Source organism: Nycticebus coucang, chromosome 23, assembly GCF_027406575.1.
Source record: "Nycticebus coucang isolate mNycCou1 chromosome 23, mNycCou1.pri, whole genome shotgun sequence".
Lineage (NCBI taxonomy): Eukaryota > Metazoa > Chordata > Mammalia > Primates > Lorisidae > Nycticebus > Nycticebus coucang.
The window spans coordinates 16,778,268-16,900,163 of record NC_069802.1 but is presented as its reverse complement, the minus strand read 5'-3'; the positions used below and the strand labels follow the sequence as shown (position 1 = coordinate 16,900,163).

Below are 121,896 nucleotides of genomic sequence, written 5' to 3'. Positions count from 1 at the left end.
AGAAGGATTTCATGAGCTAAGATTCATCTCTACTAACAATAGGAAAAAATTAGTCAGACACGGTGGCACATGCCTGCAGTCCAGCTACTCAGGAGGCAGAGGTAGGGCAATCACTTGAGCCCAGGAGTTTGAGATTGTGGTGGGTTCTAACAGCATTGCACTCTACCCAGTGCAAGAGAGTGAGGCTTTGTCTTAAAAAAACATCATGAAGTTCTATTTCATACAAAAATTTAGTCACTATAATCCCTAAAAGATATCACTGCAGTATTCTTAGGACATGTAATCTGACAAAACATAACTTTCAAAGAAACTCTTCAGATAATTATCTGCCAAAAATGCATCTATATAAATGACTAGGTTGTTATACTGCGATAATATTAAGACTACCTAATATTCTTGAAGACCTATTTCGTGTCAAGAACAGAGGCATGCACTTACAAGGATTAACTATCCTAACACTCCTAGCAACTCACGTTTTATAGAGGGGAAGGAAATCTAACACTGAGAGACTTTACATGCTAAGTAGTTGAGTCAGAATTAACCACTGTATTCAGTAGCCCAGTATAGAATTTTTAGTGACGTCAGTTTTACAAGTTAGGGTACCTTTTTTGCATGTCATAGAAAAGGCTAATATAACAGTCACCTGTTAACCTGTTAGAGAGAGTTTATTGATTTCTTAGTTCACGTGAGTAGTCTAGGACTGGATCAAGCTCTGTCTGTCTCTTATGGACTGTTTTCCCCAAAATTTACATTTTGAAATCCTTATGACCCATGTGTATTAGGTAGGCTTTGGGTAGGCGCTTAGGACAGAAGGTGGAGCTGTCATGAATGAGATTAGTGCCTTATAATAGTAACCCCCCCACCCCAAGTGCTCTGGCTCCCTTTCCGCCATCTGAGGATACAAAGGGAAGAGGGCCCTCACTGAAATCCTGAAATCCTCATCTTAGACTGTTAGCCACCACAATCATCAGGCAGAATTTCTGTTGTTAAAGCCACCCAGTGCAGGGTAATTTGTTAGAGCAGCCTGCTACTGTCCCCATCACCACCCAGCATGGATTCTGGGGACACAAGTGGCTGCTCTAGCTCTCTCCATCACATCTGCATTCCAGCTGGTGGGCAGGAAAGGTGTAGAGCGCAGTCTATACTTTTATAGACCTACAAGTTGCCCATTCCTTTAACTCATCTTCCACCAGCTGCTCAAATGGTACATGTAGCTTCAAAGGAGGTAGAAAAATGAAACCTTAATTCTGGGCATTGACGTGCTTTGTTAAATTACATGGTTCTATTATTAACAGAATAAGAGGAGGATATCTATTTTGGGACAATAAGCAGTTTTGTCACAGAATCATCAGCTATAGGCTAGTTAATTACAGAGATCCCTACCAAATATTTGTTTTATTTAGCTTTAAAATAGTTTATACTAGGAAATCCTTGCTGCCAGAAATTGAATAGTGAGTCAAAAAAAATGTATTTCTTTGTAAGATGGGAAGAGTGTTTGATTTTTCTGGTATTTTGATGGAAGGTGCATCCACGTTCTTCAAAAGTATTATAAAGTGACTGGAAATTACTGCCCATTTCATCTAGAGCTCACAAATATTTACTATATCACGAAGATACTGTTAAAACATAGATTATGTTAAAGCATAAGGATCTATAATATAAGTAAGGCGTCATTTATTCAATCAAAACAATTGCATTGTTGGCAATAAAGAATATGTATCCTGACTAATTATACCAGTACACATGTGGAAACCTTTGCACTATCTATGAAGTTAACTTGGATCTCCTGTGAAGGAAACATCTCCCTAACAGCCATCCATTCCAAAATCCAAGAGGACAGAATATAGTAAAACAATTCTATAGGCATTTCGATTAAGCCATTTTACTTTTCTGTTTCTGTTTGTTTGTAGAAATGACTCTGTTTCTGTCACCCAGGCCAGAGGCATGATCATCAAACCTCACTTGAACTCCTGGACTCAAGTAACCCTCCAACCTCAGCGCCCTGAGCCACTATGATGACAGGTGCGAGTCCCTGTGCCCGAGGAGTCATTTTCTTTTGAAAACAAATTAAAAATCTATGGAACCACACAGAACTTACATGATTACAAGAAAATTGCTCAGAGTTTGAAGACTTTTTTTTCACATTTTGCTTATTTTGACTAATAAACATTAACTTGTAGTAAATTTACCACTTCAAGACATGTCAAATAAAAAGAACCCTGTTTCTATATGGCCCCCACCTATACAGAGTTCTGATATCATCTCAGCATTTTCATTCCTTTTTATTGTTTTAGACAAGGTCCTCAGGCTGCAGTGCAGTGTGCTGTGGCATCATAGCTCACTGCAACCTCAAACTCCTGGGCTTAAGGGATCCTCCTGCCTCAGCTTCCTGAGTAGCTGGGACTACAGGCATGGGCCACCGTGCCCTGTTAGTCTTTTCTACTTTTTGTCGAGATGGGTCTTACTATGTTGCTCAGGCTGGTCTTGAACTTCTGGCCTCAAGCAATACTCATGCTTTGCTCTCCCAAATGGTTAGGCTTACAGGCATGAACCACTGCTTCTGGCTTCCCCTTTCTTTTAATTTTTACCTTTTGAAATATTTTTTCAGGTATTCATTTCCTTTTAAAAAAGCATTGCAAATATCTAAACCTCATTTTTTTTTAGCACTTTATAGCTTTCGAGCCCCTTTATATGTAATTTTCACTTCTTATACTAATAACTATTATTTAAAAGCCAGGCACAGTGGCTCATGCCTGTAATCCTAGCACTTTAGGAGGCTGAGGTGGGTGGATCACCTGAGCTCAGGATTTCAAGACAAGCCTAAGCAATATCAAGACTCCATCTATTAAAAAAAAGAGCTGGGCGATGTGGTAGGTGCCTATAGTCCCAACTACCTGGGAGGCTGAGGTAAGAGGATCTCTTGAGCCCAAAAGTTTGGGGTTGCTGTGAGCCATGACTCCTCGACACTCTTTCAAGGGTGTCAAAGTGAGACTGTCTCAAAAAACCAAAACAAAAAAAAAAAAAAAAAGAAAAGAAAAACTTTATTTACTCCTTCCTAATGCATATTAAGGCAAAATATACTATCTTATTAGGATTAAGCACATTATGTTTGTGCTTATGTCTGAAGCACATTATGTTTCTTCATTTTCTCTCCTTTAACTAACAACTAAAACACTTTCAGAGATTAATGTCTGCTGCATCATTTCCAATTTTTAAGTGTCTTGCAAATTCTTATTTTTGGTAAATCTATAGGTAAGGGGACCGTATAAATGAGGGGATTTTGGGAAACCTCGTTCTTACTATAACCAAGATGATGTAATAGTCCAGCATAGCCTGTCTTGTCCGTGCGAGGCACTGTACTAAGTAATCTGTCAAATGGAAATTATAAGATGGTATTACAGAGGAAGAAACGATGTATCTGCCTCACGGTGAACATTCAAACACAACTTTTATGGGTACATGTGAAACAGACAAAAATAGAAAGTAGCGTGATTAACTCTGCTTAAGGTAAATTAAGGCCATAATATAATAAATTAAGCCATCGCATTGCTGTGGCTGCTATGAAAATGTGCCTCTTAGATCCTAACTACTAAGGGTGTTAACTCATCAGTGGCCCTGCTGATAAGCAACAGAACTCATCACCTCAACTGCCTTAGAACCACATCTTCTCCTCGGCCCCTAATGTGTAGTGTGACAGTGACAGTGAGGCAAGTATGTTTCTGAGGGACTTGGGAGTCCTCTGACAGCAAGGACTCTGGTTGAAGACCTACCAGAAGGCCACCTATAATGCTTCACCCAAACTTCCTTCTTTCCTTCTTTCCTTCCTTCCTTCCTTCCTTCCTTCCTTCCTTCCTTCCTTCCTTCCTTCTTCCTTTTTTCTTCTTTCCTTCTTTTTTTCTCTTCCTTCCTTCTCTTTTTTCTTCTCCCAAGTTTTAACCAAGCCTTTCCCAGCTTCCTCCCCTTTCCCCCAGCAGCCCCCCTAATGAATTTCTTCTGTTTAATCTAACAGATGTTTACTTCTTGGAGGACAGGGACAAACACACCTGCAAGAACAAATATTAGGAAACTAACAAAATAAAGTTTCACACCAAAAAGTGAAAAAAAGGGAAATTAGTAAATAGATGATTAATTTTTCTTAAATAATTGGCCTTTATAATTTGATTAGGCCACCAATAAACTGCATGGATATGAACTCTAGTCTTATAGACAGTTTCAAGATAAGAGTTTATTTATATAGAGTTTGCACTTAGAGTTCACATGCTCTGTCCTCTCTCAGAGAATCCAGGCTACATCTGGAAGTTTCTGTACTTGAATGGAGAAAATTCTCTGGTCTTGAGACCAAACTGATGCAACCCCGGGATGTCCTCCTATTCAATGTCTTTCCCTCCCTCTGCCCAATTCCACTGGAGTGAAGTAAACACTAGGAGAGTATTCCGTAAGAGTTATCAATGCTTTCTAAGTCCCAGAAAATCCACGCATGTGAAAATACACGTCATTTCTCTGATTACAAGGCAGCATTGAATGGACTGGCGTTTATTATAGCCCAAAGCATAGTTGATCTAATATTTGAATGATACTCGAAAGGATAAGCTAATCTTTATTTCTTCAACGGCTTTACCTCTTACATCTGCTGCAATTGAGTTTATCAGTAACAAGCTAAATCAACACTCTGTTGCCTTAAAGAAAATTCTTTCCCAGGATTACAACTTAATATTCAAATGTTTTCACTGGATTCAATGTAAGAACCACCAAGAAATGCTGATATTTTTTCCAAAGCGTCTTTTGGAGACCTTATGCATTATATTATATTGTTAGTGTCCTTTGCACAAAGACCTCAATGCTAAAACCATTTAGAATTCAACAGCAGAAATGTTTTATACTTCATTTCATCTAAAAATGGGACTGACTTTATCCTGCCATTGCCTTGATGTCCAGAAAACTCAGTGTGAAGTTCAATGTTTAAGAATGATCTTGCTTTTCTTGTCAATTTTTTTTCTCTTTTCCTTGTATGATTTCTGATCTGATTTTAACTGTAATGATTACATTGTTTGTGAGTTAAAGGACCCTGACATGTTTGGATGTTTTTTTGAGGGAAGAGGAATAAGGAGGCTATACAATTTTAAATAAATTATACATGTAAATATGTACCAATGTGTACTCTGCTCAAACTATGACTACAAATCATTGACAAAGTTTTAGGGAGAAATAGTACTTCAGGAAGCTGTAAGTAATTTAACAGTTTCGATTCAAGCAAGTTTGTGAGTTTATATCTTACAGCTTCTTATGTAAAAGAATGAATCTTTCCCTCTAACTGAGTTAGGTACTGGAATTGGAACACGAAACAGATTGGCTCATAGCATATCATGCAAAGCAGCCAGTGCCGTCCCCAGAATCTTCATTTATGAAATGAAGGGATTGAACTATGGAGACCTAAGGGGCTATTTCCAGCTCTGGAATTGCATAATTACATCTAAATTTAACTATGATTGATTTTGACATTTAAAAATCTAATTATCAAGGGAGAACATGTTCAGGAGTGACAACTGGAGGTGGCCATCCAAGTAGAAGTTTCCCAACTCTTATCTGTTTAACAAAACACACTCCACTCCGGAAATGGAATGGAATGAAGAATTTCCTTTCAAATTAGATGTGAATGTTATCCCATCATGAAGCTTTTGAAGTTCTAAGAACTCAAAATTCCATTCAGTGGTCTGACATCATGAAAATGAAGCCTTAACCAGTCAAAAGATCTAATTCATTCTGGGGAAAAAGAGAAACTCAAAATATCTACTATTTCTTAGTCATCATAGCAGTTTTGTGAAACTTTAAGAGCACACTTTTTTGGCCTATGCTGTGCAAAAAAGATATTAAGCTTGATGACAATGGAAAACTGTTTAGTAACCTAGCAGTAACTATTTAGAAATCTAGCAGTTTGCTTTGTTTCAAGTGCAACAGTGAACAATGACTTTATTCTAGAGTAAAGATAAAACAATAATGCCTGAAAGAATTTGGTATTAAGTTCTCTACGAAATATCAGATAATCTTTACATGCTGTTCATTTATCAGTAGCACTAAGATAAACTCTGAACAAAAATGTATCATAGGGCCAGGTTACATAGCATTAAAAATGTGTTTATTTTACATAGTTAATCTTTACATAGTTAGCTGGGTAGCCGCTCCTTGTAAGCTAAACTATACAAACAGGATCTAAAATGTACACTTTAACATCAACTGCCTGAGAAATGGGACTTTTTTTCTCAATACCAAAGACTAAGCCCATACACAGTAAAGGCACATCATAGATGCTTAGTAAGTATTTGTCACGTGAATGAACATTTTAAAATGTTATCTGGGTACTTGTATCCCCTACTGCCTAAAGAAATAGTTCTAAAAAGTAAAAACACAGAGCATGTCCTTAGTAAACATATGTCAAATAAATGAATATGCTTTATGTTATCTTATTTAATTTAGCATCTAAAATCAAAGTTACTAGCATTCACCAAAATAGATGGATTTAATTTTGGAATACACAGAATACACATTAAAGCATGCATGTCAACTGTATATGTATAGTTAGGTGCCATTGATCTCAATTATATTTCTGCTTTATCATGCAGCTGTTTGAGATGGTTGCTTTTGTTATTTTCAAATATATTCACATAGAACTCTATTGTGAAAAATCCCTAGGTCTGAGCTTATGAAGTGCCATACACTTGACTTTTCTTGGCACTGAAGCACTCCAAAGGGTATTTCCAATGCATAACAACGCTTTTCGGAAGGCTAGTAAGAGATCTAAACTTTGAATCTCAAGACTTGGCTGAAAGCAGCTAGAAGTAGTTATCTGACAATACATATTTCCACTGATTTTCCATTTTTGTATTCCAAAAAGTCATTTGAGAGTAAACAGGGAAAAAGTCACATTAGCCATTAACATGGAGCAGGAATGAGCCGTAACGTCATATCACTCTACAGAGGGCGGTAAAGTGAAACTCTATCTCTACTACAAAAAAAAAAAAGAAACCCCAGGAACCCCTGCAGAGGGGGCAGCTTTGAGTAAAACTGTTTCTTTTGTACTTTACACAATGTAAGTCATAAAAAAAAAATGCTTTTACATGGTCATTCACACTCACACCCACAGTGTCTCTGAGTTAAATAAATTAAGTCCACAAGCTTGAGAAATTAAACGAGTGAGCAGAACAATATCATCGTTAATAATAAATTGGTATACCTCATGTCTATATAATCAAGAAGACTTACTCCCCTCCCTCCCCTCCCCTCCTCTCTTCTTCTCCCTTCCCTTCTAATTTCCCTCCCTCCCTTCATTCCTTCCTACCTTCTTATTTATTTATTTACTCATTCATTCATTCATTTTTAAGCTCCATATGCACCTGATTCACAGTTCTTGTTTCCATGGAAATGGGACATACTTGGTCCGACTGGATGATGAAGGGAAGAAGCTGCTGTGGCAGCAGCGTCCCAGCGATGGCTTCTGGGGGACGTTCTCCTGACACCTCCACTTCTGTGGTTCTGTTGTTCTTTCCCCACGTGGGGAACTTGAAACAGGTTTGAAGTTAGATTTGATGACGTCTCAAGATATTTGACCTCTACTCCTCCACTTGCCCGTCTGTACTATTTGCTATTTTTCTTTCCTTTGCTTTTCTTATCAAATCCATATTACACATTCTTTTAAAACCCTATGTAACACACAGCTCTTTTGCTTTTTTGAATGCAAATTGTTCATTTTCTTTGACCTTTTGCAATTTTGGTCCCTCTAAATAAATTTTCAAGATCCATAGGAAGAAAAACTAATTATTTGAAACCATATATAAGATAAGAACAATTCTTAGCTCATGATAAACCCACAATATACATTGACAGGTGGAGAAAAGAAGCAGCTTCAAGGCTCCTGTTCTTAGGAATTTGGAGTTACTCAGGCCTGTTGTCCGCATTTGCAGCCAGCAGTGATCTGCGGATGAACTCATTTTCCCTGGAGTGCATTATCGCTGATGAGCTTGTCTTGCTATTTGTTCGCGTCATGGCTCACAGGTGGTGTTGATTCATGTCCCCAAGTGGGTTTTGATAGTTATTATAGTCCAGATCTCCCAGCAACACTGCAGGTTGCTCAGCCTCACGGTTGCAACCCAACAGTTAACAATGTATGGAGGCTGAAGCCAAACACCACCACAGTGTCCTGTGGAATTCACTCACCTGATTCTATTTTGCTACTTTGTGTATCATACAAAAGGCCATTGCCATAGCTGCTGGATTACATAATGGCTCAAAATATCTGCTCTCTTTTGACAAGGACAGTAATTCCAACTCCCATTGAAAATCCTCAAAACACTCCCATGTCCTCATTAATAGTCATCCCATGGATTACCTCTTTTTCTCAAAAAGCACACTGAAAATATTGTCTTGTTATCTCCTTTTGTTTTTAATTCCTGGCATGTTCCCTGCTATCTTTGAATTTCTCCATTTTCTGGGTTCTTAGGAATGTCAAGATTGTTCTCCAGGTATTAGGTTCAGATCTCATTGCTGAAATAAGAGCGAGTGAAGTACAAGAAAATATTTGTGGGTCTGATTTGCTTTTAAGTCTAGAATTTCTTAATGAGAATATTTTGAACATATCAAAAATGTGCATCTTAAAATTTTGCATGTTATACCACAAGGTAATATTTGTGGGCTTCTCATGCCTCCAATTATCAAATTATTAATTATCCATTCTTTAGAAATTGCTCCTCTTCACTGTTCGAAGCTGTCATTAAAATTGTGAAGATTTAACAAATGCAATTGCAGTTTTTTGAAATCCCAAAACAGAGGCATAAATTCTTCCATGGATGGAGACATTACTTCTCTTGACCATTTGAAATAAGAGAAGACCCCCAGTACTGGACATTCTGGCTAGTATCCCTAGTAACCACCGTCCCTTTTAGGACTTAAATGAGGCACTGAGGAATTAATGTCACCAACACACAAGGAAGCCACTTCTCCTACAGCGGCTCCGCTTTACTGTACCGTCCTGGACAAGCAAATGAATTAGTATGGCACCATTACTGAAGTACAACTGAATCATTAATTCCTAAGCACCTAGTTTATTTTAGGCTTTCAAAAAGTTCAAACCAATTTAAGATCAAGAAGAGATTATAACTACATTTGTGGCTCAGAGGGTTAAGACAGGGGAGGTGGGGGCAACAAATCATACTGTACTATTTAAAATAGAATTTCCTTACTCCCGCACCCATCTGGACACAATGACAGTATCCACTATCAGAGATTTGCATTTAAAAAGATCAATATTCTTAGGAAATAACAATACAAAAATTAATGAAAAGTGTTTTCCATTTCCAGTGCAGAGCTGATTTTGAGACCTGGTTTTCAAATGGCTCTCAGACCTGTCGCAGGTAGCAGCTGAGAATTAAAAACGACCCTCATCCTGTGTTGTTAGATAATACCACAGAGACTATCTCTAACCTCTCAGCTTTAACTCTTGTCTACTGGCTAGACCTATTTAAATTGCCTAACCTGTTTAATGAGCTCCAAAAATAAACGTATATTATAGAGAAAGCTAAAGCACACCCACCATGTACAGAGAAATGACACAGAAAAGGCATTGCTTTAATATGTAACCTAAATAACCCAAATCAGATTTAATTCCATGTGGGAATCTGGGATTACATCGGCGCTGTTATCTGGGTCTACCCATAACTGTGACAGCATTTTTAAATGGTAACACAATCTTAGAGCCCTCGCATCCTCACAAAAACGGAGTCCTTCACCAGAAGAGAAATTAATTCATACTTGCTCTCATTTCTTTATCACAAGAAGCTAAAGCAAACATTTTAAATCAAATGCGGTTTCCTTGGAATTTTGTAGCTAATTTTGAATTATGAAATGAGCCAGTAAGTAATTGTGTATTTCTTCCAGGGCTGAAAACAACGGGGAAAAAAATGCTCTTGTGCACACCTAACAGACAGGCTGTAAGGTTCTTACAAAAGTGTCCATGAGAAGCTTCAATTTTGCAATTACAGCTGCATTCTTAAAAAAATTCAAATAATGCTGGTGAGGAAACTTGTAAACCTGCCATGACTGTAACGCAAACGGGTTTGTCCTGGTGATTTTTGGCGGATGATACTCGGCAGCCAGCAGGAGATAAAGTATAATGTGGAAGGTGTGCTGAACGGGAGAGGTGGGTGGGGAGCAGGGCTGGAAGGGAGATGCCAAGGATAATTTCATAATAAAAACACCTGCCTGCGGTCAGCACGGCTGCTCTTCCTGCTTGTGGTCAGCATGACTGTTCTTCTCGCCCACTGGCACTCATTGAGGTTCTAGAAGGGCCCTGAACCTGGTGATAAGAAGGATAAGAAAGAGAAAGTGAGGCACATAGAAAGATTGGCAGCATTTGCTTTTCTGATGTTGGACGTGGGTAATGTCTGTAGTGGATATAAATAAGGAAAGTCAGGAGTTAAGAACATACAGTCAAGTGTGTCAAGATAAAAACAGTCTAAATGGGAGAAAGTTATAGATTTAAAGAACTTAAGACTTTACGTTCATGGATTTTATTTCTGAGAAACAAAGACACCCAAAATTTTGGTGTGTACAGGGTCATCCTCCTAGTATAACAGGCATTACAGGGGGCTAAGGTGGTCTTACTGAATTAAATTTAATTGCAGAGTTCAAATCTTTCTTTTCCTTCTTTTTTTTTGAGACAGTCTCACTTTGTCGCCCTTGCTAGAGTGTCATGGCATCACAGCTCACAGCAACCTCAAACTCTTGGCTCAAGTGATTCTCTTGTCTCAGCCTCCCAAGTAGCTGGGACTACACATTCCCTCCACAACACTTGGCTATATTTTGATGTTTTTTTCAGAGATGAGGTCTTACTCTTGCTCAGGCTGGTCTCAAACTTGTGAGCTCAGGCAATCCACCCCTCTCAGCCTCCCAGAGTGCTAGGATTACAGGTGTGAGTCACCGCACCTGGCTGAGTTCAAATATTTCTACAAAACAACAAATTGGGTATCTTTGTTATCCTTTCCTCACTTCAAAATAGTGTTTCCATGATGTTGAAAGTGTATTTCACACCAAAAAATCTGATTCTTGCAAATTTATTTTTGCAATATGAGAATGAGGGATAAAATTCCTGCTGACAATTCAACTTCCAAAGGGATAGTGTCTGCTATTTCTATGAATGAGCTCTCTAAGAGATGTCACAGAGTGTATGTAGAAGGGACTTTTTGTGGAAGTTAGATCTAGAAGAGCACAGTCGTATTCCATTGGTGGATGTTGTTGTGATTTCCCAGAGGTAAAGGAGAGGCTCTGGAAGTGAATTTAGAGGAATGTGTTAGTGCCAAAACGTAATAGACCTTTTCATTTTCTGCTTTTTAAAAAATACTCATTACTTCACTCATGTATTTCCTCTTTGTCTTTGCCAGAACTGGTCCTCAAATTTCTAATCACAGCCTGGTGGACGTGGAGCAGGGAAGATGGCCTAGAAGCATATTCGGAATATAGGATCCCATGGAGCTTCTGCAGCAATGCGTCTGGCACACCCTCATCTGAAAATCTGGCAGAACATTTTGGCACAAATGAAAACTGTCTAGTTTTCAGTTCACATGTGAGGTTATTTCATTGGTTTTATGTCATAGGCCCACGACTGTGTAAAGAGTCATGATCTTTACAAAGACAACAATGACTCAACAGAGAAGTGTTTTGAAGCTCTGATCCAAAGCACTGACGTTAATTTCAGGGGCCATCAATGGTATTAAAAAGGAACTTTTGTTGCTTCTGTCCCTGCTAAATTCCCCTGCAGAAGAGAAGCTGTTTTGAGTTCCCAGAACAAGTGATCCCATCCCAGGCAGGGCAAGGGACTTGAAGAGAAACTTCTCTGAAGAAGACAGGCGCATGGCCTACAGACATATGAAAAAGTGCTCAACATCTTTAATCATCAGAGAAATGCAAATCAAAACTACCTTGAGATACCATCTAACCCCAGTAAGATTAGCCCAAATCACAAAGTCCCAAAACCAGAGATGTTGGCGTGGATGTGGACAAAAGGGAACACTTCTACACTGCTGGTGGGAATGCAAATTAATACATTCCTTTTGGAAAGATGATTGGAGAACACTTAGAGATCTAAAAATAGACCTGCCATTCAATCCTATAATTCCTCTACTAGGTATATACCTAGAAGACCAACAATCACATTAAACAAAGATATTTGTACCAGAATATTTATTGCAGCCCAATTCATAATTGCTAAGTCATGGAAGAAGCCCAAGTGCCTATCGATCCACGAATGGATTAATAAATTGTGGTATATGTACACCATGAAATATTATGCAGCCTTAAAGAAAGATGGAGACTTTGCCTCTTTCATGTTTACATGGATGGAGCTGGAACATATTCTTCTAGTAAAGTATCTCAAGAATGGAAGAAAAAGTATCCAATGTACTCAGCCCTACTATGAAACTAATTTACGGCTTTCATATGAAAGCTATAACCAGTTATAACCTAAGAATAGGGGGAAGGGGGAGAAGGAGGGGAGGGATGGGGGAGGATGGGTGGATGAGGGTGATCGGTGGGATTACACCTGTGGTACATCTTACAGGGGTACATGTGAAACTTAGTAAATGTAGAATATAAATATCTTAACATAATAACTAAGAAAATGCCAGAAAGGCTATGTTAACCAGTGTAATGAAAATGTGTCTAACTGTTTGTAAAACCAGTGTATGGTGCCCCGTGATTGCATTAATGTTCACAGCTATGATTTAATAATAAAAAAAGGAACTTTTGCTAACCAAATAATTACATACTCACAATTACCATAGAGTTCCAGTACAGTTCCTGACACCAAAACAAACCATTTCCTTAACAGAGTGAATGCCGAACTTGCCAGTAAGAACTTTTAATTCTAAACTTCTATATGTGACAAAACATTTCAAAATCAGTAACTACGTTCTGGGATTCTGGGATCTGTTTAAACATAAATGAATGAAAACATCTCTGCAAATATGCCTATTATAACTTTCAAAATCCCAGCAACTTATTTTGAATAAATTCCTTTATTTCTATTCCTCATCAATGTATAAAAATGAGGAAAGTGAAAGATAAGTTTCAAACTTACAATAAACTGCTCTATCATGATTTTTCTTGCTATATATGTTTTTTTCAAAATGAGTTTTTCAATTGTTTTAAATTGTCTGATAATCAATAATAGGAATTTAATTGTCTTTGTAGACCTTATTTGAAGCCCAATTTTTAAAACCTTTGCCAAAAAAAAAAAAAAAAGGCTTTTAAAAGACAATTGGAAATTTGACCCTGACCAAATATTTGATGATATTAAGGAATTTTTTTTTCTATTTTAGGAATGAAAATGGTATGGTGATTATCTTTTTAAAAACATGTAGACCCTTTATTACATTCTATCATTGTTTTAATTATCAAACACTTGTTGACTTTCTGATCTAGAGCTATGCAATACAGGGGAAGTATTGATGTAGGGTCAGTACCAGGTGGTGGCTATTCACCTCCGTTTCAAGTTCATGCCAAGCCCATTTGATTGCTTTGAATTTGAGTCCATTCTTGAACACCTGCCATTGAATTCCAAGCATTTTCAAATTACTCTTTATAAAGCCAATAAAGTAAGTCTGTCTTAGCTGTTCTGAAATCATCCACTTGATGTGATATGTTATGACAACTTCAATACCATCACCAAAGGATTTGTAGTGAATGCAACATTTGGCCTATTTCATTTTTAATATGTGAACTTTGTGTATATCAAAATAATATGTATATACATAGGTTTTTAAAAAAATCATAGAGTATGACAATGACTTTGAAGAAGAGCAATTGATCCTTGTTCCTTGCCTTCTTTCCACCCCAAATGCCCAGGCATCTGTCAGTGACCTTCAAATACCCATCGACCCATGAATGGATTAACAAATTGTGGTATATGTATACCATGGAATACTACGCTGCCATAAAAAAGATGGAGACTTCACACCTTTTATGTTTACCTGGATGGAACATATTCTTCTTAGTAAAGTATGTCAAGAATGGAAAAAAAAGGATCCAATGTACTCAATACTACTATGAAATCAATACAAAATCACTGACACATTCACATAACTATAGTCCAGAAAGAAGGAGGGAAGAGGAGGGAGCAGAGAGGGAAAGGGGGAGACCAGGAGGAGAGAGAGTATTTGGTGGGACCTCACCTAATGTGCATAATGTAATGGTACATTCCAAAACTATTATAATAACATAGAGGATGAATGTCTCACCAAAAAAAAAAAGTTCGATCAGTTTCTAAGCCAAAGGTTGCAGTGTAAAACTTAAACACTAAGAAGCATGAACCTCCTGGTAAAAGGGTCCACTGTGGTAATGTACAGTTTTTCTCAAATAGGGGAGGTGCCGTCCCCTAAGTGGACCCCTGAAAGTGGGTCAGAGCATTTGTAGTTGTCATAGTGCTGGGGTGGGGTGGGGCAGGTGTCCCTGGACTTAGAGCCCCAGATTTGAAACGTTTGTAATGCTCATGATGGTCCTACCCCATGAAAGAATTGTCCCATTCCAAATGCCAACAGTGCCCCTGAGAAATGCTGGTGGAGGGAACATAGGGCTGAATCACAGGAGCAGGTCCAGTCCTGTGCTGGCTCTTACCAGCCTCATTTTCTCATTTATAAAATGGGTGGAAACACACATCTGTTGTGAGGACTGGGTCTGCAGCATCTTATCAGATTGTTTTTGTGATATTTACCGCAGCCCTGGAGATGGGATAGGGAAGAAAGTGGCCGGGGGTTACCAACAGCTAACTCCATTCGCCGGCTCGGGGGTTAGCTCATGGATGGGTGTATGATTATCGTTCAGGCCAAAGACAATCAGGCCCTGGATTTGTTTTAAAACCTGTGGGAGAAGAGAACCTCTATTTTCAGGTCAAATTGCGGCTTGGAAACTACGAATGAGTCTGAAGCTGTGAGTGTTCACAGTGACAGAGCCTGAGAGTGTAAGGCAAAGTCAAGACATTAAAGACGTAACAGATGTACATCATTCAAGCCCCTGGACACAGTTAAACTTGGGCTTTAGAGCTACCCCTGCGCATATTAGTTATGTGAGAAATAAATTTCCTTTGTTAGTAAAATAAATAAATAAAAGAAAAATTACTTATGGCCGAGCTATATAGTGTACTATGAATATATCTCCTTTCCTTTAAAATTTAGTTTTATTCTGTTTTTTTTTTTTTTTTTTTTTTTTTTCTTGGAGACAGAGTCTCATAGCTCTCAGCAACCTCAAACTCTTGGGCTTAAGCAATTCTCTTGCCTCAGCCTCCTGAGTAACTAGGACACAGGCACCTGCCCCAGCGCCTGGCTATTTTTTTTTTTTTTTTTTTTTTTGTAGTTGTCATTGTTGCTTAGCTGGCTCAGGCTGGGTTTGAACCTACCAGCCCCCTTGTATGTGGCCGGCATCCTACCCACTGAGTACGGGCACCAAGCCGTTTTATCCTGCTTAAATAATTGTCTTTTATTTCCATTGTTTGGTTATCAATTATTACTTCCCACAATTCTCTAATAGAATCGTGTTACCTCCCTCAAAATGGTTAAAACATCAGACAGTCTTTCCGTTCTATTTTTACTGCTTGCAGATGAACAGGCAGGTGCTGCACCGGGGAGATGCTGCTGTTGTCTGGAATGGGAGCTTCCTAGGCCCACAGAGTTGCTTCCACCATGGACCATCATTTGGGACATTTAAGCTAGCTCTCTCCTTTGCTGGGTTTCCTATTTCCTGAGTCAGATGTCTTCTTTTTTCTTGTGTTACTCTGTTGTTTGGGGTAGAGTATGTCCTTGAGCAGTTTCCCAACAAAGGGTACACAGAAAATAGATGCTTCGATATTTGTATACCTGACAATGCACTTTCTCTCCCTCTGCACTTGAATGATACTTTGGTGGGAACAGAATTCTGAACTGGAAAGAGGCTTCCTTCCAAATATTGAAATCACAACTCTATTATTTTCTAGGTCTTAGCCTGGCTGTCAAGAAATTCAATGCGTTCTGATTTAAAGGTGACTTTTCCTTCTTTTTTTCTTCTCTTCAGAGGCTATTGAGATGTTTGTTCTTGGAGTTTTGAATTTTCATGATCACATGACCACATCCATTTTTTGCATGTATTGTTTTGGGCCTTTTCTGTCCAGAACATCATGTTCTTTAATTCTGAAAAACATTCTTATGTTATTTCTTTGATAGTTCTTTCTGTTTTCTCTTCTCAGAATTCCTTCTACTTGAACCACCTGGACTTAACATTTGCTTTTTTCTTAGCCTCCTTTCTATGTCTCTCTTATTATCTATATCTTTGTCCTTTTATTTGATTTTCTCCACGGCTGTCTCCTGCCCATGTAACAATTTAAAAAGTTTCTGGTGTCATATTTTAATTTCTATGTGTTCTTTCTTATCTGAATGTTCCTTTTTTAAAGAAATTCTTTTCTTGTTTTGTTGGTGCCTTGTTTTCTCTTATCCCAGGCTCTGGGAATGTTAATTATAGATTTATTTGATTTTTTTCCCCTTGCCCGTGTTTTCTTTGTGTCTTTCCAAGTTCTTTATTCATATTTGTTTGCTTTAGACTCTAGCTTTACACGGGAGACTTTTCAAATGCCAAACCTCTTTGACTGTTATTCCATGCTTAAAAGTGAGGCATTAGACACATTGTTTGGAAGCTTCATATGACTAGGTGCTCCATTGTTGTGTGATCTGGTAGGGGGCAGGACAGGCTTGTGGGGACTGGCTGAGGGAAGGGACCCTGAAAGTCCCACTATCAGTAAGTTTTTCTCTTGGAGTGCTTAGCTACTCCACAGAGGAATCTTCCAATCTTCCACCTAGGAGGTTATGCCTCCAGCTTATTTTCTTGAATTGAGCAGAAGAATAGAGCTGTAGCTCATGATTTAAAATTGCAGAATTTCACTTAATACTGGTGGTCAGCATGGTCCCACCTTCCAGTTATCTAATTAACCCAGGTCCCCAGGATTGCGGTCACAGTTTCTTCATGGAGAAAATCTCTAGCTTTTGATGGATGGGAAGGAGACGGTTACCTCCCTGAGTATTTGAGACAAAAGAGAGGGCTCTAGGAAGCTACCCGCTGCCCGAACAAGAGTTTCAACAAAAAAAGTCTATGGACAGCCCCAAGTTCACTTTCACTTTGAGAAAGTAATGTCCCTGATTCCTGGGGCCTTCTGTGAGTCTATGGCAAGAAGGGCCTATTTTAAACTATAGAGCAGTACTGATGATTCAACTCTCTTCGCCTGTTTAGGTCCCTTAGCCTTTTTGTATCTGCTTTCAATCTTCACCTCTTCTATCTCTAATCCCATCACCCCTTCTCTTTGGCCTTTGGGGCTAATATGTTGTTTTACCCTTTCCAGGCGCATCTGAGGAGGAAGCAGAGATGGGACACATATCTCATCTACCTGTTTAACTCTCAGACCAATGTGGGGAGGGGGAAGGGACGGTTTGGCTCTTCTCATCCCTGACTTTACCATTGGTTTGCAACTTTTAACCAGAAGTATTAGCTTTGACTTTTACCACTTGCTCTTTACAAACATTTTTAAATTGACAAGCACACTGATAATTCGGGTACTTCATTTGCATTGTTCAGTATAATAAGTTTCTGAGAAAAACGAAAACAAAAGTAAATAAAAGAACCTCTCCTTTTCCCTGCCACTCATCGTCCAATTGTATGAGGTTGTCTTAAATAGATAAAATATGAACAGATAGTCAATAAGAGTTTTTAAATGGAACAAAATTATTCTGGGCTGTCTGCATCAAAATCTCTGATGGAGTCAACTGCAGAAATGTAAAGAAAATAACCATCAGATAATAGAACTGATAACATTGACTCATAGTGCCTCAAGCATATCACTGTTTTGCTTACATAGGACCTACCCATCACTACCCATCAAAAATTCTATGGAAAAAATGGCTCTTTCTCCCATTTAGCATCCACAAATCATCCAGTCTATTGCAGCTTTATTTATTCTGGGTAGCAAACAAGTGCTACCCTACTTATGACTTGAGTTTTATCTCTAACCCACTCTGATACTTTTAACATTGGGAAGAACTAGTGTCTTTTTGACCACATAATGGTAAGAATTCAAGACTCTACACTAATGTCAGTGGAAGTGCAGAATTCTCAGTGAGAAAGTAAAAGAAGTTATAATAACTAGAATCAACAATGAAAATGATGATCAAATATTAACACCATCTAGATGAATTTTTGCAGTTAACTTCTGTGGGTGTCTTGACTGCAAATGTCAGTCTCTCTGTGGTTAGTGACATAAATTAATTGGAAACCAGATGAAGGAACTTGCAGATACTTGTTTTAACAAGTAAATGCAGCTTGGCCTGTGGTAGGTCTCACTTTGCAAATATTACATGTTCTTAAGAAGCCAGACAGAGAACAAGTTTAGACTTGAGAGTAACAAATGTGTAAGGAAGCCAAGAAGAATGTTTTGTGGGTTTTATCCTCCTCCCTGAGAAAGAATTTTCCTACATATCTAGAAAGAAATCAGCGTAGATTGGTCCTGCCCGCCAACATCATTTTTTTCAGTTTTATTCAATATTAAAATATGCATGGTGTAAATTCTCCCATGATGTCTTCTACTTCCAGAGATTCATTCAACTACTCAGCAAATCCAAACTTAATCAACTTATCTACTCATCAAATCTAATGGTCCTCTTAAATTCTTTAAGAGATTCACCCTCTATGTAATCACTTAAACGAAAAATCTTAGTCATATTCCACTACCAAGCACAGCTTTGGTACCAGTGGCCAATAAATATTTCTCAAATAAATGAAAGGATAGATTTTCTATGCTTTGTATTTCTCTGCCTCTATTTGGTGGTTTACTAAGTTCTATCCACTCTACTTCAAAGCTCTCCTTAACAAAAAAAAAAAAAATTCCTTTTACTTGCTTGTATTGTTGCTACCGTAATAGAGATGTGCAAATTTTCTAACTCTTCCCCCTTTGCTATGTAAACCATCTGCAACATAGATTTCACTATAAGGCAACTTGATCTAAAAATTTTAATTTCTCTCTTCATCTATATGCAAAAATTCTAACTTTTCTTCCTGCCACTCCACAAGTAGTAATCCGTTCATCTACTGCTTCTCATGACTTATTAACTGAACTTCCCTTTAAAGCCATCCTTCATTTTTGTCCTAATTTGATGCCTCCATGCCTGTGATATGTTATTTCCCATGCTGGAATGTTTCCCTCTATTCTCCGCTTAGGTCCTGTTCATTCTTTAGCTCCTGATCCAAACATCTCCAAAGCCTCTAATTGGAATTAATTTTTGATTCCTCAAAGCTTTCATGATTCTTTCTCTTCATACTTCTGTCTAGCTCTCAACATGGTCTAAGTGTATTTTAATAATCTGTTCATGTATCCGTCTCTGTGAAGTCCTAAAACTCTTTCCCCCAACATTCTGATGGTGCACAGTAAATGCTATAGAAAGTTTCTGAAATTCGCATTGAACTAAAGCCAGACCTACATACTGAGAAATATATTTCAGGAATTAGATTTAACTCTCAATACTAAAGATTTTCTAAGTCTTTCTAGTCTTTCTACTGACTTAGAAAGTCTTTAGTATTGAGAAGAGGCTGAAAAATATGAAAACAATGTGATCCAGGAGGTGACGTGGCCCTATATTTAAAAAAAATCCCCTTTTCAGTGAACAGAAATTTACTGAAAACTAAGATTTTTTTTTAGCTGGGCATTGTGGGTGGTGCCTATAGTCCCAGCTACTCGGGAGGCTGAGGCAAGAGAATCACCTAAGCCCAAGGGCTGGAGGTTGCTGTGAGCTGTGATGCCAGAGCACTCTACAGAGGGTAACAAAGTGAGACAGAGTCTCACTAAAAAATAAATAATAATAATATGACTTTTAGGAGAGAAGGAAACCCCCACCCCAGTGCACAGCCACCAGTCTTCATGCTGCGCCTTCCCTTCTTCTTCAGATTCTTCGGAGCGGACCCGCCGCTTGGGCATCTGTAGGCTGATGGTGCTCACTCTTCATTCCTTAGCTCCCTGGGCTTGCTCCTCTGCTCTGGTCTTCCAGGTGCCCTGAGTGTAGCTCTAAGAACCTCGGGGCTTAAGATGAGATAATGCCTTGTGGGTGGGAAGGGGTAAGGAGCTGCCTTGGAAAAATTTTATTTCATTCCAGTACCTCTGAGGAAATATGAGCCTCCCTGGAATGTACTCACTGTCCTTCTCTTTTGGTTGTGTGTTTTCCTTTCTTAATGGAGGGAGATTGGAGAGGAGCGAGCAGCCTGTCGCTGCTCCACACCCCCCCTATGGCTGTATTGCCATAGTCCCTTCTAGGCTGGGAGACTATGAGGGAGCTTGCTGTATGAGAATTTTAACCACACAGGGTAAAGGGTGCTTGGTAGTTCAAAGAACGCTGTGCTTCAGGTTTGCTTTCTCTTAGTGAAGGTGCATTTTATTTAATTAGAGGGAAATTATCAGAAAGTTAAGCAGCCAAGTCCATACCTCAGTCTCTCCGCAGATTTACCACATAAGAAGGTAGTAATTACACTTACTAACCAGGGCTAATAGGCTCTGGTCCAACAGAGGGATCTTTTTTCTTTTCACTTTTTATAAAAACAATTATAAATCTATGTGCTAATTAGAGTGAATTATAAAGACCCCACTGATGACCATACACAACTTCAACAATTACTAGTGTTTGCAGACAATCATATGTCATCTAAATCCCACCCCTACACTCCTAGATTACACAACAGCAAATCAGACATCACATAATTTCATTCATAAGCATTTTTAAGTTTTCTTATTAGCAAAATTATTCAAACACTTTACCTTTGATTAATAAACTTGCTATCCTACCTGGAATTCATACTTCATTGCCTCAAAACTTGAAAACTATTTCAGGCTGCCATCGTGTATTGAATTTGTAGACCTTACATGGAGAGTTGGATTGTATAAGCTTGCTCTGACCCTGTGACTAATCTATTCTGTACACAATAGCACTTGGGGAAGGAACGCCCCTCCTCTTTGGTCACCTAGTAACTTTTCACTAGTCAACAAGCTGAATAAACTATTACATTGTGGGAAAGAGCTTGGCTAGCCGATTTGGACCATCTCCTAGATTTTAGAAGAAATAACCATTGCCAAGTTTTAATTTGCTAATCTTTAGGCTTTGCTGGCAAGAAAAGACATATATCACTCCTGGAGCAGAACATGGACCCAGAAGACATGGGCTCAGGTAAACTGGGCCAAATATTAAAACAGATCTGGAGACAAAACCAGATGCTAAAGCAGGCGCTCCTGGGGGATGACCTCTGTGAGGGGGTTGGTAGGCCCACTTGGATGGCCACAGTGGCCTTCTTGGCTCAGGAGCTCAGCAGGGCCCTTCACCAACTGTTGGAGCACACCACGGGTGTCCTGCGCTCCACCTGCCAGCGACTGTATGAACTGCTTGACAAGGAGGATCAAGGCATCTGGGAACAAGGCAAGTGTTTTTGAGTTCATTCTTTCCCTGACAGACAGGGGCTATGAATGCACAAACAAAGCTAAGCTAGTCTCTGTCCGTAAGACACTAACAATATAATAAGGGAAATAAGACCAAGGCACAAAATGCGGGAAATATTAAGGCCTGTCCCAGTAGAGACGTACAAGTGAAATGCTTTTCATCTTCAGAATGAGACAAAATCCCATTTTTAGGTTGGGGAATAGAGAATTTTGGCTAGAACAAATGTAGCATTTTAAATGAAACGTAAAGAATGAATTGGACTTACGCAGCAGAAAGTTGGGAATCTTGAGGTATTATTAACAGGATCCAAGATTTAGAGATAGGAAATTATAGGGTGAGTTTGACACAGAGCATGTAGCTGCTCTACAATAGAATGCAAAACTCTATCTCGAGTTGTTTAAACTTGAACTTTATTAGTTGTAAAATCTCTGGGAAAACTGGAGTGGGATGGGAGAGGGAACTGGATCCCCCCCACACACACTTTGGGTTATAGTTCTTGGGAATAGGCCTAGTTACCGATGCTATAAAGTACAGTCAGGCAAAAAGAACATGGTATCTGATGAATATGATCTTAGGCAACAGTGACTCCAGATAAGAATATAGGTGGCATCATGAAAGTCTGCTCTAAATAACATAGTAATATAATGTCAAGGCAAGTGGGAAGAATGTAGGGTAGATAACATTAGGAAATTTAGTCTGGACTCTAGAGGGCAAATGATACGCACTGGGAAAATCTGCCCTAAGGCAGCATGACCCCAAGGCCACCAGCCAGAGATTATAACCAGGTCTCCAGAGAACTGGGCATGGTCCTAGGCAACAGAGCAAAATACTTATCTATTCATGGGGTGGCACCTGTGGCAGTGGGTAGGGTGCTGGCCCCATGTGCCGATGGTGGCAGGTTCAAACCCAGCCCCAGCCAAACTGCAATAAAAAATGGCCGGGCATTGTGGCGGGCAACTGTAGTCCCAGCTGCTTGGGAGGCTGAGGCAAGAGAATTGCCTAAGCCCCGGAGTTGGAGGTTGCTGTGAGCTGTGACACCACGGCACTCTACCTAGGGTGATAAAGTGAGCTCTGTCTCAAAAAAAAAAAAAAAGGAAAAAAATACATATCTATTCAGAGAAAACAAGGACTCAATTGCCAGAACAGAGGTTAAAACAAGACAGAGCCTCAGGTATAAGAGAAAAAAAGTTGTCAGAACTGGAGCCCAAAGACTAGAGAAGCATGAATCCTATGTACTCAATTTTGATATGAACAATTAATGACAATTAAGGTCATGGGGGGGGAAGGAAAAGCAGAGAGAGGGAAGGAGGGTGAGGGGCGGGGCCTTGGGGGCAAGACATGATTGCAAGAGGGACTTTACCTAACAAATGCAATCAGTGTAACCTGGCTTATTGTACCCTCAATGAATCCCCAACAATAAAAATAAAAAAGACAAGCTTGGGCTAATGAAAAGATGATGTGGTGATGATTCTAAAAACACCACGCTGTGGGGCCCTAACTCATGTACACCTTACTTTAGAATTGAATTGTAAAGATTAGAGAGGTGCTAAGCCTGCAAGATGTCATCAGATGACCCCAGCCGTGAGGAGAAGAGGGATGAACCAACAGGAACACGGTGAGACATAGCCATCGAGTGAAAGATTGTCCCAGCTCAGATGCTGGTGACACTTTACCCCAGAGGCTTGACTTCGCTTAGATGTCCCTCAGTAGCCACTGCCGGCTCCACAGAGAATTGGCATGATCAAAGCTATTCTTTAAAAGACTAGTTTGAAAATTTCCGATGATCACAAGCTTAGCTGAATCCAGTTCTCATCACAGCCAACCACCCTCCCCAAATAGATCACCTGCACCAGCAGAAATAATGTAGCTGCGGTGTCTTGGGTATTCAGCTAATTTTAGCCCTAGCATTTTTAAAGGGTAATTGATAATCTTTAGTACATCCAGAGGTAAGGGAAGAATTCTCAAAATAATACCGAATGAAAAGTGACTTAGAGAGATGTTAACTTCTGTTCTTATTGGGGAACGGGCCATAATATCTGTCCTTAAATATTCCAAGCATTTTCATGAGCAAGAGGCATTAGATTTACTCCTTGCTACGATGCTAAAAGTAGCTTGTTTCCAATTCCTAGAAGTTTGAAAAGAGTGACACTTACACAAATGATTTCTCCTTCAGGAGTTTGGCTCACATGCTCAGCAAGGGCCTTTACAAATTTCTAAAATTATCAAGATTATCTTGACATAATGCATTAGACATCACTGCAGAAACATAATTTGGTATTTCTTCTTTGTGTGTGTGTGTGTAGAAACCATTACTTTTATAGACTGCCTCATGAAAATAAATGAACATTTGGGGAACACTGCTACACTTCTGAAGAAAGAAGAAGAGGAGATATGTAATTTATGCGGCTTGCATGATGAGAGTTCTCTACAGCAGACAATGTCCACCATTCAAGACACCAAAGCAACAAACATTACTGCAAGCAGGGAACTAAATGTCATAGAAACAGCTACTGTTTCTGCCACAAATGGTGAGCAAAGTCATCAGATGCACCAGATCCTGTTAGGAAAAAATACAACACATGTGAGTTCAGAATTGGTGGAGAAAGGAAACCAGGCGCCAGTGAGTGGAAATCTAACGGGGCAAGAAGAGCCACAGCACAAAATGTTCCCAGATAACGCAGAAAACAAAGGTGATCAACAAATCAAACACGGGACTGCTGAGAGCGTAAGTGGTACCAAGGAAGAGATTCATGACATAATCCGGAGCACACAGGCAGAAATTGAAAAGACCACAGAAAGCCCGAGGGAAGAGATGACCACATCCCCAGTCACATGCGACGTCTCCAATACACACGTGAATAGTTGTCTTCCCAATGACTCAGAGAATATAAAGCAAAAGGATAACATAATGGAAAAGGAGTAAGTAAATGACCATGAGACGTGTTTATTTATGCCTCCTAATAGGTACGTGTCTGTCCCTGGCACTTGTCTCAGCTCATTCGGGCTGCTGGTACAAAACACCATGAACTGGGCGGCTTTTAAACGTTTCTCACTCACGGTGGTGGAGGCCTTGGAAGTAACACTTTGGAAGATTTGTCTGGTGAGAGCTTCCTTGCTATATTCTTACATGGTGGAAGGAGCGAATGAGCTCCCTTGAGCCTATTTTATAAAGGTATTAATCCCCTCAGGACCTAATCACCTCCCCAAATTTCCCTTCTAACCCCATCATCAGTATGGGGGTTGGGATTTCAGTAGATGAAGTTTGAGTGGACAGCAAGTTTCAGATTATAGCACTATATATATAATATTTATATGTGAATACAATTTTATTTTTCTATTTCATACCTCCATAAGGTATTATAAATCATTAATTCCGTTTAAATTACTCCTAAAAAAATTTATACAGCTGCTGTTACTAATAGCATTTGTTTCTTATACCTTTAGGAAACAAACATACTAAATATATTTTTAAAGGAGGAAAGAATTCAATAGATGAAGAAATAGTGAAAAATGAACTATTGTCTGAAACACGGACAATTTTCTAAACCACAACATTTTAAATTACAATAAGAAAAACTAGTAGGGTGCAGAGTGCTAAAAAAATAGGAGAGAGTGCGGCATCTGTGGCTCAAAGGAGTAGGGTGCTGGCCCCATATGCCAGAGGTGGCGGGTTCAAACCGAGCCCCAGCCAAAAACTGCAAAAAAAAAATAGAGAATTTTTTTTTTTTGTAGAGACTGAGTCTCACTTTATGGCCCTCGGTAGAGTGCCGTGGCATCACACAGCTCACAGCAACCTCCAACTCCCAGGCCTAAGCAATTCTCTTGCCTCAGCCTCCCGAGCAGCTGGGACTACAGGCGCCCGCCACAACGCCCGGCTATAGAGAATTTTTTAACCTGAGATTTATTTCATCTGTGTCCCCAAGAAAATCATCATGTGCATTGAGCTTGTGTCTGTAAAACCCTTGGGGCCTCATGGATAAGCTTCAGGAAGTACTAAAATGGAACGCAGATATTCATACCTTTTTTATTTCCCTGGAGATGGTCCAGAGCTGCTATCAGACTCTCAAAGTGCTCATGATTTTCAAAAACTGAGAGACTGATCAATTTTGTAAATGATCTCCCGTATACAAGGGGTTAATTCCATATGTGTCCAAATTAAATAAAAATATTCACAGACCATATTTTCCCAGGAAAACATCACATCCTTAGAAAGCAATGGGTAATAATGAAAAAAAAAAAAAACATTTATTTTGAGAGTCAGATTCACATTTTATTTTCTGTTTTTTTTTTTTTTTTTTTTTTTTTTTGTAGAGACAGAGTGTCACTGTACCGCCCTCGGGTAGAATGCCGTGGCATCCCACAGCTCACAGCAACCTCTAACGCTTGGGCTTACGCGATTCTCCTGCCTCAGCCTCCCGAGCAGCTGGGACTACAGGCGCCCGCCACAACGCCTGGCTATTTTTTGGTTGCAGTTTGGCCGGGGCTGGGTTTGAACCCGCCACCCTCGGCATATGGGGCCAGCGCCCTACTCACTGAGCCACAGGCGCCGCCCCTTTATTTTCTGTTTTATTGCCTAGTGGTTTTGTGACCCTGGGCAACTTGCTTCCTTTCTCAGCCTCATTTTCTTGTTTGCAGAATAAAATGTACTTCCTGAGATTATTTGGTGAAGTCAAATGGAACATGATATAAAGGGGCTAGCACGGAGACACTTAGCTGACGTTCACGCTTGGGTATTTGTTAGTGTGTTAGTTTATTCTAGCCCCAACAGTCCTCACTTTCTCCACCTCCCACTCACTACTGTACTTTAGTTACCCGCTTCTCAGCCACGAGGTGGTGATGCTCTTTCTGATGTACCATGTCATTTCCAGAACAATGATCTTACACAAGTCATTTTGCTCACATCGCCCTAGTTATCTCATCTCTAAAAAGAAGATGTTGGCTGTTGTGTTCCTGGAGGCCAGATAATCGAATGAATTCTATGAGTGAGTATATTCAGTACGAGAAAGGCCTCCATAATTTGTAAGAATTACTGCTCCTGCAAAACAGCTACCAGCCAATGTGTGGTTACCCATTTCACTTGAGAAAAACATTGACATTTCATATTCTCACATTCGAACATGACTCAAAGCATCAGGTAATGAGTCATTGACTCGACTACTCCCTCTAACACCTCCTTGAGGTGTTTCCTGGTCGGTGACTTCCTCTTTGTGGCATCCAAACCAATTCTGCTTGGCTGGTATTTTTAAGGAGATGACTACCCTTGGCAGTCCCCCAGCCTTGGAAGCCATCACACCACATAAAGATGTGTATGATAAAAAAACTTGCCCAGAATCGATTGTCATCCCCTGGGATCGCTTTCTGTAGGAAGCCCAACTCTTCTCCTGTAGCGGTCCTCATGTAAGTATGAAGGGCAAACAAGACTAGAAAAAATGGATGCGATTACAATCATGTGCTACTTACCAAGGGAGGTTATGTTCCGAGGAAGGCACGGTTAGGTGATTTTGGCATTATGCAAACATAGAACACACTCATACAAACCTAGACGGTCTAGACCACTGTAAGCGGCAGGACAGAGTCTTTTGCTCCTGGGCTACAGATCTATACAGCATTTTACTTTACTGAATATTGTAGGCAATTGTAACACAATGGCATTTGCATATCCGCACATATCTAAACAAAGAAAAGTTACAGTAAGAGTATGCCCTTATAATCTTACAGGACCACCGTTGTGTATGCGGTCTACCATTGACGAAGAAGTCCTATGTTGTACATGACTATACTTTAGTGGCTGGCGAGATCTAATTCATTAGGACCAGAAGGAAAGGAGCCATTTACAGGTCTTTTCACCCGACTTCATGTGCCCCTTGGGAAACTTACCTTATGGAAGAAGAGTGTAATGAGAGGAGAGTTATTCCTAAATTATATAACACTGGGTCACCACATCTTCTGTTAAACAATGCTCCGTATTTTCTGAATTACCATTATCACAATCCCCAGAGAATACTTAAGCAGACTAAAGTGCTGGGTAATTTTCTATTCCTTCCAACTTTATGAGTTCAGAATTACAAACATAAATAAATGACCTATTCTGCAGTTTCGACATTGTTTTTTTAGATTTCCATGTTAACATGCCCTTTAAAATTCTACCAACCAGTAACTTAAAAATATCTGAAATCTGAAATTGGATAGTTCTAGAGTTAGGCGGGAATGATGTGGCACATGTTGACCCTCTGAGTTCTCATCGACATTTTCTACATTTCAGTCATTTCCCTGGTATAAAAGAGAAGTAGCAAGAAGAGGAGAAACTCAAGTTGCCGATTTTAAAGGAGACAGTCAACATTTATTGAGCACCTATCTTATGCCAACCCTTTATCGTGAGAAGTTTAAATGGTTTTTGTCATTGGCTTGTCACACTTTTATGAATTAGGTATTAGTTTTAATTTGTAATGGATAAAGTAACCAGTACTTTCAAATGATTTGAGGTAGTATGATATTATCTATATTTGAGAGTTTAGCCTTTCATATTAAAGACAGACAGAGACAATTTTACTAGTTTTAAAAATTGCCATTTGTGGGATCTTTAAAATCAAGTTAAAATTTTCAGGTCTCAATGTTCTTATTTATAAAATGGGGCTGACAGAAGTGCCCACCTTATACAATAATCGTGAAGATTAAATAAAGTAACATATTGCCTAATGCCTACTCCATAGAAGGCACTAAAATATTAGCTATTTTAATAATTATCATTCATGTGTAAAGCCAAATTGTAAGTGACTGATCTCAAATTTGAATTCAGATTTATAAGAGTCTAAAATCATCTGAAAAAATGATTTTTTTTATAAAAGGGTAAAATGAATAGTACAAAAAATATTTTTGATGGATTCTTTGAGGATTGTAAATAATCTGATCCTAAATAAATTCTCTATCCTTTCATACATTTCTTCGTTTTTCTAAAATTACGTAATCATCATCATCATTTAATCCACTTTGTTTAGACAATTCTAATATCTCATATGTGATTACTTTCTCTCCTCTCAATTGAGGAAATTATTCGGGTATTTGGTACTAGGTTTATCAAAAAGCTTCATCAATCTCAGATACTTACTGTGGAGTGAGTAAAACTGAGGAATGAATCACTTGAACAATAATAGTAATAATAACAGTTATTATAGTTAACATATAATACTTCTAGGTGCTAGATATAGGCCTGATCACTTCATTTAATTCACACAGCTTTCCAATGAGATCAATATTGTTTTATCACCATTTTACAGTCCAGGAAACTGAAGCAAAAAAAAGAAAACGTTGCCCAAGGTCATAGAGCAAGTGGGAGAACTGGGATTCACATTCAAACTCTTGCGCTAGACTTTGTGCCCCTCTGCATTTAGATATAAGACACATAAATAATTATAAAAAAGACATTCTTTTTTTCCCCTGCAGGTACCTTGATGTGTTGAGTGATGGTACTGCCCCCCAAGTCTCTTGTTACATTACAGCACCACCACATGTTCTACAGCAACTCAAATGCCGGATAATTAATAACATGAGTTCTTTAATCGTGAGTGATTATGAACAGTTGGTCAGCAACGTCATCACTATTGAATGTTCAGAGCGGGAAAACAAAATTCCATTTCCAATACGCATTGCAATTCCTTTTACTGCACATTATAGGGGAAATTACAGAGACATCATGGTGAAAGTGTGTGACGGTCACCTTCAGTCAAGTTACCTAAACCCCAATTCACTGGAAGGGGTGACAGGAAGTTCTAAGGTTGGTAGACACTTGGCTCCTCTTTTGAACATTACTCAGACTAATAGACTACAGTGCAGATATAGCTGCTCCATAGGTAACAAATGACAGGGTTGATAGATTTGTGCCAGTGCTTTCACACGTTGCTGCCATCCACAAAGATCAAAGGGCAGAAATCATTGGGCAAATTTAGGAAGGTAGAAATTGGGCCTAGGACCTGGAAAATGTTTATTCACCTGAAAAACAAAACCAGCGTCACAGCTTAATTACCTTTATGCTATAGACTCGCTTTAGACTAACGTTTCCGATGTGACAGGTGCCTGTCTAAATTTAAGAATGTTTGAATCCTCAGATGATAGCAGCTTATTTTTTATTAAAAATTGTGTATGCATATGCTTTGAGATCAAAATTAGGTAAAGAAATGACATTTAGTCTGTACCTAGAAGACGCTGTCTGTGGCAATTAGGATGTGGGTTGCAGAAGAAGATTGCTTAGGTTTGGAATCTGGCCGAAATCCTACACTTTCTTGCTGTGTGAACTTGGATAAATTATGTAACCTTGATGTGACTCAATTTCTTCATCTGCAAAATGACCACAATAATGTCTAGTTGATAGGATTATAAGGATTAAAGAGATAATACATTCAAGAAGATAAAAGGACGCCTAAAAACACGAATTAATTGTTAATAGATTATCATTTTATGGTAGACTATATTGTAATAACTCTGAGGTCCTCCATGATCACAGATTCTCATGGTGTAATGTTCTAAAGCGAGAATATATACAATTATTAAAATTGGAATAGAATTGATGGGTACCAATATTGAAGGTTCTTCCATGAGCCATTGAACTTATTTGTAAACAATTAAAATATTTGTCTTTTTAAGCTCTATGTATAAGTGGTCCTTATTTGATGAAGAGGTCAGGGAATAAATGTAAAAAAGACTTGTATGCATAAGAAATTCTTTATAAAATTCTCTTTTCTGAGTTTCAAATAATGCTGTATAGATGAAGATGAAAGTTAAGCCCATTCTAATTACTCACTCCAATTAATGTAACTAATATATTTTATATTTAGCATGTAAAAAGAAAACAGCATTTCAGGACGACCTCCTCCCCCTCTGATGCCTTGTGCAGAAGAGAATGTGAAGGCCTCGGCAACATGTGAGGAACTGGCCCCACAGACCTTTCTTTAAGGAAATTCCTTGCTGGTGTCCCCAAATCAAGGACATGCAAATTGTAGCTTTCAGTCTGCAGGCTATGTGTAGCTCCTAAAACCCAATGTCTGTCACAATTTCACACTCATAATGAATTAGAAGTTTATCTTTACAGGCCCAGAACCAGAGACAAGTCACAATCAGCCATTCTTACCCCAGCCCAGGGACATCTGTATAATTTATGCTCCTTTCACTCTTTTTCCGCTTCTAATATTGGCTTTCTTCTTATGTAAACTTTAGATTTTTCTGAGTCTTGTAAGAATGTAACCCTTTACTCTCCCCTCTCTTTTTTCTTTTTTGGGTGCTTTCAAATGCTGAAACTTCCAAATTCCCCGTAAGAAAAATACCCACAAATTTGTCTGTGGTTTGTATTTTCCCCAGGCAAGTCCTCAACTCTGGCTTAACCTCTATTGATTGAGATTTTTGCTTTCCTCACTTATTTGGGTTGACAAGTCTCAGACACTTATAATAGTCTGGACAGCCTTGCCTTTGAGTAGAGCTTTTTAATCTTAACCAACCTGTGTGATTGTCACAATAAAAGCACAAACTGCTCATAGAATACATACTTTTCACAAAATGGGTATGAAAGATGTTTAGTTATAGATAATCAAGGCAAAAGAAAAAAAGAATAATTTTCCATTATAAAAAGTAAAAGCATACATTCTTCTCTTTATAGTACTGGCAGTTATCCCTAATTTTTCACTCAAGAAAATGTAAACTCCGGATTCGTTCCAAATTGTTATAGAGATCAAATGACATTTAAAAATTCCAATTTGTAAAAAATTCTTTTGGTTTCTTAGTATCAGCCAAATGTGGTCTAAACGCACGGCAACTACTAGTGGTTTCTAGAAGATTTTTCACCATTTTCCCTCTGGGCAATTGAGAACATTTACCATGACCTGTATTTTCCCAAGATATTGTGAAATCTCTCCCTTAGTCAGCTTTCAAATGAGAGTTTTCCATCGTGATTGATGCTGAAATGTTTGTGTGTCTGTATGCGGGATTATCCACTCAAGCCAGGGTGGAGCCAGGGGCTGCTGTTTGCAAAAGCATGAACAGACCAAATTACTTCTAAGTCTGGCTCCTCAATTTAAGTTTGGGTGATTATATGAGTAGATCATCTTTTGTTGTCATTTATGTACTCAGTTCCCTTTTGTGCAGTAAACAAACTTAAATGTGTGCCTGCTTGTATGAATTACAAATTCGAATGTCACTATATAGACAAGAACCACAAATGCGTCTGTCTGCAGGAATCTAGACCCATGGCCTGGAAGAAAAGAAATAGATAAAATGACTTTATTTGGGGAGCCTAAGAGAAGAAAGAATTTGCTGACAGCATAGTTGCTATCGTGCTTGAGTAAACTATCCAAATAATGAAATTCTAGTCCTTAGAATTTCCTAAAACAGCGGTGAATCTTTCTGGATAAAGGTCAACACACAAAATCTATTCTAGCTCAAGTAGGCTAGGAATCCAGAAGCAATTATTAGCAATATTTGTGAAAACACTGAACATCACTGCCTGTTATATGCACGCATTTTGGGAGGGTATTTAATTTAAATTTCAAAATGTTTATTTCTCTGTTTTTTATCATGAACTCCAATTTTGAGGAGCTCTTAATTATCTACTTCTATTTCATCTTAGGAAAGGACTGTTCATTTTAGGTTAATGGAATCATTCCACATTGAAGGTGATTACACGGATGATACATAATATTTTTTTTCGCAATCTACAGGGTATATGTACTATGTACTTTTCAAACAGCACTGTAGCTTGTTCTGATGTCCTTTAATCCACACAGGGGAACTATGCTGCGGTGAAAATTTATAAGCTGGGTATCTTTTCTGTTGTGTCTTGTTTAAAGAAGGAGTCCTTCATAGTAACTAAGAAAGGCCTCACTTTTAAGTCAAACGTGGATTCCAGAATATCCTTCAGTTATTCTCCAGGAGTTTTCGGCTCACCGGTGCTTATACAATTAAAGGTAAATATTAAAAGTTAGTGACTTCCTTCTCAGAGATTTTGTGGGTCTTTAAGCATGGTCCTGAAGAATAAAGAGGATGCCAGTATTTAATATAGCAATAAATGGATTCTTCTATTGCAGTTCTAAGGGCCTAGCATACTGTGGTGTCAGTGAGACTCTGATGGATATTAAGCATAGTAAGTCTCACTCCAAAATAAACTCTCACTGTATTTGAAAGTTTTTCCTGATGAATCTTTGGTGTTGTTTTGTTTAAATTTTAAAAAATATGTTGCATATTTTGATAACAAAATACGTTGCATAATTGATAACAAAAAATAATTGATAATAAAAAATATGTTGCATAATTGATAACAAAGCCTGGGACACCCATATAACTGAGATGTCCATCTAAGAGGATGGCAAAAAAAAGGATAATCAATTAAAATATTTTTTATTATGAATACTTGGTTATAATTAATTAGGAAACATTAGCTCTTTGGGGAACAAGGATTTAATAGATGCACACACTATTTGAAAAGTTGTAGTGTGTCAACACATTTTAGCAGATTTATTTCCTAAATAATATTCCCTGTTTTTCTAGCCTCACCCCTCTTCCATGCACTCCCGGTTGTTACCATGAATGGTATGTGAAAAGAAACATTAGGAAGAAAACATATAACAATTGAAATGTTGGAATTATGTCAGCTACTTTTATTATTAACCATTCTTACATGAAAGAAAACTCTTAAGTAAATACAGTCTTGTTTTACTATTTCTAAAGATCTTTACATCTAACATTACTTGTAATTAGAAATTATGTAAAATGTCGATTTTGGTTTTTAGGCAATTTTGGTGGCTACACTTAAGAAAGTTTCTCAGTTATTTTTAATAATTCTGGGAACCTAGATTTCAGGAAGACTTTGTTAAAAGGGACTCACAGGCTGTGTCTTTCATAAATTGTATGTTTTATAAGACACAGTGTTGATTTTAGCTAACGATGTAGAGGTAAGTCTATACTCTATGAAATTTTCAGAAAATTGGATTAGCAATGTTCTGATACTTTGCATCTTTTCCTATTAAAACATAAGCAAATATATTTTCTTCTTTATTTAGATCCAACCAGTTGACCCGTCTTTGGTGGCATATTTGAAAACACAGCAAGACACTTCCTACTTGGTGCTATCCACAAGTCCTCTGGTTCACATCCAGCACCCATCAACTCATCCTTTTCAGAACCCAGTCACTGTATTCCTACCTTGTTCTCCACATCCTGATAAAAAGCACCTTGGGTCTGAGATAGATCAGAAAAGAACCACTAGTACCACAACAAACAGGCTCACACCTTCGTATTTCAATTGGTGAGTGAGATCCTAACTGCAAAGTGACTTAATGGTGCATGATTGAAATCACTATCCAATGTCTTGTATTTAATTATCAGTATTAAAATACAATGAAACATTTTAAATCTAGAATATTGTGTATCCATAAAAAGTAATGATTCTAGCTGTAATGGGCTCAGAAGTGTGCTATGCATTAGCAATAAGAATGATAGGAAAGAGGTAAAATTAATTCTTCTTTTCAAAGAACTTCAGATAGGGTGAAATTACAAAGGTGTAATATGGTGGTTTTAATTGCTACATTTAAAAGTATTCTATGAATGTACGAAAATGATGAATCTTACCTTTTATAAAACAAATTAAATTTGAATTTAATAGGTAGCTTCCTCCTCTCAACTTTTATGATTAAAGAAAAAATCTGGGGTGGCACCTGTGGCTCAAAGGAGTAGGGTGCCGGCCCCATATATTGGAGGTGGTGGATTCAAACCCAGCCCTGGCCAAAAACTGCAAAAAAAAAAAAAAATCCACACCAATAAGACAGATAAACATAATATTACCATCCAGAAATGACAAGCTAACAACAAACAAGGTATAATGAATGATAGTAATTCTGATCTTAATTCCTATTCTTTAATTTAATATTTGTTAAATATTAATATCTTCTTTTTCCTAATCAAAAAGGTAGAAGGGAGCTCTCCATTCTTTGGTTCTGAAGGGTAATTTTTTTTTCCTCTGTACCATCAGAAGAGAAACAACGACAGACAAATAATTGAAATAATAACTGCTATTATTTGAGAGGCTTCTGTGTGCCGGTTTCAATATGCGTATTACCTCATCCAGTCTCATTATATTAGTGAGAAGACTTAAACGCAGTGTTATTATGAGTTTATGCAAGTACTTACAGCTAACAAGTGCTGCAGTCTTGATCTAGACTCACACAGATCTCTTTGTAATCATGACTCTCGGTAGCCCGCCTTTCTGATTTGAGGCCGTAAGACTAGATACTGAGACATGGATGGTTTTATTTTTCACACTATGTCTGCAGTTTAGGAATATGGCAATAGCGGCATGTCAGGTTGTGGCTATGTGAAGAAATCAAGCTCTCTTTAGAGTTAGACAAGGAAGAGAGAACATAGAATACAGAAGCCAGTCACTGTGTTCCTACCTGTTATAGGTGCTTTTGGTACCAAAACTCTACATACGTGTATGTGTGTGTTACACATTAATGATGGGGATACATCCTGAGAGGTGTGTCGCTGGATGATTCTGTCATTGTTAACACAGAGTGAATTTACATCAGCCTAGATGGTCCAGCCTACTGTCCACCTTGGCTATATAGTATATTCTGCTGCTCCTGGGTTAAAGCCTGTGCAGCATGTTACCATGCTGAATACCACAGGCGACTTTAACACAATGGTATTTATGTATCTCAACATGTCTAAACAAAGAAAAGATACAATGAGAATACAGCATTACACTTATAATCTTACCACACCACTGTTGTAGATGTGGTTGGTCATTGACCGAAACATTGTTATGTGGGACGTGACTGTGGCAATTTATCTAATCCATGTTCCTACATGTTATGGTAAAGTAAGACTTAGATGGGCGGCGCCTGTGGTTCAGTGAGTAGGGCGCCAGCCCCAAATACCCAGCCCTGGCCAAACTGCAACAAAAAAATAGCTGGGCATTGTGGCACACACCTGTGGTTCTAGCTACTTGGGAGGCTGAGGCAAGAGAATCACCTAAACCCAGGAGTTGGAGGTTGCTGTGAGCTGTGTGATGCCATGGCACTCTACCAAGGGTGACAAAATGTGACTTTGTCTCTTAAAAAAAAAAAAAAGTAAGACTTAGATATCTTCTAGAGTTTCCAATTGAAAATGTAGCATTCTAATAGATGAAGACTTTTTCTATACCAAATACTCCATAAAATATTTATATATTTTTAAAAAAGATGAGACGTTAATCCTAAAAATGGACTCTGAATGGTGACTTGTTGCTAGAATCTGGTAAGTGTTTCTACCCTCTAGATGGCAGATGGTCAAGAATTAATGAAACAATTTGTGGCTGACATCATAAAACGAAGCAGTTACATTGGCCTGAAAGACGGCTCAGTGAGTAGGGTGCCGGCCCCATATGCCGAGGGTGACGGGTTCAAACCCAGCCCCGGCCAAACTGCAACAAAAAAACAGCTGGGCGTGTGGCGGGCACCTGTAGTCCCAGCTACTCGGGAGGCTGAGGCAAAAGAATCGCTTAAGCCCAGGAGCTGGAGGTTGCTGTGAGCTGTGTGATGCCACAGCACTCTACCAAGGGCCATAAAGTGAAACTCTGTCTCCACAAAAAAAAAAAAAAAAAAAAAAAAAAAAATTAAAAAAAAAAAATCCCAATTTGCCTGTTCTCTATTGTTTGATCTCATAGTTCTGTATATACCAATAAGAATATGAATGACCCCTGTAATACACAAATGTCATTTTACAGTGATGAGACCACTGTCTCTTTGCCTCTCCTTTGCTATATTTCTACATCCCTCAAAAACAGCAAGGTAGAATGTGGAGGGAAATTGAAAGCATAGTGAATTGTCAAGAATAAAATTCCACAAGTAAGTAGGTCACTACAAAAGTTTTGAGACAGTGTTATGCGCCATTATCTCACTTCCAAGAAACACAGTCGACGGTGCCCTTTCTCACTCACCTGGGCAAGTTTCAACGTGCTCGGCTGATCAGCGTTTCTGAGAAAGCTTCATTTCCTTCTGTCGGCGTGGATTTTCCATTTCTTGATTTTTGTGCATCTCAAAGCTTTAGTAATGACCCATATAGAGATAAAGGTAATTATCTAATTCACACATCCTGAGAGTGGCATGTTTTCATGCGTTTAGTCTATTCAAGGCTTTGGAAATGCAGTTAGGGCAGGTAAGGAGAAAGTTGTCCAGAGGCATTATACCATGTGGCTAGACCCTGACTGTGAAGCAGTTATGCACATGGACCTGCCTTCCAGATCTGAGAAAGAGATTCAAATAGCTAACAAACTAAAAATAGTGGATGAACATAGAGGCTAAGAAAAAACTCAAAAGTCCTACCTGGTATTTTAAGAAGCAAAAATTGCTGCCAGGATTACAAAAGAAGAATAAAAACAGCAAAAAACAAACTTGTAGAATTACAAAAAGAGAGAATTCCCCTGACATGGAATGCTAATTTGAATACTGCCAATTACGGTTACCTGGAGAATACAAGGGAAGCCTATTTTGCAAGTTTAGGAGTGTCCAGTAAGCATAATTTCCAGGAAACAAGTGCAGAAAGCCATCAGGGTGGACCAGGAAATGAGGAAAGGACAGCAGGATGAACCATAAAGATAACCTGAGATGAAAAGGGATCAAGATACGACCAGGAGTCATTTCAGAGTGATGTAACCCAATAATTACAGGTGCCATTGATGAAGAGACGAAGCAATCCTAAAAGGTACAATAATCAAAGGCACCATTAAATTTAATTTTTGAGGTTGATTAAAGCCTTGAGTTAGAAAGTGCTGATTGACAACATTTTGAAAAAAGACTTCATACTAAAACATCACACGGCAAACTGAAATATAGGTTTAAATAAAACATAATTCCACAAGCATTCCTTCCCAGAAACAGACGGAGTGAAAAAGAACAAACTCAGTCTAACCTCAGTCTGATTCTTAACAGTACTAATATCAGGGGAAAAAAAATGGATCCAAAACATCAAAGCTCTGACAGGACAATGTTGGGGAGTTAGGGTTTTCACCCAGCAAAGACGTCATTTTGTTTTCGTTATTGTTTTTCTTCTTTTTTAAATACATAGGCTCACAAAATGTGCAATTCACATGTTCTTAACAAGACAAATACATAGAGAAAATTAATAGGCTGATTTCAAAAACATTCAAAATATCAAAAACAGGAAAGCATTATGCTTCTTTTAAAAATCTAATATTGAGCATAAATGATATAAAAGCAAAAGAAGAAAAAATTATGGCCGAGAGATAATAGACAGAAAATAAATTTTAAAAAATCCAGCATGGTGACATGTATGTTTTTAAGAGAAAGCTAAAGCAAGATAATATAAATAAAATTATTCATTATGACAATAAATATAAATTGTCCATATTTCTTAATCTTCTTTTGATATGTTAAATAATATACATAAATAATAATTTATATGCTATATGCACATTGATTTCTTTATTCATTACCTCTTTTTTTATTACATCATAGCTGTGTACATTCATGCAGTCCTGGGGTACCATGTGCTGGTTTTATATACAATTGGACATATTTTCATTTATTACCTCTCTCATCAGTTGTTTAAATTGTTCACTTCAGTCACTATGATTTCTGTTTCTAAAAGGCTATTGCTATACATAATCTTTCTTTTTTCAAGCTGCTTTGTTTTTTTCATTATGATTTATATAGTTGACATTTGAGCACAGGGGTTGGGGTGCTGACACCTTGTGTAGGTGAAAATCTGCATGTAACATTTGACTGTTCAAAACCCTAACTACTAACAGCCTACTCTTTCTTGATCTGAAGCCTCACCAATAACATAAACATAAAGTTGAATGTATTTTGTATGTTTTATTCTGTTTTCTTATAACACAGTAAGCTAGAAAGAAGTTCAGGGGGAATTGTAGTTATTCAGGGGGAACTGTAGTTCTTCCTTCTTTGAATTATTCTGAACATACTTTTTCTAAGGTCTCGTTCAGATTAGTCTATCTGTTCACGTGACATTTACTATTACACCATTTATCTATGAGGATGGTGTTATTTTGTAGACTATCTTTCATACTGATTCTATTCTTTAGCTCTTACTGTTAAACATTCATTTCCAAGTACTAATAGTAATTTTTCGTCAGATACAAACATCAGCTGTTCTTCCCCTGTTTTCTCTAACCCCAAGCTGTTGTGTGTGACTGTGTGTGTGTGTGCACCTGCTTCTTGGCTGCTCTCTTGAGCCAATGTGCAAAGGGATTTTGGTTGTTTGGTGCTATTTCCCTCTTTCACGGCCGGTGAGGCCCTTCTGAGATCTCGGCTTTATGACTTAGTTTTGGCTCCCTCTTTGTGCAGCTGGAGGGTACATTTAATGTCTAGAAGTAGATACTGAACTCTAGCCTCCAGCATCTGGCTTGCGTGCATGGTTGAGCTTCGGGAGAACAGGCTGACGGGGAAACGCACACCCAGGGAATCGGTTTCTGAGGTTCTCTAGGGAACAAAAAGAATCCTTGCTTTTTACGATCTTTGATTCTCAGATCTAGGGGACTTTCATTTCTTCTTTTGAGTTTACCTCATATGTGTACATGTGTGTGTGTATGACATTGTGTCCAGAATTCCTATGGAGTAGATGATGGCTATTTGCTATCAGTGAAATGAACCAAGCTAGAAATCTCCATTTCTTTGCCTTTGTACATAATTTCTCTGCTAGGTAATCACTTTCCTATCACATTGAGCCAAGGACTCTTGCTTATTCTGTAAGTTGAAGTTCAACTCTTTTCTGCCAAAAAACATCCATAGATCTTCAGGAGGGGCTGAGTGCTCTTCCCTTCATACCAGCCCCACCTTGCGCACATATCCTATATCACACTGTCGAAAGAACACATATTTCCTTCTCCTTTTTCATCATTTACCAGAACTGCAACATAAGAGGTACTCAAAAAATTAGGTAAATCAAATGAACTAATAAGTAAACTTGTGAAATCATCTAAGTTTTTGACAATGATAAATTGGTATCTTATAAGGTGCCTTGTTCTTATTAAAGCCAGAATAATAGCTATTTTTTTCCATCAAGTAGAACATAAAACCAGCAAATGAGAACCTATCTCAACTGTTTACTTAACATTCTTTCATCAAAGAGTGAGAGCCAGCTGAACATTTTCTATGGAAACCAAAACACAATGAATGCCAGAATGAAAAAGATAACTGTTTGAGGCCAGAACATAGTCTGAATACTAAGAATAAAAGGTCTGTAATACATTACATTCTTTCTTAGCTGAACGATTTCTAGGGAAAAGATGAGAGTCATTTAATTATAAGCCAGAAAAACATCTCAATAGCTATACAAGGGGAAAATTAATTTATTAAAATGTATAAAATGAATTCATTAAAATAAATTATTTTTACCCTTGTATTGCTGTTGAGGTTTTTTTTTATTAAAATTTATTCCATACAAATATTATGCAGCCTTAAAGAAAGATGGAGACTTTACCTCTTTCATGTTTACATGGATGGAGCTGGAACATATTCTTCTTGGTAAAGTATCTCAAGAATGGAAGAAAAAGTATCCAATGTACTCAGCCCTACTATGAAACTAATTTATAGCTTTCATATGAAAGCTATAACCCAATTATAGCCCAAGAATATGGGAAAAGGGGAGGGGGAAAGGAAGGAAGGGGGAAGATGGGTGGAGGGAGGGTAATTAGTGGGACCACACCTACAGTGCATCTTACAAAGGTACATGTTAAATTTACTAAGTGTAGAATATAAATGTCTTAACACCATAACTAAGAAAATATAGTGAAGGCTATGTTAACTACTTTTTTTTTTACACGTACATTCTTTTTGTTATTAATATTAAATCATAACGGTGTACATTAATGAGATCATGGGGCACCATACACTGGTTTTATAAACAGTTTGACACATTTTCATCACACTGGTGATGCCTTCCTGGCATTTTCTTAGTTATTTTATTTATTTATTTATTTTTATTAAATCATAACTGTATACAATGATATGATCATGGGGCATCATACACTCACTTCATAGACCATTTGACACATTTTCATCACAATGGTTAACATAGCCTTCCTGGCATTATCTTAGTTACTGTGCCAAAACATTTATATTCTACATTTACCAAGTTTCGCAAATACCCCTGTAAGATGCACCACAGGTATGATCCCACCGATCCCCCTCCCTCTACCCACCACCCCCCTCCCTTCCCTCCCTTTCCCACTTCCCCCTATTATTAGGTTGTAACTGGGTTATAGCTTTCATGTGAGAGCCCCAAATTAGTTTCATAGTAGGGCTGAGTACATTGGGTACATTTTCTTCCATTCTTGAGATACTTTACTAAGAAGAATATGTTCCAGCTCCATCCATGTAAACATGAAAGAGGTAAAGTCTCCATCTTTCTTCAAGGCTGCATAGTATTCCATGGTGTACATATACCACAATTTATTAATCCACTCATGGATCGATGGGCACTTGGGCTTTTTCCAGGACTTAGCAATTATAAATTGGGCTGCAATAAACATTCTGGTACAAATATGTTTGTTATGTTGTGATTTTTGGCCTTCTGGGTATATGCCCAGCAGAGGAATTACAGGATTGAATGGCAGATCTATTTTTAGATCTCTGAGTGTTCTCCATATATCTTTCCAGAAGGAATGTATTAATTTGCATTCCCACCAGCAGTGCAGAAATGTTCCCTTTTCTCCACATCCACGCCAACATCTCTGGTCTTGAGATTTTGTGATATAGGCTAGTCTCACTGGAGTTAGATGGTATCTCAAAGTAGTTTTGATTTGCATTTCTCTGATGATTAAAGATGATGAGCATTTTTTCATATGTCTGAAGGCCATGCGCCTGTCTTCTTCAGAGAAGTTTCTCTTCAAATCCCTTGCCCAGCCTGCGATGGGATCCCTTGTTTTTTTCTTGCTGATGTGTTTGAGTTCTCTGTGGATTCTGGTTATTAAACCTTTGTCAGAGACATAACCTGCAAATATCTTCTCCCATTCTGAGGGCTGTTTGTTTGCTTTACTTACTGTGTTCTTGGCTGTGCAGAAGCTTTTAAGTTTGATCAAGTCCCAGTAGTGTATTTTTGAAGCTGCTTCAATTGCCCGGGGGGGGTCCTCCTCATAAAATACTCGACCAGACCAATTTCTTCAAGGGATTTCCCTGCATTCTCCTGTAGTATTTTTATAGTTTCATGTCTTGAGTTTAAATCTTTAATCCAATGAGAGTCTATCTTATTTAATGGTGAAAGGTGTGGGTCCAATTTCAGTCTTCTGCAGGTTGCCAGCCAGTTCACCCATCACCATTTGTTAAATAGGGAATCTTTTCCCCACTGAATGTTTTTAATTGGCTTATCAAAGATCAAATAGCGGTAAGTAGCTGGATTCGTCTCTTGGTTCTCTATTCTGTTCCAGATGTCTACTTCTCTGTTTTTGTGCCAGTACCATGCTGTTTTGATCACTATCGATTTGTAGTAAAGTCTGAGGTCTGGTAGTGTGATTCCTCCTGTTTTATTTTTATTTCTGAGTAATGTCTTGGCTATTCGAGGTTTTTTCTGATTCCATATAAAACGAAGTATTGTTTTTTCAAGATCTTTAAAATATGACAGTGGAGCTTTAATAGGGAGTGCGTTGAAATTATATATTGCTTTGGGTAGTATGGACATTTTGATAATGTTGATTCTTCCCAGCCATGAGCATGGTATGTTTTTCCATTTGTTAACATTTTCAGCTATTTCTTTTCTTAGAGTTTCATAGTTTTCTTTATAGAGATCTTTCACGTCTTTTGTTAGGTAAATTCCCAAATATTTCATCTTCTTTGGCACTACTGTGAATGGGATAGAGTCCTTAACTGCTTTTTCAACTTGACTGTTGTTGGTGTATATAAAGGCTACCAATTTATGGATGTTGATTTTGTAACCTGAGACGCTGCTGTATTCCTTGATCACTTCTAGGAGTTTTGTAGTAGAGTCCCTAGTGTTTTTCAGATACACAATCATATCATCTGTGAAGAGCAAAAGTTTGATCTCTTCTGACCCTATATGGATACCTTGATCGCCTTTTCTTCAATAATTGCGGTGGCTAAAACTTCCATTACAATGTTGAAAAGCAATGGAGACAATGGGCAGCCTTGTCTGGTTCCTGATCTGAGTGGAAATGATTCCAATTTAACTCCATTCAATATGATATTGGCTGTGGGTTTGCTGTAGATGGCCTCTATCAGTTTAAGAAAAGTTCCTTCTAGACCAATTTTCTTAAGTGTTCTGATCATGAAGGGATGCTGGGTATTATCAAAAGCTTTTTCTGCATCAATTGAGAGAATCATATGGTCTTTGTTTTTTAATTTGTTTATGTGCTGAATTACATTTATAGATTTACGTATATTGAACCAGCCTTGAGACCCTGGGATAAAACCAACTTGGTCATGATGTATAATTTGTTTGATGTGTTGCTGGATTCTGTTTGTTAGGATCTTGTTGAATATTTTTGCATCTATATTCATTAGTGATATTGGTCGATAATTTTTTTTGTTGTTGGGTCTTTTCCTGGTTTGGGGATCAGGGTGATGTTTGCTTCATAGAACGTGTTGGGTAGTCTTCCTTCTTTTTCTACCTTTTGGAACAGGTTGAGTAATATAGGTACTAATTCCTCTTTAAAGGTTTGGTAGAATTCTGACGTGAAACCATCTGGTCCCGGGCTTTTCTTTTTAGGGAGGTTTTGTATAGTTGATTCTATTTCTGAACTTGATATGGGTGTGTTCAACATTTCAACTTGATTCTGGCTAAGTCTTGGAAGGTGGCGTGCTTCCAAGTATCAGTCAATTTCCTTCAGATTTTCATATTTCTGAGAATAAAGTTTCTTGCAATATTCATTAAGGATTTTTTGGATTTCTGACGAGTCTGTTGTTATTTCGTCTTTTTTGTTTCTGATTGATGAGACTAGAGATTTTACTCTTTTTTTCCTGGTTAGGTTGGCCAGAGGTTTATCTATTTTATTGACCTTTTCAAAAAAACAGCTTTTTGATTTATTGATCTGTTGTATTATTTTTTGTTTTCAATTTCATTTAATTCTGCTCTAATTTTGGTTATTTCTTTTCTTCTACTGGGTTTGGGGTTGGAATGTTCTTCCTTTTCCAGTTGCTTGAGATGTCCCATTAAGTTGTTAACTTCCTCTCTCTCCGTTCTCTTGAAGAAGGCTTGCAGTGCTATAAATTTCCCTCTTAGAACTGCCTTTGTGGTGTCCCAGAGGTTCTGATAGTTTGTCTTCATTGTCGTTTTGTTCCAAAAAATTGGCGATTTCTTTCTTAGTCTCATCTCTGACCCAGCTATCATTCAGCATAAGGTTATTTAACTTCCATGTTTTTGTATGAGTATGCAGATTCCTGTTGTTACTCAATTCAAGTTTTATTCCATGATGGTCCGAGAAGATGCAAGGAATAATTTCTATTCCTTTAAATTTACTGAGGTTAGACTTGTGACCTAAAATGTGGTCAATTTTGGAGTAAGTTCCGTGGGCTGATGAGAAGTATGTGTATTCAGTTTTGTTGGGATGAAATGTTCTGTAGATGTCTGCTAAATCTAAATATTGGATGGTTAGATTTAAATCTAAGATTTCTTTGCTCAGCTTCTTGCTGGAGGATTGATCCAATACTGCCAAAGGAGTGTTGAAATGTCCGACGATTATGGAGCTGGAGTAAATCAAGTTACTCATGTCTGTTAGAGTTTCTTTTATATATTGAGGTGCATTCTGGTTGGGTGCATAGATATTAATAATTGAGATCTCATCATATTGAGTATTACCCTTAACAAATATGAAGTGATCATTCTTGTCCTTCCTTACTTTTGATGGTTTAAATCCTACTGTATCTGCAAATAAAATTGCAACACCTGCTTTCTTCTGATTACCATTTGCCTGAAATATGGATGACCATCCTTTCACCCTGAGTCTGTATTTGTCTTTTAGGTTAAGATGTGACTCTTGTATGCAACAAATATCTGGCTTGAGTTTTTGTATCCAGTCAGCTAACCTATGCCTCTTTAGAGGATAGTTTAAGCCATTCACATTAATGGAGAGTATTGATAAGTCTGGTGGAATTTTGGGCATCGAGTTTTTCAAAGGTCCAGTGGACATTTTTTTTTTTTTTTTTGTAGATACAGAGTCTCACTTTATGGCCCTCGGTAGAGTGCCGTGGTATCACACAGCTCACAGCAACCTCCAACTCCTGGGCTCAAGTGATTCTCTTGCCTCAGCCTTCCGAGTAGCTGGGACGACAGGCGCCTGCCACAACGCCCGGCTATTTTTTGGTTGCAGTTCGGCCGGGGCCGGGTTTGAACCCGCCACCCTCGGTATATGGGGCCAGCACCTTACCGACTGAGACACAGGCGCCGCCCAGGTCCAGTGGACATTTTTAATCCTTTCGCCTGTGTGGAAGTTGGAGTTTGATCCAAAGTTTCTGAGTGAGTTTACTTTTGTGGTATAGGATTAGGTTGGTCATTGTGGAGGATAGGTCTGACAATATCCTGAAGAGCTGGTTTACTTATGGCAAATTTTTTCAACATATGAATGTCATTGAAGTATTTAATTTCTCCATCATAGATGAAACTCAGTTTGGCTGGATACAAGATCCTGGGTTGAAAGTTATTTTGCTTTAGGAGATTAAAAGTTGATGACCACCCTCTTCTGGCTTCAAAAGTTTCAGCAGAGAGATCTGCAGTGATTCTAATATTCTTTCCTTTGTACGTAATAGTTTTCTATCGCTGGGCTGCTTTGAGAATCTTCTCTTTCATGTTAACTTTAGTGAAGCTAATTATGATATGCCTGGGGGATGACTTATTGGGGTTGAATCGTGCTGGGGTTCTGAAGCTGTCTGCTATCTGAATTTCAGATTCTCTAGGCATGTCTGGAAAATTTTCTTTCATAATTTCATGCAGAAGGGCCTCTGTGCCCTTCGAGGCCACTTCATCATTCTCCGAAATCCCAATTATTCATATATTGCTTTTCCTCGAATTATCTGAGAGTTCTCTGAGTGAGTGGTCCATTTTTGCTCTCCATTTCTCTTCCTCTTGAGAGATTGGGAGCGTTTGAAGACTTTATCTTCAATGTCAGAAATCCTTTCTTCTGCTTGCTCCATTCTGTTGCTGAGGGATTCTACTGTATTTTTCATATCTTTGAGGGCTGTAAATTCTTGCTTCAGTGTGTCTAAGTCTTTGGTGGTTTTGTCTTTAAATTCATTAAATTCTTGAGACAACTTTTGAATTTCTCCTCAAATTCCTAATTTCATTTAATTAATCTTGTCTGCAATCCAAATTCTGAATTCGATTTCTGACATCTCAGCCAGTTGTTTATGAATGGGATCTTCAATCACATCTGCCGTATCTTTTCTTGGGGGGGGGGGGGTTGATCTATTCTGGTTATTCATGTTACCAGAGTTTTTCCGCTGATTCCACCCCATGGTTATTTTACTCCCTTTGATTTTTCCCCTGGGGCTTTATCAAGGGCCCGTACAGTGTTGTGGCCTGAGAAACTGGGGCCCTGTCTTGTGTGGTGGGGCGAAGTGGTTCTGTCTTGTTTTCAGCTGGTTTCTGTTCAATCCTATTGTAACGTTTACTCTGGCTTGAAGTCTCAGCTGTGTGGAAAAACCAGCAATTAAGTCACCCCACCCGCCCACCTCTGGCACTTGTTGGAAAAGGAAAATCAAACCTTCCTAGAACCGCATACCCAGGGCACTGCCTGAAAAGTCCTCAGTCTATTAGTTCAGTTCAAAAGGTCCAAATTGATTGTCTCAATCGGCACCTGTCTCGGGTGGGAGAGTTCAAGTGGTCTCTGGGAACTGGATCACAAGGGTCTGGTGACTCCTCTGATATGGCTTACTCCAGTGCTGCGTGGAGTCAGGAGGAGCCACCTAGCAAATAGATCAGTCTGGGAAGGTTGATGTCTCCTTCCCCACTTTGCCCCTCCGTCGGACCCAGTCACTGGTATCTCTGCAGATGGCTAACCCAGTTGCCTGTAGTGAACAGATACTCCAGGGGTTTGCACCTGCCTGAATTGCAAGGAAGTCTGCCAGGCCCCTGCAGTCTGCCGCTATCTAGCAGGAGGAGATGGGGCCTGACATCTTTGAGTGCTTGATGCAGGTGGTGGGAGGGAGGTATTAACTCAGGCTTAGCCCTGTCCCTGATTGATGTTGCTAACAGAACAGAACAGAACAGACAACTTTGTGTGGTTCTGTCTCTGTTTCTGCTAAAATCGCCTACAGAAGACGGGCTGTTCTGAGTTCAAACGTCTTTGCTGCTGGAGGTTTGTGTCCGATTACCTCTCTGTGTTGGCCCTGCCCTGGAAGCTTCACAGGTTTGTGAGCAGCGTCAGGCAAATCCTTTGCTCACTGGTTGCATCCTCTGGTTGCCCAGGGAGACAGGGGGTCTGGCTTCAGAATATCCAGAAGTGAGCCATTTTGCTTTTGTTTGCGTCCTTGTGATCACAGCTTGCCTCAGCAGTGTTGATGTGCGTTCTTCAACCTTCTCTCTTGGTGCGGCTCAAATCCACCAGGATACTTACTAAATTCCTATCCCTGAACTCTCCTTCTGGACGGGAGCCTCTGTTGAAAGCTGGCTTCAGTCCGCCATCTTGTCTCTCCCCCCTATGTTAACCACTTTTACGAAAATATTTCAAATTATATATAAAACCAACACATTGCACCCCATGATTGCATTAATGTACACAGCTATGATTTAATAAAAAAATTCATTCCATACATTTTTAGAAAGAAATTAGAGAGTTAAATGGGAAACTCGTTTTTGTCCATGAAAAAAGATTTCCTACATAATACTATTGTTTTTAAAATTTATCTTTTATCCTGAGAATATTTGTAAAATACTGTATATGTGAGTCATCCTGCATAATAAAATGGACAATTGGTAAAGTGACTATTGACCTTAAGAAAGTGAACATTATCATCTTACACATCGCATTATTTACTTAGTCCTCCCTTATCACATTCCCTAGATTTTCTCCACTGTATTTCTCATCCCCACCAAAGTTTACCATTATTCTGGAAACTTCAGTCGCCCTTTCTTTGCTTTTATTTTTTTTAATCACATGTATTTGTATTCCTACCTATCCAATGCCTTTTTTTCCTGTAGCACACTCTTTAGGTTAAAGTTGAATCACAAACCTGGCTGTGGTTCACTTGGAGCAAGTGCTGGACAAGGGCGCGAACACTGGACATGCAGTCCACTAGGGGTCCTCTCTGGAAACCACCTAGCACATTTGGGACAAGATTCGAAGTCGACAATGATTTTTTCCTGATATTTTGGGGGATATTAAGCCACTCTTTATGAATTTCATTATCAATGTTGTGAAGACTGTAGTAAATATAATTTTCACAACTTTGTGGTGAACTGTTTTACCTTGCCAGCTGTGGTGGTTAAGCTTTTCTCTTTGGTATCCTGCAGTTATCAATGATGTACTAGAAGCAAATTTTGAAAAAATTTTATGAATACAATGCATTGAGCTTCCTGACTGAGTGTATTTATGTATTTTCACATTTCTGAAAGAATTTTGTGTTTTCTAATTAAATATTGGCTCTTCTCCATCTAATCCACCACATCCTTCTGAGGTTCCAGTTAGATGTATATGTAACTGCCTCTTTCTAAATTCCATATTTCTTTACTTCTATCTTCCACATCCCTGTCTCTGTGTGCTATATTCTGCACATTTTCTTCACCTGCCAGTTCACAATGTCAAAAATAAAAATCTGCTTTTAAAGTATTTTTGAGTTTATTATTTTCAACATTTTTTTTTTATTTCTTAAAGTCCAACTTGGCCTTTACTTAAATCTTCCTAATTGTTCTCGATAGTCTCTTGCTTCCTGCTTATTATTTTTGCAATACTGTCCTTCATTTTACTAAACGTTTCATACATAGTTGCCTTCATCCTGTGTCTACTAATTCCAGTATCTACAGTCTTTGGAATGTTTATACCTGTTGCATTTTGTTTCTGTTGATCGCCGTTGATGGTATTTAGCTCCTAATTTGTTTGGGAGGTTTTGTTTGTGAGCATGCACATGTGAAATTTCTTCAGACATAAAATAGAATGGCTTTTCTCAAGATGGCATTTGTTTCTGCCTCCGCTGCAAACCAGCTGCTACTTATCTGGGCCTGTGTTTAGAGCCTTAGTGATGCTCTCAAGGTCACCTTTCCCATGTGGTGGAAATCCCCAGGATCGGCAGCCTTGTGTTCTGCTCACTTGATGATGCCTTCACTTTCATACCCCTGGATCTCAATTACTGGAAGAGTATGTGTTCTCTTAGTAATCCCATCATTCCTGTCTGATGGCCCCATCAGCTGCAACTCCTGACTTTGCATGCTTTTTTTGGAAAGAAGTTCAGGAAATTCTTAAAAAATTTCCCCTATTTATGCAAGCCAAAAAGACACGTACTATAAAGCATGTTTACATGATCTAGTTGTTTTGAATTAGGAGCAGAAAAGGTCCTTGGATTATTTATTCTCAATTTGTTATTTAAAATCTGTGCTGTGTGTATTAAATTTATAACACCTTAGAAAGTCAACCTAAGAAAGAAATGGCAATTTTATAGATAGAAAAATCACACATGCTGCATTTACCTTGGACTTATCTGTCAGTACTATATTGCCAACAAAAGCAAATATCATTCAATAGAGTAAAATGATTTTAGCAAAATATTGAAGCAAATGCTTACTGAGAAAATGAAGCTGTTTTCATTTCTTAAGCTTGAAGACAGTGTACTAGAAATATTCTAAATTCATAGACATATGCATAGACCATTGTGCTTCAGAATATGAAGTTCCCTGTGAATCGGAAGTCAAGGTAAAAAAATATCTAATTTTTTCAATCAAAAAAGACCTACCCTTGAAAATTTCCCAATAACATCTTTTTCTATTTGAGGAGACAAAATATTAGGTGCCCTGGAGCAGATTTTTTTTTTATCTGGAAAAAAATCGTCTGAATGTCTTTTAAGGCATTTATCTGAGAGAGATGCAACAAAGCATTGTTAGACTTGAGATAACACGTCATGGAGTATGCAACTCTTTGTCTATGCAGTGCCTTATGTTTTGGGAACTGTACTATGATTTCTGGAAACTGCCCTTTCTATTCTATGTGGCTCTAACAGGAACTTTCACATTTTCCAATGTCTCTATATACATTATATATGATTAAACACTTGACCCAAAATAGGCTGGTCATAATTTCCTAATGTCTAAAATTGTGGACATCGGAAATTTTGGACTTAATACCAAGGTCAGTTTCTTGGGTAGTTCACATTTTAGGATATAAAATTCAGAAGTCGTCAATGGTCATGTTTCAGCTGTTTACGGAAAATTTTCAATCACATTAGAGATAAAAAAGAAAGATGTAGAGAAGAGAAAGAATAATTCAGTAAAGATAATGTCTGAATTTCAGATATTCCAGATTCAGTTTTTCTCTGAGATTATGCTCATTTGTGTATTTGCTTCTTTAACAGATTATATTCTAATTCAATAATTGATTCATTTTATAATTAAGTGAAATGCATTTGGTTTTCTGTTACTTGTACCCCACAGACTCTTAACCAGTAACTCCACCCATAAACTTCTTGGTATATGGAATTTACTGTCTCTGGGCATGGATGGGTAGGTCTACAGAATGGAAACAGAGCCTTCTGAGAGAAACGGATTGAAATCATAACCTCCTCCACCATGGGGTGTAACATTATGGAAACATCTCTGTGGGGTTGATGTAGATATGGGCAACGTAGGCTCACCAGTAAGGCTGGACAAAATACAAGGCAGGCCTAGCGCTGCGGACATATCTTTGGAAAAATAACTGTGTGCCTGTTGGGAGCCTGTATTTCAGGGCTCGTTGGCCTAGGGGTATGATTCTCACTTAGGGAGCCTGTATTTGTTGGGTAAGCGGGTCCACTAAGGTATCATTGGGACCTGGAGCTCAGGGTGAGATAACTGAATCATATATAACATAACCCTGAGGAGAGAGTTCTCCTGATTCTCCTCTTTACACCTTGAAAAGCCACCACGGGCGCATGCGGACAGGTGTGCCCAGGCAGCAGTACAACATCAGAGCACAAGGGGCACTCTGCTTCCATAACAGTGAAGCAGCAACAGCAGCAAAGAAGTGAACGGGGACCATGCACGAGGACTAGGGCTGCTTGGATAAGGTGGATTGTTTTTCTCCATGCAGTGATTAAAACTGGAAGTAATGGCGCCTTAAACCAGGAAACTTTCCGAGGGACCTAGAGTCAAAAAGGACAGTCGTTTTAGGAGGGACCTTCTCTCTCACTGTTGTGCTGGGGAGTCAAGTCATTGGATTACCTGGGTTACGAATGTTAAAATTTGAGAGTACAACTTGGCATAGCACATGGTCACTTTACAGACTAAATAAAAATCTACCCAGGAAAAAGAGAGACTACCAGAAACCCATCAGCATATTGTAGTATTAAATTTGACTGTGTACTTGCTTCTTCCATCTACTTTTCTATTTTAAAATCATCCTACAATCAATATGCATGATTTAAAATGGGAAAAATCTTAATTTTTGGAGTGCAGCATACGATTTAAAAATCAGTACTTTAATGAGTAAATTACAGTTTTCTAAGAAGAAGTTAATCCTAAAACATTAATGACATTCACACCTATGCATTATGCATATCACAAAAGAAGCATTCTGAATGTAAAATACGGTATACTAGGAGAATTTTGATTATATAATGACCTGTCGACTTCTGCATCATCTATAACTTATTCCACAACTAAAGCAGCATGCACATTTCTAATCAATATCCTCAGAGAGCTTAGTACTGAGTGAGTCCCAAGCACAATTTGATCATTTTTAAGTAAACAAAATTTTAAAATAAAGGTTTTACTGCATTTTGTGGAAATAACACCATATCAAAATGTTGTCTTCAGTGGAGTCTGATCAAGTGCTATTCACTGCTGGACAATATTAGTTGACAAGCTTTGCTAATAGCACATTTAAAGTAAATAGTTTGGTTGCAGAGCTGTTAACACCTGAGACACAAGCATACCATCAGATTGTTTAATTTGAATATGGATCCAAATTATCATATTTGTCATATTTAAGTATAAGATTGATCCTTATGTCATTAAAGACTCTTGATTTAAATGACAGTAAAGCAAATCTACGGGTTTAAGCAATAAAGGATTACTCTGATCTATGTAAATGAAAAATCTGGAGGTATATTTATCTTTACGTTTTTTCTTGAGCCAGGAAGAAGTAAGTCTCTCCTCTTTCTGCCTTTTTGTGCCAAATCCTTTCTCTGACATGCTTTTCTCTCATGCGATTAATATGATTACATCTTCATAGCTCCAAGTTCAGTGCAAAAGAGGAAACATCTTCTCCCCATGAATATGCACAAAACCCAGGGTGCGATTCTTACTCCAAAAATCTGTCACTGAATAGATCCCTGAACCAGAAGGAAGGTATACCCAGATTAGCCCAGACTGTGGCAGATAGCAAAATTCCCAAATCCCAAGGGCTTATCATGGCAGCTTTCTATCTCACACACACTGTGCAGCCCCCAGAGGCAGGTCACCTGCAGGCTGACAGAGCAGCCACTGTCTGGTTGTTGTCATTATGGCAGAAGACAGACATTTGTACGTCTACATTTGCAATAAAATCCTTGATCTCAAAGTGACACAAATGTCTTTCATTCACAATTCATTAACCAAAATGAATCACATGACCTGATTCAAACACATGAGATTGAAGGTGCTACCCTGTGTTGTACTCAGAACAAGAGGAATGTGGACTTTTTAGTGGACAGCATTAATGTGCACTCTCTGGCTTAACTTATACGCCCACACGGAGCAGGAATGGCTCCACCACACTTGGGAGCCTTTAGAGCCCCAGAGAAAATGTAGGCTTATCGGAAAAAAAGTGAATTAGAGAAAAAAAAAAAATGTCACCATTTCAACTAAGTCAGTACCTAGTAAATGACCAATCTTCTGGATTCATATGAGTCTACCTTCCTGTGTGAATAAATTAGTAACTTCTAATGGTTACAAAACTTACCGTATCTGTGGTTATAATCCAATAGCCAAAAACTAAATGTTATTTACCTCCCTAATTTCCTGATTTAAATATTTCTAATCCCCTGAAGCATCTAATAAAGATTAGTAAGTTTTAAAGCAGATGTTTTAAATTTAGTTCAATTCCTAATCTATGTGTCGTAGGACAGCCTGCCCTGTGAAAGTTAAGGTGTTTTTAACTCCAGTTCATTCTGCAAATAAAGATATGAAATTCATACTTGGGTCTTTATTCTTAGTACTTGGCTAGAACAATTCCGTCCTTTGTGGATTATGGTATCATTAGGCCAGGCATTTTTTCCTTTTTTAAAGATATTCAGTGTCAAGGTCTTTTCTTCCTTTAGTTGAAAAGCAGAGTTTATTATAAGGCTACAGTAGTTAATCTTTGCTTTCGCTCCCTCTAGGACAGCGGTTCTCAACCTGTGGGTCGCGACCCCTTTGTAACAATGAAATACAGAGCAGCATTAGGAACTGCTGCTGTAGGGTTACAAGGATCCTTTCATCTTGATTTTTCTCCTTTTTTTCCTGAGCACCTGCTTTTCCTTTCTAAATAATCTCTCTGATTATTAATATTTTTTGTTTCAGTTTAATATGAGGGTACAAATGTTTAGGTTACATTGTTTTCAATTCTAAGGTAACATTCAAGTTACAGTTGAGCCCTTCACGGGGTGGGGGTGGGGGGTGGGGGAGGGGGGCGCGTGAACACGCTCACCCTATTAGCTTTTATATTCCATTGTGCAGTAACAAAAGGACAATGGCAAGTCTGTGTCTCTGGGCCTCTTAGTCAAAGTCCAGTGAGAAAGAATTACACTGGCTAGCTATTAGAAATTGGCCTGTTGGCTATCACACGGTATATACAACCAGGATCTTTGAGTGGGGCAGGTTATGTAAAAAGGAAAATCCTATAGAAAGCCAGCTGGCAATGTCTGCAGTAGGAATTATGATGAGAAAAGTGATACCCCATATTTATACTCACTACAATTATAAGTGCTTTATAAATATTAACTCATTTAATAATTTGACAACTATTAGTAATATAGGTATGAATAATAGTGCCTACATTAATTTATATAAGTACTATTGCTATTGTCTTATTATAGATAGGAAAACTGAGATTCAGAGAAATCAGATCACTTACCCATGGTCGTACAGTTAATAAGACCCAGGGCTACCTGGGATTTGAAACTGGGCAGTTTTGGTCTAGAGTCTGTCATCTTATCCATTATGCTATATGACCACTCTTGTTATCTTAAAGCATCTGAGTTTATATCAGCTAGTTTATTAATGTTTTGGGGTGTCCCCTGAAACCTCTTTGTCGATGGCAAAATGCCTCCCATTCTTCAAAGCTCATCCTAAGTATCACGTGTTAATTTTGCAAGCTTCCATGAGCCCCCAGCTTCTGCTGCTAAACCACCTGTATGTTCTTTTAATAACCATGTAGATCACCTTGCCCTACAATCAGATAACACAGTGATCCTGTCTGCTTCTGAAGGGTAAGGGCTGTACATTTCTAATCTTCTGATACAAAACCTAGACTGGCACAAAGTGTACATTTAATGAATTGTTGGATTATTTACTTCATGAAAGAATAAGTGAATTAAATATGAATTATGCTATGTAAATTTTACCAATTTCTCTTCCGTTACCAATTTCTCTTCTGTTACTTCTGCTATAGGACAAAAAGCACCTCCATAAGGAAAACTGGAAAAAATGCCTGTGAAACTTGGAAATTACTGGGATTCAGAAGCCAAGACAGGGGCTGGTTTGGCCTGGATGATGTTGTGGTGCGAGCCATACAGAGCGGCTTGATCTCATTTGAACTGAATGAACATTTAGAGAGGTAATACCGCAGGAATGAAGCGAAGTTGACAATATTCTCTCCTGATTGTCCATCACTGACGTTTACACAAATGGAATTGTAGGATTATATGTTTATTGCTCAAACAGGAGTATGAGCCATTCTTTGGGGTATGCTTAAAATGCAAGCCAGAATTGACAGGAATATGCTGTCTGTAATTTAATTCCTGATAGCTTAACAAGTGCTTTTGGAAACTCCTTGTCATTTAGATTTATTTTTATAGGCTTTTCCTCCTCCAAGATAGTTTTGAAATAGCACCTTCATTTCTGAAATTGCATGCAGATAGTAATTAACTGTTCGTGTTCTGCTTATCTCACAACCATGTACATGTAAACTGAATTTGTTATTTCCGCACCCTCATTTTGTTTTCTCATTTCCATGTTTTCTAGGCAGCCCATTTTTTCATGAGAAAAGTTTTAGACAGATTTAGGTTTCATGAGGAGGAGAAGCTCCCTCAAAAAGAGAGGGCAATGTCTAAAGATAAGGTTAATTTCATAATGGGAGGTCTCACATCTACGATTGTCTTAAGGTAAGTTCCAGAGAAATGGGGTCTGAGAGGAGAAGACAGTGCCGTATTGAGGGACACTCGGATGTATTCTGTAGGGCAAAGAAGGAAGTTGAGAAAAAAAACATTGCTTCAGGGGAAGTCTTACCTCAGGGAGCTCGGGGTGTGAGTACCAAGCAGCTGGCTTTGCACCCCACATCAGTCAGTCCTGGTCTATAAATGTGGGGCTACTCCGGCCCTGGAGGTTTCTGGAGGCCAATTCTCCAAAGAAGAACTAGGACCTACGTGGGCTAGCCCAGAGATAAGCTTGATTTGAACAGGTAATTACTATCTCTGTGGAATTTCAGAAACGAGAGCCATGTTTTAAAACCTTTTCGGAGTTAGAAGAGACAGTAAAAATAAATCTAAGCTTTGAGTGGTTCCCAAAAGTATTTGTCTGTATTGATTTGTTCAGGCGGCTATAACAAAGTATCCAAAACCGGATCGCTTGAGTAACAGAAATGGATTGTTTTCCAGTCCTGGGAGCCAGAAATCCACAATCAAGATGGTTTAGCAGGATGGTCCCTTCCGAGGTCTGTAAGGGAAGGATGGTCCAGGCCTCCCCTCGCCTTGCAGCTGCCACATTCCTGTTCACAGGCAATTTTCTCTGTGGGCATTTTTCTGTGCTGAATTTTTTCCTTTAAGGACACTGGTCATATCAGATTAGGGACCACACTAATGACCTCTCAACTTGATTACCTCTGTAAAGACCCTCTTTCCAAATAAAGCCGCATGCTGAGGTAATAGGGTTTTGTACTTCAACTGTGCATAAGGGACGCTATTCCATTAATAGTCCTTCCCACGCAGAGACAGAGGTGACCATTACAGTTCTCACTAATCAGGCTACCCATTCTACACTCTACTGTGAGTAAATAGATTATCCTGATCACCTTTATCTTCTCTATTTGAAATAATACTTCTGGGTAAAGCTAATAAAGACTTAAAACACGTTGCCCTGTGTAGTGCTCAGCCTGCATGGATTTTTGAAGGGAGGTGTTTTAGAATTTAGTTAGATTTGAGCAGGCTTCTTGACTGCCAAGAACTTTGCTAAAGTCATTCATAAATCTAACCTTGTTGGTCATCAGAACACTTGCTTTTAAAGAAAGTTTGGAAGGTAATGGCTCTTTTCTTGGATGCTGTTGGACATACGTTGTATTTCTGAGCCCATGTTTTTCTCTTGGCTTCACCTCTTTTCTTCCCTGCAGGTTTATCGTGCTTCACCTGTCCTCTGCTGTGGACAACAGACATTTGGTTACTTTTGTGAGGTCTTTAGAGGAAGCCCTGCCCAGCACCACTGCCTGCATAGTGCTGTCCCACCAGAAGGACGAGCCCCATCGCATAGCTGTTTCAGTGGTGCCTTCTAAGGACTTAAACCAGGCACTCAAGAACTTGCACTTGGAAGGGTTTGGGGGACCACCGGAGCCATCCCGGCATTTCCAAGTAAGAGAAGGAGAACAACTTCTTCTAAGGTTTACTGGAAATATATTTGCCTCAAGTAAGTATAAAGAGATCTTTTTATATATTTTATGGGCTATAAGCCACAAACTTCCGAAGGCACTTGCTTCACTTGTGTTACTAAGGAAAACTTCAGAGGCTTGAGGGGACATCAGGAATCAAGAAGAGAAAAAGACTCATTTACTTCTACCTTCTCATTCTGTCTTTTTCTCCTTGACTTAGGGACATATGTTCCCTTATGAGCACAGTCTAAGTGACACTTTATAACAATAGCCTTCTCCACAGTCACTCTCCCAGGCCAAGGCAGGTCGCCTCATTCCTACCAGGCAGTTGCCTTGTGAGTCTCCCCGCCTCCACTATTAGCCCTATGAAATCTATTCCCACACAGCAACAAGAGCGGTCTCTTACAAGCACACATTGTTCTATATTATTCCTGGGATTCAAACTTTCTTAGCACCTCCTCTTCTACCTAAAATAATACCCAAACTTCAAAGAATCTAATCTGAGATCAGTGGATTCGTAAGAGATACATTCCTTGGATATGTGTGGGTGTCTCTACAAGTCCACAGCACAGCAGAGAGAATCAGCAAGGGACTGGTTGGCACAGCCAGCTCTTTACAGGCCAGCACATAGTTTGCCTGGGACTGGGCTGGCCTGAGGGATGCCCAGTTGTAACAACGCTGCTGTCACTGTCTCATTAAATTTGTGTCCTCTGGAAAAAAAAAATTGTAATTCCATGGATTTTAGTCTATGTATTTAAACCGTATTATAATTCCATGGACTTTATGTATTTAAAAGACTGTTCTCAGAAGCCATTGACCATTTTCACCAAATTCCAAAGGGTCTGTAGTACAAAAAGAAGTGAATAACAATTAATCTAGAGGGTTGGCCCTGCTTACCTCTCAGCACCATGTGTATTTAGTGTTGTTTTTTTTTCATTGTAAGTCTGATTACAATTTGGAGTTATTTTATACATTTACTTCTGGCTCCCGTAGTCCTACTCTTTACTGGAAGGAACACCTCCCACGGGCAACGACGTGGCTCTCTAGGGCTTTTCCTCCAGCCTCGGGTAGGACCTGGTGCGTCACAGGTTTGAGGGACTGCAGTGAGGGCGATGGTGACAGCGCTGAGGACAGCAAGCAGAGTGCCGAGCCCGAGAGGTCACAGGGCAGGAGGAAGAAGACAGAGGTTGGCTGAGACAGAAGAGACAAGGAGAGAGAAATGAGCAGACAGAAATGAAACCAAAGAAGAACACGGGCAGGAAAGAGCTGTGAGGGGAACGAGAGCAAAGGTCTTTGTGGGAGTTGCTGTCTCCCCAGTTTCCTTTTTATTAAGTCAGCCCCTTCCCCTGCCTAACTCCTGAGGTGATGTAGAATTTAACAGGTGTGTGTGTAGGAGGATGGGCTGTGGGAGAGAATTCAGGATGGATTTAATAGAATCTCTGGCCCAGGAACACTTGACTTGGAGTGATATTCCCTATTTATTCTATTTACGTGTATAAATTATTATGCATTCCAAAAATTGAATCTTAGCTATTTCCTCTGAATCGGGAAATGGCTCCAAACCCCACTGGCTTTGTTGCTTCCAAAAAATGATGAGGCTTAAAGGTGATGCTGCCTGTTTTATTATTATTATTTTATTTTATTTTTTTGGTATCTCAGGAATAAGTGAGACCTAAAATAATGTAATTTGAAGTGTGGCTCTCATCTGCATGAGAAGTGTCAGCCAGCTGCTAAGATCTCGTGAGTGAGAGACAAAGAGAAGGGGGCGGGGGGCGAGGAGAGGAGGAGGAAGGCAGGCTGGAAGAGAGCCCTTTCTGTGTACTCGGCTTCTGGAGCAGAAACGACAGTGTCCATCCTGGGGAAATCTCCCTGATGAGAGAGAGTCAAAACCCAGAAGTGTCCCACCCAAACTAATGATGCAAATGATTTTCCGGTAATACTCAGACAGCAGCTGTGTTTACCTACTGCCCCAAACAGGAGTGAGTTACTGTTTTTCTCTCAGGCTGTGGTTCCCATGGGGCTGCTGCCTGCAGTGGAGAGCAGGGAGCCGGGGCTAAAAGTGCTAGGAGTCCCCAAGGCAGCGGTGCACGTAATCCCCCCTGTGTGGGATGAGTGCCTAGATCCTTTAGCCTCTGCTTTTCCTAGGGACCCAGGCTCCGCTGGGTTTTCCTCTAAGAAGAATAAATCCCTCATCTTAGAACTGATAGCTCTGGCCTTCCCTGAGGGGTAATCTCTGTGAATATCAAAGAGAGAAGCTAGAGCTTCTCTGCCTGCAGGGCTCCCCTCCCATCCCACCTTCGACCCTCACTCTGGTGTCTCCAACTGTATCTTCAGATCTCACCCCCCTGGTCCTGTTCAGAGAAGCCTCCTCTATCCATCCTGATTAGGTCAGTTCTTGTTTGATTTTTCTTAGACCCTTATTTCACTTTTGCAGATCCTCACGTTTTCTTTGGTGGCCTTGATCAGAGACTCAATTTCTCACCCTTTTCTATTCACTCATTTAATTGTTTGATCAGTGCCAGTTTCTCTGACTTGTACAGTCCCCTGAGAGAAGGGACCGTCCTGTTGGTGAGCACCACTGAATTGCCAGTACCGAGAGCAGTAGCTGGCAACTAGAAGGAGCTCAGTGATTACTTGTTGGAAGACATGAATATGAAAACTTAAGAACTTAACATCATACTACATACTACATGTGATTAAAATGTTAAAAACTTTGGCTCAGTGCCTGTAGATCAGTGGTTAGGGCTGTGGCTTAGAGGAAGAGGCCACATCACTGAGGCTGGTGTGTTTGAACCCGGCCAGGGCCTGCTAAACAATGACAACTACAACAACAAAATAGCCGGGCGTTGTGGTGGGCTCCTGTAGTCCCAGCTAGTTGGGAGGCTGAGGCAAAAGAATCACTTCAGCCCAAGAGTTTGAGGTTGCTGTGAGCTGTGATGCCACAGCACTCTATCAAAGGGTGACAGAGTGTGCTGCGACCACATAAATGATCACAGGAGGCAGGGATTGACAGTACACGCTGCAAGAGGTAAGGCTAACCATAGGTGCGGGATAGCCCTGAGCACTTCTCACAGAGTCTTTTTTTTGAGAAGATACATAATAGGCGGAAAGATTACTAAGCAAAGATATGCAGGGGCTGCCTGCTCAGGGAAATGACCTCATAGGTGTCAAGAGAGTATGTGCTCAAGGATATGATCTTCAAGGGTGGTAAGGAAAATGATCTCCAAAACACTAAATGCAATTTTTCTCCACTAATCCTTCAAGGAACTGTCATAAAATGCTTAATGTTTAACAATAGCACTTACTACCACAGGACTGAACTTTGCTCCTCCAGGATTACTGAGTTACTTGGTGGCTTGCCTTCCAAGTCACAAGAGATTTCTAGGCTTGCCAGGAGACTGTCTTGTTCTCAGTAATTCCTCAGATGAGTTATGAGATTGGTGACTGTTATAGTAAGTATGATGTTTAATCCTCTATAATAGTGAGATTGTCTCAAAAAAAAATTAAAAACTTTAATTAGTGAATATAGGCAACTGCCCTTTGTAAAATACCAAAGTTTCCCTATTCACTTATCTATGTGTAAGATACAGATAACTCTTTTGAGAACATTTATGGGACCTGGGCCTTATTTCTATTTCTAAAAGGAAGTAAGACGGACAGGTGCAACCAAGGTTTTCATGTTGATCTTTGATGTTCTTTCAGATACAAGCTCCAGTGTGCTTTCGTTTCCTAGTTTAAAGCTGTTTCCTAGTTTAAAGCTCATCACCTAGCCTTTCTGTTACGTGATGTCTGAGTCCCTGGCACACATAAAATTCAGAAAATGGTCATTAATATTTTTATAAGACCTTACCTATTGACCCCTTGTATCAACCATGACATCTCATAATGCTCTAGGGAGGAGGTGTGTGTGTCTCAGAGTTGCCCTGGATGCCCTTTGGCTCAGGGGAGAGATTTTCCTGGATACATTACATGTATTATAATTAAGCAGAGGCACACAGAAAATAAGCCAATAAGTAAATAGAATGCACAGTTTAACAAGTGAAAAATGAATTATAGAAGAATAAAGCAGAAAAATGATAAAGAGAGTCTTGGAAGGAGGGGTAGGGTTGCAGTTGTAAGAAGGAAAGACCTTTTTGAGAGGGTGACATAAATGGTCTCTGAGTAGGTGATAGGGCAAGCTATAATCTCATCTCAGGGGGGTTTGTCCCAGGTGGAGGGATTAAAAACCCAAGTGAATCGAGGCAGAAACATTCCTTATGCGTTTGAGGGAAGGTAGAGGCTGGGGTGGCTGGATCAGAGAGAGGAGAGGTTGCAGAGGATGAGGTGAGGACATGTTGTGCCTTGAAGCCATCGCAAAGACTTTCCCTTTTATGCCAAATGAAATGGAGAATTGTGAAGGTTTTTCAACAGAGGCGTGACCAGAGTTAGATCACAACCGTGTTGAGAGGAGATTGTAGAAACAAGGGTAGAAGCAGGGAAGCAGGGAATGTTTAATTGCAGTGAAGCAGTAAGAGACGGCTGTGGCTTAGAGGAAGTGGTGATGGGGAATGGGCCCACATCGGGAAACATTCTGAGCCAGTGATCCTCAGGGGATCTTCTGCTATCCCTTTCTGCTAGCCCTTGCTTGACCTGCCTGAGCACAGGTATTTATTCCTGCCTCTGTACTTCTTGTGGCATCAGTAGGAAATACTCAATGCCCATTATTAAGAAGAAAATATATTTCTATAAAGAACATCTGTTAACAGTAACGATACACGTTTATTGAACAGCTACTATCTCAAGGACCCACTAGGATCTGTATACACAATATGTTGAGAAGAAAAATGATTCTCAGAAGATCAATTACTAGTGGACTTCATACTCTGAATATGAAGCAAATGGCTTTTGCTTCTTTAAATATGCCAATATGCCTGTGAGGAAAAAACAATAGCATAGTGCAACAATTTCTTTGTGTCACTGGTTTTTATTTGTTTTCTGGATTTACTTTTTTCTGGGATAAGAGATCTTTCAAATATGGTGTTACGTGTTAGTTACCAGTGAAACTCCAGGTTTAAAAATTTACATAATGCTTACTATTTTTAAGACTAAAATTATGCTATTTATTACTAGTCAATCCTCAATAGTTTTATCTTTGTTTAATGTATACATGGGATCTTCAGACAGTGAATTAAAGATCTTTACTTTTAAAAATTGACTGGCACTGAGAGATCTGAAGGAAAACAGGGTCGCTGTATCACATTTCCACTCTTTGGAGTCTGTATACAAAACATTACTTAAGAATAATCAGGCACATTAAAGGGAGTATAAGGCCTTCCCTTTAGGAAATATTTACTAAGTGATGTTTCTCTGGGACCAAAGTGGCAACACTTTTCTTGCTAGTACTCTCGGGGTCTGAAAGCAGAAGTTTGCCAGGTGTTACTCCAGTGATCCAGAAATATTAATTTGCCTAATTGGCCATTTAAATCACATTTGAATGACCCTAAACAATTGACCTGTGTTCTTTTCTTTATTACCCCAGTGAAACTCTTTTAAGAAGGCACAACCCCTGGCTAGCTGTTCCTTTCCTCGGAAGCTGTTGTTTTTTTCAAGTGGCCAAGTTGCCTCTTCAACATAGGCTTGTGCAAAAGGATATACTCCTATAACTTCTATTACCTGGAGTTATTCCATTTCTGCATTTAACTGTGCTTTAGAAATGTATCAAAATAGTATCTAGCAGTCAAAACAGAGATAAGGGCAGCAGCATCTTTCACATCTCTGACTGAACTCTTATTTTACTGGGTAAAATAGAAGGTTGTCCATGAGAAAAAGATCTCTGGGTTGTCAAGTGTAGAATGATTTCCAGGAGCAAGAAGGAAGTTTGAAACAGCTTAAAAGCTTCATATTGACATTTCTTTAATATTAATCATATAACTAGACTGATTTTTGGCATACAAATTTGAAATAATGGAACAGTCCCCCTATTTATAATCTGCCATCATGGTATCATTTATCGAACACTTGCTATGTGCTGGGTCTTGCGACAATCATTTTATCCATACTTTCTCATTTCATTTCCAGAGCGACCCTAAGAAGGTAAGTTTTATTTTTCCTCTTTTAAGGATAAGGAAAATAAATCTTCAGGAAGTCAAGAGATTGGAAGTAACTGGATAAATATTACAGTGAAGACAAACAGTAGAGGCTAGTCTTGAATCTAGATCTTTATATCTAAAGCATATGATCTCAACTACTGCATTACAGCTTTCTATAAATTTTACAAAAGGTAGTATAGGCATATAGCGCTTCAGGAAACAGAGTAATTTGCATTCTACTTTTGAAATAACAAAGTAAAATATCCTGATTCTCATGGTAAAACTCCTATGAGTAAAATGTTATGGTCACAAAAGTTCTAATTTTTTCAGCGAAGAGTAGAGAAGATTTTTATGAATCATTATTTCAGGAGAATCCACCAAATTTTCTTAGAAATATTAGTAACACGAATCCATTAACTGTTGCACTTGGAAGTTCTAGAAGAGAATATGTTCATTTCTGCAATTATAGACACGTTTTATATCTGTGCTGTTCGGTAAGGCAGCCACTGGACACATAAAGATATTAAGCATTTTAAATGTGGTTAGAGTGACAAGTTGAATTTTTACTTTTATTTAATTTTAATTCATTTTTACTTATACAGCCACATGTTATGGAAGACAGCAGTTTTAGAACATCCATTCTGAGGTCATGGTATGAATAGTTAGAGGAAAAGCAAAAGTAATTATTGAGTGGTGAAAATTATTTTCTAAGTGCTGTAAAAACTGAGTATTTCTAGTTGTTCCTGGTTACAACAAAATGGAATAGAAAAATAAATAAAAGATTGTTCTATTTAGAGAGCTCCTGGCCCAATTATAGATGAGAAATCTTTTGAGTAATCTATACAGTCTCTTAGGTTATGTTTTGACAAGAGAAAACGATTCAAAAACAGCTTTAAGGGCAGCGCCTGTGCTCAAAAGAGTAGGGCGCCGGTCCCATATGCCAGAGGTGGCGGGTTCAAACCCAGCCCTGGCCAAAAACTGCAATAAATAAATAAATAAATAAATAAATAGCTTTAATTGCATTTAAAAATTAAAATGATTATTCGTATTTTTAAAAGTGAAGTAACTCAAAGTGTTGTGTATAACTTAATGATGACAAATTAATTTTACTTCTATTTAGGCAATGGGAAAGATTATGGAAAAGACTACACACTTATTTTTCACTTACAAAGAAAACCCAGGCTGATACTTCAAATCAAAGAGGTGGATGAATTTGGAAACTATAGCTGCCCTCATTATAAGGGCACCATTGTTGTTTATAAAGTACCTAAAGAGAAGATAGTCCCCAACTTGGACCAATCTCTTACAATTTATGAAACCAGTGAGTTGCCGATTTGCAAATTATTGTTGAGATTGCCGAAGGTGAGTTATTTTTTCTGTTATTTCTTTTCTTTTTCTATGTCACCTGGGCTAGAGTACAATGGCATTATCCTAGTTCACTGCAACCCCAATCCTCCAAGTAGCTGAGACTACAGGCACATGCCACCATGCCTGAGTCATTTTTCTATTTTTTTGTAGAGACTGGATCTTGTTCTCACTCAGGCTGGTCTTAAACTTCCAGCCTCAAGTGATCCTCCTGCTTCAGCCTCCCAAAGTGCTAGGATTACAGATGTGAGCCACGGTGCCCGGTCTTAGTTTTATAATTACTTATTTTGTTAATTTATAGTTGTCTATCATAATTCGCTTTTCAGACAAATGGATACATAAGGTTAAAGGAAAAGGTAAGAATAAACCTGGTAAGAAAGGAGCAAGTAACTCCAATTTTAGAATGATAGACTAGGCAAGGAATGACAATTAATTTTGTGAATTCATCCTAGAAAAAATGCTATACGCATCATTGCTCAATATCACTACGTTCATCTTCAGAGTACCCCCATGGGAAGCTGTGCACCAATGCCAGCCCCTAGCCCGCCCTTCAGAGCAATTTTAGAACTCTTTTTCTTGAGTGGCCATCAGAGCTGTAATATTACCCGCGACATCCTGAATATTATTAAAGTGTCTTCCCTTCAATATTTCCTTTATCTTTTGGGTAAAGAAAAAAGTCAATGGGGGACAGATCAGGTGATGTGGCAAATACAGACGCTGTTCAAATATAATTACTTGTTTATTGGCTAAAACCTCCCTCACAGACAGTCCCATGTGGATTGCTGTGATGCAAGAGCCATTAAGTTGTTAGCAAAAAGTTCAGGTCATTTTTGTCGAATTTTTTCACATAGCCTTTTCAGCCTTACAAAGAGTAAACTTCCAAACTGGTTAATTGTTTGTCCAGTTGGTGTACATTTATAACGAGCAATCCTTCTTATATCAAAAAAAGTTAGCCACATCATTTTGGCTCCTGATACGGATGATGGAATTTTTTGGTCCTGCAGCATTGGCAGACTTCCACTGGACACTGCAACACTTTGTGGCAGGGTTGTATTGCTACATCTAGGTTTCATCACCAGTGACAACAAGGCCCAAAATGTCATCTCGCCTCCTCCAAAAGGTCTTGGCAAACTTTGACTCTCCTTTGCTTTTGTTCATGAGTGAGCTCCTTCGGAACCAATCGTGCACACGCCTTTCTCATGCCAAGATTCCCAGTGAAGATTTTCTAACTATTTCTCTATCAATGTTTACAAGGTTGGCTGGGTTTCTCAGAATCAGCTGATGATTTTGATGGATAATTCAATGAATCTGTGCAATGTTTGTGTGAGTTCTGCTCCTTCCTGGCTGCCCTCACCTCTCTTCATCAGTGATGCTTTCTTTCTTTCTTTTTTGTTTGTTTGTTTGTTTTGCAGTTTTTGGCTGGGGCTGGGATTGAAGCCACCACCTCTGGCATATGGGGCCAGCGCCCTACTCCTTTGAGCCACAAGTGCCGCCCATCAGTGATGCTTTCTCTCCCCTCAGGGAAACATTCAACCCATTTGTCCATTGCTGTCTTCTTTGTAGCATTATTCCCATAATCTTGGACTAACACGTCCCTGATTTCACTTCCACTCTCGCCAAGTTTAACAAGAAACTTAATGTTTGTTCGTTGCTCTAATTCAAACTCTGATATTCTTGTTACAGCACACAGAAACAGGCAACAAAATAATAAATTGCACTCGGCAAGACACCCCCACACATCAACATGAACACAGTTGTGAGATTCTCAAGTACCAAGGCTATGAAACTGACAGTGCCGCCAGTGTAAGGGTGTGGTGCCAAGTTCGTGAACATAATTGTTGGACTTGTATATTAAGATTTCTACTTTTTCTTCCCATCTTCTCTAACAAGAGCATTTCAAGTTGATCTGGCTCTCACCATATGCTGTTAATGACTATAAAAATAGTCATTCATTTACTGTAATTGCCCCTGAGGAACTGGGAAATCGTTTGTGGAAATATTGAATATGCTTCAGAGCACAGCACTTAAAAAAACCATGGTGAACAGAAAAATGACATCAAAATATTTTCACTGACACCAAATCCTGCATGTTTGTTTCATGAGTTAATTACTCTTACCTAAAATGCACTTGTATCAGAAAGTAGAATTGAAGTATTTCTTAGGACAAGTCAACATAACAAATACATACATTTAATTGCTGTCTATACAATTTCTTTCAGTAGTCCAGGACTTAACTACATCTAAACTATATTCATTTTTTTTTTTTTGACACAGAGTCTCACTACACCACCCTAGGTAGAGTGCTGTGGCATCACAGCTCACAGCAACCTCAAACTCTTGGACTCAAGCGATTTTCTTCCCTCAGCTTTCTAAGTAACTAGGACTCCAGGTGCCCACTATAATGCCCAGCTATTTTTTTGTTGCAGTTGTCATTGTTGTTTAGCTGGCCCAGGGCCGGGTTTAAACCCACCACCCTCAGTGCATGTGGCTGGCACCGTAACCACTGAGCTATGTTCACTGAGCCCTAAACTATATTCTTAATGAGAAATATAATCGAAAATTTATTTTATCACTTCTGAGGCAAAGCAAATGTCTTCCTTAAAAAGAGCTAAAATCATTTTTCCATGCTTTTACTCTTATGTTAGGAACGGCAGAAATGCATTTTCCATAGGATTAAATTTTGTACTCATTTTAAGTAAATCAGTAATTATTTAACAAATATTAATTGAATTTCTGGAATACAGGATGTGTTATGCGAGGGAGCATGATAAATACAGAGCCTTACAGGGTAATATAAGGTCTATAGTTGTGTTATCTCAATAGTAATCAAAACCACCTGTAGCTATTAAGCATGTGAAATATGGCTAATCTGGTGCAGATGGACTGTGTAGATTTAAAATACACGCCCGACTTCAAAGACTCACTACTATGTCATTAATTAGTTGTGTATGCTGACTATTCTATGGTTGTATCAAGTTAAATAAAATGTTATTAAAATTAATTTTACCTTTAAAAACCATTTTTATGTGACTACTAAATATTTTTTTAATACTTAATTCTTTTATTTACCTATTTTTCTTTTTTTTCCCATTTTTTTTTTTTTTTTATTGTTGGGGATTCATTGAGGGTACAATAAGCCAGGTTACACTGATTGCATTTGTTAGGTAAAGTCCCTCTTGCAATCATGTATTTTAAATTACCTAAGTCTCTAATTATATTTCCATGGGATAGTACTTCTCTAAATGAATTTATATTCCAGCAAAGGTTACAAAACATACATGCAAAATTACCTGGTGAGACAGTAACCGATTAGACTGATGGGATAAACAATGCGCTGAACAATGTTTAGGAGAGACATGGCTTTTTTGGAAGCTAAAACCACTAGTTTTGTGGTGATTGTGGCATTTGCTGTGAGGTTTGTAAGCTGGTGGAAATTTGGCCTAATGAAATGGAGAAGAAAGCCAGTTAAAGTGAGAAAATGGAATGCATCTCGGTGGGGTGGTCAGCGTAGCTCAGGGGGAATTCACAATCTAACTATTGAAATCATTCCTGATATGCCAAAGTCTTTCGTGTCTCACTAAATTTTCACAAAAACCTTGTGAGGGGCTACCCCTGTTCTCATTTTACAGGAAACCGAGGCACAGGAATTTTAGGCAACTTGGCCAGTGTCCCACAACTAAGTAAGTGGCAGAACTAAAATTAAACCCGGGAAATAAGCTTCTCATCTGATGAACAACTACAAGGCTGTCACCTAATTACCAGATAAAATGATTCTTAGTCAAGGATACAGGATGAATCTGAGAGCATCTAGGTCCACCCTTGGAGCTGTAGGATAATTTCATGCACATTACGCTGTGTTGTAGAGGTAATTCTTGAAATATTTAATAATGCTATGACATGGATACCAACCAGTCGACTTGAAACCAGCCGGAGTTCAGAGGAGCAATCTCCTAGAAATGTAAACTCTGGACTTGCTGGTTTTAGGGAGATTGTGGGGTTCCTGGAAGGCATGTGTAGGGTGGCAAAATCTATTGACTCAAAGATGCTAAAAATGATATTTCAATGACAATATAGCCATATACATGTATATCCACTGTCAGTTTTGCTTCTGTGCATTTTCATTAGCAGCTTAGGGCCTTTGCACCACAGGGCTGTTCCCCGTGCCTGGGGCACTCTTTCCTTCAGTAGTCACATAGCTGCTTCTTTATCATTCAGGCCTTAGCACAGATGTCACTCTCTTCCCTCATCCCTTTGCCTAAAGTCACTTCTTGACCTATTATACCTTTTACAGATTTGCTTCATAATATCATCATTAAATTTTATTATTAGGTGGCACCTGTGGCTCAAAGGAGTAAGGCGCTGGCCCCATGTGCCGGAGGTGGCGGGTTCAAACCCAGTCCTGGCCAAAAGCTGCAATAAATAAATAAATGAATAAATAAATAAATAAATTTATTATTAGAATTGTAGTGGATACTCTGGGAGGATGAGATGGGTGGATTTCCCTGAGCTCACAGGTTCAAGACCAGCATGAGCCAGAGCGAGACCTTGTCTCTAGAAACAGCCAGGTGTTGTGGTGAGCACCTGTAGTCCCAGCTACTTGGTAGGCTGAGGCAAGAGAATCGCTTGAGCCTAAGAGTTTGAGGTTGCTGTGAGCCATGATGCTACAGTACTCTACTGAGGGCCACATAGTGAGACTCTGTCTCAAAAAAAGAAAATTATAGAAGAATTTCTATAACTTGAAGTTATACCTTCTATCACTTGACTCCTCTCCCCAGGACTGCAATAAAGTGGTCAACATAGGGAACTGGGCCTCCTGATATGCGCATGTGGTGCATGTCTGATCTACGAAAATTAGGTCAACTTTAGGAGGAGGTCAGTGTAGGGAGGTGGCCAACTATGGAGGTTCTACCATATTTATTTGTTCATGCATCTTTGTTTTGCCTTTGCTCCTTGAGAAAGCAAACTCCATGAGCCAAAGACTGTGTCTATTCTGTCCAGGATGCAGCTTCAGTGATTAGGACTGCACCTGCATAGTTAGTTGTAGCAGACACTCTAAATTTTTAATTTGTGACTGGAGGAATGAGAGCGCCATGCTTTTCATTAGCTTCTAAATGCTGAAGAGCTATTCACCTAAGGGCATACCTGAATTCTCCCCATTCAGTAATTTAAAGCCTGATTCTACAAGCTCTTAGCTGGCTGGCTGAGGAACTGGTTTGGATAAGCGTGGAGATCTGAAGTGGAGGAGTGTATGTGAGGGCTCTAGGCAGCTCAATTGGGCCCGACACTTCCACAGAGCTCTCTGCTGTTGTGGTGCTGTGGGATGGTGAAAGGGATAGAAGTTCGGGATGCGGGAATTCTCTGCGTTCTAATGAGGGCCTCCCTAGAATGATGGCAGATGAATGAAAGAAAGGCCCGGATGTGAAAGAGGGCTCACGTGAAACCCCCAAACTGGGTTAACTTTCAGTTATCAGTCTCTTTTTCTGTCCCCTGCCTTCATAAATTAATTAGCTGAATTAGCCAAGCTACATAATTTGGGAGTTTATATAAATTTTCCTTCATAAAAGTCTGTGGAAGTGACTGTCCAAGACTTTTGCATAAATGTTTTCTCTGCTTTGATGCTAGCGCACCGATTCCTACCTGCTTGTGTGAAATTCCAACTGGCCATCGCTCACCTCTCTGCCTCGGTGCCACCTCTACCAGGAAGCCTCCTCTGACTTCCCCTTCTGCACCCCGTGGGGTACCACTTGGTCCATAGAACCACATCCTTCTGCACCTCCCACCACTGCAGTTAGCAGGTTGCATTAGGATAGCTTGTTTCTTTCCTTCCCAATAGATGGGTGTTTCTCAGCCACATTGCCTTCCTCAGGAGTCTTTTTTTTTTTTTTTTCTGATTAATATGAGGGCATAACAATTAGTCCACACTGCCTGCACTTGTAAGGCAGAATATATTCTTAGCTCTGTCCTTAGGTGTCCTTTTAGACATTTTTTTCCCTAATCACTTCTTACCACATTTTATTACCACAGATATAGTGTGTATCCATGTATGTCTGTGTTTTGTACATTGAAAGCGTATGCTTTTTTTCTTTTTTATAATCTCACCCAAGGACAGATTTCCTCTCCCCAAGGATGACGTTGCCCAGTTGGAAGGCGCGCAGCGAGCTGTGTAGATGCTGACACCACCCTCCTGCACACTGCCTGGCCAGTCCCGGGTAGATAGTACGTGTCTGATGCTGTAAATATTTATGAATGGCAGGATGAATGATATAATTTCTGCAAACCTTACAACTGTCCAAGCTTGAAGCTGATAATCGTGAACCGGTTCTGGTGTGTTTAAAAGTGGTGCATTGTAAATGTCTTCTGCCCACGCGCCATCTGTCTTCCTTTCTCTCCCACACGCTTTGCGTTGGGTTTCCCAGATTCACTCTCAGCCCTTTCTTGGGCCTAGAGTCTTCCTAAGTGCATTTACCAGGGTCAAAAAAGCACCCATAGCTGAGGAAAACCTTTTCCTTCATTTAAAACGTGCATACCTGAATGAAAGTTGGAACCAGGACTTTGATCTCTGTGACAAGGAACTTCTTCCGTTGAGTTCAGAATTTTGAAAATCTACCTCAGATCAGTGCTATTAGAATGTGCTATTTTCCAGGAACGTTTATTACAGTGTTTGGCAATAACGTGCATGAAACTAAGCAGACATTTGTACACACAGCATAAAATAGGTGAAGGTATTTGCCAAAATTGGAAGTGGCTTACAGAAAGCAAGCAGTATGTGTTTATATGTCCGTGTAGAGAAAGGTATAGATTTGCGCACGCACACATAGAGCAGGACATTCATATACTGTGCCCGACTCCCAGGGATGTGAAGATGTGTCACTTCCTGCCTCACACTTGTGAGGATCCCTGTGTCCCTTTTCCTTTAGCCTCTGTACTTCAGTCATTCATATATTAATTCACTCATTCCACAGTGTGCCCCAAGGGCTTGACAGGTGGTGGTGTTGCTGTGGGTGCAGGCTCCTTTCCTGCATCTTCATAGTCTGTTTTTAACTCAGAGGGCAGACTTGAAAACCATCAGTGACATCAGACCTTGCCTCTGCTCCAGATCCCATAACCCTGGGTGGGGATGGTGCTTATATGTGAAATAGCCAGAAAAAGTCTCACTGGGGAGGTGAGTTCTGCACCAAGAAGCAATTAGAGACCAGAAAGCCATCTTCCAGAGAGGCTGGAGACCACTGGAGTGAGGGAGATGGCAAGAACCCAGACTGTGCCCTGAGCACGAGCTGCAGGGCAGGGTCTCCGAGGAGGACCCTCATGATCTGTGCACAGATGAGGGCTACAGAAAGGTGAGAAGGCGTAAAAGACAGTGAGGGTCTGCTGAAATACTTCATCTCCCATATAATCTTCTGAAAATGGTCACATAAAAAATAAATTTGAAAATGTCTGGCTGAAAAGAACATTGATTTCTTTCCTACATTGTATGCCTCAGGCCTTGTCTCCTTTTACAAAATGTTCAAGTTAATTCAGTTCACACACACGCTATATATTTATGAGTTGCAGTTTGGCAGAAACAAGGCAAGTTTCTTTCAGGGATGTTTTAGGTGGAAGGAAGTGGAGGGAATGTCTCGCGTGGGTGTCCTGTGTGTGCCTCCGAAGTCCTGCCTGGGCGGGTGGGTGGTGACGGCCTTCTGCTTCTCTACCCTCCTTGGAGATTTTGCTTTGAAGGAAAGAGGGCTCCAGATCTGCTGGCTGTGGTCTGTCTGAGGCTGGAGTTTCCCAGCCGGATGAGCCTACACATTTACGTAAGCCATCTGTTGACCCCCACGTTGTGCTGAGCCCGAACTTCCTGTTTTTTTTTTTTTTCAACTGAACTCATGACATGTGATTTTTAGTAAAGAGTGATACTGCTTCAACATTTACCCTCTCATCACATTAAGTAACTTGCTGTGTCAAAGGCAGGAAGCATTGCGCACAACAAGGCAAGCTTCAGCTCCGCAGAAGCACCACTTTCACCACTTGGGACTTTTGGTCCCATCTCCCTGCCCCGTAAGGGATGACTTTTTTATTTTATTTTATTTTAGTTTTTTGACTTTTTTTCTATATAATTTTTTTTCTAACAATATAAATTACCAAAGCAATCTTGACTAGGTAAACGAGAAGATTCAAATTCAAGTAAAATGCCTATCTTTACAGCCACAGGCACTATGGAGGTCATTCAATTCTAACTAGACTTTTCAGTTTACAATAATCTTACAAAATTATATTAGGGTTCAGGAATAAAATGGAACTTATTACCCTATTGCTACCTTTTTAGAAAACAGAGTTAAAAAATTATATATATATATACTTTTTTTTTTAACTCTCAGTAGGAGAAATCAGGGATGTTTTGTTCGGTTTGTTGTTGCTGGGGTTGTTTTGTGTGAATAATGAACATACGGTGAATTTTAAATTTTCTGTAACTTAGTTTTATGCTTTCTGCCCTTGAGTTAATGTCAGTAACCGTGTCTGTTGGTTCATATTCTATTCCCTATCAGTTATGGAAGAAAGTCACCAGAATCTTGGTAGGAAGAAATAGTATGTTTTATCTTCTGAAAGTTTTTAAAAACATTTCCTCTGTCCAGTGCACTGACTCTGGCGCTCAGTGCCGGTCCCCGGATGTGCCCTCACACCCTCGGTCTCACTGGCCTGGGAGCCACCAGAATGACCCTCTAGGACACAAGTTTGGCTACGGCACTGAGAGGAACATAGGAGAGAAAGGAGCAAAGCTGGTTTAGTCAGAATCAGGAGCCAGAATTCTTTCTTGGACAGTCCTTGCCCTCCAGGTGTAGACGGCGTTCCTTCCCCTCTCCTCCCCCATGCCCATCTTCTGCTTCCCGCCTCTGTATTATCTCCTCCTCCCCTTTTCTTATTCTTTTTCCCTCTCCTCTTTCTCTTCCCTCTCCCCTTCTTTCTTCCCTCTCCCTCCCACCTCTCTTCCTCGTCTTCCCTCTTTTCTAAAAAAGGGAAAGTTTTCTCTGCGCAGAGGACAGGACAGCTAAGCCAGGAACTGAGCACTATGTTGTAACACGGCCTTTCATAACGCTTTAAAAAAAAAAAGAAACAAAACAAAACAAAACACAGGTATTCTTGCCTACCTGAAAAAAAAATTCATAGTTAAGAAATTAGGGTGTTTTCATTAACTCTGTTAAAGATGGTAACCTTTTTAATTGGTAAAAGATGACGCTCATTCATTCAAACCGTTTTCTAGCTTATGAGCTCTAATTGTATTTGGTTTTGTTTTTCTTTCTGTGGATGGATCAGTTATCATATCAATTATCTAAAATCAATTACGTGCCTCATATATATGGGATATTGGGTCTAAAAGAAAAAGAATTACAAGTCCAAGGCCTAGCCTGTAATAAAATTACAGTCCACTCCAGGAAATAAGGCATAAACACTTAGAAAACTAAAAAATGATACAAGAGGTAAGTTATTATTGAAGACAATGATATAGTAATCCATATTATCAAATGCCAGGAAGTGACGATTAATTGAAAATGAACTTCTGAGACAGTTTGTGCAGGGGTACTTCAGAGAAGGGGGTGATTCCTGGAGGTCCTGGTGGCCTGGGGACACTTCATAGAGCAAGGTAGAGAGGGAAAGGCATTTGGATTTGAAGATAGAGAGAAAGAGGCCAAGAGTTTCTCGTAGGAGCCATGACAGGAGCAGAAACTTTGAAGTTGTCAAGCACGAGCTGTGTTTCAAGAAAGAAGGATGAATACACCTGTGTGGCTTGAGGTTTGGAAAAAGTTGTTTTGGAAATAAGTTGGGGAAAGATTATGCAGGGCTCCCAATGCCTTGTTTACATCTACCAAAGTCTCTGTAATTGTCGTAAGTAGCGTCTTCTGTGAAAATTTGTCAAAGCAATGTGATTACGTGACACAGAGATATCGTGCAAGGCAGAGATTCTAACCAGAGACCTTTCACATATAAGTAAACAAATAAATCTCTCATCTACGGGTATTTTTGGTATGAGTATGGCCATAACTGGGTATTAAAAAGTAGGTATTTAGTTAGTTATAATGAAGTGTATCTTGCATCCTTTAGGGAACAGCAAGCCAATGGGAAATTTTAAGGAGAAGCGTGATAGGGTCAAGTTTTATTGGCAATGTCACTATAACAGTCTTTGAGGATAAATTAGAATGAGATAAGCTTAGGGACAGTAAATAAAGGAGCTCGTGAAATAGACCATGCCAGAGATGGTGATGGCCTGATGTAATATCGGGATAGTAAAAATGGTAAGAAGACCACAGAATTGTAGAGAGATTCAGGATTTGGGATCAATAGGACATGGTTATAGAGTAAACACATGTGGGCTGGGAGTTAGGAAGATAACTGGAAAATGAATGAAGGTGTAAAAGGCTTTCCTGGGTGACTCTTAAGACATGATTTAAGCTACTGTCCTATCGTCAATATAATGTTGGCTGGCTTTACTTTGGAAGTGTTGTTTAAATTTACATTTAATTTCTAGTGTCCATAATATTGCCCTATCTGATAGATGATCACAGCTTTCTCCTGGGAGACCTGTCATCCATCTCCTTTTCTGCCTTAGCCCACCTTCCACATCTCTGACATTATACTATTAAAAAAAAAAAAAAAAAAAAAAAAAGATTTAATCACTCTTCTCCTAAAGCTTCTTAATGGGCAATAAATATGTGTTGATGAAAGCCCAAAGAAGTTACCTTGGCATCTAAGGCCCTTCACAACCCCCCACAACTCATTCTCACAACCATTTTATATTATATTTACCAAACATCTCTTGTTCATATTCTACTTAGTGTCTCACTTCTGTCATACAGTGTAGTTGTAACTGCCTCTGGGTCTCCTCCCACAGCTGCCCAGAGGACAGCGTCAACTCTACACTCAGCTCTGTCATCATCTCCTTAGACTGAGCCCTTCAATGTTTCAGGCAGAATTAGGCATTTCACTGTATAAATAATTAAATACTTCCAATATATATTAAACATACAGCCCATTATAATTGTTATTTATGCAATAATAATGGTAATAATATACTTATTAAATTATTCCCTGTTAGCACCTTAATAAACATGGACACATATTAACTCATTTGTTTAAAAGGTGAGTGGTTGAAAAAACTGAGGTATGGAAGAAACAGCCAGAGAATGGCAAAGCTGGTGTGTTTGAACCCAAGTTGACCACTTCTTACCATTCTATCTCCTGTCTGTTTCTGTGACTGAGTTCCTCAGGGCTGAGAGCATTGCTCATTCAGTTTTATAATCCTTTCCCATAGGATACATTCAGTAATATTGTTGAACACTTAATGAATAAATGAACGTGTGCTGGGGAAATTAACAAAGAGACTGAAGGTGGACTCTTTGTAGCTGGCAAAAGCTTCACCTGTTTCCTTCCCAGTGAGCAACTACATTTAGCAGAAGCCTTGAAAGGAATGACTAATGGGATTTCACACACTGTGGCAAGACCTTTGAGGAAGACATCTGGGCTTGGGCTTTTCTGGGCTTTTCTCAGCAGCATTCCTATCACTCAGTTAAAAAGACTATTGCTAGGTATGAGCAAAACAAAACAAAACAAAACAAAAACAAACAAACAAAAAAAAATCTGTTAGACTATTTTAGAAAGCATAATGCTCAGAGCTAAACAGGCATCTGAACAGGTCTCATGGATCGACAAAACCTGTTGGGATTATAATCTAAAAGTGGAACAATCATGACAGGAGTTCAAGTTTAGGCAAGTTCTAACAGTGTTTTGTATTTTACTTTGATGTGTTGAGCTGCTCTAAAAATTAATACCCTCTGCCACGTAGGAGTATTTATGGATCAAAGATCTGCTTTTGCCAAAATTTCTTGGAATACTGAGCAAAATCTAAGCAATTTGACAATAGTTGTTAACATTTATGGAGCACTTACATGTTTGAAGAGCCTTACGGACGTCCCTCTGCAGCCTTGCTGTGGTGTCTCCTGCTTTGTCCCTTTGGTGGATAATAAATGAAACTAGGGACACCCACAGAGAGATCAGATGTGTCTGTTCCAGACGGCTTCTGACAACTTGTCTTTGCTGCCTCTCTGTACATTCCATGTGTATTTTCCGAATTAGATCCTTGCTCATTTTGTATCTGCAGCCATTCCTGAATGCCCCTTCCTTCTATCTTTGGAGTTTCTTACATTGATCCATCTGGTTACCACAGGCCTAAAGCTGTCTCCTTTTGTGACAGCTCTTCAAGGACTGAGAGATTTAATTCCCTCATCTCAGGGTGGGGGGTAGGGGGGAGAAACCCAAACAGATTGAAGCCTTAAACAGAGAAATTTTCTAAGAAGTAAGCAGTTGAAAAACTAAGGAACAGGCAAAACATAAAGTTGGCTGCATAAAAATGTACACTGGTTTAAAGAAAGATCTAAGCTAAACAAAGATACAGGCTTCCATGGCTTCCATGGTTGGTGGCAGCTTGACTTTGTTCTCAAATCTAATTTCCAGATTTCTCTCCAAGGGAGGCCACTAGAGGTCAACCCCATTCTCATTTTGTCCCACAATAATCTTACTTCTCTGTGGGTTTATGCTGGTCTCCAGATCCTCTAGAGGAGGCACCTCCTTTCATTGTGTGCGGGAGCCAAATACTTCTGCTAAGCTTTCAGGAAGTTCTGCACTGACTGCAGTTATAAGAAACCCCCTGATGACAACAATAGGATATTGGCTATGCCTGTGTCTTTAATTTATTTTTTAAAAACCGTGTGTGTGTGTGTAGTACACATGTATGTGTGTGAATAAATGTACACAAAAACAAAGAAGCTATACAATGAATCCACATGAATTCATCTCCTATCACTTTCCGACAGGCTTTTTTCATCTAATACCCCCAGGTATTTTTTTTTAGGGGGTTGCAGTATATTAAAGCAATCATGATATCATATTGTTTTATTCATAAATATTTCAAGATACTTCTCTAAGAGGTAAGGACTAAAAAAAAAAAAAAAAGAAAAGAAAGAAAGAAATTCAAGGGGGGAAAGATTTCCTATTTAACAAATGGTGCTGGGTGAACTGGCGGACAACCTATAGAAGATTGAAACTGGACCTCCAACTCTTATTATTAACAAAGACTGATTCTCATTGGATAAAAGATTTAAATTTAAGACATGAAACTATAAAAATATTAGAAGATAGTGCAGGGAAAATGCTTGAACAAATTGGCCTAGGAGAATTTTTTATGAGGAAGAACCCCCAGGCAATTGAAGCAACACCAAAATTATATTACTGGGATCTGATCAAACTAAAAAGCTTCTGCACAGTTGAGAGCACAGTAAAGAAAGCCAACAGCCTTCAGAATGGGAGAAGATATTTGCAGTATGCTTCTGACAAAGGTCTGATAACTAGAATCCGCAAGAATGCAATAAGAAATTCCATAATCAATAAGAAAAAACAAATCACCCCATTGATTTTTCTATAATCAATAAGAAAAAAACAAATCACCCCTTTTCTGTGTAGGCAACAGACTTGTACAGAAACTTCTCTGAAGAAGACAGGGGCACGGCCTATAGACACATGAAAAAATGCTCCTCATCTAGAATCATCAGAGAAATGCAAATCAAAACCACTTGAGATATCATCTAACTCCAGTAAGATTAGCCCACATCACAAAATCCCAGAAGTACAGATGTTGGCGTGGGTGTGGAGAGAAGGGAACACTTCTACACTGCTGGTGGGAATGCAAGCTAATACGGCCTTTTTGGAAAGAAGTTTGGAGAACACTCAAGGAACCAAAGGTGGACCTACCATTTGATCCTGCAATCCCCCTTCTAGGTATTTAGCCAGATGATCAAAAATAATTTTATAACAAAGACACATGCACCAGAATGTTTATTGCAGCCCAATTCATAATTGCCAAGACATGGAAGCAGCCCAAGTGCCCACCGACCTAATGAATGGATTAGCAAACTGTGGTGTATGTACACCACAGAATACTAGGCAGCCATAACAAGATGGAGACTTCACATCTTTTATGTTTACTTGGGTGGAGGTGGAACATACTCTTCTTAGTAAAGTATCTCAAGAATGGAAAAAAAAAAACAAGTATCCAATGTATTCAATACTACTACGAAATCATTATATAATCACCTACACATTCATATGAATGGTAAAGAAAAGAGAGGGGAGGGGAGGGTGGGAGGAGGGAGGGTTTTGGGGGGGGATCCAACCTAATGGGCATAATACAATGATACATTTCTGTACTATTAAGAATAGAGTTATGAACATTTTTGCCACAACAAATAAGTGAGCAAGGAGATGGTTATGTTAATCAGTTAGATGGAAGCTTTCCACATTGTAAATCCAATCAGCACATGGTATCCCATATATGCATTAATATACACAGTTATGATTTAATAAAGAATTGAAAAAAAAGACTACCACCCCATTGCTACACTCAATAAAAGTTGCAGTTGCTACTTAATGTCTTCTACTACCAATACATGTTTGATGGTCACCTGCTGACTGAAGTTTTTCTTTTTGTAAATGGTGTCCCTGCATGGCACGTAGGTTCAGCTGCTACGTTCTCAATGAAGGCCTCGCCCTTCTCAGGCGTTGTCTCCGTCTACCTTCACAGCATGCTGCAGAGGCAGAGACCATTCTCTTTCCCAGTTGAAGACTTCAGTTTTTCTCTTCTCTTCTCTTCTCTTCTCTTCAGTTAGAGAGGTTCGATGGCTTGTCTTAGCGCGCAGGACGGCGGAGAGCAGAGGCCACATTAGGAGCCAGATGGCAAAGTCGTTCCCCGTTTACGCTTTACCATCTCCTCCAATTCCTTGAGCAAGCCAAAACCTCTCTGCTTTGTGTCCTCAGCTGTTGCTATGATGTCACGATGCCTCTCGTATCCTTTGTCTTTCAGGGTGTTTGGCAAATCTAGATCTTTCAAAGAACCAGTTGGGAAGGGCAGTTGGACCTCTTCCTGAAACCAAGCTTTGGAATAGAATTGCTATAGCCAGGTGATTTTTGTCTTTACCTCAAATTTTTCAGCTCTTGAGTAAGAAGCTGGCTACCTCAGTCATCTTGGTTTTGAACACTTAGCTTCTTCTGAACAGTTCAAGCGGTTTTTCTGTTCTATTCACAGGGTGACACCAGCTCTTAGCTCAACTCCATTAAAGGAATGACGACCATTCCTCGAAGGGAGCGGTTCCAGCTGTTTCGGAGTTTATGCCCCTTGCTCTTTGTTGATGAATTATTATGCAGTGCCCTTAAAATGTTATGTCTTTAATTTGGAAAGACAAAAATACATTCCACAAGTTTACACTGAAAGGCAGGACTCCCAGTAAATAAAAGGGATACTTACACTGCTTTTCCCCAAATTTTGGAATTATAGGCAATTTATTCTAGTAAATGATTTGATTTGATTTGATTTAGGTAAATACACATACCAGTCTTAAATAAAAGTAGATTCACAGGGTGCAACAGTTGTTCTCTCTCTTTTTTTTTTTTTTTTGTTGAGACAGAACCTCAAGCTGTCGCCCTGGGTATGGTGCCGTGGCATCACAGCTCACAGCAACCTCCAACTCCCGGGCTTAAGCGATTCTCTTGCCTCCGCCTCCCATATAGCTGGGACTACAGTTGCCCACCACAACGCCTGGCTATTTTTTGGTGTAGTTGTCATTGTTGTTTGGCAGGCCCGGGCTGGATTCGAACCTGCCAGCTCTGGTGTATGTGGCTGGCACCTTAGCCGCTTGAGCTATAGGCGCTGAGCTCAGTTGTTCTCTTTTTAAACCTTTCTTTAATCTTCTGAGTGGGTCTCATGTGGCTGTGAACGTGTGTTCACATCTGTCAAGTGTAAAGCTCTACTTTTAACAAATAAGCTCTCAGGTGCAGAGATCTTGCCTGGCAAGAGAATTTAGTAACACTGTTTTAATTGTATTTATTTTTGAGATTTCCTTGTGTTTATACAAGTGTAATTCTTTTCTTATTTATGGTCATAATATACAGGGTTTCTTTTAAACATATTTAGGTAGGTGACAAACAGTAAGTAATTTTAAAGAAAAATATTAATCGCCAGGCACAGTGGCGGGCGCCTGTAGTCCCAGAGGGAGGATGAGGGAAGGGGAATAAGCCCAGGAGTTTGGGGTTACTGTGAGCTCTGACCCCAGGGATCTTTAGCCAGCGAGTCTGAGAAAAAAGAAAAATATGAAGTGATAACTGGTGCTACTCCGAGCTCTTATTACATACGATGCTTTGCTGTGAGATATGTGATATAGCTGAGTGTCTTCTTCCAATGACAGCACAAAGCAGATCTATCCTCATCTTAAACTAGAAACTGAGGCACAAAGGGGCCTCATTCCTAAGTCACAGATTTAAAGTCCAGGGAAGTAAAGTGCACCTGTGTGAATGGTGAGCACAGTGCCACAGGTACGGAAACGGCTGAGTGGAAAGTTCCACAACACACGCTTCATGGTACATGCAAATTTCAACTTGCAAACACAGGATCTGGACTCTTTTTTTTTTTTTTTTTTTTGTAGAGACAGAGTCTCACTTTATGGCCCTTGGTAGAGTGCCGTGGCATCACACAGCTCACAGCAACCTCCAACTCCTGGGCTTAAGCAATTCTCTTGCCTCAGCCTCCAACTCCTGGGCTTAAGCGATTCTCTTGCCTCAGCTGGGAAAACAGGCCCCCGCCACAACGCCCGGCTATTTTTTGGTTGCAGTTCAGCCGGGGCTGGGCTTGAACCCGCCACCCTTGGTATATGGGGCCGGCGCCTTACTGACTGAGCCACAGGCGCCGCCCAGGATCCGGGCTCTTACAGACATTAATTTAAATGGCATTTCTGTCACTTGGTGTGTAGATTTGGGGGCCAATAATTTTATCTTTTATTTCATTGGTAAAAGAGGCATAACGGCAATTATCTCACAAGGATGTGTGTGTGTGTGTGTGTGTGTGTGCGCTAGACTATACCATATTATCCTTTCCAGGTTATATAATACACTTTAAGATTTTATAGAAATTTGGGGTTTAGGGTAATTAATAAAAATAGTAGCTGGTCTTACTATCTGAAGGTAGTATTATTTAAGTTCAGGCTTTAGGCAGACCTGGGATATCCTGATCATATTACCTTGGAGAAGTTACATTTGTGAAACGGGGGAAACAATAGTTCAAAGCAGCATTATGGGTTTGGGGTGAGTAACAGAGTCATATATATGTCCTCACTGAACACTGACATAAACTCTTATTTGATCTGTGATTACGCTGAACCCACAACCGCAGCACAAAGTTTTTATACCAGCATTATTTTTTGTACCAGATTTGTACTTTTTTTGATCAATATTCAATCTAGCTTGTTTACAATGTACAAGCATTAAGAATTCTCTATGACCCATCTATTACGTATTGAACATGCAGTTTACTACTGAGCAATAAATGAGCTCAAGTTAAGCAGATGGCAACTATTACTTAGAGAGACCTACACAGAATTAATGCAGGGCAGAGTAAGCAGGAAAAGCCAGGACTTAGGATACCCTAAAATGCTTCTGGTAAAAATCCATGCTCAAGATACACAGAAAAATACTAGTTATAAATGCTGGTTTAGTTTATTATTAATCACATCACTTTCACCCATATATCTTTTAATTACAAAATAAATGACCTACTTATGCTGGTAAGTGTGTGGAGGTGGGAGAGGTTTGGGGTTAGCCTGGGTGAAGGTGTTGTTGCCACAAGTTAATTATAATAATCACCTGTGAAAATCTCTTCATGCATAAGTACCCCAGGGTAAATGATGAAAAATAATAACACAATCATGGAGTTTTCTTTTGTTGATTGTGTAAAACTGGTGTTTAACTGCCAGGCTATGTGGCATCCATGCTAATTGGTACTAGAAGTATCAGAAAGTCCTTAACATATCCACTTTACACAAAAATTGGTTCTGCCATAAAATCATAGGAAATGATAGGCAGGAGAAATGAAAGAGGACAAACTTTACCCCTTATTATTTCTGCTGAAATATCATCCACAAAGGAATAGTATTACTATGATTGCTCCTGAAATTCATGACCACCCAAGGTAGCATTTAAAATAGGATGTTGCTGTATGATTCAAAGACGTCATTTTATTAAATTGATTCTACTTAGGACTTAAAGCTACGTGTGAAATAGTAGGAAGAATTTATAATGTTTCTGTTTTTCCCTTTTTCTAACTTTCATATCAGGTTTTACTGATGATTGTGGTGAGCCCCGAAGGAATTTTACCCTTTCATCTTTGCTAGGCTCCCTGAAATGACCCGTGTTGATCCTTTTAGATGGGGAAGGGACAACCGTGACAGGATGTCACCAAGCAAATCAGCCTCTAAGCCAACCTACAGTGGCAACCATTCCTCCTGCACTGTATTTCTTTCTTGTGTTCATGCATATATTTCTACAGCAATGTCAGCTTAGTGAATTTCGGTGCCATCTCAAGAGCCCCTTACAGTAAGGGTGAGTCCTGGCCAAGACTGAAACATGTGAGCCTCTTCCCAGGCCAAAGCCCTGTCAGAGACCTGCTGGCCAAGAGAGGCTGAGTCCAGGTCTTCTGTGAGACCTCAGGGAAGCCTCCTGTCTCTAATGTTATGGCAACGCGTGGCTCATGTCTTGTTATAAATAATATCAAACTCCACCTGCAAAATTAGCTTTAGCTGCAGATGGATCTTTGGACAGTGATCCAAATATTGAAGTTTGAGGGGTGAAGAAAGCTCCTCTGCCACCAAAATGACACTGTAGTTTTGCTGGTGCTTGTGTGATAAAACCAATTAGATGACTTTTATTGAGCACCCACTGTGTGCCCAGAACTGAGCTGCACTATTCATTTTATCGCATTTGAAGTGTATTGCACATTTTATTTAAAGCTTGAAGCAAACCTGAGCAGCAGAGAATATAATGCAAGTGATTTTAAAGTTCTGGAAACTAAGACGAGAATTAACTCAGGAACGGTGATGGACCAATGGGTTAGAACTCTGGGCCGTCTGACACTCCCCAGGATCAAGACATGTGGTGTTAGGGGAAGCGTCCACCATGGAGCTAAATCATACCTGGTTCCATCCTGGGCCCCTCCCTCACTCTGGGGTCTTGGGCAGGAGACTGGGAGGCCTGCTCGACCTTGATCCTTGATGTTCTCACCTATGATGAAGGAAAACAGCAAGAGCTCCCCCACCTTCCACACGGTGTTTTCATTTGCTGTGAAAGATGAGATAATTGAGAGCAAAGCCATTTTTTAATAGCTGTAATGCTCAATTTTGAGAGCTTCAGACATGGCTGGAAAGTGTGCAGAGAAATAACCAGCCTAGAAGATTATTTGCATAGACGCCAGGTGTTTCCTGGGATAAGAAATTAACCTAAGACTGAGAAATGACTGAATATATGAAACACAACTTCACAGAGTTCTATTCGTGGAGGAGTCAGTGTGGGTTTGCCTAAAAACGCAAATGCATATTTTATATATTTAGTATATAAAAGTATTCAATATACACAAAAATATTAGATATTACCTGTTAAATCTATAAATGTTATAACATAATATGTAACATTAAATGTTATTACATTACATATTATATATTAGTTAAACATAATTATAATGTGTGATATATAACATAGCTCAAATATACACATTAAACCTATTATATATGAACTATTTGAATATATGTCACATATTTGAAATTCTGGTCATCTATGGGAGAGAAGTGGCAGAGACCAAGCCTCCATAGGGAACAGGGAGGGCAGTGTCACCTGTGGTAGGACTACGCAGAGCATGGCAGGGCTGTAGTACTGCCAACCCACGGACATCCCCAGTATCACACAACTAGGTGGCACCATGGGAGCAAAAATGCAGGAAGGATAGAAACCGTCATGGTGACACCACACACAGCAATAGGAACCATTGCTGGGAGAGAGACTGCTACATCCTCAGAGGGACATGGGAGGGTTGTGTGGTCCTGCTGAGCTCTGTGGGGCACCTGCTGGGACGGTGCTGCTCTCAGGAGAGAAAAGCTTATAGAATAACTTCTAGAAACACTTACAGAGGACTTCGCATAATTTATGAAATTATTTAATAGAAATTAATATTTTTATTTTTATATTCCTATAGTATTAGGGAAATCAGAAGCAATGAGAATTTTACTTTTGTCTTGACATGATACTAGAAATCATCATTTTTTTTGATAAATATTTTTTTCTTCCTTGTTTTCCCTGGGGTATATAGGGGTGCTACATAAGTCACACTTGACAGGGTTTTTCTGTGTGTAGTCCTCCTATTTCAGGACCAGAATCACCCAGTTTTTTTTTTTTTTTTTTTCTATTTTTTTTTTTTTTTTTTGGTTTTTGGCCGGGGCTGGGTTTGAACCCACCACCTCCGGCATATGGGACCGGCACCCTACTCCTTGAGCCACAGGCGCCGCCCATTTGTTTTTTTTTTTTTTTTTTTTTTATTGCAAATGTAGCCTTATCTGTGACTAAATGAATCAAAGTGTGACTTCCTTTTCTGTCTTTTTCTCAAGATTTATTGTCAGGAACATTAAGGTTCGAGAATTATTGCTTTATTTGCATAATGAATAGAAGATAAAATCCCTTGCTGGGAAGGTGGTAGGCGGAGGAAAAAATAGAGGTTTTGCAAAGAGTGGTAAAGGTTTGAAATAACCTCGCTAACAAATGGTGGAAGAAATCTTAATGAAACCTGAAAATATTACTGAGCAGATGTGTTGCACAACCGAAACAGTCAATGATGATAATAATCCTTGTGATTGTCCGTGGTGGGCCTCCATGACTATTAAATATTTATTAAGGGTATAAGGTGTGGCCAATATATAAAAGAATATTCCTGAAAGGACAGGTTAAGATCACTGAAAACCTAACTGGGGAGGAAAAACAATCATATATGAATGACATTAACAACAACATAATACATGTATTAAGTTGTCAGATAGTAACAGTTGTATTGTGATAATAATCATTGTTTATTAGCACATAAATTACCAAATAAGAAATGAGGGATGAGTGTAGTTGATAAAAGAGGTGAATTTGATCAATATCCTGGCAGGATTTGAAGGGGCAATAATCATCGAAGTCAAGTGAAGATGTTGCCACACTAACTAACTTTACTGATCTATACGTACACTGCCATGCCCACCGTGGTGCAGAACATCTATAGGAGTAAGATGCACCTCCTTGGCCTAAAAGAGATCAGCTGAACAAAAGCAAGACTGACTATGAGCGGATATTGAAGCAATGTCAAATCCAAGGAGAGAAAAGTCTTGGGGCTGTGGTAGAAAATCATGCTGGGTAATGGAATGGAATTGACCAAGTCTAGTCTGCTGGGTTGCACACAAAAGATCAAACGGCCACACATGTGAGTTCAACTAAAAAATGTTTACTTAATTTTCAGAGCTCAAGAACAAGGTTGTATTTAGGCAGCATGAAATGAATAGTCAGTGATTGAAGGAGTCCTCGCAACAGTGGCTGTAAAACCCCTGACACTCACACCCCTCTTAGGGTAGGAGGCTGTGTTTGGTTTAATTTTTTTTTTTAAAACCACTTCAAGTAGATGAGGTCTGTACTGTGCTTAGCAGCCTACATATTATATGTTTGCACATATCTGAATTACTTATACTTTTATAGCGATGCCCTTGGGAGGCTTATAAGGGGCCGTGAGGGCAGGCGGCTGCATCCACTACACCAGACCCTTTCGCAAGTTTACGGAGAGCTACACAGCCATAGTTAGAATTTCCCAACATTCTTGCTGAACAGTAGCATGTTGAAAGCGGCATTTAAGCAACTGTATTTAGCAAATTAAAATATACAAAAATCACACGTTAAATCTGATTTAACACAAAATCAGATTAACTAGACAGGAGTAACAAAGCTTCTTTTAACAAAGAGATCTTAGAAGATGTAACAGAATGGTACCTTTTTATTGGAAGAAGGCCAGAGAGAAACATGGGGCAAAATTGGAGTTGGTTCTGCTAAGGGGGGTTTCCAGGGAGCCACATGGGGACACTGGTGCCCTCAGGGAGGCTGCACAGGGACAAGAAGAGGCTTCCTGCTGGGCCTGGAGCTGGCCCTGAGCACCAATGAGTTTCAAAAGAAAGGTGGTGTGTAAGGTGAAAATAGTGCATAGATAAAAATCATGGAAAAAAATGAAAAAAAGAGAAGGGGGAAAGGAAAGGGAAGGCAGTGTTGTGAATCCCTGATGAAAAGGCCGTGGCCAGGCAGCTGCACAATCTACCTTCCACGGCGTGTGTCAGGTGAGGCTCTGGAACTGAACTGTCCCGTGTGTGCAGAAATACACAGATGTAAACACTAGAACCACTGGCAGAGCATCAGGATGCTGAGAAATCTGCCAATAAAGAATGACTGAGGGGGAAATGCTACTGATGTAAAGCAAAAACTTGAAAAGTACCTTTGTCCCCAGGCCATGTGCCCTTTTGTGTGAATGACTGAGTCTGCTGCACGATTTAGACTGGTATTTCTCTCTGAATTTTGTGGGGGGAGCGAGTGCATAGTTAATGCCCCCCAAATCATAAATCTTATTTTGCAGAGCTGCACTATAATAGACTTCAATGTATGCTGAGTTTCACGATTCCCTTACATTAAAACTTTGTTCTTTTTCTTTTTTTTTACATTAAAATTAATCTCTTTACTGATATAATTAAATTTTATATCCTGAGAAGAAAACAGAGACAGGGAGATACATTAAAACTTTGTAATGGAAGTTTTATAGGCTTCTGTGTTTCTATAATGGCTGTGCCAAGAATGCCTACAAGATGGAATATTCAGATTCAACTGGCTTGTACTGGGTGCTCATAGGGAGCCAGCGGGCTCTACATTAACATACAGCATTCCCATCATCCTTGCATTCCTGCTGTGAAGTAGGCTTTAAAAAAAATATTTCAAATACAGTCATGATAGATTCACAGGAAGTTGCAAAATATAGCATAAAGTGGTTTTATGTATTCTTTGCCCCGATTTCCTCCTTTGGTTAAATTTTAGATTAGTACAATAGAGAAATCAGGAAGTTGACAGTGATAAAATCAATCTGTATGTATAATTCTGTGCCATTTGATCGCATGTGTAGATGTGTGTTCCTGCCACCACACTGAAGATAAAGAACTATCCCATTACCACAGAGATCTCTTTTCTGCCATCCCCAACCCCCAGCCACCAGCATCTCTCACCACTGGTGATTGCTAATCTGTTCTACGTCAGTATTTTTCTGTAATTTTAAGATTGTGATATAGCAGAATCCGAATATGTAACCTTTAAGAGTAGAATTTTTCACTGAGCATAATGCCCTTGCAAGTTGTTCCACATATTGGTGACTTTTAAAAAATCATTACTGAGTTGTGTCCCATAGTATGGAGGTACCAGCATTTGTTTAACCATTCATCTGCCAAAGGACATTTTAGTTGTTTCCAGCTTGGGGCTCTTACAAATAAAGCCTCTATGAACATTTTGCACAAGTTTCTGTGATATAGGATTTAATAAACACATTTCAGAGCTGAGACCGAAGAATTACAGGACGTCTCCAAGGCACACTGCTATTCAACTACCAAACAGGTATCTGAATCCAGATGTTCTTTTTCTCCTGTGCTGTATCTACTACCCTGATCAGCTGTAAATAAACTGTTCTGCAGACAGCATAGAAAAGTAATGATTACTTCTTGATAAAAATATTGGTTTTAGAAAAAGAGCTGCTGAATTACTTGGTAGTTTTTAGTTCCTATTAAGTGCCAGGTCCTGTGCTGAGTGTTGAGGCAAGGTGTTAGCCCCATACAGGATTTTACAAAATGTCATGTTCACAGCACAGAGGTAACTTGCTCTGCATTAGTTGGTTTTAACAGTTTTAAATTTTAGCTGGAAAATATTCAAAGTTAATGCGAGGGCTGAAATAATATTTAAATGTGTATTCATCGATTTAAATGTGCTGTAAGATGTGGGTTAATGTATTTTGCCTTATCTTAGGAGAGCCATTGCTGTGCATGTGTACACAAATGCAAGATCTAATTTTGCAAGGTATGCAATTCGGTACTTCTTTCAAACAGGAGTGAGGTTCAGATGGATTTTCGTTATAGCTTATTCACACATTAATGATGTCTTCTGCTTTTTCTGTGTCCCTTCCCCCCAATAGCATAAAAAATTAATCAACCGTCCACAGAGTACCAAAAGAATTTCTACAGATCCTACAGGTAAGGAGCATTTGCCTTGTCATCATTATAGCTGTCTTTCTCTCCTCTTGTGTTTTAAATATATGTGAATTCTTTTATTAAAAAGGAAGAAAGTAAGAAAGAAAATTGTTATTACTTTCCAATTCAATAACAATTAGTTTTATCAGCCTATTAAATGGATGTTCTCTGAGAGTCATGTGCATATAAACTAAAATGGGATTATCAAACATGCATGTAATTCAAGTTGTATCGAAATCTATAAGAAATATGAGTCATTTTAGTCATATGACTATTCATTGCCTAGTTTGGTAAATAGACTGCAGTTTATTCTGAAACATTGATTGTTAAGTTGTAAATCTTTACCTGTGGTCAGTTCAAATCAATGTTGGAGGTCCATAGATTGTAAATAGAAGTAAATATTGGTATGGTACCACAAGAAGCATTTACTATTTAGTTGTAATTTTTCATGATTTGGTAACGTAACAGTGAAGCATATTTGAGGTTCAGGGGAGAAGTTGACACTTTTGCTCTATTTTAGCTTTTGAAACATTTCATTTTGTGATGTTAATGCTTTTAATGTGATAATTTATTGGTCTTCAAAAGATGTCAGTGAGTATGCTTTGCACACACTATCAGGTCCCCTGTGGATGGGATGAAATTCCAATCAGAGGTCACCCCTATAGATATGTCCAGATAACACACAGGCTTTCCTGAGCTCCATGAGCTATAGGATGGGAATAAATTATAGTGTTATACACCTTCTCAGGCATAATAAAACAATTTTTGAAAAAAGAGCAGATGATATAGAAACCAAGAATAGTAATAGATTAAAGCTCAGCAAGTTTAATAATGTTACATTCGAAGAATTTGATGTTCAAACGAAAGCACAGTACAGAGATCACAAAGAGTCTAAGAATCCTTCTTATGTGTACCAGGAAACCCCTGGTTGCCACATGGGCTGGGAGATATTTGTCCTCACAGAAATCCTCCCACATGACCAGTGGCTCCAAAGCTATTGTGGGGAGAAGGAAGGGGGACGGTAGATGAGCCTGTACACAGAATGGGATAAAACTATGGAAAGTTCTAAAGGCCGACTTAAGATGTTTGGACAATAGGAAGACCTTACGTGTGATTTATTAACGGGGACCAAAAGATCAGATGAGACTTTCCAAACTTCTTTTCTATCAGTTTTGTGGAAGAACAGAGCTAGTCTAAATGGATAGGAGCAGGACAAGCTAAAACCCTACTTCTACAAGATTCCCAGAAAACAGACAGGTAGGGCATGATTAAGGCTGAGTAAGTAAGGCTGAAATGTAGGGGAAATATTTGAGCTGTTTAGAGATAGTGCCATTAGGAGGTGAGTACAGGGAATAAGGGATAGACTTTGAGAAACCTGAAAAATACCAAATGTTTAGCTTATTTAGCTGAGTGGTCATATAACTAGAAAAGTGAACAGAGTGAAGAAAGATTAAGTGGATGGAAGGAAACATCGAAGCTCACGATTTTGATCGTAGAAGTACAGCATTGTATTGGCTTTCATATAACCGGTAAATGTAGTTAAGATATGGTGGCTGGGCATGGTGGCTCATGGCTATAATTCTAGTGCTCTGGGAGGCCAAGATGGGCAGATTGCCTGAGCTCAAGTATCTGAGACCATCCTGAGCAAGAACAAGACACCATCACTACTAAAAACAGAAAAAAACTAGCTGGGCGTTGTGGTGGGTACCTATAGTCCCATCTACTCAGGAAGCTAAGGCAAGAGGATTGCTCAAGTCCAAGAGTATGAGGTTGCTGTGAGCTATGAAGTGCCATAGAACTCTACCCAGGGTCACAGAGTGAGACTCTGTCTCAAATATAATATAATAAATATAATTAAGATATGCAAATTGCTAATGCTGTATCAGGATTTGGGAAAACAAAACCAAAGATGAAGGTGGAGTAGCTCTAGAATATTCCCACAGTTAATAGTGATGATTCAGTCAGCAAGAGCTGATGCACTCATGGAGGGGAGAGGAGAGAATTAGAAGAGACGTGACATAGGATGTAGGGATGGAGCAGTATCTGAAGGAAGAGAGCCAGCCAAGGGCACGGGAGGGAAGAGAACAACCCGGCAAGGCGGCCGAACACAAGGAAGGGAGCAAAATGCTTCATGGGAGTCAAAGAAGATCGAGGCTAAGAATCAGCAGCTATAGGTAACAATTAGGGGGGCTCTATGAAGATTTGAAAGAAAGGCTTCAATGAGGAAAACTATTGAAGCATGCATTTATATATTTAATTAGTGAGTTGACCGTGAAGAACTTGAGCTCTCAAGTCCACATTATGCATAAAGGAAAGGAAAGAGCATAGTCGCTTGAACTAGAGGCAAGGAAGGGACCTGCGGAAGCTGGTAGGAAGCAGGGCAGGAGCCTGCGGTGGGGAGGAGACTGAGGACAGGTGTGAAGGGAAAATACTTCACTGTGGGGGATGGAATCCAGCAACCACTGAGGGGGAGTGTGATTTTGAAATGAAAAGAAGGTTAGGAGAACGAGGGTCAAATGGATTTGGGTAAAGTAGGAGAAGCAAACAGATGTTCTCTGAGTAAAACAGAAAGAGAGTGAGACTGAGGCTTGAGGATAGGAGAAAAGATATGGAACATTTTAAATTGAGCTTAGAAAAAATATTTTTAAAATAGATTTACAAACTCAAACTAATAAGGGCTCACATGGTGTGAACTGTCAATCACATTCCAAGTATTTTCATAATCTCAGGCCGCCCAAGTGATTCAGGTTGACAGATTGAGAACACATGTCAAGGTGGCTACATGACCACCCTTGGCACCCACAGCTGGTCACTGGGAGCAGTGCAGGCACAGAACAGTGAATGAACAGAGGAATGGGAGCCATGGAAGTTTAGGAGGCAGAGGTCAGCGTGATCCTGAGAAACTGAGGCCGCGAGGCATCGTAATTCTGGCTGATGTTGGAACCTGAGGATTGGCCATGAAAGTCAGTTTCTAGTGTGGAGTCATGAGACGGGTCATTAACACTGAGAAGATTAAGGAGCCCGGTGATCAGAGGTCAGAGGAGTGAATCAGTATCGACGGGGCAGCTGGTGTAGTTGCCTAGGGATGGTTGCTGACACTATGGGTGGGAGGGAAAAGCCTACCGGGTAGCACCAACATCAGGACAAATGCATTGCGTGGTGACAGCAGAACACTGGCTTGAAAGTCACAACGAAGAACAAGGGTGTCTTGGCCCCTTTCCTGAGTAGCTTTTACTGAAATGTATCTTCAGTATAAAAATCAAGGTGCAATTTATGGAAATAGGAAGATAGAAGGAAGAGCTAGGGCAGAGGGCAGACAGAACTCTTTGCTCACACAAACCACAGAAAGCGTCGTGATGCAGGATACAGCTGGACACTGGAGTGTTACTCAGAGGAATGGTTCTAATTACACAACAAAACAATAACAGCCATAACAACAGGAGATCTCTGGGAGTCACAGAGGAAGGCAAGGGCTGTGCTGGGTAAACAGGACACATTCAGAGGAGCTGTCTGCATGTCTGAATAGCCTGGAGGAAACATTTCCAGTGGAAATGCTGGTGTAAGGGGTCTGGCACATAACTGCGGTTTGGGTGGTGGAGTTGGTGTTTCCGTGTGTGTGTGTATAGGTACAGATGACAGTGAGGACTTACTACCTGCTGGTATAATTTATGCATCAGATCAGTACTGAGGAAAAGAAACACTTTTATCCTTTAAAGACATAGGGCTGCTCAAAACTCCTTGGGACCCTCAGCCACAGCGGCCTCTGAGCTTATTAAAAATGCCAACTTTTGCCTTTACCCTTCTCAGTGAGCTACGTAGGGCAGGGCCTGGAAACCATTTTCACATGCCCTCCTGGTCTCAAATATATTAAAATTTCTGAAGCATTTTTCACCCTTTGCAACGGCTGGAATCCCAGCGATGACAGTATCAAAAGCTTGCCACGGTGCTCCGGGGCGGTCCCACATCTCTTTTTCTGCTCAGAAGCCAGAACAGAAGGCAGGTGCATTTCCTGTGAACAGGTGTGGAAGATTGGGCCAGGTCATCCCCCAAGGATCGGTCCTAACGCTCAGTGTCCCCTGTGCCCCACAGAAGCCCTTTGGGATAACATGCTCCACTGGCTGGCCGCGGAGCTCTCGGAGGAAGAACAACAGGCCGAGGCTCTGTCCTTGTCCCTCCCTCTACGCCACAGCACCATTCAGCTCCTCAAACTCAAGAACCCTGATGATCTCACAGAACAGATCCACGAACTTCTTTGCTTCTGGAAAAAATCGCTCCCCACTTCCACGGACAAACTACGCCTCCTGGCCCGACACCTCCGCAAGATCGGCAGGAGGGATCTGGCAGACGCGCTCAGGTTCAAGTGGGAACATAAAGTGTTCACGGAACCGCAGCCGTGGCTGGACCTGGCCGCGGATTAGACCAGCAGCCTTCATCCTTTTGCCCTAGAAAAAGGCGCATGGTGGTTTTTTCAAGATGGTTACTGTCAATATTTTCCTAGGGGTTTCCAACTGACATTTGAAGTAAGTCTATTTGATAGCTGTGCCACTGAGAAATCAATGGAAACACAGGGAGAATTGCTGATCCAACAATAAAAGGCGTCCCTGGCCCCTTCGTGGTTGAGGAATGATGTTCTGCAGCCAAGCCTGCTTGAGTTCAGGGGGACTTAATAGCATTTGCAATGGAGTTTTCCCTGTTGACATTTTAATAGCCGAAGTTGCTTTCTAAATGCACAGAAAAAGTGCAATAAACAGAATCACTTTTTTATTGTTATCCATCCATAACTCCAAGCGACCAACTCAGGTTCCATAGATTCCATGGAGCCCACAGGTAACGATAGGAAAGGAATTGAGATCAGATGCCTGATCCTGGTGATAGCAAGAGACTTTCAGCAAACAGAGAAGTTTGAAATAAATTAAAAATAGAATGTTGCTTCAGTCATTTACTGCCACAGAATATTCTTTTATTAAATTGTAGATTGTAATAAGAAAAAAAAAAATCATATTTTTAGTGAAATGAGGCAGGGCAGAGAAAATGAAATACAAGGGAAAAAATTCAAGGCCAATTTCACCTACTTGGAAAAATGACCTGCTTTAAAATCAGTGAACAGAAACCTTATTACATAAGCCCCACATGTTCATCATTAAAAAAACAAATTTAGGGCCCTGTGGCTCAAGGAGTACGGCGCTGGCCCCATATGCTAGAGGTGGTGGATTCAAACCCAGCCCAGGCCAAAAACTGAAAAAAAAAAAAAAAAAAAAAACCCCACAACAAACAAACAAATAAACAAAAAAAACAAAAATACAAATTTAAAACCGGTGAAAAATTCACAAAACTGAAAGAAAAAAATTGCTTTGTAAAGCCTTCTATCCATTGATATCCTTCTTAACGCCTAGTGTAAAGTATTGAGTTTGTAGAAAAACTGAAGCAGTTTGATGTAAATGGGACTTTGGATTAGTTTCACAGATTCACTAAAACAAACCTACCAAGGCCTCCCTTGCCTTGCAGACATCATTAGCAATTACTTTAAATTATTGAATACCTAGAAATTCATGAAATTATGACAACTAAAACACCTGGATGACTTTCACACATAAAGACAAGTTTTCTTCTGTTGATTTGCAAACTAGCCAGGAGCTTCAGTATCTATTTGGTTATACATTGAGAAGGGAGATCTCAATTTTCAAACACATTCCTATTGAGAAGCAATTTATTAGTTAAGACTTTTAATTTTTACTTGTTGCCAAAAGGCACCATGTGAAAGTTCATGTGTTCTTGGAATGAGGAAAACAAACTAAAGTGTTCATTTTTTTCTTTTACTACATTAGAACAAAAAAGAAAAGTAAAATTGGCCTCTTAGTCAGCCACCAGAGATTAGTAATATGAACATTTTTTGGCAGAGTTTCTTCTAATTTTTATTCTTTACTGGAAGCAGATGTTTTTATGTTTATGTGTCTAGATGGACATTAACACACATGTGCTCATATGCACGCATGCATGCACATACTTATAAATCCCCTCACACACAACCCCACACATGTCTCGTAAGTGGGCCCTGAAACATACCCTCCCTTTACCTGCACAAAACCAGTCTCACGTCCACCTGGGCACCTCATGCACATGCGTACACCATCACAAAATCACAGCTCCTGCACACTGCACTTCCACCTCCGTCACACACACAAACACCCATGACACAGTCCCAGATCCACTCCCATAGCTCATGCATACATACACTTGCTAACACGCATTCCCCACAGACACACACACCCCACCTCACTTTACTGTACACCTTTACCTACACACACATTCTCACAAACACTCCCTCTTACACACCCGCCTCTCTCCTCAATCTCTTTCTCTCTTTCTTATTATATACACACACATACACTCATATAAATATATATAGACGTATATACCCTTATAGGCACACACACAGACCTCTCCACGCACATTGGTACGCATTTTCCCCAGAATTAAAACAAATTGCACATATTTTAATAGTACAAATGTTTATAAAGAAAAATACTGATCATCAGCTTCAGCATCACCTCTCTTGAGGTGATCCAGGACATCAGTCTGAGCTGTGGTCTGAACCTGCCCCTGAACTCCCCCCGCCGCACCCCTGCCTTGTGTACCTGTTCCCCGGTGGGCTGGACTGTAGGGACCACATCACAGATGCCTCTGATTGCTTGTTGGGTTTGGCTCATAGGCAGCATCAGCAGGGGACAGGGAGGAGGGAGGAAAGTTCTCCTCTCTTCTTTCAGGAGCCTACCTGAGCCAGGCTGTGTGCCTCACCCAGAGGTCGCTGTGCCTCTCCAGGAACGCCCTCTGGGCAGCTCTCTCCAGGGTTTTGGTAGCTGGTCTCCCTCCTCCTGTCTTTCCAGGTCAAGGGGCAGTTAACAGCTCCCTTGTTCTGAGTCAATGCGTTTTTTCCCTGTGGTTCCCTATATCCTGTCCTCTTTTAAGATAAATTTCCCTTCAAGTATCCTAATTTGAGTGTTTCTAACTGAGATGCCAATGGATACATCTCTGCACACCTTTCTTATGCTCCTAGAAATTTATTTATGTCTATTTTGTCCGGAGTGGGAGTCATATATTATATGTACATACATACAGCTTTAAAAAAATCACTGTCTCATTAGATGATGAGCATTTTTCAATGTCTTTAAAAGCTTTAATACCTACATAATATAGCATTCGATTTTAGTATTGTCAATTTTGAAAATGTTTAAATTGGAATGATGTCTGTAATGTCTATGTCTTACCTTTTAATTCAACTTTGTATTGTTAAAATTCATTCTTTTTTTGTGTGTGGGAAAATGATGTGCTTATTAGTTTCATTAACATAATATTCCATTATATGCATATACTAAAAATCAATATATTAGAATATCAATAAGCATTAAATAGATCCCCCTTTAGGGGCTATCAGAAATAATGCTGTTATTAATATTCCTTACATAATTTTTGGTGAAAAATATATATTCTTTTTTATATACCTAAGGAAATAATGATAGGTTATCATAATTAATTTTATGTTATTATGTTATATTTAGGATCATTTAGCAAATAAGCCTTGAGCATCATTCTTGAGAGACAAGAATGTTTCTACCAGGTAGACTGTAGAGTCGGTCTACATATCTCTGATAAGACCAATTTCACTATGAAAAAACCCATCACAGTCATTATAATCATCATTTTTCTAATTATTTATGAGCAACCAGTTTTATAAATAAAAAGTTCTAACCTTTATTATTTGAATTAACAAAGCCTATGGTGTTGAATCACATTCATTTTGATGATCTACGTACTAATTCTGGAGTATAAACTCTTGATTAGATCAATTGACTACCCCTAGAATGTAGCATATGTGATATTAATCACCTCATATGCTGGAGTGTTTTAAAATAAAATAGAAACACTGCAATAAGTATGTTTTGAGGACTTCATAATTCAGTTTTCAAAATAGCTACATTAGTGGGCAAAGTTTTTCTTTTTTCCCGTGACCCAGATGTTATTGGCATTTGGAATGGAATCATTGTTTTAAAAAAATTTACCTGAACTGGCTCATGATTTGTAAGTCATTCAGCATCTCTGCCTTCTGTTAACCAAATGCACAAACCATCCCCACCCTACCAAGTGTGACAACCAAAATTTCTTCTACCTAATTCTGGTCATGAGGTTGTGAGGAGGAGGGGGAAGGGTAGGTGTCAAGAACCCCTGTTTTAATAAACATTGGCTTGAAAGGAAGTGGGAAGAAAAGCTAAGGGAGATTTAGAACATTGTAGGCAAAAGAGGCCCCACCTTCCACACTCCAGCTACTACACCTATTTGTAAGAAAATCACCTGCTATCTGATGACTTTCCAGAAGTGTTCTTAAGAAGAAATCTAGGGCTGTTCTATAGAATCAGAAGTGTATTTAAGGTACAAAACCAGGCTTTCTGAAGTTAGAAGGTTAGTTCTTGAGAAGAGGAGGGAATTCGTGAGTGAGGTCAAAATTGTTTTCTGGCACAGGCTGGGGATTCCCCGTGGCTTAGCCAAGCGTGGCTTCTGTAATCTAACCTCATTGGAACGCCTGGGGGTGGCCTAAGTGTTTTGACAGGTGACACGTCATTTAGTCCTCAATTCTCCTCCTCTCCTAGGTCTCTTCCACCGGTAACTCCGCATCCCTGTCCCCAGCAGTTACTGTGTACCTACCTAACATACCAAATCATTATTTAGTATGGTTTTTCTTTATTTCCTGCAAATAAACACTCATTTTAGTTCTTATCACACAAGGGCCAGGGTGCTTGTCTCTTTTGCTCACTGATATATTCCTATCATTGAGAACTTGGTTTGGCACTCAATAAATAGTTCTCTGTTTTGTTACTCTTACTTTACGTGTGAGAACACTGTAGCCAAACTGCACTAAAGCCCAGTAAGTGGTAGAACCTGGATTAGAAGCCAAATGATTCTTTTTCCAAAGTCCTTCTTTTTCTACTTCCAATTTCCTGTCCTTCCCTCTCCCCATCCTTCGCCAATTCCCTCTCTCATAACCTTGGGTAATGTTTTCAGATACTCCTGAATAAAAACAACTGCATTAATTGTCCATGCCTCCCCATCCTTAAGTCCGGGTATAGCACTTCTAGACACTGGTGTAATTATCTATTTATCTATGTTTTTCTCCAACCAGTTTTTAAGTATCTCTTGAGGGCAGATACTTAAGTGTTCTTCACCAGTAAATTTGCAATTTCCTGTACGGAGCGGGGGGGAGCAGCACATGGTAGGAACTCTAAGAATTGTTGAATTAATTCACAAGTAACACCTACATACTGACATGTTATCAGGATGGAAACATGTTCCATCTTTCATTTGGAAACAACCCCCGGCGGGGGGGAGTGTGCAGAAAATATGTATGAGAAGGTAAAGAATTAGATTAGAAAATTCTGCCCCATGGTTCATCAAGTTGGAATAACAGACACAGGAAACACCAACCACGAGGTTAACAGGAAGCAATATTTTTCCAAACACACTGCAGGTGTAAAGCGCTCCTTTCTTTGAGTGACTACTGCTTCAATATACACTGAGAAACTTTGTTGTCCCAAATCACAGACTATCAGAACTTTTGCTGTTTGAAATCACATCAGTAAGAAAGAACTATCCCTTTCCTCCCTGAAGGATCCAAGTCACTTTGACACAGAAGAGCATTCTTGATTTACAACCCAGGTGCCCCGCTTCAGATAAAGAGTTTCTGGATGCAGAATTGCATGTTTCCTTCATCATTAATGTTTCCAAGAAAGAGAAAGGATTCTAGATCCACAGTGAAGATGTGATGTTGACCCCTTTATGCACAGTTCTGTTCTGCTCTGAGCTTAGCACACTATCCTCTCCCCTACTCCCTAGATCCACATTGCAGTGAAGACCTGATGTTGACCTCTTTATGCACAGCTCCATTCTGCTCTGAGCTTAGCACACTATCCTCTCCACTACTCCCTAGATCCATGTTGCAGTGAAGACCTGATGTTGACCTCTTTATGCACAGCTCCATTCTGCTCTGAGCTTAGCACACTATCCTCTCCCCTACTCTCTAGATCCACGTTGCAGTGAAGACCTGATGTTGACCTCTTTATGCACAGTTCCATTCTGCTCTGAGCTTAGCACACTATCCTCCCCCTACTCCCATGCACTAGAATATCTCTACCTTTGCTCTTGGGTAGTGAGATATCCACAGTTCTGGCATGCAGTCTCTCTCATGGCGATGAGTCAAAACCCCAACTTTGTTGAGCTTCAGCTGTGTCCTTGGTGGTCTTGGCCTGAGTGGGACACTGTGTGAGATTGTCTTGTGTTCCAGCCCACTGGTTCTCAAACTGGCAGCACATTAGAGTCATCAGGAGACACCTAGATCCATTCTGAGAAATTCTGATCGAATTGGCCAAGGAATGAAAACTGTAAAGTTTTCTAGTTGATTCTAATTTGCAACGAGGCTGAAGAATATTTTCTAGTCAAAAGGACCCAAAGAAACCTGGAAAGGGTGTCAAAATTCAGTTTCACCAGACCAAAATCAGCCCTCCACATTAGAATCTTTGACTTATAGACCTGAGGATGCCACCAGGGTCTGTTCACACCTGTGGCGGTTTAAAGACGCTGCTCACCATAGCCGATTTCCTGTCCAGAGCACTGTCGAGTCATTTTCACTTTTCATGGTTAGCACTGAACCGGAAGGGAGGAAACGGAAACAGAGCAAGCTCTGTGCTGTGATGAATACAAAGGGTTTTCTCCTCGTCCAGAGTCATCCTTTGAGATGACTTGTCTGTTCACAGGACTAAGTGGGCTGGATGGGGAGCCAAGAAAGGTAATGAATGGCTGGGAAGGAGGAAAACTTGGAACTCAGATTTAGAGCTTTAATTACTGAGAAGATGTGTATTGTACACCTTTAAAGCTGGTATATTAATAGATGGCATACCTATCTATCTATATACTGTGAATCAATATTTTTGATCTTTTCTCTCATTATAAAGGGTAAAATCATGCTTCATTAGATTTGAGTGTGCTAAAAAATGCAAAATTCACTCTGATGTAGTCCATCCATTTTAAAGGTATTTTGGGTCATTTTTATATATGCAGCATCTCAAAAACTGGACGTGACTTTAGTCTTGCTGCACCTCAAAGGGCCTGTCTATCCCAGATAAGCTGAAACTGAGTTTTAGAAAAACGCACTGCAAATGCCCAAGTTCTACCACACGGGGGCGGCCGTGTCTCAGATAAAATTCAGGAAACATCTAGGACTTTACGTTGAGAAAGGTCTGTTTTACAAGATGCTATTTTGTAAAAAAAAAAAAAAAAAATGAAGTTAATTTAAGGTAATGGAAGGAAAAATTTGATCTAAAGTCAAAATGCTTTTAATGTAATAGTATAGTAATTTATGGATAGATTTTGAAATGTCTATTTCCATTTGATATGAGAAAACATAGTAACACGTATGTAGAGTCGGCTTCATTTGTAGAAGTCTTTGTATTACATTGTATCTTTCATTTCATGGGCGGCGCCTGTAGCTCAGTGAGTAGGGCGCGGCCCCATATGCAGAGGGTGGCGGGTTCAAACCCAGCCCCAGCCAAACTGCAACAAAAAAATAGCCGGGCGTTGTGACGGGCGCCTGTAGTCCCAGCTGCTGGGGAGGCTGAGGCAGGAGAATCGCATAAGCCCAGGAGTTGGAGGTTGCTGTGAGCTGTGTGACGCCACGGCACTCTACTGAGGGTGGTACAGTGAGACTCTGTCTCTACAAAAAAAAAAAAAAAAAAACTGTTGAAATCATAGTGCAATCACTAACTGGTCACTAGAACTGATGTGTGTACTTTATCTAAAATTGCCCAAAGAAAATGAAAGTATAAATTATTGATAGTACTATGAAATAGATGTCTTTTTGACTCACTTCACCTTCCAGTAAATGCTATTGACTGGTAAGAATTCTAATTAATTACTTTATAATTGTTGAAATATTCTGAACACGAGAATTGCTGTGGTTCGTCAGTAAATTAAAGTGGCTATCATGCTTTAAAAATGAATTTCTTATTTTATTTCAGAACATTATGGGGGCACAAACATGATGTTAACATAATTTGTTTTTGTGCATTTTAAGTCTAAGTTATAAGTGTACCCTTCACCTGGAATATGTGCATTGTACCAGTTAGGGGTGAATTTGCCCAACCCCTTTATCCCCCTCACTCCTACTTGATTTCCACTCAGTTTTACTTCCCTACATGCTCATAAATGTTGGTTGACTAATTCCAATTTAGTATTGAGTCCTGTGGTGTTTGTTTTTCCATTCTTGTGATACTTCACTTAAAAGAATGGTCTTCAGTTCCAACCAGGTTGTTACAAAAGATACCACATCACTCTTTAAAAAAAAAAAAAAAGACTGGTGTTCCATGGTATACATACGCCACATTTTATTAATCCATTCCTGTATTGATGGGCAATTGGGTTGTTTCCACATCTTTGCAATTGTGAATTGTGCTACTATAAACATTTAAGTGCAAACGTCTTTCTGCAAAATGCTTTTTTTGTCCTTTGGGTACACCCCATAGTGGGATTGCTGGATCAAATGGTGGGTCTACTTTTGCTTCTTTGAGGCACACCGTTTCCATGGAGGCTGTAGGAGTCTGAAGTCCCACCAACAGTGAATGAGTGTTCCCTTCTCTCCTCATCCACCCAGCATCTTCTGCTTTGGGACTTTTTGATATCAGCCATTCTCACTGGAGTTGGGGGACATCTCATTGTAGTTTTGATTTGCATTTCATGATGATTAGAGAAGCTGAGCATTTTTCATGTTTTTCTTGGTCATTAGATTATCTTCGTTTGAAAAGTTTCTGTTCATATTTTTTGCCCACTTTTCAATGCAGTTGCCTACATTTTTCTTGCAAGAGAAATGAATTCCGGCACCTGTGGCTCAGTCGGTAAGGCGCCGGCCCCATATACCAAAGGTGGCGGGTTCAAACCCGGCCCTGGCTGAACTGCAACCAAAAAATAGCTGGGCGTTGTGGCGGGCACCTGTAATCCCAGCTACTCGGGAGGCCGAGGCAAGAGAATCGCTTAAGCCCAAGAGTTGGAGGTTGCTGTGAGCTGTGTGATGCCATGGCACTCTACTGAGGGCCATAAAGCGAGACTGTCTCCACAAAAAAAAAAAAAAAAAATCAGTTTTTTTTCAGAATATTATTTTAGTTGTAACTTTTAAATATGTTTTGTGAGATAACTTCTAAACACAGCTGAATATTATCACTCCTTCCACATACATCTCAAAGCACATAAACCAACAATGTGAAGGCAAAAAATAATAGCCCCTAAATATGAAGTGAAAGTGGAGGAGCACAACTGAGAATAATTTAAGGAGACCACTAAAATGTGATTTGTTGCATTAAAATATTTAGTGCTTGTCTTATAGGAGAATAATACATTCTGCCCCACAGATACCTTGCTTGCTCAGATGATTTAGAGAACCCAGTGAAATATGAGCGACACATTTGAGCAGAAGCATCAAGAGTCAGTGACTGTTTTGACCATGTTGCTTCTCTCCCTGCATTGAGACCACTGTAGGGTGCTTTGTCAGCGTGGGTCATGAACCATGGAAGAGAGCCACAGGTTCCCTGTGATACATGATTTGAAAACATGTTAAAACATATTTTTGTTGTTATAGCCCTCTGTTATCCTAATTGATACAACAAATGCATCAAATGTAAAAAGAAAATACCATATGGGCTATCAAAGCAATCTGACTGTAATGTTGAGAAAAGGACTCCATAGTAAGGCAAAAAAAAAAAAAAATTGGAATCATCTTTTTCTTAATTCATTTTTAATTAAAATCATAACTGTATACATTTATGGGTACAATGTGATGACTTGATATACAATGTGGAATGCTTAAAGCAAATTGATTAATATCACCATCACCTCACTTATTTTTTTATGGTAAGATTTAAAATTTACTCTTAGTCATTTCGAAATATACCCTTGCATTGTGCACATTAGGTGAGATCCCATCAAATGCCCTCCCTCCTCCCACCAATCGCCCTCCCCCTTCCACTTCCTTCTCCCGCCTCACCTCTCCCCCATACAAGACTATATTTGTGTCTTATTGTTCATTATGAGTGTGTAATTGTTTTTATATTGGTTTCATATTAGTATTGAGTACATCAGATACTTCTTTTCCATTCTTGAGATACTTTACTAAGAAGAATGTGTTCCCACTCCATCCAGGTAAACATAAAAGATGTAAAGTCTCCATCTTTCTTATGGCTGAGTAGTATTCTATGGTAAACATATGCCACAATTTGTCCATCCATTCGTGCATTGATGGGCATTTGGGCTGCTCCCATGACTTGACAATCATGAACGGGGCTGCAATAAACATTCTGGTGCAAATGTCTTTGTGATAAAATGATTTTTGTTCTTCTGGGTAGTTGTTGATGTTAGAAATTGATCACTACAGCATTAGACATCATTATAGGAGGGGTAAGGAGTCGTATTACTGCTATAGAAAAATTAATAATAGGTACTAATTTATTAATACTTACTACGTGCCAAGATCTTTTTGTAATTTCATTTCATTTCCATGGGCATCTGTCAATTCAGTGCTATCGTATTTTCTTTCTCAATAACAAAATAAATTTTGAAATATTAAGTTCATTTTTTCACATGTTCCCTTGTTCATCTGTCCATGTATTTAATCACTCACAATGCAATTAAACACCTGTTGTACATATGTAGTACATCAGATACTACAGTTAGGTTTTTAAACCCCTCTCTCTTTCAATTCAATGCCAATGTTCTTTCCAATTCATAAAACTATATGAGAAGCAGAATTCTAAGTGATTCCCAAATTTCCCCCTTCCTGTCATACACGCTATATAATTCCCAAGACTGTGCATATGATGGCTTTATAGGTTTTGTCATATGGCACAGTTGTGTTAGAATAGGCAGCCGGAGACAGGCCTGAGATAGGACGCAGGGGCTTTCAGAGTGGGTGCAGGTGTTAAAATAGACAAGCCTTAGTCAGAAGCTAACCAGGAGAACTGATAACCACAGGCAGAATTGGCTTCAGCCTGCTTGCCAGTTACCTCTGCTACTTTACATGAGCTTTAACTACTTATAATATCATTTACATTGTGGTTTTAAAATTTCTCTCCCCTTGAAATCACTACGACAGTGGCAAAGCAATCATGTAAATTAGGAAAATGGGAGCAAACCCAATTCTCAGAATTATTACCAAATGCTTAGTAAAAGTGAACCCTTACCTTTGAGCATTCCTCCCCTCAGTTAATAGACTTCCAAAGACCAAAACCCCCTTCCTCCCACCACAGCTGCTCTTCCTGGGCCCACCTGCCCTGTTCTCTGAAGAGCATGCCTTTGCTTTCGATTTTTCCATAAGAAGGTGCTTGCTTAGCTTACTTGGTGGCGCTAAAATTCACTTATCTCCGTAGTCACCAAGAACCTCGAAAAATTCTCTATGCCAAGTCTGATCACAGCTGACTTTAACACAGGAGATTATGCAAGTGGACCTGACCTAATCATCTGAGCCCTTCCTTTGGCTGGTCTCAGCAAGGGAAACCAGAGGAAGCCGGACAGAGATTCTAGTTGCCAAAGGTTATCCAGTCCTGAAATAGGAGGAGCCACGTGGCAAGGACTTCAGTGTACCCTACGGGAGAAGAGAGCTGTCCTCATTGACAGCCAGCAAAGCAGTGGGGACCTCAGTTCCACAACCACATGGAGTGAATATTCACACAGCCAAATGGACCTGAAATGAGCACCTCTCACTTGGCCACAACTCCAGCTGAGAACACAGCCGGTGGCACTTTAAATTCAGCCATCTGAGATTGATCTTGAAAAAAGCACTAGCCAGAAGGTGCCAGAGCCCTGACCCAGAAACTATGAGCACATGAATATGAGCTGTTTCAGGTCACTAAGTATGTGAGACCTTGTTATAAAGCCACATAAAACTAATACACTCTTTAGGCTGATAACTTCATTATCAATAGAAGTATCATTTATGTTCAGATTTAAATACTTGGAAGGTAGAAATGTGTAGTGGTAGAGTTTAGAAATGTGTCACATCAATAAAGAACAAGGCAATAAAAAAAGTGTGGAGGAATGGTTATCATATGGATTTACTTTTAAATCCCAGAGCTTATGATTTTATTTTCTATGATTTTATGACCTCTCACGTTTATTCTTTAATTATCTGAATGTATTAATTTTCCATACACACTAGTGTGTCATCTGTGTTATCCGGGTGAGGATTTATGGCAGTTGTGGTCCGCCCATAGTATTTTACTTTCAACATGAAATATTTTCGAAGGCCAATTTTGAAAATTTGCCGTGACTACACAACTCTATGTAGCAGTTAATTATTTCCTTTATGTGAGACTCAAAAATCTACTCCAAAGTTTTTCCCCTGATGCAAACAGTATGAACAGATATGAGAACACTTTCATTATCATCATTTATTTCTTTACACACATTACTACAATAACCTGGTCTTCTCACATCATCTTCTCTTATTTATGAAGCACAGACTAAATAATTTCCAACCACTGAAATTTTTTGGCAAGTCACATGATTCTTGTGCAAGATTCTTTTGTATTTAACCTTCATATTCTTTAGCAAAAGCTTCACGAATTTTTCCTATACATAAGATGTCTCTATCACAGAGTGTCACAACTAAAATCCACAGGACATAAATAACTTTTCTTTGCAGGGTATTCCTTGCCAATTTCAAGATCTAGGCTGAATGTTAGTTGGCATTTGAGAGATTTGGGCAACTTCTAGAACAGGACTTAAGCAACATGGTCTTGAAAGTTTACTAAGTCTACAAATCTGAAAATAAGGCAGAGAAACAGGAGATTGGGCACACAACTTCAGCTCTGGGAAATGAAGTCTTGCAATGAGACATTATTGCTGTGTATTATGCATTTTGTAGAGTGCCTTTCCTAAAGGATCCTTCATTATTCATTAGAATTGACTGTCAGAAAGCCCTCTGTCCAGGTTCAATTCCCTTTTCTTTCATTTTAACTTGTTACATTGAATTATATTTCTCCATTCAATAAAGCAATCCTTCCTTCTCTGTGTGAATTATATTTCTAAAAAAAATATGTAAGAATGTAATTACCTTTTGATTCAGTACTATTGTTTAATTAACATCTAAACTGTCTTTCAGAAGGGAATGAGTCCTACCCTGTCTATTTGGGGTTTGCAATGTTTTGAGTAACGTGTAAAGAACTTAAATCGCCACTCCCAGTCTTTGAATAGAATGCTATTGTCAGCTCCATAGGAGTTAATTACCTAGTTGATGAAATCTTGCAAAGAAGTAGTCTGTCTTTTGGGGCAGACTCCAGGATCAGAGCACATGAGTAAGTGCATAGGACGAGCCTGTGTAGTTACTGTGCTGTGACACATCTGAGAGCAACAGATTGTGCGTCAAATGCACCAAGTCCCTGAGTTCGGCTCTGGAGCAATTTGCTATTGACGTTTGGCAAGAACCTTAATAACTTGGTCTAGTTTTTTTTTTTTTCCACATAAGGATAAAAGGATTTTATGTATTTGGAATAGCAGGTATATTGCTTAAGAATTGTTACTCTTCTCCTCTGCCCACATTTGTCTATTCAGGGGATTGAGCATGGTGCTATTCATTCACTCATTCAAGTTCAACTAAAACCCTCATGGACCCTTAAACTTGTAATTCTAACAAGTTTCCAGGTAACTGTGATGCTGCTGGTGTGAGGATATCATTTTCAGAACCATTACTCTCTAAAATATTTCTTAACCTAGCGTTTATAGATCTTCAAGACATTTATGGATAGATTTTAGGGAGTCTATGAAAAAAGATGGATTAAAAAATTGCATTTGTATTGTAGTAACAACATAAATGTAGCCAACAAACTATGTAAATATTAATAGTACTTGACTTTGTCACACAGAAGTAATAGATGTTTTCATATCACCTTGCAATGGTTTCAGGTATCTTGAGATACATTTTATATTCATCACTACTCCGACATAATATTATTTGTTTTTCATTACATTTAGTTCTTTTATGGGGTTTTTAAAAAACACTTATTATAGCTAATAAAATATATTGGTAACTAGATTTCAATGTAATTTGTCTTTGTAATTTTATGTGTCTTATTTTTAACATTGAAAATATTGTTCTGAATAGAATTTATATGCTTCCTCAATTTTCCCAATGAGTTCATGGCAGGAGAGATAATCTCCCTTCCTCAAGGATGGGAGTAGGAAAAACTCACCAAGTCATGTTCCATTCTCCAGGACCATCTGGTTATACAAACACTTCTGAAGATCCTGCAGCCACAGAACTGGACTTGCTGGGTGAAGGCTCACTCGCTGCCTTTACATCTGAGCGAGCAAACATCATGCTACAGGGTTAGAGAAATGAAAATATACATTTAATTTTTACCTTTTTCATGATGAAACTCTACATGCCATTTTCTATTGTAGATGCCACTGTCTTAAGACGTTGCTGATACTTAAGTTTGATCATCACTTAAGGCAGCAGCTCTCAAAATAGGGTGGTAGTGGTAGGAGTCCCTGAAACCTTTGTAGGGAATCTCAGAAAGCAAGGTAAAAACATTTTATAATATTACTAAGACGTAATTTTCTCTTTTATTTGCATTTTTTGATCAGTGGAGCTTTCCAGAGGATATACAATGTATGGTAATTGATTGCAAAAGTACTTTAGCTGATTTTCATTAAACCAGATATCAAAGAGATTTGCAAAAATGTAAACAATGGTATTTTTTCTAGCTATTTTGAGAAAAATATGTTATATTAACACATGGATTTATAATTTTTATTTATAAATGAATTAATAAAAATGTCGAGTGTTTCTGTTTTAACGTGTAACATGACAAATACAGTTAGATATATCCAACGTACACAAAAGCACTTTAATATCTTTAATTTTTAAGTGTGTTAAATGAGTTTTGGACCCACAGGCTTTTCCTTACAGAATAAATGGCTCAATGGATATAATTATTAAAATATCAATCAGTCCATTAGTGACTATGTACCCTTGGCAAATCTTGAACCAAGAACATAAAAACTCTCTGTCCCTGGGGAATTTACTATGAGATCTACAATGACAGAAACTAATATTAAAAAAAAAAAAAAAAGAGTAGTAGAATATAACTATCTTAACACAATAACTAAGAAAATGCCAGGAAGGCTATATTAACCAGTGTGATGAAAATGTGTCAAACTGTTTATAAAAATAAAATAAATAAAAGAGTAAATAAAACAGGAACTTGAGTGATTTGAAGAATTTTTTTAAAGGTCTAATAGCTTTAGGACATGACAGGGTTAAATGGAAGCAGTGTTGGAACGCACAGGCAGAGCTGGGAGGTTTTCCTTCCTTCCAAGTCTTCATTACTGTTTGCCATTTCATTTGGAGAAGAAATAGAAATAACGTACAAATATTTAGGGCAGAAAACACATTGAGTGAAATTCTCATTAATATGTAAATACCTGCTGTTAGATCATGACTTTGGGGGAGGAGAAAGGAAAACGCGTGAGGGGCAAGGCAGGGGATGTGGACGTACAAAGGCCCCACAGTGTTGGGACATTCAGAATTGTGAGTGAGACAGAGCTTCATTCAAATGCTGACCAAGCCCAAAGACCCTGTCCAGAGTCTTCTCCTTGGCAACACATATTTACAATTCTTCCCTTAGAGGACATTCTGATAGCAGAGAAGGCAAATGGGACCTCAAGGAGATACCAGACAACGGAAAAAGAGCAAAGTTTCCTTTGCCTTCATCTGCTTCAAACTGATACTTTGTGTAAATCCTGGTAAGCATAACTCATGATTAAGGGTGAAAGTAAAAGCCAGGCATGGCGGCTCACGCCTGTCATCCCAGCACTCTGGGAGGTCCAGGTAGGTAGATCGCTTGAGCTCAGGAGTTCAAGACTAGCCTGAGCAAGAGCAAGACCCCATCTCTACTAAAAATAGAAAAGCTAGCCAGGTGTTATGGTGGGCACCTATAGTCCCAGCTACTTGGGAAGGTTGCTGTGAGCTATGCTGACGCGGCACTCTACTCAGGTGACAGCGTAAGACACTGTCGCACACAGAGACAAACAAACAAAAACAACTTCACATCACAGAGTCTGGACCACCCTGAATCGGTCTTGATGACCAGAAGAGTGCCAGGTGCTGGGTTCCTTGGCATACACATGGTGACAGGGAACAAATCAGTCAACGCGTCTGTCCGCACAAATGCTGAATGCTTTCTCTTCACCTTTAGAGCTCTGTGACATCAAGGTTCACCTTCCCTCTACCACTAAGCATCAGTTAAGGTATTTCCCTTGGTAACATTATGGTTAAGAAAAATGTCCTTTACTTCATTAAATTTGAGAGAGGTGGCAGGTGCCAAATCTGCCAGTCATCAGGATCGTTGTTGGGTTTCCTAAAAATTCAAATTTCCAGGCCCAAAGCCAGGCCTGTTGAGTTCAGATTCAGTGGGTTCCTCAGACAAATGTGACAAATCATTTAAGCTTCAGGATCATTGCCGTAAAGTAGAGCGTGCTGTTCAACGGGGGTTCAACACTCAACCTTGTAATGTTTAGCATTGGGTTGTCTTTGTTTTCCCGGAAATTGTAAGCATTATAAAAGCAAAAAAAATTCCCTGGTTATATTTGTAGGCACCTCTTTATATCATCAGGTATGATATTTTGTGCATAAGGTGCAGTTAGCAAATTTGATTGCAGTGAGTTAGCAAATTTGATTGCAAAGAGTTCATTCAAAAGAGTGAGTCAGCTGAGGAATTCCTTGGGTTTTATACAACACTCTGGAGGAGAGGGGTGGCACATCTGGAAGGTCGGAGACTGCCTCTGGGGTGGGGATTTCACCTAGAGTGGATCAGTCAGAAGCTCTGCCCTGTCCCAGGGAAGGGTCATCGGTATGGTGTGTGTAAAGTCTGTATTTTGCCAACATAAATGAAATATTTCTAACATGTAATATTTGACATGTGAACACATCCTATTTCAACATCTATCAAATGAAGTTGAAAACAAAAAGAAACAAGTAGATTTTAAAAATCAATAACTCTTCTAGAGATGGCAAGGGAGATGACAAACCAAAGAATAAACAGGCGAAGTGCATACTTTTCACCATTAAAAATTGTGTCAAATCTTGTGGTTTTCTACTATAATAAAAATTCAACAAATAATTCTTATTTATGCTTTAAATTAAGATTTAAATTACAATCTCGAACAAAAAAACATTAACAATTAAGTAAATGTAGTCTATTTGGATAGTCCCTTTAGGGGAAAATAATGAGTAATAAAGTGAACATATGAATACATATATTTATGAAAAATGCATATCTTATCTAACTTGTCTTTCATGTGACTTATAAACTCAACTTTCTCCTAGATATATGGAGTATAATCCTGTGGCTATTTAGAGAAAAACTTCTTATTGTTTTTTTTCAATGCATTGAGTCACAGTTGGGGTCTGGGTCTACATTTCACCACTAATTTGATCAATTGTTAAAAATTAATGTACTCCTCAGCCAGTAAAGTACAGACACTCTTAATGGGCTATTTAATACCTCTCTTCCTAAAGTAACACTTGCCACCCAGTGCAGTTTATCAATTACTTAACTACCAGAAAGTACTTTGTTAATACAAAAAATCTGTGTCTCTACTTCTAATTTTAGCTCCCTATAAACTGTGTGTAAAGCATGTACATACCAAAGCATGTGAAAATATCTGTTTTCCTTCCCCAAAACATGAACTATAATCAAAGTTAGAGCTAAAAGCATCTTCGAGATTAATGAGAGGTGACACTTTCACTTTTCAGATAAAAAGACTGAAGTCCACAGTGTTTAAATAACTTTTCGTAGGTGACACACGTAATCAGTGGCAATGCAGAGATACGATCCAAACTCCTTGCGATCCAGTCCATTTTTATTCTAGTAAAAGTAAAATTTTGAAAGTCTAATATTCAGAATGCCTCGAGTATAAACTAGAAGATTGTGGGTGGATAAGGACGAACATTGAAAGTTAGTCCACATTCATTTAAAATATACCAGGGACTTCTGTTTTTTAAGTAAGCAATAAAAAGCGGGGAAAGCATTGCTTATACCCCAACAACACTAGAGAAAAACAAGGTTATCTACAAAATGATAAAGTTCCTTGAACATATTTCAGGGCTGAGGTCACAGTCCATTGAGTAATTGGAAGTTGAGGGAAAACAGTGGCTTTTAAGGAGGGAGCTGGAAGCCTCCCAAGCTACTCCTCCCAAGGTGGAGCTTTCATGCAAGTTTGTAGGAGGAGTTTAGCTAACATGTTTAAGGAAAAGTTGCTAAAACTAGAGTGTGAACAAGTGTGAGAATTTAGAAGCCCTGGGAACTGATGACACCTGCTTGTAGGCTGCTCCCTAACTCTCTGCTGGGTGCTCACAGGAAAGAGAAGAACGGTGCTAATGCGGAGAAAGAGTCTCTCATGGTTCAGGCCCGGGAAAGGGAAGGGGTCGCTAGTGGGGGAAAGACAGAAAGTCCACTTGATGCTTCTTGTAAGAAACAAAAGCCTGTGTCACTGGGAAAGGGCCGAAAACCCTGTCACACCGGGTCTCCAGTCAAGACTCACGGTAGCTGGGAAAGGAAAACACTTTCTATTCAGTATTTTTCAAGTTTTTTATCGTAGGGCACACTCAAACCTATAAACTTCCACGGCCCACATAAATTATATTGATCACAAAAGAAGAGTGAAATAAAAATATACTTACTGTGCTTTGAACTTCTTTCAACGATAATTTCATTGATTTTTTTTTTTAAAAATTGAATTTTCGAGGCACCCCTAAGATCCTCTCATAGCACAGCAGCTCAGTGGTTAAAAACCACTGTGCTACGTTTTGGGTAAAAGCATACAATCTCTTGGGTCAGACGACAAGAGATCTACCATGGAGGGAAAAGGAGCACTGACCATGCCCCCATAACAGGGATAGGAGGCTGAATCAAGGCAACAGAAAACCCTCCTGCCCACCACCATCAGACGAGCAAGCACTGAGTAAAAAAACAGCAGTGGTTTTCTAAGGGGGCAGGCGCAAAAGCTTAAAGAGAAAACACCTGCAGTGTAGTAGTACAGGGAAGACCTGAAGCTGAGGGCAGAGCAGGAAGCTACCAAGGAACCCTCCAGCCAAGCAGCCCCCAGCCTCAGCATGAGGTACAACTAAGAACCTGACCCAGCAAGGCACTGGGTCACAGCAACAAGACTCACCTTCAGCTCAACCCTCAATGACGTTGACTCAACACCTACTGCTTCCCCACCATTAAAGCTTAGCCAAAAAAGAAGTATGCCCATTTACAGGCAGAAAAAGTATTTACTTCTGTTTCCACTCTCCTACACACAAGGTTAAACTTTTAACAAAATTGTGACATGAAAAGAAGTTTGCAAAAAATGACTCCCCATCCTTAGAGCAATACGTCCAGTATACTCAGGTATGATCCAGATGTTGGAATAAACAGCAACATTACATGACCATGATTGATATGTTAATGGTTCTAGTGGAAACACTGGATAATATGGATGAACGGATGGAGAATCAGCAAAGAGAGAGAAACTTTAGAAAGAAGTTCAATTGAAATGTCAGAGGTAAAAGTGCAGTAACAGATGAAGGATGCCTTTCATGAGCTCATCTGTGGAGTGGACACAGCTGAGAGGAGAATCAGTGAACTTGAAGACAGGTTGACAGAAATTGACTTAACTGAAACACAAGATAAAGAGAGTGAAAAATGTATTGGAAAATATGAACGGCTCATCAACACAGTCATCTGAACTCTTGACTTAGATGAGGCTGAAATGAAAAACAAGTGAACACTGGCAGAGATGAGTCATCTTGAGAGTATATAATCCTGATGTGATATGATGAGAATGGCACTTGACCTCTGTGGTTTTCTTTGGAGAACCTATTACTGGAGTCAAATCATGAGTAAAAACATCAGAAAGTCTCAATTGGGAAATGATCTCCAAAATGCCTGACTACCCCCCAAAATGTCAAGGGCTTAAAAAAGTCTGAGAAATTGTTGCAGTGGAGCCGAGGGCGACGTGATGACTAAATGTGATGTGTTTTTTGAATGAGATCTCGGAACACAAAAAGAACAAAGTAAAAACCAAGGAATTACAAGGAAATTATGACCTTTAGTTAATAATAATAATAATATACCAGTCTTGGTTCACTAATTACAACAAATATAACATATTAATGTAAGATGTTAATAATAAGAAAAGTTGGGTATGAGTTATATTGGAACTCTGTGTTATTCTCACAATTTTTCTTTACATTGAAAACTACACTAATATAAAAGATCATTTAAAATAAGCAAAATGATTTTAAACCCAATTTAAATAATTATATAGGGAGTATGTAGAAATGATAAATCGTAGAGGTGGTCTGTGATGCTCTGTGCTTCTGTAGCTCGAGAACATAAGTATCCCTGTGATTGAAAAATTCCTGCAGGGGACAATATGCTTTTAAAAATGTCTCTTGGAGTTCTGCATGACAGTGTTCAAAATGGATATGGAACAACTGACTGATTTGCAAAATCAGTTAGCATGAAGATGAAGCCTTCTTGGTGCATTTCCTTGACTTTACGTCATTGCTTTCTCTGAAGTGTTAAGCAGTAGGTTATTATCTTTTCCTTTAAATTTACTCTAACATGGAAAAAAATAATAAATTCATGTGAGCTTAGGGAAGTAATAGTTTCATGTTATAGCTTAGGATTTCTTTTCTTTTCTTCTTCTTCTTTTTTTTAATGGAAAAGGAAAGCCCAAATGGCGATCTCTCAAATTTGAAAAATGCTTCCCAGTCAGCCTGGCAATGAGCCCAGACCTGGTTTCTGGGAAAGCTCTGAATCACCTTTGACTTATCATATATGCCAATGTAAGTCACCTCAACTGAGTTCATCCCAACTGCGCTGGAGCAAAGGCAATCGATTACCTTCCCAGCTGACCTCATCTACCACCCTATGTTTTCCTGGCTGAGAAAGATGTTACTGTGATTACTAACTAGTTGTAACAGCTTGGCAGGTTTTCAGGATTTCTACTTATAGAAAGTGTTTCTGGAAAGCTAATGAGGCATTTGCCTAGAGGGTGTGCCCAGTACCCTTACCTGGGCCCATTAAGGGAGAGCCCACCAGTGCCCCTTCCTCCTTCTCACCCCAACCTCCCTACCACTTGAGTTTAATTATGTTTTCCCCCTGTGTGTGGTGTGTGGGTGTGTAGTTGTTCATCTACTGGTTTCATGTTTGTATTGAGTACCTTGGATAATTGCTTTTCCATTCTTGTGATACTTTACTAAAGAGAATGTTCTTTAACTCCATCCAGGTTAATATAAAAGATGTAAAATCTCCAACTTTTTATGGCTGAATAGTACTCCATGGAACACACATACTACAGTTTATTTATTTTTTATTTATTTATTTATTTATTTTTTTGGCCAGGGCTGGGTGTGAACCTGCCACCTCCAGCATATGGGGCTGGCGCCCCACCCCCCTGAGCCACAGGCGCCGCCCCATACCACAGTTTATCACAGTTTATTAATCCATTCATGAGTTGATGGCACTGGGTTGAATCCACATCTTGGCTATTGTGATTGAGCTGCTATAAACAATCAAGAGCAAATGTCCTATGGTAAAATGATTTATTTTCTTCTGGGCTGGACTTTACCTAACAAATGAAAACAATGTAACCTGATCATTGATACCCTCATATTAATCTGAAATTAAAAGAAAAAAAAAAAGAAAGCTAATGAATGGTCACTCTCTTCATTGCCTTACTGATCAGCTAGATTGTAAACTCCTCAGAATTGGAGAAATGTTTTAATAATTTTTGCATCTCCAGATCTTGGAGCAAATAAATTAGGCTTCTCCTCTGTTTCCAAAGGATACTTCATGCTGGAATATTCTGGATCCTTTATGCCATCCATCTCTCTTCATCCATCCATGATGCTTATCAACAAACATTTTATTGAGCATTTACTCTCATCAGACACAAAAAATAAATGTCACGCTGTAGAGTGAGAGGATTATAATATAAAGCTCTAAATGTCAATTGGTAGAATAGAGATATTGCAGGTGGAAATGAGGGGAGTGACACTTTTTGCATCAAGTAAATCATGTACCCAGAAGCACACGAACCTAGCGCAGCGAATCTACCAGGCAGACAAGGTAGCCTAGGGCTTCCCTCCTAGGCTGATCGCTTACACAAAGGCACAGGAAATTATATTAGGATGTTCAAATGCTCCAAATTTCCTAAAGGCATCTAAGTAGAGCAACGTCTCCCTGCACTCCAGTTCTCTGTAGATAGACCAGAAGGGCAATTAGCATCTGCCTAGGATTCAGAGGAAAAAGGTTTACAAGAGTAAAAAGCTAAATGTCAATATTCCTACAAGAAACATCATTTCTCGGGAGAGTTTCCATATAAATTGGGAGTTAAGTACAGGGAACTGAAGGCTGACTGTAAAGGGCACTCCACTTGGGTGATGATTTCTGTCCAATAGAAACCATCTGGGTCGATGCTGCGACCAGGTAACTACGAAGAGGAGTAAGCCTCTCCCTGAGCTCTGGCAGGAGCATGAGACTGATGGATTGTGGTCCTTGCTTTTCTTTTTTGTTGCTGTTGTTGTTGCAGTTTGGCAGGAGCCAGGTTCGAACCCGCCACCCTCGGTATATGGGGCTGACGCCCTACCCACTGAGCCACAGGCGCCGCCCCTGTGGTCCTTGCATTGATGAAGGACACCCACTCTTTTTTTATTTGAAGATACCTTTTTTTTTCATTAATCTGACAATTAAGCACCATAAACTTCCTTGAAAACACATCCATCTCTGCCTTGATGCCACAAAGTGACTTTCCTTGGCAGGCAGAAAGTCAGGGGCCTACTGTGCTGACATCTGAATCACAAGAGACAGTAACAGATGCACCTCCAAGCTCGCCCTGTAGATCCAAGTTCAATGGAAAATGTGTCTCTATTCATCAGTGTGAAGCCTGGGGCTTCCATAGTACTCTGCTGGCCACACAAACTGGAAATGTGTTCATTTGGTTATATTAGGATTGTCAATTTAAATAGCAAACAGAGAGAGGCTCCATAAAAGAAAACATGTTTATTTAGGAAAAGAACATTGCAATGAGGGTTCAAATGCCACAGTAAACTATGTGCATACTCAGAGAGGTAAATGAAGAGGTTTGTAAAGAAAAAAATCAGAATTGTTACATAATTGTTTGGCTACAAAGAACTGTAACAAGTGGTGCTATTCACCTGTAGTCCCAGCTATTTGGGAAGCTGAAGCAAGAGAATTGCTTGAGTCCAAGAGTTTGAAGTTGCTGTGAGCTACTATAAGTTTATATGATGGTTTTGAGCTATGAACCTAGGCTTAACGACAATCAATTGACTACATCCAATGACCAAACAAAATTAGGGGAGACCCATTGCAACCGAGTTGCCTCTTTACTTATTTCGTGCATGTGGGTCTTACTTTTCCCAGAGAAACTTATTCAGACATAGCGGGTGGTACTGGCAACAACCCAACCATTTTCTTATTTTACTGATGGATACTGTAGGAAATAATTTTAAGTTAAGTTACCAGCAGAAGCTACTCATTATGAAATTTCAATTACATCATTATCCCACTGAGTGAAAAAGAGACCATTAAGGAAGTGAACATCTCATTATGATATGGAGCCTTGCTAGCAAGTCTTAAGAAAAACTGTCTGCAGTGTGAAAACGTTACCTTGTCCTGGTTTTTAATTTGAATGTCTCTGGTCCTGACAGCAGGTGGTTTTGAAAAATTTTATATGGTCCATACATCAGGGATGAGGCTTGTTCTTTAACATTTATCTAGTTTCAACTTATAGGGCTTTAGGAACAGATGGCTTTCGTTTTTAATTGGAGATGTGTAGCCAGATACGAGTGGAAATTAGGAGAATTAAGGTTCTAGTCTAGTGGTCTTAAAATTCTTGGACCTGGCAAGAACTGACGATTTTTATTCATTGACAGAAAGTCTGGAAACTTTTAATAAATGTGCATTTAGTGCACATTTTAAAATATGACAACTGTATCCAGCTTATAAAGACAGAACATATTTTTATGAATTTACATAAGTAAGAATAAGAATACTCCAATAGTCCAAATTTTGAAGTAATCAAGTAAGGAGAAAAAATCAAACGCCCCCACATTTGTTCATAAAAAATACATTTTACCAAATTGTTGTAAACTATACATAGCTTATGAGAGAAAAACTTCTTCAATCTGGAAAATTAAACATTTAAGTAAAGAACCAGATCTGTTTTGAATAAAAGTTGTAAAAACATTATCTTTATTAATTTGATTTTTATATATTTACATGTAATTTATTTTAAAAGTTCAGTTTTAAAGAATTTTAGAATATTTCAGGGATACCCATGTTTTGGTTAGATGGTTTGTTTTGTACATTTCAGGTAAAAGTTATAAGTGTGTCCTTTACCCAGAATATGTGCATTACACCCATTAGAAGTGAATTGACCCAACACCGTCTCCCCCCCCACCTACTTCATTCCTGTTGAGTTTTATTTTCATATTTGCACATAAGTATTGATCAACTAGTTCAAATTTAGTTTTGAGCATACGTGGTGTTTGTTTTCCCATTCTTGTGATATTTCACTTAGGTCTCTCCAGGTTGTTACAAAAGATATGAAATCACCATTTTTTATGGCTGGGTAGTATTCCATGGTACACATATACCACATTTTATTAATTCACTCATGTGTTGATGGACATTAGAGTTATTTTATGTATTTACTCATTGTTTTGCTTGATCTTGATTAGCAGTTTTATGAATCCATCATTTTCTTTATTAGAGTTTTAGAAATTTTTATTTAGTTCACTGATCTTAAAATTATCATAAATCTGTGTTCAAGAGGATTGGTTAGTATCTTTTCCATATAAAGCAACTTTGCACTATTGTTGGTGCAAATGCTTTTAGAGAAGCCCTTAAAAAAAATGACTATAGATGACAAAAACTTAGAGTGGCCATGGTTAAAATCTGACGAACATTCCTAATTGACAAGAAAATTTAATTATTTCTATTACATGCAGCATTTTAAGATAACAACCTTAATCGTGACCAATAACATTACATGACCAACAACATAACATGGTCATGTAATGTAATCAGGACCATCATATTTTTATAAATTTCATATAATCTTTAGGATACTCACATTAGTAAGATATCCATACAAATGTAACTTTGGAAACATAATAATCAATATGACTAATAACATATTGGATATATGAATTTAAATTACTTTTAGAACATTATATCAATGAAATACCCATAGATGTATATCCAAAGATTTATTATGTTTTTAATCTACCAATGCCTCCCATACAATTTAGTATATAAGTCTAATAATTTAATATGCATACTAGATGAGAAATACATTCCTTGAAGCTTTTCAGGGGTCCAACTGAAAATTCCAAAGTTAATTTTATTTCAAAAAGACTTAATTTAGCTTTTTGATCCTGGAAAAACCTGCCAAAATGTCAAAAGTTTCCAAACACTTGATAAAAACAGAATCACAAGTCATGTTAAATAATATTTATTCATTGAACCAGAGTGATAATCAAAAGCCTTCAAAAGCAATACAAAAAGTAACCTGGATGTAAAAATCTTCCCCATTTTAAAGCTCAGTTTTCCTAAGTAACAAAAACCTAATAAAGGCAAGCTAGGAATTATCTTGATGGAATGTCAATTTTTTTTTTTTTTTCTTTAAGGCCAGTTACCAAAAAGCTAAAGAAAGCCTGCTATCGTGGGATTGCTTCTCCTGGAAATCAAACCCCATAAAAAGGTACCTGATTTTAACCAAATATAGGAAGGATGTGTCCAGGGTTATGGATATGTGCTATTGATATTGATAAAGGAATGTAATCAATAAAATGAGGAGCTTGAGCTGGAGAATACGTGGCTCTTAGCAACAATATAGGAGGTTTCACGGTAAGGTGGAATAATTCAGATTTATCAAGAGGACAGAATCCAGTTATATTGGAGGAAACCATTGCTTTTCTAGTCCTTCAAGATACACATTTCAGCATTAGAGCATAACAAGAGGTTTAGATTGGGAAAAAAGAAGTTGTAGGAAATGGGACAAAAAGGTTAAAGAGTATTATCATCCCATCCAAGCAAAAAGATACAACTTTCTCCAGGAGAAAAAGACTAGGTGGCAATGATATTGGACTTGCAAATCAGGTGCCCTCGAGATACAGTGAAAGCCGAACCTCTGACATACAAATATGAAACATTTTAAGATAAAACAGATTTCAAAATTAAAATCAAAACCTTCACCAATTTCACTAAGAGCACAACAAAATTTTATGAAGGCCTTGTTCTCAGGGGGGGATGGCAACTTTCAAGAGGGGATTGGTGGGATTACACCAGGGGTGCATCTTACAGGGGTATGTGTGAAAGTTGGTCAATGTGGAATGTAAGTGTCTTGGCACAGTAACTGAGAGAATGCCAGGAAGGCTCTGTTAACCAGTGTGATGAAAGTGTGTCAAACGGTCTGTGAAGCTAGTGAATGACGCCCCAGGATCATATCAATGTACACAGCTGTGATTTAATAAAAAAAAACTTTCAAGTTTTGTATTAGTGTTATTTTTAATATCAAAGCTCAATCCTTAAAAAGACTATTATAAATAATTCCTTTTTAATTATAGCCAGCTTAATCATGCATAAAATTCCTTTCATAAAATATTTTTTATCAACCTTATCCTAATCTACTCAGACCATTGGTGACATACGTGGGCTTTATGCTTTTTCTGTGCCTCCTCTTCCTTAAATTACCAATCATTTTACTTTAGAGTGAAAATCATCAGGCAAGATTCTTTCTCATACAAAACCCTTCTCTTTTCTTTTTAACCTTCTTTCCCCAAAATACATCTTCAAATCCACAACTTTCTTCACACCTGTCTCCCTACTTGCTGGTTCCTGCCTATCTTATTTCTATTTCTTTTATAAATCTGTATTTTGAAACAAACTTTAAATAACCTCCAAAATGGACAAAATTATTGTTTTTCTCTATTAGGAACATAATTTTATGCCTTTCTTATACTTTTTTTGTTAAAAACATCTGATACATGTTTTGGCACATTTTACATACAGAATTATATATTAATCTGAGTTTTTATGCTTAGTAACCTTATATTTTAGCAAAAACATGGGAAATAAGATCTTTAATTCTGCAAATTCCATGTTTTATAAACAAGAATTATTTTTATAATTTTTAGATATATGTTTTCCTACAACATATCAGTTATTAATATTTTTATCTTAATTGGAAATGTCCTAGACATTTATTATCTACAATTTACCTTAACTTTAAGGTTTTAACTTACATGAAAGTTTAATTATAGGCATTAATCCAATTCACATTTACTTAATTTAAATAATTTACCTAATTTACTTATGAGGGCTGAGATATAAGACAGAGCTAGTTATCATCTCAAATTATTTTATTTTCCTGTTAACCATTTTTGTAGCCTGTGAATAGTAACTGTTCACCTAAGTATCTTAAAGTTAAATATATTTTAAGTATTTTGCTAATAATTTAGACGATATATCTGTTATTATTAAAGCAACAAATGAGTCTCATTTACAAAAATTTATATGAAGATCTTTATATTTCAGGCTAGGCTTTTAGATTCATAAATTTTGTGTCAAACGTTGGCACCTTCAAATATCTAGCAGAGATAAATATAATACCACTATGTACTAGCCAAAAATTGATTACATCTTTCTTTGAAGTTTCAGAAAGTCCATGAGTCTGTTGATACATTTTAGGATAATCATTATGAACATAAAATTACATGTGCCTTGGGAAGAAAAGATGTGATTTGAGCTTTCTAATGGCTCATTCACTGTATACATGAGAATTTAATAGTTTAGCTTCTTGGGATTAGAAACATTTGTTTTCCTACTATCAAACATAAAAATGTTCAAAAATATGATACAAACATAAAAGTAATTGTTACCATGTAATGAGTACTTACATTGTCTAATTACTAGTATTATCTCTGTTGTCAAGTCTCACAAGGCAATAGTTCTATTTTTATCACCATTATTCAGATAAGGAATGCGATCCAGGGAAATTATGTAACTTGGTCAAAGTCAACAGTGCAGAGTGAAGATTCCAACCCAGCCATTCTAACTCTGAAATCAATGCCCTGCGTTCTGTTAGCGGGCGTGGTTTCTTCCGGCTTTCAGAGCTGATAAATTTCCAGAAACTTTGTGAGTCAGTTGATGTTATATTGGTAGCTTGGAATTGGCCATGATGGATGTGGTGGTTAGAATAATGGTCCCCATGAACAAAGTCATCTGTATCTGCATCCTTAAAATTTGTGAATATGTTACTTTACATGGCAGAAGGGATTTTGTAGACATGATTAAGGCTAAGGACCTTAAGGTGAGGAGAATGTCCCAAATTAGCCAGGTGGACTTACTCTCATCACAAGACTTCTCAGATGTGAAGAACTTTTCCCACCTGCGGTCAGAGAAAGTGATAGGAAAACAGAAGCAGGAGCAGAGAGTTGCCCTGTGAGAAGGAAATTGCCAGGGGAGCAAAAGAAAACCAAGGAGTGTAAGTGGGAGTATTTATACCATAGAAGTCAGCAAATGTTACAAACTGGCTTTTAAGATTTTTTTTTTTTTTTTTTGCCTTGGAAAACAGTTGTTAAACATTTACCAGCATGTCACTATTTTTAACCATTTGTTTTACTTTATCCTATTAAGTAGATAAGGAAATGGAAACATGGAGAGGTTCAATAACATCCAAACGTTTGTCTTTATACCGATCTTCATTGTAATTAATATATAAGGATTTTTTTGTAAACTTTGCAATAATTGGGAGGTTTAATTTACTTTTTTCCTGCCGCACAATATATTTAGGTTAAATATATTTAAGTAGAATCCTTCTCCATCACAGCACATCTCTTCAGGGTCACCTGTTTTTCCTGAGTTCCCCTGACTGCATATTACCACATCTCTGAGAAACAGTCAGATGGATCCTTGTATCCTTGTGTTGCATAAAAGGATATGTAGGCTATTCAAAAATATAGAAAATCAATCAATGATTGTTCATCCATCCATCCATCAATTAGTTTGTGTGTTCAAACAATGATTTGATGACCTCTCTAGTTTAACAATTACTTATTAAGGAACCACTCACTGTATGCTCAGTTCTAATTTCGTCAGTAGACAAAGCAGGCAAAAAAAGGAACAACAACAACAAAAACCCCACAAAGATGTCCTGCTGTCTCGGAGCTTCAGTTCTAATGAAGGCACAGGGCCCAGCAGAAGGGAGTAAGGGAAAACACGGACAGTGCCTGGCTCTTCCTGCCATCTGACCCACTGCTGGTGCCCCCCAGTGGCCAGGCCAACCAGGAGCCAGCCAGGAAGAGGAATCTCAGTGGGTTAGGGCTGTGGTGGTCCACACCGGATGTACAGAGGTCAGAGGGGATGGATCTGGGAAGGAGACCTGTACAGTGGAGAGTTATCAGCACAAAAAAGTTAAATTATGTTGCAAATGGATACACTATACTATTCGCATGTTAATAAAGGGATATACTTATTTAAGCTATAACCTTCTAGTAGTGGCATTTATGGTACTGTTCAGAAACATTTTTGGCTGATGTGGGCTTCTTCTTAATTCTCGGGTCACTGCCAATGTGTGACAAGGTGCCAACCCTACCACAGCCCTTCTGTGCTACCAGAACTCGCCACTAGCTGTGGTCATCCATGGACTTCCAAGCCAGT

The 121,896-nt window shown here is 39.0% G+C and overlaps 1 protein-coding gene across 1 annotated transcript; it reads left to right on the top strand.

Annotated features, from left to right (window-relative positions):
* Positions 1-21,232: 21,232 nt before the first annotated feature.
* On the top strand, positions 21,233-92,559 carry DTHD1 (death domain containing 1). The gene is made up of 10 exons (XM_053577834.1): positions 21,233-21,503; positions 23,828-24,443; positions 28,965-29,295; positions 32,291-32,470; positions 33,563-33,807; positions 54,277-54,441; positions 56,209-56,498; positions 63,649-63,890; positions 88,018-88,075; positions 92,162-92,559. The coding sequence occupies exons 1-10, from the start codon at positions 21,233-21,235 to the stop codon at positions 92,488-92,490; spliced, it is 2,727 nt and encodes a 908-aa protein (XP_053433809.1). The 3' UTR covers positions 92,491-92,559.
* Positions 92,560-121,896: the final 29,337 nt, after the last annotated feature.

Excerpts from the sequence above, each read along its gene's own strand:
- DTHD1 (XM_053577834.1), top strand. The coding sequence starts at position 21,233 with ATGGACCCAGAAGACATGGGCTCAGGTAAACTGGGCCAAATATTAAAA. Across the intron at positions 33,808-54,276 it reads ACACCTTCGTATTTCAATTG|GACAAAAAGCACCTCCATAA; the intron begins GTGAGTGAGATC and ends CTTCTGCTATAG. Across the intron at positions 63,891-88,017 it reads TATTGTTGAGATTGCCGAAG|CATAAAAAATTAATCAACCG; the intron begins GTGAGTTATTTT and ends TCCCCCCAATAG.